Source organism: Plectropomus leopardus, chromosome 22 (assembly GCF_008729295.1).
Source record: "Plectropomus leopardus isolate mb chromosome 22, YSFRI_Pleo_2.0, whole genome shotgun sequence".
Taxonomy (NCBI): Eukaryota; Metazoa; Chordata; class Actinopteri; order Perciformes; family Serranidae; genus Plectropomus; species Plectropomus leopardus.
Window position 1 is genome coordinate 15,993,095 of NC_056484.1, and position 139,626 is coordinate 16,132,720.

The 139,626-nt window shown below is 39.4% G+C and overlaps 1 long non-coding RNA gene across 1 annotated transcript; it reads right to left on the bottom strand.

The window, feature by feature from the left end:
• Positions 1-18,413: 18,413 nt before the first annotated feature.
• LOC121961138 lies at positions 18,414-85,902 on the bottom strand. The gene is made up of 3 exons (XR_006107026.1): positions 85,880-85,902; positions 82,681-82,810; positions 18,414-18,543 (listed from the first exon to the last, which is right to left on the bottom strand). It is a non-coding gene; the product is annotated as an uncharacterized LOC121961138 (long non-coding RNA).
• Between the last annotated feature and the right edge of the window lie 53,724 nt (positions 85,903-139,626).

Consider the following 139,626-nt stretch of genomic DNA (forward strand, 5'->3'; position numbering starts at 1 on the left):
CCTCCTGCCTACCCTCCAAGTAAAATAAGGGACTCCTTATATTACCTCGTCACTGACAGCGTTATTAGCTGATGGTCTTTCTGCATTTCTTGGGCATGTGACCATTTCAGTGCGTCCGCATTCTCAAGTGACACAACCTGCATTTGGACGCGCCTGATACCATCCATCCATCTGCCGGCGTATACTAAAGAAGCCAACGGCTCTGTCCAGTTACATTATCATCTGACGCTGTACAGCCGTGTTCCAGGTGGATGGTGGCTTTGGTGTCACACTTGTACGTCGGGAGCACTGACTAGTTCAGAATGAGAATGGGCTGACTATGTAGGAATTGTCGGTTACTGTCCCTCCTACCTGCAGTGCTTGTACGCACGGTGCAAGTACGGTGACCCGGTTCAGCTGCAGTCTGTTTAACATTAAATATTTAAGTTATCTTGACATAAAAATTTGTACACAAATGTAGGTGTCATTTTAAGTTACACAAGCAAGTATTGAATCTTAAATCTGAAATGAGTCTTATAATAAATAATGAGTTGGTAAAAATACAGAAACCTAGAGCAGTTTTATGTACATACAGCAGAACGTTGCAACTTTGTTATGTTAAGTGGACACAAATTTTTCATTTTATTTAACAAGAAAGTGCCTACTTATCATATGAACATAAAACATTGATACCATATTGTCACAACCTTTCTTCAAATTTCTTTTAACTTGAAAAATATATATTATACGCGCAAAATGAATTGGTTAATTGGCCTTAGACTAAATTAGCTTTATACATTTTAGTCAAATGAACTCACAATTAAAAAAAATGTTGTTGAAGATTATTACACAACCACACACGTCTAGTGGGTCATAAGTGACGATTTAGGGGGATTTCTTTTGTACGAGTCCATACATTGTTTTTAAGAGATTCCTGCACAGTATGACTTCAAAAGAGCTCTGAAAAAAAGTATCAATGAGGATTCTACTGGAGGAATCTGAATAAACACACACATTCTCTTTAGATCAACATACCAAAATATTAGAGAATGGTTGGAGGTTGGACTGATGGGAGAAACTGCACAATACGTATCAGGTTATAATGGCCACACTGCACGCATGTGTGTGATTGGATGTTTTTAATCCATTGGTAGGCAAGCAGCTGTGAATAAGCCAATGATTGTAAAGCATGAATGAAGCAGCTGATACCATTCAGTTAATGCAGGCGTGACTTCAGCTTTCTGCCTGAACACTTACACTACACACCATTTATAAAAGCATGTGTTCACTAACTCTTCGTTCATGGCGCTGGGAGAGGGAGGAGCCTGGGAGGGCTGCTGCCCCCTCAGCTACCCCCCTTTCCGCTCCAGTGCACCCTAGATATTTAAAAATAAATATTTTGAAAATAATTCATAATCTTTAATAAATAATCTAATAAGCATCCAAATTATCTAAAATATTAAACAAAACATCAATTATAAATCAAATGAGGTCATAAATATAATTATGCTCTAATATGATTGATGCTTCATTAGAGACGATGCATGATGGGATTCACACGAGGGACCTTAAGCTCAATTCTTGCAAATACTTTAGGTTTTATACACTTTCCTGTTTATTTGCAGTCTGGCAAAGTCAACTGACGCTTATTTGGCACCACCTGATAAATCCCAGGTAGCTAAAAATCCTTTTATTAAAAATTTACATACTAATTGAAGCCATATAAAAGGGTTGACAGACACCTCAGCCCTTAGTGGGGGATTGCAGATTAAGACCTCAGGAAGCGAGCCGTGGAAAGTCTGCTCTCCTTCTCCCTGATGTGCGCACCGCATCTTCCAAGACGAACGGCAAGGTTGGTTACCACTTGTTGTGTCACATGACTCACATACCAGCTCACACATGACAGAAAACCTTGACACATATGGGGCAACGCGGTCATTTTCTGAAAAAACGAGGCGGCAAGGACAGAAGATGAGGAGCTCGGAGGGAGACAAAAAAAAAAAAAAAGGCATGCCGCTCAACACGTGGCGAGCTGAAAAATGAACAAGTGAGTGGCACAACAGCGTGAACCCAGAGGAAGTTATGGGAGCGGCAGGCAGATCAGTGGCTTTCCCCTCGTGGCAGATTACACAGAATACACACAATGAGAGACAGGAATATGGCAGCGGCTCACTTTTTCTCCCCTAATTATCAGACGCCATATTGGCTCTCTTCAGGAAGAGAGGAGGTAATTTTGTTTCTGAGTCCTTTTGGGAAATTAATTCATTTTACTAAAGTGACTTGGTAATTACAGTGACATCAAGGTTAATTGCCAAATCTGTATTGCTTTGGTGCCGTCAACGTCAAAGAAATCTGTTCTCTAAACACTCACCAGTAGACAACAGACCACACAAGCACACATACACACATGCACATACGCACACACGGCCCATTTGGATTGTGTGTGCTTTTGTCTGAACAAAAGCCTCTAGTCGTGCACGAGCGAACGGGCCGGGACACACAAAAATACCACATAATGTAGGCTTTACAGATGCTAGTGCGTCATGACTGAAAGAAAAAGGTAAACAAAGCAAAAAGGTCAAAAGACTGAATAATACCACAGAGGAAAAGAGCTACAAAAAGCATACCCATTTTTAGACTTAAATATACAAGTGATGTGCCACCTGATTAAAAAAAAACATTCATTGCAATAATAAAGTCTTTTATCTACTGATGACAATCCGCTCTTTCTCTGATGATGAGCTTTGTCCGCAGCTTACTGTTTGCTGAGGCTGGCCATAAATTCAAACAGAAAAGTTTATTAACAAAAACAAGGCAAAGTCATCAGGGTGAAACCTTGGTAATCATTATTACGAAATAGAACTCATTTGTTCTCTCGGGACCAAATCAACAATAAAACACATCGTCCTCATTAACGGATCAGAATAAGGTGCCAACTGCAGCTTGTTATGAAATATGTTTATTGAAAGTTTTTCGTGTGGAAAGCCCAAGTACAGCATGCTCCACAAATATAACTGCTGATTTGCAATCTTCCTTCTTACCCTTTTATCCTTGAATAATTTGAATTAGATTATTTTTGCCTAATGTTGGTGCCCCTGTGCTGCTGCACCCTCATCAACGTACACTTTGATGTCTACTGTAATGTGTGTGGGGTTTGTTACCGTTTCTTGCCGAGCTGGTTGGACAGTTTCCTCTAGACAATATTGTTGGTTCTGACAACACGCATAAATAAGGGTTGCAACAAAAGTAACTAGAATCACAGCCTTGCAGTTGTATGTAAGCAGGTTTAGTTGCAGTTGCCGTCACCTGTATGGGCCAGACCAGTTCAGAGTGACCTTGACCTTTGACAATCTCAGTTCAGCACTGAGCCCAACTTGACATTTGTGCTGAATTTGAGGAAACACCCTCAGGGCATTCCTGACATACTGGGTTCAAGAGAATGGGATGGACCAGATTACAGTGACCTTTGAACTCTGACTACCAAAATCTAATCAATTCATTGTTAACTCTAAGTGGATGTTTGTGCCAAATTTGAAGAAACTCCCTTTGAGGTGTTCTTAAGATACCATGTTAAAGATAACGGGATGGATACAAGGTCACAGTGACCTTGACCTTTGACCAAATCGTAATCAGTTTGTCCTTAAGTCCAAATGGACGTTTGTGCCAAATTTGAGGGTAATCCCTTGAGGTGTTTTTGAGATATCATAGTAACAAGAATGAGACCAACCAGGCCACAGTGACCTTGACCTTTGACAACCAAAATCTGATAATGTCATCGTTTTAGTCCTAGCTGATGAATGTGCCAGATTTGAAGAAAATTCCTTGAGGTGTTCTTAAGATATTGTGTTGACAAGAATGGGATGGACATAAAGACAAGCATAGGGAGGGACGGACAAGACGAAAACAAAATGCTTCCAGCCAAAGCTATTGAGGGCATGGAGGCATAAAAATATTATCTTTTCCACAAGTCCATTCTCCTTGTCTTGTGCACCAGGAATGCTGCAACATGAATGGCATGCTCGTTACTTTAATGTCTGGCAAGACATCTGTTCATTAAGAAATGCCAAAAACATCAAATACAATTAAAGATAACTTAACAGACCCTGACAACTTCACAAACAATGTGTTCTGCCCATGACATTCTTTTTAGAGATTTTTATGGACTCTTCAAAGAACATAGCACAAGCAGAGTACATGCCGGGTGCCAGGAAGTAACTCAAAAATGTGCTGAATTTCATGCAGGCCCAATGCATCCAAATATTAGATCCCACGGCCAACATCGGTCCCATGTTACCGCGGCCCGTGTTTGTGCATATGCCTTTTCCATCCTGACAACAGGTGCTGCATCAGCCAGACAGGATGTTCCTGGATGTTGAGGGAATCCCTTAGGTCTCAGTCTCCCGCTGCTTGGTGCAGCTGCCAACAAGCAGACGTACAAAAGAATATATTGACCAGACAATGACACACAAGATTCTGCTGTGTCTGTTTGTAGAAAAAAAAGGCAGCAGTGCCATGAAATATGTAGAAACCGGAAAATAGGTAGCTCTAACATTCATTTTGACAATGTCTGTTTGCGTACATGAATAAAGCTTGAAGGCTTTACATGCAACCCTGAGGATTTTATCACCAAATGCAATTTAAAATAAAGAAACAGCATATGTGTAAGAGCTCCTATATTCAAACTCACAATTTTGCACATTCAACAGGCGAAAGTAACTCTACAAAAACTCAGTCCCAAGGCTTACTGAAGCCTCACAACTTCTCTACTATTTTCCTGAAAACCAACTTTAGTACATGTTCCAGTGGATCCATTCAGCCGGGTCGCCCCAATGACAAACAAGTCTTATAACCTATAACTTTTACATTTCAACTATTCACAGGTCTTATTTACTATTCACTTATGGATGAACAGAAAACGTCTTTAACATTGAAGAAATCTTTAAAATGTGATGTCTCTCAGGTTAGTTATCATTTTATTACTTAACAGACTTACAGAGCTTTAGTCATAATCAGAAATAATGGTATCTTCAGAAAGCGTAAATTACACTGAAACAAAAGGTATGTGAACCATGTTTCTTTTAAGATTTTAATAAGTTTGGACTTTTAAGAAGTTTTTTTTTACTAAAATTGCAGAAATTGGGCTCTTAGGATTTGTAAGTGCCTTAATAGAAATAACAAACTTTCCCTTTTGGCTCAACAACAACAACAATAAAAAACATTTCTCTTTCTCTCTTGGATTTAAAAAACTGTGTTACACCCAAACAAATCCTAGAGAGTAATAGCCTGGCTTCATTCCCATTCTTGGGTCAGCAGTTAAGCACTGGGAACTGGAAACACTTTCTTGAATATCTCAAATAGCAACTCAAAATCTAATTACTATTTATTTTATGCTGTATTTTTTATACATTGCATATTTGCACATGGGCATTTTCTATCTTTAATTGTATCAATAAGGTTCATGAGTTATGGTCAAAAACATGTTGTATGAGGTCACTGTGACCTTGACCTTTGACCAACAGATTCTAATCACGTCATTCTTGAGTCCAAGTGAATGTCTGTGTCAAATCTGAAGAAATTATCCAAAGGTGTTTTTGAGTTATCACTTCCACAAGAATGAGACAAATGCAAGTCACTGTGACCTTGATCTTTGACCACCAAAATCTAATCAGTTCATCCTTAAGTCTACTCAAATGTTTGTGCCAAATTTCAAGAAATTTCCTAAATGTCTTCTTGAGATACTGTGCTCACAAGAATGAGACAGACAAGGTTACAGGGACCTTGACCTTTGACCTATGACCACCAAAATCTAATCAGCTCAGTCAATGAGTTCAAGTGAATGTTTGTGTCAAATCTGAATTAATTCCCTTGAGATGTCCTTGAGATATCTAGGGCTGCCCCAGCGATAATTTTTTTATTGATTAATCTATCGATTATTTTTTCGTTCAATCGATTTTTTTTTTTTTTATTGGTCTAACTATTCGTTTTTTATTACTAGATTAATATCAACAAATAAACAACAAATTTACTGAAAATAACATTTTAAAACTTGTCATACACTGCAGGGCATTATTCTCCAACAAAAAATAGCCCAGTCTTGGCTCAACTGGTAATCTGTGTTTGACAGTCTGATATAAAGTCTCTCCAAAATAAAATTAATGCAAGAGCTTGTTCCACTCAAGTAAAAGGAATGTAGTGCAATCTACATTTAGCAATCCAACAGCAAAATGAATAAAACAATGTAATGTCTAATGTACTGTCACTTTTAGGAGGAGTAACAAAAAATTACTCTTTGTTACAGCAAAAAACCTCAAGAGAGAAGTCAAACATAACATCTTACAGTAAAATTAATGCAATTTGAATAACACTATAACTTTTCTCTAACAGAAATAATTATAATTAGTACATTCTTTCTGCATCAAAACAGTCCAGCCTTAACTGGGTCTTAAGGTATATTGCTGCCTGCTGATATGAGTGCTGTATTTTTATATTTATAAGCACATATTCCACTCATTTATGAACTTATACAAGTACATAGCTTTAGTTTTGAAAAGGAAGCAAGGAAGTTGAGGTAAAACAAACACTGAATAGTTGAGGTATTTCCTCATCTCTGTGACAGAGAGAGACTTTAAACTGCAGTATAAAATGGTTTAGAGTCAATATAATAATTCAGTTTGTCAGCAGTCTATTCCTGCTGACAACCACGAGCGTCACGCAAAAAAAAACAGCGAGCCACCGTTTCTGTAGATGTGCTGCAGCTGACACGCATCTGAGACGCACCTGACAGGTGCTGCTCAGGCGAGCAGTGTGCACGCTCTAACTTAATAACATAGCGCCGAAACAAAAAACAACACGCTCGACTCTGCTCACACTCTCATGACGTAAACTTCACAAGAGTATGCCAGACGGACAGACAAGCTGAAAACATAATGCCTCCAGCCCTGGCTATCACAGGCGCAGAGTCCTTATTTTTCTTTTTTTTTTTTAAACTTGCACATTCACATACACTCCGATTCTGTGAGAAACAGTGCATTAGATAATGTGTTGTATGATTAAAGTTGACTTAACATATAGGGCATCAAGTAAATCAGATTTGCAGTTAATTTGTCAAACTTTCATGTCTTTTTAGTGTATATTTTGTAGTCCTTTTATTTAAACAAAGCGGCCCTCTCTGTGCATAAAATGGAGACATGGACACTATTAAGTACACTCTAGAGATGATGCAATATTATTGAGTCCTTTTGTTTGTTCACAGATCCATAATGCATCCAGATATCTTGCAAATTCATCTTCAGTCTAAATAAATAATTAAATGTGTAGAGTGCTTAACCCGGGAGTTCACAGCGCTTGTGCAGCTCTTAACCAATCAGAGAACAGCTCAAGGCCAGTTGATCCTTGATCAATGATGGGTCTTGATTTGCTCATTAGGCCCAGATGTGAAGTCTAATTAGGCTCACCAGTCTCAATTGGTGCTGTATCAAAACACACACACACATATATGCACCCCCACCCACCCAGACAACCTGAGCTTCCTGAATGATCAATGTCTCTGTCATCCAGGGCTGTGTCCGGGGCGCCAGGCAGGGCCGGTGAGCCTCTGCGGCCAGGCTCGGGGCTGACATTAGCGGACACAGGGTGAGTGATGTCAGCCTGCTACTCCCACGGGGCGACGGAGGCCGGGGATCTGGCTCGGCCCAAAGCAGTGGGCTCGGAGAAAGGTCACTGCTCAGCCTGGTGTGATTAATAAGACAAGAAGCTGAGTGTCCCCAATGCCATTATCAATATCCGTGGCCACCAGCCGCCCTAACTGCATATGCAGCAGGAGCCACACACGCGGAAAGGAAGCTAAAAACAAACACGGGTGATTTTTCGGATACGCGCACAAATATAGTTAAGTCTGATTGGCCTGTGTCGGTTTTGTACACATTTGCTCGTTAATGTGAGAGGTCAGCTATCAATTAGATCATATTTATTCACAACAAGCGCTCTGACTCAACCTGATTCTGGTAATGACTCACAGCGAACAAATCCGAGAGGTGAAAGTCTGGGACTAAAATGTCAGCACAGCCTCGGCGACAAACATGACATTTAAACAGACATCTGTTTCGCTGTTCTGTTTCCCCACCAACCAAAAATATTTATCCGAACCACAGTTATCCCATGTAAATCAGGAGGAAGGAAGGGGTGAGGGGGGAGAAGAAAAATTCCCACTTGTATCAGAAAAGACTGCAAGCCATTAAAATAGTTCTGAATCCTTATTCCTGTGCGCTATGCTGCGTCTCCCCGAGCTCGGGCGAACGAAACTGATTTGGACATCAAAACGTGTGAGAGAAATATGGAGTTCACTGCAGAAACCCTCCTCTGCCAGCTTTTTATTTTCACTCCCATCCATCCTCCTATATTAGCTTTTCGTTAAACCCATCAGCACCAACAAGCAAATCTTGCTTCCTTAAATCAATTAGCCTCTGCATGTTGAGTGTAACTAATAGCCCTGCTGAATCCTAGATTAAATATGCTAGATACAAGCCGAGTATGAAGCGGGATAGTTAAGATAATTAAGAGTGATAAATCCTTGAGAGGGGGAGAGAAAAGGAGGGGGGGAGGGTCTGAAAGAGTGAAATGTGAGCAAGAAGACAGTTTGAAAAAGACACAGGATGTCAAGATGGGACAGTTAAATGGGCTGAGAGGCCCAAAAAAAAAAGAATAAAATAAAACCGATGTGTGACTGTGAGCTGGAGAGCCAGTGATGGAGCTGGAGTTGTTTTCAGCCTCGCCTCGAGCGGCCCAGATGGCGAGGGCTCGTCTTCGTCTAGCCCTCGGTGCATTTGGCAGAAGCTACTCTTCACTGCTGGCTACTGTAACATCTCTCTCTGTCTCTTCGCTTTCTCTTGTTGCATTAGCCCGGCCCGTGAAAGATTGCCCCGTATTTTTACACTCCGCAAAGTCTTCTGCATTTAACACTCTGACCTCCGTCTCGCATCTCTTTCCGCATCCAGATGTGCGGCGTGGCACACATCGTTGAGTGCTTTGCGTTCCACTGTAATGCAAATCAACGGTTGTATTTATAGACACTGTGTGTGCATTGACTTGGAGTTGCGGAGAGTGTTTTCTAAACCATAAAGCTGAAGCCTTGTGACAACAATATGCTGAATGCTTAACACACTCATGGCAGTGTTGTCAGCCTCAATTTTTAAAGACAGTGAAATAAAATATAAATTTCCAAGCTGTGTGTCCCTGTGTTCTGCTGATCTGAAAAAAAAGCTGAAAAAAACCATCTGAAGTATTCACATATCAAAATCTCTTAACCTGTTAAATGATCAAATATCTTCCATGACTCATCCTGCACTCAGAGGTGTACGCAGCACTTCATTGGTTCCTTAATTCACATTAATTTGCTAATATATTCATATGAAGGTTTTTAGAAAGAACCGTGTAATTTGGCACTAATTATAGGTAAAATAAGTGTGTTTGACTGGTACCCCTCCAATCAATTAATTCCAATTAAATGCTAAGCAAAGCAAGAGTGTCTGAGTCAGTGGGTCAGCTGAACGTGCAGAAAAAAACGCAATCTGTCTGGAAGCAACACACCATTCAACATATATAAAGAATAAATATCCAATAATACATAATGAATATTTGGGTTTAGATTGAGCATCTCTTCCAAAGAAGCTCCTCTGAATATCAGCAACTGCCAGTTGACTCAAGCATTACATATTTGTCCACATTTTCCCTGTAATAAGTAAACTGCAAAGTTCTTACCATTGAAATTTCAAGTGGGGATGCATGATTTTGGATTTTTGGCCGATATCTGATATGCTGATAACAACTCATTTGGCCAATAACAGATACCGTTATCAATATATAATAATATCATTTATTTCGATTTCTAATTCTAATAATCATCAAGTCTCCGGTAGTTGAATTAACATCATATTATGCACTTATTGTGATGGTTCACCAGCAGACGGAGATATGAAATACAATGCTTTTCAATAAAAATGTATTAATTCTGCAAACTAAGAAAAATACTTCAACTTAGGGTTGATGTTTTGTACATGTTCACTTTTTCAATTTGAAAAAAATAGATCAATAAATCAGTTTGTCATATCGGCAGAAATCAGCGATTGAAAATTCTAATACCAATGACATACTGACTTGTGAGGAAATTTATTTGGAAATTATTGGGAAAACTGAAATAATACAAAATAATGTGTTGCTGTTTAACCAGTCAAATGGATATATGTTGGCTATGAGGCAATAATTATGATCATGGACTTCAACAAGCAACAAAAAATAAGCCTTCAGCCTTGCTATCTCAGCCTGGCTGTATCGCGGCCTGAAGTTGCTGAATTAGCAAAACCAGTATTGTTAATTTTGGACCTTGTACTCTCTGACTATCAAATATAGAAGAGGAGGTTGGGGAGATATTGTAGTAATAATAATAATAAATACATAATAATATTAATATTCCTGGACGTGACTCTTTTGTCCTTCGCATGTAAGACTGAGGACAGACTGGATTCTGCAGTGACTCATTATCACCTCTTGAGGTACAAGCTGGTTAGCATGCTGTTTCAGTAGATATGTCTGAAACACAAAACACTAACACCTTTGACATAAGGTCAAAACTGGCACTTCTTCACATTTAAATTTTTCATTCTTATTAATTTTTTTATTCTGTTTATCTATTTATATACTATGCTATTTGCACCTTAACATAGGCTTTTTGCACTTTAATTTATTAATGTATGTAGGTGTTTTCACTGTGTGAGTGCGGTTGTTTGGATGTTATGTACCTACAGGTATAGCAGTTTTAATTCAATGATAATTAAGGCTTTCTTTTTCTATTTTGTTGATCAGAGTTTTTTTCTAATGTTTTAAACAAAAATTCTGGCCACATGTTTCACATCACACCTATAAAATAACCATCATAACCTGCCTGCACATTAATTTTCATTTAGAAATACGTCACATTACAGAAGCTAAAGATGGCTAACTGCCATTACACTGGGACTTCAGTGGTTTCATTTAAAGATATATCACTATTAAGCAATGAATGTGCATTTTCAAACTTCCATATCAGTATATGAAATCATTCATGTGAAATGATAATCTGTGTTAATTATCATTCACCTTAAGAATTTAATTGTCTTGATAGTAACGAGAGCCAGAAACAGATTGTATTACAGCTTCACGCACAGTTGGATTCATACACCAGAACCTTATGAGGGCTGTCTTTTCCACCAAGCTAATAAAAGCCTCGGGAGCTCTCCATCACTGTGAGAGATGCCTTATATTTTCCTCTGTCATCCTCAACAGAAGCAGGCCTCTGATTTAGAGCGAGCAGCACAACAATGACTTTTATTAGGGAGGTAAATATTAGTGTTGGGAGAGCGACATTCACAGCTGGGGCCGAGATGTGCTGCGTTCACTGTGCGGAGACAGTACCGAGATTGTCTGAGGGATGTTGAATTTCAGTCTTTTGTCACTTCCCAGAGCCCAATCAATTGTTCTCATCAATAGCTTTGTTCCATTGGACTGTGTCCTCATTTTAATGAGATAACAGGAAATAAAGGCGCTGTCTGACTTTTAGAACTTTCAAAACTTTGTAAGCGAAGTCTTTAAAGAAACACCCACGCAGAACCCGTGAGATTAATCCATGGAAATGTTAAGCAACGCATATCGTTACTGTGGAGACGTGGACACATGCACATGTTGATTGCTCATTATTCCCATCATGGCATTACAATGGAGCGATGGTGTAAATGTACGCGGGCTCACTTAACATTTCACATGGGGTTTGTACAATATGCTGGATCCACTCGACACAGCTCAGCGGTGCTTTTGAAGCGGCGCAGCAGGATGTGAGAGTGACTCTGTGGCTAAGCGCTGCATCATATTTTATAAGACATCTCCTCTCCTCCCATGGGTTTCCCTGGCTCTAGCCATAGCCATCAGTTGTCAGCCAGGGAGCCTGACAGCCAGACCACAGCAAGACAAGTAAAGCTGGGAAGTGCTACTGTAAACTGGAAATGATGAAATAAGCTTGAGGCCTTTTCAATTGGGATCCAACATGACATGTAAGCAAGATGCTTTATGGCTTTTGCAGCAAACCCAACAGTGGAAAATTCTGAACAATAATATCGACTATCTCACCCATATTCATCACACCTTGTCACCAGCTGCCATCTCATAATTCTTTTACCTCCTTCCTGTGTGTACTTGTATATGTGCTATGCTTTTTAGTATCATGGATGGATTACTGAATAGGTCTTACTTCTGTATGAGGTAAATTTTTGGAAAGTTAACCAAATTACAACAAAAACATGCAGAGCACGCGAAGGTGCAAAATGATCACCAAGAGACTCAAAAATGACTTCAAAAAGATACAAAACAATCACAAAGAGATGCAAAATTATTATGAAGAGGCGCAAAATAATGAAAATATGCAAAACAAATATAAGGAGGCGCAAAATGACTACAAAGAGGCACAAAACAATTATGTGGAGGCACAAAACCACAATGAGGAGGTGCAAAACAGCTCAATACAAAGCAACTGCAAAGAGATGCAAGTTACCACAAGGAAAAAACCACTGGGAAAAAAAATGCTATAAAAGGGGTGCAATAACCATAAGATGCAAAATGACAAGCAAAAAGATGCAAAATGACTATAAAAAGATGCAAAACAAACACGAGGAGATGTAAAACAACCAACAAGAGATGCAAAATGCCTATGAAGAGGTGCAAAACAGCGAAGATGAGACACAAAATGACAAGGAAAGCTACAAATAGGAGCAAAACAAAAACTAAAGGATGCAAAACTGCAACCAAAAGTTGCAAAACAACCACAAGGAGATGCAAAACAACTATGAAGAGGCGTAAAACAACAACAAAGACAAGTAAGGCTAGGAAGTGCTACTGTAATTGGAAATGATGAAATGAGCTTGAGGCCTTTTCAAGTGGGATTCAACATGACATGTAAGCAAGATGCTCAACTTTGCAGCAAACTGATCAGTGGAAAGTGATTAACATTAATATCTACTATCTCACCCATATTCATCACACCTTGTCACCAGCTGCCACCCACCATCTACGCCTCAGCGACTCCACGTCGTGAAGGTGAAGGGTTTTCCAAATGACATCCTCAGGAGTCCCCTCCCACTCGTTCTGTCCCTCCTTCACAGCCGCACCAAATAAAGCACCATTTCCCTTTGTAATGGCTGCCGTGACGGCTCTGAGATTAGCCTAGATAAATATAAAGACCGTCGCTTTTACTACATGGCTCATTGGCGTGGCAGATGACAGTTATTACATGCTGCGGGTTAAGAGGAGGAATCCATAGAAGAGAGCACAGAGAAATGGCAAAGGCAGATGGATGATAATGGCAGAGCAGATGTTTTTCTTTTCTTTTTTTCTCTCGAAAGGATGAATAATAAACATTTGCTTAATGATTTTCTGAGCAGACTTTTGTGTAAGAGAACAGCAGTGGTTCCCACAGAAAACTATGATCAGGAGGAAGGTGAGAGAATTGACAATTTCTGTCATCTCGCTTGTTAGGGAATTAAAATATTTCTGGAATTCTCCTCACAAGCATGCTTCAGATATGAGATTGAGCAATGCTTCTGTGTATTAAAAAAAAATAACTGTGACATCTACATATGAGGATGTCTGTTTGAAATGCATGCTTTGCTTTTACCTACTGTGGGGAGGAGGAGACGCAAACACATAGCCTGAGGGGTTTTGTAAAATAACTGATTGGGTGAATCACTGGATACATTTCAGTCAAGCAGGGTTAAGAGAGCGTTAAGCCAGACTGCGGGCTGAGAGGGGGGGTTCACACTGGCTCCAGGGGCTGCTGTTGGGCACTGCAGCTGTCTGGGTTGTGTCATGACCCATCCAGCAGTCAGTCACTCAAAATATGCTCGCCACAATGTGAGTGTCTTTATGTCTAACAGCTGGAGTTTGATATGCAGCCGTGGTCCAGCCGAGTCAAACACAATGCATAACGCGTGATATCTGCACACAGCTTCAATTGTACAAACGCGTTCCCTCTCATTTGTTCTGTTAGACAGAATGGCAAAAAAGCAACTGTAACCTTGGCATTGGTGGATTCGATAATTATCTCCCAATTGGCTGCAGCTGTGGAGCTCCAATCAGACTGTGAGGGTGTCAGGTGTGTTGCTGCTCTGACTACAGTATTTGCTGAATTTAACAAAAGTGTGAAAGAAAATCAAAAAGTAAGCATAAAAAAAAATGGATGACACAGTCAAAAAAAACATTTTGCCTTTCTTATTCATTCTTTTATCACAGACAAGAAATTTCAACCCCTCTATCCAATCTTTAAATTCTTCTAGATACGTTTTTTAAAATTTGATTTCTTTTCATTTCTTTAATTTCTTTATATTTCTTTTTACTTATTTTTTCTTTTCAATGTATGTTTTACCTTTTTTTCTTCTTCTTTTTTTTTTCGTTGTTGTTGAGGGCCAGAAACCTATTAGTAATTGATATAATTTTAATTTCTGAGTTGTAGCAGGCTAGTTTCTATTTTATTTATTTATTTTTTTAACTTTGGACGCAGCCAATATAGCCGTTTTCCAGAATCCTCCATTCCTAATGCTGGTCAATCATAACCATCTCTGACTGTAACTCATATTAAGCATACAGCCAGCAGCAAATTGGCTTTTTTTAGCATATAGACTAAAAGCGGGGAGAAACAGAGCTCAAAGATTTAAAAAAAAGAAAGACCTTAAATTTTAATCTATGGGCAATGGGCTTTTTCAGAAGTGGTGATGGGCTAGTTTTTTAGCCTTTGGACAGAGTCCTGCTTCCAGTCTTTAGGCTCAACTAAGTTAACTACAATGTTGCCTACCCTTTTTCAATCAAAGTAGCTTGTACTGGCTCCAAAATTACAAATACCTGCATATTGTTGACCCCATCACGCATTATTGAAAGCATTAAAACTTTGCTGTATTAGATTCAACACAACAATCCTTAACAAAACATTTGAATGGTATGAGAGCTATGGCGGTTATGCTATTGTGCACCAGAGAGAAGAGCTTCACATTAACCATTAGAGTCACTATAGTTCAACTCCCACCGCAAGTGGCGTCTTCTCTCCTGCTTGTCACTCCACGGCACAAGAGCAGAGAGGAGAGAACCCTCACGCAGATGGCGAAAAAGCCTTGGACTGCGATTACTCTAAACAGCATGCATGGGAATGAATTACAATATAGGCTATTTCTTTCTCTTTTTTTGCAGATGATCTGAATAAATTGCTAATTATGTCGCTGGTTACTTTTTAGAAATAAAGCCACCAACAGAGTCGGAATATAGCGACAAAGTGGCCAAGTTGGCAACACCGGCTAACTGACTCCTGGCTGTAGCCTCGGAGTTTGCAAATAGACATCAGAGTGACACCGATCTCATCTAATTAACAAGCACAATTCCTTAAATATCAAACTATTTTATACAAGAAGAAGATCTCAAGTACTGTGAAAACTGCCTAACTTTGCAGATATTAATACTGCAATGTACTGTTAACTGTTAGAGCAACAGCCTGGGAAACATGTTTTTGCAGATAAATAGTTGTTGCATATGTTCAATGCATACCAGGAGGCAGTTTATTAACTTCCAGCGAGGACATGGACAAGACATGGTGTGTTACTGTGCTGGTTCAGGTCTGATGTGAGTTTCGTGATCTGTCCACAGGCCGTCTGTTCAAGTACAGATGAAAACAGAAGGCTTTGGCAGGCACCATGATCTTTCTAGCAGTACGGACAAGACATAAAACTTGCTACTGCTGGGTTCCTTAATCACTCAGTCATTGCATATGATGTTTTCGACAGGCACGCAGAGCACAAGCAATATTTTTAGGTTCTGCCAAAGCCATCTGAGATAATGCAAGATGTTACAGCTCAGGTGCATTTGAGAGTACTGCCTTTCTACCTGTGTACTCTCGACTTGTTTGTGTCTAGCCTAACAAGATCTGTACAAGGCTCCCAGCTCTCTGGCTTGTTTTGCGGATAAGATCTGACTGCAAATTCTTTGTTGGCGTTCAACTGAAATTCACCTCATTTGCAATAAACTTTATCAAAACAAACAAAAATGTACTGTAAAACAACTGAAAAACAGAAAGAAACAGAAAGAACAGAAAATGTGTCCCAACTACAAAACCATATTGCAGACTGTTTTACTAGGCCAAGGAAGAAGAGTTATATTAATAACTGTTAGCACAAATGTCTTTTTTTACAAAGCAACCAAGATTATTTATCTTGACCTCGAAAATATGATCATATTCCTCACACAAAAAAAAACCTCTCAAGTGTATTAATTAAGAAAAAAGAATGAGCCTTTTTATAGTGCTATTCACCTCTGAAGGTTTCCTGAAAGCAGTTTTAGCGAACCCCCATGTCAGGTTTTCTCTCTATTTCCCGGCTTATTCTGAAAAGTAATTGGGGATAATGAGCTGTAATCCATTTAAAGCCTGAGCACACTTGTTCAAAAACATGTACGACACTTCTTGCACAGTCCCCTGACAGGTGTTGCACGGGCTTGTACCTTTCGCTCTCTGTGACAGAGAGACTTTAGATGCCAAAAAATACAGTGTGACGTGCCAAAAAAAGAGGATTATCATGTTTGGAGGCAGCTGGGATTGAAAGTGACTATAGAGGATTTTAAGTTACTTTGTTACAAAACATATAAGGACATGCACAGGTTCTTAAAGTATGCAGCTTTTCAGCATTTTCTCACTTTGCAGCCTTGTCGTGCCACAGCTCAAAATCGCTCATACAATATGTATTGATACATTCTCCTGGCGTTTTTCCCATCACCCCCTGCGAAGCGTTGCAAAGCTGCAAGTCTGTTCACTCAATGCAACAATCAGAAATGACCTTAATGTTGACAACAAGGACACCAGCAATGGATTACTTGTCAATTTGACTGCATAACAGAATCATGGAGTTGGAAGATGAATTACCCTGTAAACCAGCCAAGACAAGTGGTGTGTGTGTTCATTTAAACTCGATTTATGTATTTAACGGCTTACGACGGGGTGTACGTGACAGAGTGCCACCAGGCGCTTAATTCAGATGTATTACAGCTAACGCGGAGCACTTGTGACTGACAGGCAAAACATAACGCTTGGAAACAATTATTCATGAGCCCTGCACAATTCTGTGTTAGATGACCGCTCAGTTTGATGATGAATGCTGCTTTTTTAGCCCCAAATTAATTTTCCCCATCTGCATCCATGAACATCTATTTGTGAATGCGTGCAGCGGTGGTAAGTTATGCTGATCCTTTCCTTTGATAAGTGCCCTCAGTGCTACCATCATTGTCGTCTACAATGCTGCCGCCGTTGCTGATTTAATCATAGCCTGTCAATGTGTCCACACATGCTGGCGCTTTGTGTTCCACATTGATCATTAAGTGTTGCAGACCGTCTGCACCTAAGGAAGGCTACTTTTCATCAATATGTCAACAGCGATGACAGGCTCGTCCCTGGGAAATGTCCGCACTGTTTGGCCACATTCATGCATGGAAAACATTCTACTTTATAAATTCTCATACCTCCTTCATGTGTGTACATGCCATGCTTTTTAGTATCATGGATGGATTAGTAAGCAGGTCTACCAGGTGCAGGCCAGGGGTCTGGACCACTACCTTTGTATGGAAAAACTTGTTGGAATGTCAATCAAATGACAACAAAGAGATCGAAAGCTACAAAAAGACACAGAATGACCACAAGGAGGTGGAAAAAAAACTCAAAGAGATGCAAAACGATTAAAGAGAGGAGAAAAACAACAACAAAGACACGCAGAACAACTATGAGGAGCCATAAAATAAACACGAGGCAGCACAAGAAGACCGAAGAGGCGCAAAATAAGTACAAGATTATTGAAAACAACTATGAAAGGGTGCAAAATGACCACTAGGAGGCACAAAAGAACCACATGAAATGCAACACAACCATAAAGACACGTAAAACAACTACGGAGAGATATTAAATCATTAAATGATGCAAAACAATTGTAAAAAGATGCAAAACAACCACAATCAGTTGCAAAATGACCACACGAGGTTGAAAAAGGACCACCAAGAGATGTTGATGACCACAAACAGACACAAAACTACAATTGGGTCCATGGATGTAGGCTAGTAGAAACTACAGATTTTTTAACTTTTTTAAATTGATTTTATTTTCTATTAGCATAATTCAGTTTCTAAATGAGCTCTGCTTCTTTAAGACTGTCTCATAGTCGGCACAACCCCCTTTCAAAAGTTTCTACACCCGTCTGTGGTCACATGTATGCAAATGTGCTTTAACATACGCAAAGACATCCGGACTGAGTCGTGTTTGTGTGTCTGTGTGGCGCACACTATTTTCCGCATGGCCACTTATCAGTTTAATATGCTCCACTCACCTCTTGATTCTGTCCCTGTGCTCCACCACGGCCTGTCACTTCATTCCCGGTGGTTGCGGCGGCGGAGCATGCCACACCACGTGCTGCGCCTCCACGCCGCCTTGTTATCTGATATCTCTCTTCCTTACGCCTGATCTTCTGGAACCTTCATCAAGTAGAGGGAAAGGGATGCACAAACAAAAACAACATCATTAAACTCCGAAATTCTCTCTTATTCATTTGAGCATTCAGGCTTCACGCATCACATCTACTTAGAGGAGGCAAATTGATTCAATTTGCCGTGTTTGCATCACGCTTAATTCAGCGGCCTCTCGGTGAGCTGTAAAACATGCGTCGTCAAGGAGATGGTTTTATTTGGACTTTTTTTTTCTCCACTTTAACCACAAATGTGTCTTCCTATGAAATCTCATTTATTAATGTAACTGAGCAGATGAAGGCAGCGGGGGGAAAAGGCAGCAACAAATAAAGGCTTGTGATGAAAAGCTGTAGATTAGGTTGTCAAAAAGCTAAAGCGCTGATTTATCTGATGTAATGATTGTTTAAGCTAAACAGCAGATGCATCGCTCAGAAAATTACAGTCCTTAGAAACTGCTGTTAAATAAGTGTGATAAGGATACAACACTTTAAACCCTTTGGCAATTAAAACAAAGCTGTTAACCATACAGCCAGACTGCCAATTACACAGACCGAGCGCAGTACAAAAACTGCCAAATTATAGACTTCCGTTTTAGAAATTTAAGATAAGTCATTTCAAAACATGTTATTTATTTTAATCACAGCTCAAAATACGGTGACATCTAAGATTCAGTAAAATTGTATAAACATATGTCTGATCAGTTGCAATTTGTGATTTTAGCACATTTTGACCCGAAGCTAGAAAAAGTTGAAACAATTTACTGGTTTATTGATTATTCAATCCAAAGAATATTAATCTATTTTGATAGTGAACTTAACATTCATGTATCAAGCAAAAGTGCAGAATATTCCCAAGAATATTTGTTGCTTTTCTTTGTCTTATATCCAAGACATTTTGAACAAATTGCCAATGGCTCCTTATAAACAGGCTGACTATTATATAATGATATATTATATACTATTACTGCCAATAGATGCCCCTAAATACCACAGTTTTACACATACAGGTTACAGGGCAGCCATAATGACTACACCGCCTGTTTGAAATGGGGACAGTGGTTATCTAGCTAGCTACAGCACATAGCATACTCACTGGAGATTTCAAGGGCTGCATCAGTTTCTGTCCATGTTTTTTTTCTTTTTGAAGGTAACAATCTTGCAAATAGTGACCCTTGAAGTTCCCCAATCTATGCAAAATCTGATTCTGTTGCAGAAAAACTCTCTGAGACATTGTCTTTAGATGTCAATGAGTGTCAGTTTGTATATTTTCAAAGTATACTTGTGTATGGTAAGCATCAGTCACTTATAAGGCATTGATTCTTAGAAATGTGTGAAAATGTACCTTACTTTTTATACATAAAATGAAAACTTTTGATACTGAATGGACTGCTATAGCACAATATGAGACCTTGATTGTCGATGTGTATATTGGTGAGTATAGGTATATGTAGAATGCATTATAAGCCCCGTCAGCCAACCTCTAGTTTATAACTAATCAAGAGCATCCATAAGCAACTGACCACTTATATATCATTATGTCACGTTTATGATATTATATGATTGCTGATATAGTGCATCACTAAGCATTATGTAGTTTAATAAGTGTAGTCATAAAGCATTATAAATGCATTATAATTCACTACGAATGCCTTCATAATGCATTATAGAAAAATATAGAAAAAGTTTGCTAGCTGCTTGATACCTTAGAGTTTGCAAGCTTGTTAGCTTGGTTTCTAATGAAATTATGAATTCAAGCAGTCTAGTCAAGAGACTATTTCTCTTCTGTTGGAAATACAATTTGTGCAACACAGCTGAGAAGCTATTTTGGACTTCCTTTGGTTTTGCAAAGGTCAGCGTTGTCAAGACAGCTTGCTATTGGTCAAGAGTGATGTAAGAGAATTGTTAACCAACTTGAAATAATTATTTCAAGCGGTAACACGTAAACAAAAGTTTACTCAACTCGATTTCCAAGCATTTGTGTCAACTGAACTTGATAACTTGGTGTAAAAAAAACATAATCCCTTTATGTGTTACTGACTGTAGTAATTATTTTAAGTTAGTTTAACAATTCTTTTTTTTCAGTGAACAAATTTCACCGTTTCAATGGTGCTGTGACCAGGCCTTTCCTGAAATAAACTGTAGATCCAACAGTGAATATAAGACTCAGGGCAACACCAGTCTCCATCTTCAACTTCTTGAGGCCACTCTTAAACACTCTCAACTTTGATTTCCTAGAATATCAGAACCTCCGCTCACCCCGACGTTCATTTTCCCTGAAGAATCCACCAGAGCACCTAAAGCAAGGCTAAATCAATAGCATGTACAGGTTAATAGCAGTCGTGTTTTTGTAAGCCGGCACATCAACTATTAATTAGCTGGTGATTAGAGTCAGCTGGCAAGAATGATTCACAGCCCGAGGAGGCTATCGTCCTTGTGCTCCGCCAGGATAAATCAGCCAGTATTAAAGACGTGGGGGATAAAAGATCTCCCTCAGTATGTATCTGCGTGTCCTTTATAGAAGTACAATTGCGAAACAATAGAACAAAAGAACAAAGAATTACCATTTACATCAAAACAAAGGCGTCTGTGTCTGACCTGAGAAACATCAATCACACATTTCAAACAGCTAAGACTTGATCTCTGTGCTCCCACTCTGGATAAGTTTGCTCTCTCCAAGACAACTCAGGGAAGAAATGTTTTGCACAAGGACACAAGCATGGACTTGGCATTGATTTTAACATCATCCAAAGAGACTGAGGCAGTAATAAATATAGAGGAACAGGAGAAAACAGAGGGTAGAAATAATGTTGGTGGCTGCTTTGATAAATGGATTGAAAAGGCTTGGAAGCTAACAAATGAGAAAAAAAGATGTTTGCTAAATTTCAGAGTCCAATTCTTGTGTGGATGCCAATGACTTGGCCACTGCACACCCACCACAAGACAGCGGGAACGTTTGATCGGTCCCTTTCCGTCCACTGCTCTCCAATTCTTCGTCTAAATGAATCCCCTGCAGCTAAGAGACAAATTCTCCTTCTTCTTCTTTTGTAGGATGTTGTTTTCACTCTTTGGCATTCGTTTTTCAACGACAGATAATTGGAATGCACACCTCCATATTCAAGATCCAAAGTGGAGAAAAACAGAGAGGATATTGGATTGCAAATCAAGTGTTTATAGTGTCTGCTTCCTGTGTGTTTGTGTGGTTCAGTGTTTGGTATAATTACAAAGCGTTTGTGTACAATGCAAGAAAAAAGGGTGCCATAACTCCCCAGGAAGAATTGTTTTTATAGATAATTCTTTTAGAGTAAAATGTTTTGTTTTTTTGGAAGTTCATTTTATCGACTCATCTGTGTTTTCTAAATCTTTTCAATGATGCGCGCATTGTATTTGTAAAAATGTATTTCTTAAAGTGCGTGGATCAAGCATAAAAGTAACAAATCACAAATAAAAACTAGCGCTGTCTCACAGATCAAAACCCCCCGTCCCCGAGGGTCTCATACTCAAAAGCAACGCCTACCCCAAATAAACATCATCACAAAGACGGCAGCGACATAACAGAAGATGAAAAGAGGACATGTGTCAAATACAAATCATGTTTCCGGCTTTGGAAGGCAGAGTGCGGTGTAAATGGATCAGGGACCCCTCAAAAGCAATTACTGCTATGATTCCCAGAGTGAAAAACAGGTGTCAAAAGATCCAAACCTCAGAGGTCAGATTTCATATTCTATCTGTTGTTTGAGTCGGCAATAAATCAAGTTTGAAACATGGATGATGAGGGAGATGGGTTTTGTTTGCGAGAACACTGGAGTGACATTCTTACTTTTATATGCAGTGGGTAGAATATGACTGCATTTACAGCTTCAAATCACTTTCAGCACACTTGTTAACACATTTTTCTTTTGCAAAACTTTTGAGGCCAACTTCAGTGAAAATCAAGTTTTCAACCTTTTAAACACATTTTTTATATGCTACAAGAGATATGAGCAAAATAAGCAGCCAATGCCGTGGCTTAGGATTTCTTTTTCTGGGAACTGCAGTGTACAAATGAGTTTCAAAAACACAGATTCAGACAGCCAGGGTTTGTTACATCACAAACCCAAGGAAACAATCCTGTCAACTAAAGACCGCACACAATGACAAATAATGACAGCTTTAACAGTTTTTTTTCTTATAGTGTGAGGTGTGCAACGAGATGACCAACACAGCACATCACACACTGACAGATTCTGTCTACCAACAACCAGAGACTTGACTCTCAAAATTCAAAATATCGTGTGGTCATACGTGAGTTTAGAGTAAGCAAACATGGCGGACAACGAACTAAATGTAGCTAGCTGTTAACTACCTGGTACATCCGTTGAAGTAGCAATTTTTGTCCAACTATCCTTGTCAGTTTGATTGTGGTATGTTTAACAGGAAGCTTTGTACAAAAACTTGTGTTTTTGCCACAAATCAACAAGTTGGTCCTCCATTTCTTCAGCTCATTTTATGCTTTGCGTTTATCACCGTCACCATGTCTCTTTGTTTGTTGTGCTTCTGTCTTCAGTCGTCTTGCTTCCTGATTGGCTATTGTTGCGTTCCAAGTGTCAATCCACAGAGTGTGTGCTCGGCTGTTCTCGGTGTTCCCCCCACACAGCAGAAATTTCTATCCTGTTGACTAATCGATTAAATATCACAAATTCAATTAAATTCTTAATGACTGATTCATTGGTTGTCGATTAATTGTTATTTTTCCTAGTTAATAGTATACCTAAAGAGTGCATATTTTAGAGTGTTTAATTGAATGAGCAGGATAGTATTCCATCATCGCAGGAGTTGGAGTCTGGGGCTAAAGGGGAAATATGATAAAGTTACCATGAGCTTTTATGTAAACCTAAAAGTGAAAAGGGGATCAGAAGAAGCCCATGGCTAATGTTTTGCCCCTGGCCACCCTCACAGGTTAATCCTGGTCTTTAGGAGGTCTCACTTTCCAGATAGAAACCGATGAGTGTTCTGAGTATGCACCCTTAAGCAAATCCATTTGAAGGTATATCACCTACCACTGATGCATCAATATAAATCTGACGCACAACATGACAGTTTTTTCATTAGACAGATGAGATGGTTTTACACCTCTGATGGATGGCAGATTTGTGGCTTGGTTATAGGGCAGCCATAATGACCAACAGTGAGTGCACGCTGTTCCAGGCCACCGCTTTTGATTCCCTGTACAATCCCACGGCGACATTACATCCCCCGTGCGCAGAAGTTGTATCAAGGTCGTTTCAAATCACCCCCGTCCCCATTAAAGCGACAAGTTCAAACCCGATGCATCCCCGTGCTGAAGACGGCGACATAAATAAGCTTGGTTGACGAGTGAATATAAAGCTTCTGAGTGGGTGGGAGGAGGGGGTGGAGGGAAAAGAAAATATTTTTTCACCCTTTAATGGAGCCGTCAACAATCACTTTTCAGCAGAGAGATGGAGTCACAAGGCGGATGGCGGTTTTGTGGTCAAAGGCAGAGGGGAAGCATCATTACCATAGAAAACATTACAGCGAACGACGGACATCCAGGCCATCAAAGATGATCATCTCATAAATTCCATGCACTGTATAATAGGCCTGTCACTCTTGAAGGCTGAAGGGAGAATAATGCCCACGGCTGATTTTTATCTTCCATGGTGCTTCTGCTGATTACTGCTAAATAGGTTTCAGCTTGTTTAGCTAATATAAACCGTGCGCACGCAAAAACCGCAACGTGTGGTTGGCAGCTTTTTGATGGCCACTGTCCGAATCCATATGTCCCTTTCAATCTCCCTTGTCTTATCATTAAGCTAATAATTTGATGAGCAATTAAAAGCAAGGCCGCTGTAAACAACCACTCAAGCCAGCTTGATGTGCGGCCCGTCCGTGTTGGAGAGATCGCGGCCCCGCTTCCGCTGCTCAAATGCCAGCGGTGGGTAATCAGCCATCAGCGGAGACCCTGGATGGGCAGTCGTGACAGCGAAGTAGGTGTTTCACAAACCCACACATAACACATTAACGTGCACATGTGCAGAATAACAATAAGGCGTTCATTTAGAACTGCGCCCAGCTAAATAAAAGACTAATGCCTTAGGTAGCAAACCCTCTCCTTGTCTTAAAGGTCACTAATGATGTCTTTGTCTCTGAAAACATGGAGCCTAGACGATGTTTTGGAGGGAATATCTCTAGCAGAGGGTAGCGTTAGACAGTCAGTCCCCCCTCCCTTCCCGTTAATTACATGATTAAGCTCTGCTAAGGTTAAAGACCCATTCAAAACCTGGCATTGCTAATTGGGACACAAGTGATACTGCTGTCCGGACTTCATCTCCTCCTAGTATTCCCCTCATGCTGCACATACAAATACACACACACACACGCGCGCGCAATTTTAATAGGTTACATCATGTTGAAGCACGAGTCGTTCTACATTTTAATTTCGTGAGCCAGGAAATACCCTGTTGTGGCACCGCACATAACACAAATAAGCATTTAGCTGATGTACTTACCCAGCAGTCAGTGCAGCAGAATCACTGCTACAGTAAACTCCCAGTTTACAGCAACCGATAGTATGAGACTCATAATATCAAGTGGCTAAAAAAAGTATCTCTTTTCATTCAAACACTTGTGCAAGAACGTGGGTTTGGTTTTGGTACTGAAATTGTGCCACCGATATATATTAGGGCAATGTATATTAGAGCAGTGGTTCCAAACTGGTGGGTTATGGTCCAAAAGTGGGTTGCATGTCCATTCTAAATGGGCCGCAAGTGACTTGTGAACATGCCAAGTTTTTATAATAATACGCACTGCTAATACACTTTAATTTTAAGTACAGTGGCTTTCCAGCACGTAGCTTTTATTTTGAAGTACTGTTTCCATTTATTCTTGCAATATGTTTTATTTCTTTGTGTTCTAAGCCAAAATGTTGTTTACAATTTGTGAAATAAAATTGAAAATGTGGTATTTTATCCAATGTGTGGACCTTGAACTACTGTATGATGGGAAATCTGGACCCACTGGCTGGACCAGTTGGGAACCACTGTATAAGAGACAATCAAGTGTCATGTCATTTTTTGACCAAATACCTTATAATCAATATTGGGCCAATTTTGCAATTTTGTAGGGTTGACTATTGGTGCATTTACAAAATATTTACACAAAGATTTAAGGATAAGTAGTCATACACACACACACACACACACACACACACACACACACATATACATATATATTTCCCTGATAAGGTTATTATAACAAAAAGAAATGAGAAATTTTATGTAAACCTGACTGATTCTTAATGATAGATAATGAAGGCCCTATTAGCATATTTACTATATTTTCAGCACTGTCCTTTAGTGACTTATCTTTGATTGCTGGTAATTATCTTCCAAGAGATTGTTGATGATAAATAAAAACACAGAGAACCAAAAACATGCAGAGGAGGTTAAATACTTTTTTCAGCTCCTAATTGTGACTGCAGTCTGTCTCTTGGGCTGCCCCAACAACCCCCACTGATGAGGAAAATACTCGTTAAGATTATTGCTGTGAGCCCCTGGTAATAATTAAAGGTTACTCAAATGAGCATATTAACATATTTATCCAGCCCCTTTTCTGGTCTTGATTTTGGAAGCTGGACAGAAAGAAGACAATATCTGGACAGATTTTTAACTATGATAGTAAGGGGGCAAAATAGACTAAGGGCCATATTTTAACGATCTATAGCACATGGGCAAAAGTGCATTAAGAGTGTTTCCAGCACCACTTTCGCTAGTTAAACAATGCATAATATGGGCACAAAGGGCAAAGGGGTTGTATTTACTCCCTTAATAATTCATAGGTGTGTTCTGGGCACATGAATTCCACCAAACTGATGAGAGTAATGCAGTGAGAGCAGTAATGTCACTGCAACAAATATTGTGGGATATTTAAGTACTAAACTAAAAACTGTAGTTATAAATTTGACAGAGGAGAAAGAACTTAACTTTTAGCTTCTGAAATAATTAATGAAGTTACGCTGCATCTGTGCTCTGCTCTTTCCTATGTTCATATTGTAGAATTGTCCTCATTAATGATGTACTATTTCATCCAACAACCCATCCATTCATCCTATTTTGAAACCACCTATTTAGGTGTATCTTAATCTTCTAAATTATAGGAAAATACTGTGCCAGAACAGGTTTCTGTTGGTCAGTGGCCCAACTGCTTTCTCCTGCCTCAATATAGCAATACACCAACATTGCAACTGACCACACCTCATTTTAGGACCTACACATCAATGGGTGTGCCCATGGGCACAAGTACATTTGCTGCCTACTACACAAAGTAGGCCCTGGCCTTAAAAATGAAAAAGAAAAAGAAAAAAAAAGTCCATCTGTCTGAAACTAGTATAGGGCTGCCCCTGAGTTACCTCAGTCAACTGAGATTTCAGTCAAGCAGTCGTTTTTTTGTTTTGTTTGTTTGTCAGTGTGCTTCTTGGTACGTTTTGGTCCCCAGATTTTGCTGCGGAGTGAGTGCTCTTGACTTTCATGCTACTCTTTGCAGCTAGTGACATGCAGACAGCATCACAGAGGAAAAGGGAGATTATGACAAGAAGTGGTGGCTATACAGCTCACAGCAAGTTTATACAGTACAATCTCTGGCTTATATTCGACATCTTGCTGAGCCTGTTAAAACTTTAAAACTTGATCATTGAATATTCGCTTTAAACAGCCAAATATGATTGGACTGACATAATTGTAAGTCAGGCACAGCCCTGGAAACTAGCAATAACAGTAATGCTGCACTGTGCAACACTTTGCACCAGCTGTTAGACATGACCCTAAGAGTCTACAGCCATGCTGAAGTTAGGCCTATTCATTTAAGGAGCAATTTTGTAAAAACATATACAAGATGACTTTATCTGACTGGATGATGAGAGTATGTCAGAGCACTGGGTATGTACTGTATGTATTAAAGATAAAGAAGTGAGGTGAGCTGCTTCTGGTTTATATATATATATATATATATATATAATATATATATATATATATATATATATACACAGTGAATATTCAAAATTTATGTGCACACTTTTCACAAAAACAAAGAAAAACTGATTAAAAAAGCCTGCCCTTGCTTCCACCTTAATCTTTTTTTTACACTTTTGTCGAGTCTTTTAACATCTGTCAACTCTTCACGACACTTTTGTAACAGGATGTCTCCCCTCGCACCATGGAGACGAAATTTCAAACATAGATGAATAGCTGGTGGTGGGGGTGGGCGTACAACTGAGAGCTGGCCAGCTACACGGACTCTCCCAGGACTGAACCGTAATGAGCACCATGAAAGGCCCATGTGGCCGGCAGAGCTAGCAGCTCACAGTGCAGAGAGACCTTCTGCATTGAGCGCCAACTTAAGTTCATTAAAACAGAGTAATGAAAGAAAATCACAAAAGTTGTCTGTTAATGAGTGATGAACGCAGACTTTAAGCCACCTCCCTTTTGGCTTCTTCTGCCTCACTTGAGTCCTCGACAGAGAAAAATAAACTTCACTTGTATAAATGGAGCAGAATGCATTCAGAGGGGGAAGACGAATTGGGCACACACACACACACACACACACACAGTTTGGGAATACACTTTTATGCCTCACTATATAGAAATAGCCCCCTCGCTTTCTGCTCTCTCCCTCTTGCTTTCTCTCTCTCTCAGGCGAACTGAGAGATGGTGATCTTTTCAAAGGTCATTTGAACCATTTGTCTTATCTCAGAGTTTCTTCACTGAGATGGCAAGCACAACAGAGAAAAACTTTGCCTCGGGCTTTGGCTTTGTACATTTCATAACCAGCCAGCGAGAGCCCGAGCAACACAATTTCTCCCTTTCGCAATAACGTCTTACTTCCTCTGTTATTAAATCATCATGCACTAAATATAGAGTCATTGATTTTTTTTTTTTTTTTTTTTTTACCAACAAGCAATCAGCAAAAGGAAGGTTGTAAACAATACTATAAACAGCCTCATGAATAATTCATGCGGACCCCTGATGGTTGACTGCACTCATGCAACCACCCGTGTACTTCGACGACCCGAGTTTGAATCTGGCTTTTGCTATGCTGCCATGACTCGCCCTTTTCATTCCCGCTGCCGTGCCTGTAAACACTAACAAGCCACAGAGAGCGACCGGGCCTGCCTGTTCACTTAATAAAAATAAGTGAAAAATTATTGTGGGCCGCCGCTGCTGCCAGCGTCCTACTGCGAGCACTACTTGAGTATTTACCTGCTATTATGACAAACGAGTGCTGATTATTACCCAGGCTGCACTAGGGACGGCAGTCATTACAGCGACTTCCTGTTTCTGCTGCAGTTAGCCGGTCGTCCTCTGTGTTATTCACTAAACACCTGTGCTGGACGCCTCCGGCTTTGGCAAAGAAAGATGAGAAAATTAATATTTATAAAGAGGAACAGCTTCAGACTTCTCACCAGAGCAGAGCGAGCTGCACCAAAAAACACGCTGCAGTGGAAACACATTAGCACTGCTAATAATTTGTTTAGAATTGAAATGACTGTTACATTTGTCCCACACTAACCATAACCCCTAACCCTTACTGTCTGCTTTTGTATCAGATCATTGACAGATATCTACCTGTAAAATGGGCATTCTGCTATAAGAAAGACCCCTGATCAATGAGTATTTAAGAATGAAAGTAACTGTTCTGGATTAGGGTTGCATCTTTCTACTAACTTCGGTATTCATTCATCTAATTTTATTTTTTTACAAATGATCTAATAATGGCATATTCTAGATCTATAAAATGTCAGAAAATAAGTGTCTAGGACTGTCAAAGTAATTACTGTTTTTGGTGGATATACTGTCCCAGAAATAATATATATATATATATATATATATATATATATATATCCATTATGAAGTTATCAGTGGCATAAAATGGTCTCAAAATGACAATAATATTGTTTATTTAAGAGAGAGAAAGAGAAAAAAAAACATAGACAGATAGATAGATAGAAAGAAAGAAAGAAAGAAAGAGAGAAAGAAAAGAAAGACAGAAAAGACAGAAAAGAAAGACAGAAGGAACAAAAAATATCAAATTATAATACCTTTTCGAGTTGCCCAAAATTCAATTAATTTAATTTTTTGTTTTGTTTTTTTAAATCCAAACTAAAAATCTTATTTTTCCAAGTACTTGTAACTTAATATTTTTTTAAACTCATTGTCTTTTTATCATTATATTATTTTAAATCTTTTAAATTATTTTTTTTATTATTTTTTAACTGTTTTATCTTCTATCTCTTATTTTTTCTCAGAACTCGTGTGAGTGGGTGGGGTGTAGAGAAAATAAGGGTGGGGGGGTGAGGGTTGCTGTGACTAATATGCTTATTCTGGCATCATATTGGCTAAAATGTTGGTGACATTCTTACGATAACAATAACAAGGTCAGCATAAGATCGATATCACGTCCATATATTGTAAAAATAAGTCAATAACATAATTGTCGTGACAGGCCAGAAAGCAATATTTCCCAGATCAAAAGGTGACCTCTTGAAATAGTTTCTTCTCTTCGATTAACAGTCCAAAACCCAAAGATATTCAATTCACTGATATTAAATAGAGAAAAAAACAGCATGACCTCATATTTGAAAGCCTGGAATCACACACTGTCTGACATTTTTTGCTTAATAAATCACTTAAACTGATATTTAAGTGAGCACAGAGAAACTTTCCCCACTCGGCAGATGAATTTGAAAACAGCCTTCGGTGTCAAACTCCGCCCATACATCATTCTGCACGAGAAGGTCAAACATCCCAGTGATGGAACAATGAGCAAAATGCATTTTTTAAACAGAGGGGGTTTTAAATGATGAAATTACTGACTAATTGATAAATCAACTCATTATTTCAAGTCTAGCCTGGATGGGCAGAAAAATCTAATTCATGGGTTAAAAAAAAGCATGGGCTTCTTTTACATTGTCTGTGTTCTGATTGTTCCACCTTAATGGTAATAATGAATGCAAATGCCCTGATTATTATTGAACAGCAGCACAGCAGGAAGGAGAGAGTAGATGCAAAATGTGTGCATGTGAGTGTTAAGAGCGCCCAATCAGATTTTAGAGCAGGTCATCCTCCTTCTCAGCAAAGCAGGCCATGATGACAAGATGCCTTCAATTAACCTGCTGCACTCTGGCCAATGACATTTAGGCTCAAGCACGACCTGAATCACAAACTAGCTTCCCCTCTGTCCTCAGAAAGTGTTGCACTTCTAATTGCTAGTAACAGGAGCCTGAAAGTAAAAGGAGTGCTGGCACACAGAGGGCTTTTTTCTGTCATTTTTTTAAAAAAGAATATTCCAAATTAATATATCAATAAATGTGCCAATGCACATCTTTTTTTAAAAAAAATATTTATATATATATTTAAGTTAAGTATTTAAGTTGTACATATTCAGGAAATATTCAAACATGAGAAAGAGAAAAAAAAAGGGGAAAACAACATTAAACTAAAAAGGTCAGAAATGAAGCAAAATAAACTAACCAAACAAAAGACAAGAATCCAAGCACACCAGCATCCACACCCCAAACTATGGATCATTTACAGTGAAAAGAGCACATAGACTTAACAAAAATGTAATAAAACCAGCAGTTAGTCGGGCAGGGCCTGTAAATCGGACAAATAAGACAGAAAAGGTTGCCATTTGTGGAAGACCTTGTCCATGTGTCCTGCTATTGTGTATTTGATTTTCTCAAGCTTGAGAGAAAAAAGTGTGTCTTTCAGCCAGTGTGAAGCAGGGAGGAAAGTGAAAGGGAAAGGAGCACTGGCACACAGAGGGGCTCTCTATCAGATGCAAAGAATGCATTCGCTGCATGTGCATGGTGTTTGTGCACAGGCTCCCACCACCTCACATGAAGTCACCCACAGTGCTCCTGGCAGACCGTTCTGCTCCCACAGCAGCCCCCAAAACTGAAATATTCATCTTTAATAAGATGTTCACAGCACATGATTTATTTTGATAGTCCTTTGCCTGCTGTTCATTCTTGATGCTTTGTTATGGAAACAGAATATTCATACAGCTCTATCTGTTTTTTCCAGACACGCTGCCTTCTGTTTTCTCTCATTGATTTTGGCTGCTAGTGCCACCAAGTGGCTGGACTGTCTTGCTCTACAGAGGACAACACTGCAGTCCTTTTCATCCTCACCGGCTTGGTCTATGTGCTGGACTGATGCGTCATAAAGGGAGTCGATATGCCTTTTTAAGTGTTCAAGGCAGCGCAGTGGCTGTCATCTACAATTCATCTATATCACAGGCCGGGGAGACGCGCGCATGTGTGTCAGTCGGTTCAAAATTACTTTTAGGGCTGGTGATAGATGTGTTGCTGATTGTTGAGTAGCTGCTAGATTGAAGAGCAGTCCACCCACATCACCCGCACTCTTCCTCTCGCTCTCTCAGGCCTCCGTCTCCCGGGATGGAGAGGTGGGCAAGAGCTGTGAGTGATATACGAGCCAGCCTGAGAGAGATGAGAAGGACCTGCCATTCCCTGTCAAGAGGGGACGTTGCAAGGCGAGAGGTTACGCACATTGAAATGCCATTTTCTGCAGTTCACTACCTCACTCTTGCTGCCACGTGGAGGCCCGGGATGAGAAATGCGCCTAATGAAAAATGGCTCCCATTACAGGATTGACCTTAACTGATCTTTGCCGTTGACCTCCACATCTTATAAGTGTGACCCCGTCGCAATGTCTCAACCTTTCCGCACTGCACACACACACACGCACGTACACACACACACACACGCATGGAAACACTCACATCCGTTCACTCCTTTTTGCCCTCCCGCAGGTGCCTTTAGATTAGTAATGACCATCTTGCTGGCTGCCAATAGGACCGTGGTGAGTATCTACTGATAGTTCTTTCCTAAATCAGTGTAAATGGCTTCACACCAGAGGACAAGGTATTAATCTAGCTCTAATCACCAGCATGGACTTCTTACCAGGTACGATTCATCAGCTGTCCCTGGATCTATGCTGATAAATTAGCAACATATTACCGCCAGTATTGCGGGTTAACCAAAAATTTACTGTAAAAAGTAAAAGTAATTAAATTTGCTTCCCTGGCTTTTTTTTTTTAAAGTTGAAAGTAGGAGTAAAATACTTGCTGTAGCAGAATGGCTTGTATTCCCAAGTGTGCTGTTATTGTTGTAAAACTCCCATTCAAGGCTACTGCTGTTTGAACACTTGAAGCCAATTTTAATCGTATCAAAGACATTTGAATAGTCTTTTTTTTTTTTAGAATGGGGAAACATTATGTTTGTTCCAAGGTGCTATTTTTACAATTTTTGTTTTGATTTAAGTTTACACCCAAAAGTGAAGCAACTGAATGTTTTTGTTTGTCTCGACACAAACAAGACAGCACAATACATGATGGCATTGTACCACAGATATGCTACATTTGCATGCTATTATGTAGTGGATATGTTGAAACTTTACATTTGAACAAAGCTGTGGTTAACACGTGGTTAGGTTTAGGCACAAAATTCATAGAAGGAAAAGCAGCATGTCATGTCTCTGTAAGAAAAGAAATAAAAACACTTTTCGTGGCACTAGCCCCGTTAATGTGTTGCAAACACCCAGGTTTGGAACATAAAAAGCACCTGGAAACGTATGGACAGGTCAGTACAAAACATACTTTTGAAACTAAAAATTGCTGGAAACACACTGACGGGATGCTGCAGCATTAACTCAATTTGTTTTGATGTTTGCTGATGTCAAAGACAACACTTCGCTGAGATAACACACAATCCACTACCTCCTACACCTCCCGATGACAAACTCAGTTCATATGTCACTTTAAGTGTTGATATGACACTATTGAATGTTGCAAACATACAAAGCCAACATTTTCTACTTGCTGCTCATCACCCACCTCATACAAAGTGCATATTCGAAACTTACTTTAAATCATTTCTGTAAAAGCTCTGATATTGACGAACACATAAAATCAACCCCACACTAGCTTTTATTAACAATAATGGCTTAACATCATTTTTTGTTTGGGCATTTAAAGAAAACATCTCACTGCTAATTGAGTGGATGAGTATGTCTCCATCATCATTATCAGTTAAACGTTCCTCAGTTTGTCCTGACCTCAGAGTCGCTCTCCTCTTTGAAGAGCTTGTATCAAAACGCCTGTCTGCCTGTCTGTCCACATGTAGCAGTATACATTGTGCGTGGGATTTTTAACTTTCAACATAACCAGTCCAGCTCAGAGAGAACTGGCATAAGCTCCTCTAACGCCCGCCTACTGAAAGAAAGCCATTTTCCATCTCTTCATATAACAGATACACAGAAACAACTGCCTGTACAGCTCACAAGTTATATAAACAAATAATGACCATGTTTGTGTGATAAGGGGTCAGCCAAGACAATGAACATCCCTATATTAGCTCTGGTATCCTGCTCCTGATAACAGCTACACTAAACCCTCAGCAGGAAAAGCTTTCTGTTCTCACATGGCTCACATGCAGTTATCAGTGATAACACGGCACAGTTACCTCTCGATTGTTTGTAACAGTGGGTTGTTGCATTTAGACATCGGAAGGAAAAAAGGCTTTTTTCTACTACTGTTGATTTTGGTGGCTAAAGTGCCAACAGTTACCTCCAAAGTTAGCTCCATGGGTTGGTTGAAAACGCTGTCTTCAGCTTACTTATTCATATTTTCTCCTGACTTGTTTTAAATGCATTTTTGGTAAAAAGCGCTCTTCACTAAAAATGTGATGGCTACATACTTATATCTTTAAGAAAATAGAGAGGCTAAGGTTGTGTGTCCCGGGAAAGCAGTTAGCATCTTCTCTAGTTGATCGTCCACATAGATGAAATAAGAAAGCATTGTTGGGTTTTTTTCTTGTTCTGCAGTGTAGCGCTAACCAGTCCAAATGCATGATGAGTGTTAAGCTAACAAAACACTATCTTGACTAATGTTGGCAAGGGTTAGGGGAGTGTAAACCTCCCCAAATCAAATAAAGAGCTGAACAGAACTGCAAAAACTCCTATAACCTAGCATTTGGCTCCCACACGGTTAGTAAAAAACTACGAAGTGCATATGCGAGTCATGAACAAGGCTTTTATAACTAAACGAAAGCTAGCTGGGCATGCTAACGATTCCAGCATGTGGGGCATAGATATATAAAGAGAACTGGATACACGTTTGGGGGTGGGGCCCCATTCATTCCTATGAAAGTTGCACACAAAAGCCCAAAAAAGGGTCCATTTAAATCAGATTATGCTGCACATGGTTAGGTTTAGGCAACAACAGCGCATGACAACCAACACCGGGACGTCGCTCTAAAACACTCTAAAACACTCTGCACTTTTATAACACTATTTTTCTTTTGGTGTAAATACAAACAGGGTGCTGCATGTGATACCAAAATAATTTCTGCTTGTCTTTTGATGGTTTATCTTTTAACAAGGTTTAAAGCTCTTCTCCGTCACTTAAAGGACAAAAAAAATACAATATTCTAAAAATAATTACAGAAATGCAGACTTTTTTTTGACATTATATATATATATATATATATATATATATTATATATATATATATATACACATTTTATCTCTTTCCAGAAAGAGGTACATGACTTTTAGACTTCAACTTTTAATCAACCCCTAATCAGACTTCAATGTATATGAATAAATATAGGCCAGCCGACTTCAAATAATCGTGTTGACAATGCTATTTAGCACATTATTATTACGTATGACGTGGGATGAAGACATGCTCTGCAGAGACAGTTGGTAAATAGAGAGGCACTGTTTTACATATTTAACATATTAGTGATTGTTTATAAGAGACGAGCCGTTATTAGTGCAGAGGGAGACGACGCTCATACTGAGAAATCAAGGATTCGGTGATGTTGTTACACATTTATGCAAAACAAATCTGATCAGAAGTAACCTCCAGGCAATGACACAAAAGAAAATGCGTTGTGGGAGGAAGGCGAGCAAATATTTGATCAAAGTTAAGAAGAATGTCTGTGTGTTGTGCTTTTCATCCGCATCCAACTTTGCAGCCTGGCAACAACATCCACCAATCAAATATATTCAAATTTTTATGTACAGTAGCACATTCTGTTCTGCCAGGAATAGATGATAGATGTCATCATCACTGTGGAAGAGGGTCACTGCTGAGAAGGCAAGGAAATCATTTGACAGTTTGATTGCAGTCGGACTGACGGACACTGTGGTGCTCATAAACAACATCATTTATTTGCTCAACATTTTATTAGCAAGTATTAAAACATAAAAACAGTGGGTGGCTGTTAAAACTTGTTTTTGCTGAGAGGAGCCAGAAAACTGATGAAACAAGGAGCCAGTGCAAAGCTTACTATGGATACAAATAGTGAATAGAATGACTACTATGATCCATAATCTTAAGCATCTTTTTTGCACCATGAAAACATTTACTTCACCAACATCTCGGCTACTTTAAGCGAGTATAGCTGACTCACCCGCCCCAACATGATCTCTCTGATAGTTAAAACTCATTAGATTTTCCAATGCAATAGTTATGAAAATTACCTTTTGCAATTCAAATCCACAATCTAGAACCCTAGAGAGATAATTTTATCATCTCCATATTCATCCGCAGCAGTGTCAACAACAGTATTCTCCCCCATGGATGTTATTTAATACATGAGTTTCCTACACCGATCCAAACACAAACCCTACAACTCAAAGACTCCAAGGTTATAATCAGCGGTTGCAGTCCTACATTTATTTTCCACCAGGTTGGTGTAGTCAGAACGGGTCAGGGTGACCTTGTTTAGCAAATCCATCAGACATTTTCAGAGTAGACAGATTCTCAAATTAACCATTTGACCTAAATTCTCAGAATTCTCATTGTGACAAAGACAGTAAATACTTTCAAATTGTTTTGTAGTCATGTCCTGTCTTTCTTCCATGAAATCTACTAAAAGGATTGAGTTTGTATGTAATTTAATCAGGCAAGGGATATTTTTACATTAACAGAACATGTGTTTAAAGCCAGAGCAAAGGTCATCAATTTAAAAAGCAACAACAATGATCCTAAGAACGTCAGATTTTAGCCTCATCCCTCCAAACTTAACGAGCGAGATCCTTCTGGTAGTGTGATATTGTAATGCAGTAATACTCAACTAACGCTCTGCACACCAGATGGTTACTGGATGGCTATGGCAGCAAATAACAGATATACGTTTTTAAATTTTAACAGCCATTGCATAGTTAATATAGAAATTTCAGCACCGCTGAATTCATTGCAATGAAAAAAAAAATTTTTGAAAATGAATTTTTGAATTTATTCGTTCACATATCACCTTTTTTTTAACATTAAAATCTAGAAAAATATTTATATGCACCTTCTAATTTGAATACATACTTCCCAATGTTTTTAGATCCAAAAATGTAAGTAAAAATGTTTAAAATTGCAACATTTAGTCTACCCGGACAGGAAAGGCAATAGAGCCTGCATTTTTATGTAGGCTACTCTCAATTGCACAAAAGCAGCACAAACAGGATGACTTATCCAAGCCCTGTTTTTCTCCTTGGTAGTCATCTTTGCGTTTGGACTCATGACTGACAATGATGCTCTGATAGGCCAGAAGTTGGTCTAATGGTCTAATGTCCCAAATGTAGGCTGGCTGCTCGTTAAACTTCAGTATCTTGTTTACTTTTTACATGTGTTAAATACAGAAAACTGTTGTCAAAACTGTGCTTCATAACGGAAAGTAAGAAAGACCACAAAAGGTAAAACAAACATTTCTCAATCAGTTTGAGGTAGAGCTCCTTGAATACACCGAACAAAACACAATGATGATATCTCACACAGCAGTATTATTTTTTTCTTTGGAGACAACTTGATTAAAATGCCCCTCCTTAATCCCCAGTCTCCAGGCTACTCGACCCGCCACTAACACCGCTCTTGTCTCTCGCTGTTCCCTCGTTATCACAGCCAGCTTGCTTGTCCCAAATGCCCTTCCTGCATTTCATGTGGTTTTTAATACACCACCTGCCTTCAGACGCTCACCTCGCATCTCATTACAACTTCAAAAAACACTTCACCTGCTCCAGCCTCCTCTACGGGTTTACTCTCAGTGCATTTTAGGGATTTATTGGATATCTCTTCCATCCATAGTGACCTGGTGACTGGAACAGTAGAGTAAGCTTCTTGGTTCACTGAATAACAAGCAATCAATAGGAACACTGGGGGTTGGGACACCAGATTGGTCATGTGAGAGGGGTGCACAGAGAAAAATTTGTAAATGAACACATGGGATGGATTGAAAACACAATTAGGAGCAAATTTAGAGTAAGTAGAGGAGAAGATACATCAGTCAGTGGGAAAAGTGTATACCTGATTAACTTTTCCAAGGAGGGTCTGTTCCAGAAAATCTAGTCTTGTCAGGAATAATGGAAATTATTTCAAATGGGGCTGCGTTTTCAGAATATATAATCTGTTGTATCAGTAGTGTTAATTTAGCATAATCCTTGTTTTGGCAGCTGCTGTGGTGATGAATACCCTCGGACTATGTTCATTTATAGACGTGCTATTGAACTATTTTAATCCTTTGAAAACTGGGCAAACTGGCTTGATTTCTTGAAAAAAAAAAACATGGAAAAAGGCAGTATAAAATATGACCCAGAAATTAGCAAGAAATTAGCAAAAAGTCCAAGAAACTAACCTGAACACTAGCAACCCCCCACCCAAAAAAGGTTAAATTAAAAAAAAAAAAAAAATATATATATATATATATATATTTGTTTTTTAAAAAGGAATTACCTTAAAAATTCAGCTAAAAATAAAATAATTATGTGGAAAAAAATTATATATATATGTATTGATAGATAGATAGATAGATAGATAGATGGGCATTTCTTGCCAAGTACCTCATTTGTTTTTTCCCCATGTTTCTGAACGTAATCAGACGTGTGGCAATCTGTTTAAAGGTTTAAATATTTGTGACAGGCGTGGATGCAGCACCACACAAGTGATGTCAATCCAGTTTTCAAAGCGTAGGAGCACTAAGTAGCAAGTTTATGTGATTGGTGCCCTGTTTTTTTTGTATTTTGCAATGGGAAAAAGGCGCAAAGTATGTACGCAGGCACAAAGGCAACACGATAAACTTTACGGAGCTGGTTTTGTACTATTCTGCTGACTGGTAGCTCAAGAAAAAAACTGCAAGCTAGCAAAGCAGGGACGTATACAGTGCATGGTTTTAAAAATGTTATATGAGGAAGGGAGTGCATTCAACATATTTGTCAGATGTCAACAAAAACCGAATGTAAATATGGATTCTGCTTGTTTACAAGACAGTGCACCAATATTACACATCAAAGTCTGTTTACAGGTCATGGTTAGAACTATTGCATAATAAACAAAAAAAAAGTTGTATAAAGCCTTTTATAGCTCCAGAGGGAGCTGTGTAAAATCTGTTGAAATGCCTCCACTGACATGAATCAGTTCTGGTTGCTCTTCATCTCTGATTGAGACTGGCGCCACAAGGTTACATTAGCCACTACATAACACACCAAAATCTCCCGGTATTTAGTAGTAGGCGGCTGGCTTTGTGCTGTAGGTAATGTAGGGGATGTAATAAATAATAAATTAGACAATATCTCTGTTTTCAGCCCAGTCGCCAGAGGAAAATATTGGCATCCTACAGTATGTTTCGTTTGCACATTTCATACCATTTCAAAATTTCTCACCTAGGTGAGACGGCTGCCAAGCTAGAGACCACAGTTAAAGATCAATATAAAAAAAAACATGCTGCCAAATGTGGAATATTTTAAGTAATCCATCGCCAATCTTCCAGTGACCTTTGTGGTAACAAACGTGGTATTTCAAGCCAAAAAAAACCTTATCATCTCCAAACCACAAGCACATGTTTTTGTGCATAAAACTAAGCACACAGTAATGACTGCATTGTCAGAAACATAAAGTTTCCATATATCCACTACATAACGATGTGCAAATGTAATGCATCCATCGTTTGCAGAAATGTACAATGCCAAAAATATTTCTGACAATTGAGTTGCAGGTTTTCCTGAACTGATTTTGATTGCACACAGCCTCCTCTGCTTATGTTGGCAGAAAGTTTAGTGTTATCACCTCCCACAAGAAGAACCACAGCTGTTTCCAATTTGTCAGCCTACTTCCAGATTTCAACTCATAATATAATGGTAAATTTAAGGTCTGTGTGTGTGTCACTTAAAACAAGTTGAAGGGACGGTGAGGGTGACAGTTTACCTATTTACGTTCAATTTTAATAAAACTTTTTAAGTGTGCCACTTTCTTTGAGTTCTCTTGCCCTTTCCTCTGAAAAATGTCAGTTCTACCTTAAATGTAAAGAAACTTTTTGCTGTTTCTCCATTGAGAGAGAGAACTTTTTTACCTCATTGAAAGCATAATTTTTATCTCATTCTAGGTCATTCTCAAAAGGTGGTCAAGAGAGAAATAAAATCCCTCTCCTCCTACATCATCCATTCCCGGCCTTGAAGTACATCACGCTGTTCATCTTTTTCCTACACTCCCTCACATTTTTCTTCATTTCAGTTACAGGATTCATCCACAGTGCAAATACGCAGTCTCTGAGGTCAGTATACAGACATGGAAATGATTTTCATTAAGTCTTGGGCAGGGTGAAATTAAATGAGAAATACTTTTCTTTATTTAATTTGTCTCCCTGCTAAGTCTCTACTCCAGGGATACTCAACTTGCTTTGCTCAGGGGCCACTTTTGCAAAATGACAGGAGGCCAGGGGCCAGTCGCAACAGCCCCATACATGGATTTTATGACATTTCTTGGATTTAAGGACATTTCTTGGATTTTAGGACATTTCTCATATTTTATGTAATTTCTTGTATTTTGGGGTCATTTCTTGGATTTTAGGACATTTCTAGGAATTTAGGACATTTCTAAGAATTTAGGACATTTCTCAGATCTAGGATTTTAGGATGTTTCTGGGATTCCAGGACATTTCTAGGATTTTAGGACATTTCCAGGATTTAGGATGTTTCTAGGATTTTAGGACATTAAGCCAGGACCTCTGTCAGGGGGTGCGGGTGATAAACAAGTTCTATTTTGATGCTGTTTTATGCACTTTGGCACATTATGTATACTAAAAGTACAAAAAAATACCCAGTTTGAATAACTTTATTTTTTTATTGGGAATTGGAAAATGATTGGGGGGGCTGCTGGCACCCTAAGGGGGGCCAGATTTGTCCCACGGGACATAAAAGGAGCATCACTGCTCCATTCTGCTGCTGATTTTAAACCCAAACAAACATGAACTGTAACTGCTTGCAAGTGGGCCTTTTTTGAATATCATCCACCAGACCTCCCATTGTCTGAGTGGGATGAGACTCAAAGCCAAGAGACAAGACTTTGACAACTCATCTGACAACTAAATCCAGTATGATGGGGGAGGCTTTTAAAAATCTTAATTTTGGAGATATTTCAGGTTTGTTCTTGAAGTCATTTTTGTACAAAAAGTCTTTCTGACTCCCTCCTAATAATATTTTTTTTTTCTTTTTGCATTCGTTACTGATTCACCCACAAACAAACGTCTCCTCTCTCTCGCAGATTTGTGACTCTGATCCAGGGGCGTAATCTGTGAACGGCTTTGTCAACATCACCGGCTGCCTATTCATGTTTATCGCTACATTCCAGGAAGACAGAGCGCGGAGAGGAAGAAGTGGGAACAGAGATGGGAGGTGAGAGGGAAGGACAGACAGCAATGAAAAGAGAGAAAGAAGTTCTGTGTGTGTGTGTGGGGGGGGGGGGGGGGGGGGGGGGGGGGGGGGCAGAGGAGGGAATCACTCAATCGTTTCTGCGGAGGGAAAGAGGTATGAATATTCCAATTTTACCCTGCTCATTAGAGACGGCAGCCTCTTCCTTTGGGGGAAAGCACTGCTTGTGTTTGTTTCCAGCCTGATTATTTGCATGATGTATTCCACAGCTTTATATTCAGTGATGGGGGAAAGATGGCGTTCTGGCAGGCTGACAATGAGGCCTGAGGGGCGCAGAGGCAGGCACAGTCAGCTTTATTCAATGCAAAGTTCAAAGGCCATGCTTCTTTACCCCAAATTAGTCACCATTTCACAGACACTAAAAGCCCCCTTCCAACAACTCCACTTCCTTGCACAGCTCCCAAAACAAGGCTATTTTCTGAAAGGTTGGGCACACCAGAGGGGGATCGCTATTTTGGGACAGCGGCCTATAACTAATCATGAGTCCATGCTGCCAACAACCTGAGAGGCTAGTCTCTAAAATGCATTCTGGGTGACCCAAGAAAGTCATATAATTTCCTGGTCTTTTGGCGTGAGGCAAGATGGCCACAGCTGAACCCTTTGGGCAACATCACCTATCAGTAGCCAATCACGCACTGGCACCGAGACACATCCTGTCGATCACATCGTCATTAGAGCTCGAGCTGGAAATGGGTTTCAGATGGGCAGGCGGGCAGTCTGCAACACTACCAGGCTTTTTGTTTTCTGATTCGACCAAACATTTTGGATTTTGCTGTTAGTTATTATTTCACGTCATTTATGTCATAAATTGCACAAATTAGCATACATGTTGCTCGTCTACTATGTTATGTTGGCAAGTTTTGGTGATGAAAGTTACATTTTGTGATGATGGTGGCTGCTGTTGCTTTGCAACTATACTGTAAGGAAAATAAGTCAATTTAAGTTAAAAGGGACAGTTCACCCTAAAATCAAAAATTTTATTTTCATCTGACCCGTGGTGCTATTGATTAGTCTAGATTCTTTTGGTGTGAGTTGCTGCAGAAATGTCTGTGTTCTACCCAGTAAAATAGAACTACATGGCACTTAGCTTGTGGCGTTCAAAGTGCCAAACAAAAATTTTGAAAAACTCAACAGCAATGTCTCCAATAATCGTGACACGGTTACTCAAAATACTCCAGAGACTTTTTGTGAGCTTTTTCTTGTATGAACTATTTTCCCTCTGACTTATTGCAACCTATTTAACCTATTTTAACCTATATTTACTATTAATGGTCTTGCTTATGCTTCTATGATTGACTAAGTGTATACAATTTTTAAGTTTTCTCAATTTATTGTATTTCATGTATTTCTATGCCCTTGTAAAGCACTTTAAATCCCCTGATATTTTTGAATGTTTTGCTTCACAAGTAACAGAGTAGAAGTTAAGGGGGAAAAAAAAGTCAGTTTGTAATGCTGTACAACCACCTGATATTGTCGTCAATGAGATATCGCCAATTGTAGACAACAGTTACAGAGCTTGATCATTTTTCATCAAGAATCAATTAGCTGATGGGCAGAAAAAAATACAATCAGCAACCAAAGATTCATTTTTCAGGCAACAGTTTGATGTCTCCTTGCAAATACATCAACAATTTTCTGTTTCCAACCTTTCAAATTTGAGGATTTGCTACTGTTCTTTAATTTCACTATAAATATTTGGGTTTTGTACACATCGCCTAGCACTCTGAAAATTGCATATCTAACCTTTTCTGACCTTTTATCGCCCAAACAAGAATAATGAAAGCAAAAAAATCACCAGAATAAAGAAGGGTGAAAATTACCATTGGCTGCAGAAATTAACTGTATTATGTTGGCCAGAAAATGAACTGAATTCCCCATGTAGTCTTCTCGGCTGTTGCATTTATACTTTCTTTAAAAAAAAAAAAAAAAAATACATTTTTCACCTGATAAAATGTTTTTTTCTCTGTAGCTCTCTCTGTTCTGTCACATGACTGGGTCTACATTTCTTTGCATTTTCGGGACCAGGTGCTTTGCCGACAACATGCTGACATATTGTCTGAAAACTGATAACTATACAGCTTCCAGCCAGGTCCACATGAGGCAGTGCTCACCCTCCCTCTGCGACAGTTGTTGCTGTTGTTTGTGCTTCTTTTGTGCTCACATTCAAAGAACACGTGACTCAAACATTTCCAGGAGCCACATCTGAACCTCCGAGCTCCATTTCATCAACTCCACTGGATACCTTTAATGTACTGCATAATGGAATGCAGCAACGAGCGTGCAACAGCTTTAATTCTAAATAAATACAAAACACACAGTCGCGCCGCACATTGCATCATAGTGAAGCAGATTGTGCCTGATTAGGCTTCACACATGAGTGTGATGCCTTCCCAGCATGACATCCACCTTCCCCTCGCCTACTCAGCTCGCCACTCGCTTTTCGCCTTTTCTCTCTCCAGTCGACTCCGCTCTCCACGCCTCACTTAGTTGGCAGGAGAGCCCGCAGCCACATTAGCTCCGAGCAGTAACTTTGCAACTGAGACACCCCCTGCGGTGCCTCAGCTATCTATAGATTTTAGCAGATACACAAACTCTATGTGTTGGTGTTTCTGAGACGGAGGCAGATATATATTTCCTGGCATATCCCCCTGCTAAATACGCATTTGACATGTGCACATGACAGAAACGCTAAAGATATAGCGGTGTGGTTTCATTTGGTGGCTTGATGGCAGTTTATAAGTGACAGGCTATAAATCAGGGGAGACTGAGGAAATCGAGAGAGCAAGACATAAAGAAGAAGACGAGGCTAAGAGGAGAGGGAGCCGTGAAGGTGAGAAGGGGAAGAGATGAGGCAAGATTGAGAGGTGAAAGAGAAACAGAAAAACAGAGTTCAGAGGAGAGAATGCAGACACTGTGGAGGGCAGAGTGTGAAAAAAAGTTTGCAGTCAGTGTTTATCATGCAACGATGATACTGGTGTGGTAAAAATCTGTCTCACAAATGGGGACAATTTCTGATGGATGCATATAAATATGCTAAATGTATGAAAGTAAAGAATAATGAGGTTGTTAGTGTTAGTTTGACTACAACTATATAGCTTCCAAGACTTGTCTGTCTTTTCCTGTTTACAAAGTGTCACGAGTATCAGATATTTAAATACTTTTTAAGACCTTTTCATGATCAGTTTTAACCAAATTTAAGATTTTTGGACAAATCATCTTTTTCTTATCCAACTATTGCTGGTTAAGTATAAAGTATGTAGTTTATATGTGGTCCTGCAGAGGTTTTATGTAGGATTATGGTTTTTAGAGTGAGTCCAAGTACAAAGTAAGAAGACAGTATTAGGTTGAGTAATATGTTTAAAGATTTGTCCCATCAGAGATGGAAAAAAAGAGAGCTTGACTAATTTTGACAAAAAGAACTTAAGAGATGGATAAATGAAATTACAAAAACTGTTTGTGGCAATTAAGACCACTACATAAACATATATATATATATATATATATATATATATATATATATATATATATATATATATATACACACACACAGCTTTAAGGTGGACACCCAGGTTTAGTGTCACCAGTTCAGTATGTGACCAAATAATGTCTCCCCTTCTGTTTAGAGGTAATGGTCAAAAAAATGCAAAACAACATATTATCGCAGTGAAGTTGACCTCTGACCTTTTGAATATAAAACCTCATCACTTCATGATTTTATCCTATCTCACATTAGTTTAAAATGTTGTCAGAATTACCATATTAATTTTTGCATTGCCGAAAAAATTTTAAAGTTTGGGGCATGAACATTCACTTTAGTCCAAGTGAACGTTTGTGCCAAATTTGAGGAAACTCCATCAAGGCCTTCTTAAGATTTTGGGTTCATGAGAATGAGACGGATGAAAGGTCACATTGACCTTGACCATTTGACCATATTCTAATCAGTTCATCACTGTGTCCAAGTGGATGTTTGTACCAAATTAAAAAAAAAAACACGAGAATGGGATGGACGGGCAGACAGCTATTGCTGATGCAGAGGCATTAAAATGCAAATGACACCATGATAAGATTATAAACAATAAATCATTGCTTGGCCCTACCTAAACTGGGCAATAGTTATGCAATAAGCTTGATGATAACCACAAGGTGCTGATTACAAAATAGTGAGACAAGTGTAGTTGTAGTAGAGACACTTGAGACCCGTCTTCATGCTGTGCGGGAACTTAATGTGAATGCAACTGTACTTGCACTGGTGCAAACAAGCTAATCTGCTAGCATGTTTACTGCCAGCTGTCCACCATTAGCTGTGGGAAATATTGTTACAGACAGAAAATTATTAAGCTTCTTACGTAGCCTATTCAGTCGAAGCAGATTTGGTTGTTTTCAATAATATTGTAATAGTAATATCATAAGTGTTGTCTTTTCCTGGTTTTAAAGGCTGTATTACAGTAAAGTGATGTAAATTTTGATTTTTACCAGACTGATCTATTATTTACCTTTACCCACTCAGTGATTACATGCACATTACCGATGGTTATTCATCAAAAATATCATCGTGTAAGTATTTTGTGAATATCAGTGTTTATGGATATTGACGTATTACCCAGGTGGCCTCAGGGTGCCTTCACCTGCCTTCGTCTGTAACATGACAATCGTTGATTGGTTAGCGACGCTGCATGCAACGTCCCCCAAAAAGTTAGCGAACACGACCTCATTCCTCAGATGTGTGTTCACGAGTGTGTGCGGTTAGGCTAAAGTCATTCTAGGCAATGATGTACATTAAGCGTATCTGACATGCAGCTGTCAGCCTGACTCTCCATTATCCAACACTGGACACACACACACACACACACACACAGAGAGAGAGAGAGAGAGGTCTGGTGATCTCACCTGATCAAAGTCACTCATTCATGTCTCCCCCTCAGTCTGTCTCTCCTACCCTCTGTCATTTACACTCTTGGGAATCAGAAGGGGACACACACCTGCGGCTGTATGTGGCCTCGCTAAACAGGCTATTAGGATGCATTCAGGGACGACGGGGACGGCTTGTAATGCCTCTATAATCACAAAGGCCGTGCTTAGATCGACAGATTGCTCAGGATGACTGCATCTGCGCTGCATCCCAATCCAAATTTAAAATGACTGGTGTGGTTTTTAATTGTTATTGAAGTGTTATTCAGTATGGAGTCAGTGATTGGTACAGGTGTCTTTCTGTTCAGCTTAAAGTTACACTGACAACACGGCTAAAGATCTGCTCAAACACTGTGGGTCAAACACTTGGGTCAAGTCTCCGTATACTAGAAGAATGTTGTCTCTGGCTGTTAATATTACATCCGACCCCTCTCGCACTATATTTGAAGAATATCATCTTTTTCCATCACACAGAAGATTCAGAGTCCCACAGGCAAGACTGAGCAAGCTGAGAAAATCTTTTGTGTTGAACTATTAAATCAGAGAATCGGCCCTGGTAAAACTTACAGGCAGCAAAATTCTATGACTTTTTAAAACGTTTTATGGATTTTACTAATCCAGTTATTTGTTTCTGACATGATTTTCCAGGCTTGGAAAATGGGACTGTGAAATTCCATGACTTTACCAAGTTTTCCATAACTGAGAGAACCCTGTTCATTGACTCAAAGTAACGTATTTGAACATAATCCAGTCAGCCATTATTATGCAAACACAAAACAGTTACGAATGCAATTTAGTTATGTATAAAGGTAACAAATCAACGTGAAATCAAGTTAATTATAAACGGGAGTGATATTTGTTGATTTGAATGATACTCTCCTGATTGAGGCCCTCTCACAGTCACTGTGATTATAAATCATGTTCGGTTAACTCAAATTGAGATGCACCTTAATTTTATTTCGCACACACATTTGGCATTTCACTGTTGGGTTGAGAAAAAAAAAAGTTAAATGAGACGCCGCACTAGCTGGGAATGACATGTACAAGACAGCCACGTCTCGATCTGCGGGGCTTCTGTGGAGTTTAACTGAGCAAGGCGGACGACATGCCTAAAGACTCTGAAGAGTTACAGCCATGAAAGCACATAACCCTCACAGTATCAAATCCAAAATTGAATTTTCTGCTCTGTCGCATGTTGCTTGTTGAGATGGAGACGGGGCGAGCGAGAGAAGGGAGGGAAGGGAAGGGGGGGGGGGGGGGGGGGGGGCGTTCTTTGAATCTCTTAACCTTTACGGCTTGTTGCAGTATCAAGCCCCGCGGACAAGATCGGACGCTGACACGTTTGTCGAGGGATGACAAATTAGCTGTCCTTCCACATGCCTGATTGCCTGACCTTTATTCACTAAGTGGTGGTGGTGGTGAGAAGGAGGAGGAGGGGTGACAGCAGTAAATGGTGCCCGTGTCAATGAGGGGCCTGCACAGGAAATGCACATTTCACCCTGTCAATTAGAATTCACAAAGAGCATGATGGAAATACAATCCAGAGCTGAGCATGTCTCTGCTTTGTGACCACATTGTTGGACAATATTTGTCTGTATTCAGCTGTTGTGATAATGATAACTGAGAGTCTGTACTATATTAAAAGCTTGACACGTAGCGTTTTAGAACATTCACGTAAAAATAAAAACCCACTTGAAAACGGAAGCCAGTTATTTTCTGTTTTCCTCTGAATATGAAACAACGTGCGTTCTCTACTGAAATACTTCATGTGGCACTCCAGAATGCAACGCTTCAAAAGCACTTGAATATGGAATAAGAGAACGTGTAAACAGAGCTTGTAAAAAGCGCACCAGCGCCGAGTTGTCTTGAGGTGATACAGTTTTGTTGTCAGTGTTCTGAAACAATCTCAACGGCTCATTATCTTGAGTTTTGCAGATGTGATGCGTAATATGTAGGATTTTGTCTGAAAATGTCACTTTATTAACCCTGTGACACTAAACTTTTCTTGTGTGCTGCTTTCAGATGCCTTTTACAAGTATTTAAACCTTTGAACCCAGTGCAAATTGGTACAATTTCTTTTAAAAACAAGAGGAAAAAGGCAGTGAGCATCTTGATAGAAAATGTTCCACATATTGCAAAAAAAAAGTAGATTTAGAAAAATATCCCAAAAAAGGTAGCAGAAAATGTATCAAAAATAAAATACAGAGGAAAAAAAAAATACATTTACAGCTATTTCCAGTCGACTACAGCTACAGCTATCCTAATTCCATATTACAGATTTTTTAAGCACTTTTTCCAGGTCATATCCTGTTTTGTTTTTTTTTTGTTGTTGTTGTTCTAATACAAATTTTCAGGTGATTTTCTTATACTTCTTACTCATTTCTTGCTAATTTTAGGGGGCATTTCTGTTTTTGTTGCTCACTGCCTTCTTCCCATTTTTTTTGACATAAATCAAGCCAATTTGATTGATATTGAGTCATCTTTTGCGCTTACATGAAGTCAGTAATCAAATTAAAATTATTTTGTATCAGCAGGGCTCAAGACAGTGACCTTTTAGCTGCATGTTGCAAACATGAAGCACAAGTTCAACTTGCAAATGTATAAATATATGAAATGAAGAGCTGTTAGTTTGTTTCCTGCTCACAATTAATAATCAATTCTAATGTATGACAGTGCTTCTCTTGACAGGAAGCCCGAGATGAACCACTTGCTTCAGAATAAAAGCACAAGTGGTTCTGCTTTTACTGATTTTGCTTTGTAACAGTACTTAACTTCATAATTATAGTCCCTGATTCAACTTTATAGTACTTTCTTTAACTTTATTATGAAAGTACATTGTTTAACTTTATGACAGCACTACTTTTTTTTAAACTTTATTACAATAGTACTTAATTTAAATTTATTACAACAGTGCTTCATTTAACTTTATTCTAACAGTGCTACATTTAACTTTAACTTTTATTTAATAGCAATTTCATAACATAATTACAACAGTACTTTATTTAACTTTATTATGACAATGCTTTAATTTTATTGTAATGTTAGTTTATTCAGTTGTTTATTATCACTTTAAAGTATTAAGATATTAATAGTGTATCACGATGTAGTGTGAAAATGTTACAGTATTATATTTTTATGTATCGAAAGGCACCAATATATATATATATATAAATTATATATTTGGGTGTAGTTTTGAAGTAATATCTGTTTCCCTTTTTTTCCTTTGCTTTTTACTGGGTGTGGGATCATCAAAAGATTAAAGTATGTGTTATTGTAAATTACACTGTCAGATAAAAAATGGAAAGTTGAAAATACTACACACACTTCTCTTCAATACCTGCACCATACAGATAAAAGACGCAGGTAAACCCACTGCAGTGAAAACATCAAACACGCAAACACACACACGCAAACACACACACACACACACACACACACACACATACACAAAGTAAATGTCAGCTTTATCGTCATCACACTGAGCATGCTCACTCATCCAACATGTTAATGTCATCTGATGGCCATGATTGACATGAATTCTCTCCAAGTGTATGTTAACGTAACATACTACACACAACATACAGCAACCATAATGCCTGTCCTCTGACACACACACCAACACGCACACACATACACACACACACACACATACACTAAGAGTCTCAAACAAGATACGGACCTTCTCTGCCTTTACAATTTTTTGCATATCAAAGTTATTTCCTGTAGGTTTTACATAATTTTTATTCAGCATAAAAACTGTGATATTTTTACTTCTCTACCAGCAGACTACAGATCATGAGAGCACCAGATCTCCCTGTAATTTATTCATTTATTTATTTCAATGACAGTGTGAACTGAAAAAATATCTCTGTGTTGGTGCTCGAGAGAAGATGGACAGCTGCGGCGGAGGTGTGAGATCACATAATTATTTGGCAGGTTGCGTCAACACAATAAAAACTCAAAGATTATGTAACTGATGCCGGTTTCAAAGCAAACATAAAGTGATGAGGGCACGGGGGACTGCTATGAAAATGTCATGTCACCGAGCTGGGAGTCACCAAAAACAACACCGCTGATTTATCTGATCCAAGAAAACATCTTATATAACCAGTTTATAATTTTATAATTTATTGTTCAGACAAACACGACCAAATAAAAGTCTTAATACTTCTGAAAAATCATTATCCTCTTGTTAAAACCATTGTCTCTATTAATATGATCTAAATATGAACTTTTAACTACCGAAGAACTAAAGTTAAAATAAGGCTTCAACTAATAATGACATCAGAGATTGGTAAACAATTATCTAATTCAATTCAGTGTTTTTGTTTGATAAGATCATATCTATATCTCACAACAGTTCATATGTAGAGCATGTCCTGATTTTATCACATATAGCTTGTCTTGTGTATTATTATCTGTAATTATCTGAGACTTTAATGTCATTACACAAAGAAACCTTAAAGATAATGCATCACAGACAAGAAAAATGGCACCACTGTCAAAACATTTTTTTTTTTCAAATGTTTTGACAATTCTATAAAGTTATTATTCATAAACACAATATTTACATGTGTAATGTGCCACTGAACTTGATATTATCTCAATTAGGGGGTGGAGGGAAAAATTGATACAGTATAGTATCGTGATATTTTGTATGACAATATTGTATCGATACACAAACATGTATCACAAAGTATCTTTTTTTTTCAATATGCAATAAAACCGCAAATACAAATTAAAATTTGGTAGAATATTGAAATTTCTCACAATAAATCAGCTGCTTTTTTCAGTCCATTAGATACATTTTGTTACAGTAAAAATAATATTTTTTCTAATGAAACAGATGCTGACAAAGTTTACCTTTGGGGACCTAATTTGAAGTTGAAGAAAAATATTATAAATCGCAATATATGATATCACAATATTTATCAGATCGTAAAACGTTTAAAGTCACAATAATATTGCATTGTTACTAAAGAATATGTATGAAGTATATTGTTACTAAAGTTTCAAAATGATATCGTATCATGGGGTCTGGGATGATTATTCCCTCCACCAGTCTCAAATGAACAAAAAATATAGTAGAATATGATCAGAGGACCAACAGATGTTTATGTTTAGTCATTATTTTAAATAAAGGGATTGCAATTAAAAACACCTTAACACCAAAATTTTAAACACAATAAAAGTCAATTAAAGTCACAAGTTGATTGTAAAATAAATACAAATGGCCCCTCTGGAGATGGTATAAAGTTGGATGCACTATTCTATTAGCTGCACACTTTTTAAATTATGTAGCCCAAACGGTGCGGAAGTGAGAATACAAAATATGAGGTGACGATTTACAACGGGTTATAGCAGACAGGTGATTAATACAACAATTAACAATACCGACTGATTTTTTTCATTATTATTTTAAAATCCTAAAACAAATGTATGTTAAATATTAATTTCAGTATTTGATTTACATTATGTAAATCAAATATCAAATGTATTTTTAAAATCAGACAAAAAAAACATGTGTTACAAGTCCTGTTTTGGGGGTAGCAAGTACATAAAACTAACATTTTGTAGAACTTTCACATTTAGAGAAGGAGCCACTATAGAGCAAGTACACACACAACTGTTCATATTGATTATCAGGTGAAAAAAAAGTGTCGCTTCTGAAGTTTAAATCAAACCGACGCTCCCATTGTTAAAGATATTCTATACTATAAACTGGACTATATGACTTCCATATGTTGAGTGTTAAAAATGGTTAAATGGTTTACTGTAGTTCAATATGTAAATTTTGGGTGAAAACACCTCTGACAGGGGCTGCTTCTATTCATTTCAGTGTGAGCAGAATTACACCGTGAAGGTTTCAAGTTCCATTTTTCATTTTGGAGCATAATCCAATCTGTCAAACTTATTTTAATTATTAAAACCCCATCAAACTTTTTTTCCAGACATTTTTTGTCACATTTCTTAAAAAATAAGAGAAGAAAACCATTTAAAAGTAAACCAGTTAAAAGTTGAAAAAAAAAAAAAAAAAAAGATAATTTGTCAAATTCTCCTGTACAAGCCAAAGGTGAAATGGGTGTGGGCGATCCTTAACCTTGACTTTTCCCTGTCCTCTCCCTGCGTACGTCTAAAGGTTTCGCTGCGTGCTCCTACGCTGCATGTTAAGCAGTTCCATCCAGACTAAACTTTACCCAAGTGCATCTTCTCCTACCTAATTGAGTTAGAGGATGCCATCTCCTTTGAGAACAGGACATTAAGCTTCCCTCTCAGGGAATGGCGGGGAAAGTAAATCGCTTTTAATTAGAATAAACCTTCAGATTAGATCTGGCCTTTCCTTCCCAGTCATTTGCATAGCTCCTCTCAGTGCGATCCAGGCGCCTGGTGGCTGATAAGTGGGATTTGGAGATGTGAGAAGAGTAGAGGTGCGCCAGTTAGAGCCAAAACTGCTCAACAGGTGGTTTGAAATGCCTGAGGGGAATCCCTTTTTTTTTTTTTTTTTTTTTTTTTAATTGTGGGAACAGACTTTTTAAATCCAATTTTTTTAAAAAAAATATATTTGAGATCTGTTTTAAAGAATTTGGATGGATTAAATAGTGGTTTTATTTTGTCATTATTCTTATAAAGGTTGCATCCAAGTGATGAGTCTGACAATTGTGTTCCCAATCTATTGATTAATCTTTTTTTTCTATAAAACGCCACAAGAAAGGGAAACATGCCTGTCATAATTTCCCAGAATCCAAAGTCTGACCAATAGTACAAATTATGAATATATTCAAAACACAATGATATAAAATAATAGCATATTCTCTCATTTGAGCAGCTGAAAGTCTCTAATGAAGCAATACTGCACAAAATGCTGTGCCTATACTGTCATTATTTGCACAACAATGATGGGACAGAACTGAAGCTTGTTGTGAGTAATATTGTCACAAAAGATAAATAAATAAATAAGTGACAAACAAAAGGCATTCATATTGTGGGAAATTTGCTCTTGACCTGACAACACCATAAATGAAATTCATTAAATAAAGTCTGTAAAGAATATAAATATAAAATGCTTCTTTATGTATCACTGGCTGTGATTATATTAACATGAATAGTTGTTTTTTGGAGTATCCTGTTTATGTGTTTAATCATGTAAACACCGTATGTCATTTATAAATAAACTGCTATATGAACGAGCAACATCAATGACCTGATTTCTCTGTGGTTATGTCAACACAATATCTCGTATATGATCATCAACAGCTTAATCATGTTGATGTAATTGCACTCAGTAATGTAGCCTGCTGGTTTTTGACTCCACTCTGGCAGTCACAATGTTGGAGATGGTGGAATAACTTCTTAATGATGAGGGAGGAGTTAACAGTCTAAATGTCTAGCTTTTTGGCTCTACTTGTTGTATAATATTTAGAATTTTGCTTGAAAAGTTATGATTTTAAAAAAAAGTTGCAGATTCATTCCCCTAATTGTTTCAGCTCTGATTGTTATTCTGTACTTTTTGAAGATAGAAAGGTACAAGTCACAAAGGCACAAAACAAAGCCAACAAACGACCATAAAAGTGAATCAAAAATTAAAAACTGATAATAAAAGCTCATAAAATAAAAAATCAAGATGAAGAATACAACAATAAAGGTTACCTTCATGAGCCGAATTGAAAAATTAGTTACAATTTAATAAAATAATAATATGAAAAGTAGACCATCAAAATAGGATAATACTGATTAAACTAAATAAAAGAAATAACAACAAAATAAAAAAGATAAATAGATCAATAAAAGACGATAACACGCAATTAAAACCAACAAAAAAGATAAACCAATAAAGCAACAAATATGAAAGCACACCTGACTAAAAACCAATAAGATAAAATAAAATAGTATAAATTATCAAACCAGACTACAGAAATGTCTTCAATTTAACTTTAAAATATGATACTGTTGGGGCACTTCTAATGTCATCAGGTAACATGTTCCAGCAGGTTGGAGCATAAAAGCTAAAAGCACTTTCACTCATATTCATGGAGACCCAAGGAATAACCAGGCAACCTCTTAAAGATGACCTTTGGGGTCGAGCTGGCTCAGAGTTCACCAACAGACAAATCAGGGTGCTGACTATACAACACCTTAAAAACAAGCAATGAAATTTAAATAGTATTTTTTGTCTGATATAATTTAAAGACAGAAAAATTCAATAAACTAAACTCTCTTCCTCACTGTGTTCTATTAAGTGTACTATTTTATTCTCACCCTGGTACACTGAAGTGTTTTGTGCACTCAACTACTCACACACACACACACACACACACACACACACACACACACTTTTAAGTCAGTGACACATATTCGCTCACACTTAACAGCTGGGAGAAACTGCATTATAAACGCCTTCATCATGAACAACCTCACACTCTGAGCCTCTCTCGCTCTGTCTGCCTCTCGAGTGATGGAGAGAGGAGTCGGTGTGTCACCAGCACAAACGAGCCCCGCCTCCGTCGTTGTCTTAATTAAATGGAGAAAGCCAGTCATGTTATTTTTAGTTGAAAACGCTCCCTCTTCAACTCTCTCTATTTGATCTCCAGGAACATCTCAAATAGTGTGAGAGATTCGGTGTCTGAAAATGACAGTTGGCAACTGCAGCGATTTAACCTGCAACCTCTCTGTGATGGAAGCGACTCTCTAACTCTGAGTGTGCAGTGAGGAGAGAAGAACAGGAGGGAAGTGTGTGGAGCAAGGTGGGGACACAAAGAGAGACAGGAAGGACGGATGAACAGGACAGAACGGAGGCAGTGACTGAACCCCACTGAGGGAGATGTGAGGGGACGTGTCCCAATCTCCTCTCATTCAGAGGTGACAGTCCATCTGTCACCACCATAGAAGTCCGCAGGGGGATCAATGTCTGCTGAGGTGGCCAAACCAAAAGCTATCTGCATCCACATTAGTATTCCTCTGCGGTGGGGCCCCGGCCGTCGACTGCATCGGGCTCCTAGCGCAACCGGCAGCGCAGGTGCCACGTCGATAGATTGATAAGACAAGCCAGACATGGCCCTGGAAAGCCCGCCACTGGACGAGTGATTTAACCCCCTCTGGGATAAACTTTTAAGATCTCACACACGCGGCAAGCAAGCACTTTCATACATGCATAACACATGCAAACACGGACACACACACACACACACATAAGTGCACACGCATGTGAGCGCACGTATGCGCCCACACTGAGAGCAGATATGGACATCTTACAAGGATGAATGGCCAGCAGGCGAAGGACGGCAGGACAGCGTAATAAAAGCCAGAAGAGGCATTAATCCTCCTTGTGGGGTTCGCTGATGTTTGCAGCATTATGGCAGGCCACTAACATTTGTCACGTCTCCGCTGCGTGAGGTAGGGGCGGGGGCGGGAAAGCAAAGGGGGCCACCGGTAAGTGTAATGCTAAATCACAACTATGTGCTAGGCATGTTGTGTCATTATAATACAAAAGCTCCAAGGTGGTGGGTGTTGGTCTGAATACAGCACAGGTGAGGCTTTTAAAAACACATGTAGCCCTTTTATTTATTATCACCAATTTTCTCATTTCTCTTAGCTATGAAGCTAAGGCCAAGAGTCCGTTAATGGTCTCCTGGATGAGCAAAAATTTTTGTGGCAACCAAAACATTTCAATTAACTTTCATGAAGTAAAAACACTCTGATTTAGCAACAGCAATGGCTACACCTATGCCCTTTGAATCAAGGGTTATGCCATTAACTAGTGCTGTTGCCATGGTAGCGACTTGTCACTTAAAGCAAAAGTGCCCTAATTATGCATAACTTTAAGCCTTAACAACATTTAAACAGGTCAGTTCTATAAAAATTCACTCCTGAACAGTGTTGACATTAGCTATAGAGACGAAAACCATGTTTTTGTACCAGGCTGTAAACACTTTTTACACTATTTATGCTGTAAAGTTGGGCATTTTAATATGGGGGTCCAAGGGGACGGACTCATTTTTGGAGCCAGTCTCTGGTGGTCTTTAAAGGGAACTGCAGTTCTTGGCACTTTGGTGTTGGCTTCACTTCTTAGCTGCGGAGGTTGATGCTTGGACTTAGGGCCAAGAGATGATTAGCATAGCTTAGCTCAGCATAAAGGCTGGAAACAGGGATAAGCAGCTAACCTTAATTGGTGAACTTTACAGTTAGTTACAGGTTAGCAAATGTGTTACCTTTGTGCAGAGCCAGACTAGCTGTTTCCCCCTGCTTCTTATGCTAACACCCAACTGTAGATTCATATTTAGTGTACAAACACGCAAGTCTTTTAATCTATTAATCTGCTCAGTAGACTCAGCAAGGAAGCATATTTCCCAAAATCTTGAAATATTCTGTTAAACATTTCTGACCAGGAAGTTAGTAGGAGCAATTTCAACATTTTTATAACAAATAAACATCTCATGCTGATGGTTATTCAAGCAACGACAAACAAGAAGAGTAACTAAAAACTAACCTTCTTGACTTTAACAGGGGCCTTAGGCAACAAAACCTCTGTATAATTTTTCATTTGATTTTCTGGGCCAAATCTGTCGGCCCTGTTAATAAAAAAAAAAAACGGGAAAAAAAAACAAGTGAGCACTCAATTTTATGAGTGGAGATGACCTTTACAGAGCTCAAGCTACACTGACGGGATTTCAAGCCACCAATTAACACTCTGGTTTCTGCTCTAGTGCGATCTCAGGTCTCGGAGAGAGACGCACACATCCCATCAACAACATCAGCATATAAAGCAGGACACGTGCGACTCGGTCAACAACAAATGGATACAAAAGGGGGTCTCAGAGTGGAGGTCATGTTGTATTACATTGTGTGGCAATGCAGTGGTTTTATAATGGGCTTGTTTAATTGTATATAAAGAATTAATGGATTTTAGTATGCACTTCAGCAAGTGAAATAACAATAATACAAATTTATGAAATCTGTGGTTAAAAATACTAATAAAAAAGCATACAAAACAGGCCAGAAGTAGGTCTTCAAGTGGCTACATCTATGAAAAATGACAACAACCAAGGCGCACATGCACTTCGAGGATTATGCCCCAGTAAGCACACTAACAATGTGGTCAAGGGCAAGCATAATAATGAATTGATTGTCCTCTGAGAGTGTCATAATGAATGTGAATCAGACTATGCAGTGTGCTTTTAACAATCAATAAGGCTATGAATTGCCACCGCCATCCGAGTGATTGATTATATTCATTTCTATTAAGCATAATGCAGGGTTAGGACAATTATGAATATTTTGTGTTGTCTCATAAATAAAACAAACAGCAAAGGTAAATTGAGGTTTAAAATAACCTCAGCTCTACTAATTTTTTGTTTTGGAAATGGAGTGTGTGTGTGTGTGTGAGAGAGAGAGAGAGAGAGAGAGAGAGAGAGAGAGACGGAAAAATATATATAAATTTGAAATTAATTTCCAAAGAGTTGTCAATATTCCTGAAGTGTGGCACATGCGGCGCCTAGCTATGGTGCTGCATTAAGCTTTCATGAAAGTGAAAGTTAATTAGATATGATGACTGAACTCCCGGGATCGTAATTAGCCGAACTGCGTGACTGCTCTCCTGTAATTAAATGTCATTTTCCCTCAGTTCACTGAGCCTGAAAAAAAGGAGAAGAAGAGGAGGAAGAAGAAGAAGTTACACTGCTGCAGAAAATGTCAGTTACAACAATTCACCTGTGCCCCGTGGCCTGATCCAGGACACTTCTGAAACACCAGCAAGCCAGGATGACAAAGAGAAGGTGTAAGGTAGTAGTTCACCCTAAACTAATAAAAAACAAGCCTCCGCGCGGTGGTCTCACAGTGATCTAGTTTCAAGGCTCTGTCTGACATTTGGATTGTGTTTTGGGGGGTTTGGACTGTAGACACTCGGAGGTCAGGAATGAGTGTAAACACTCAAGGTTAAAGTGTAAAGGTGAAAAAGGAGAGGAGGCCGTAGCTGCAGGAGAGAATGAAATGTCATATTCCTAGATTCTACAGAGCTGCCCTGGCAGGTGTCATATGTGGATAACCCCGGGATGAGAGACAAGACTGGGGAGAGAGGAGAGAGCAGAGAGGGGCAGGGAGCCAGTCCAGCAGAGTACACGACGGGTCTCTTGTCATGTGCTAGAGCAGAAGAGTCAAACCAGCAGGAACCAAACTATTGACTGACACCAGAGGACACACCGGAAGGACAATCGCTACAACAACAGCAAACACAACCCCGCCCGAAGAGTTTACCGCTATCGTATACAAGAACATCACCGCACCCCTTCTTGTGGGTCCATTTCTTTATTCATTTGCACAATTAGAAGTAAAATCATGTCTTTTTAAGACGCTGCATAGACTATATTATAGTATACAATAGTGAACAGTTTTTTATTTATTTATGTATTTTTATACATTATTACATACATATATATTTATATGAAAGGAATTAAAAGACACATCAGGTGTTTTACATTTAAAACTGACTCAACTGCAAGTTTTAAGAAGGTTTTCTTTTGTTTGTTTGTTTGTTTGTTTGTTTGTCCATGTTTTCATAGGTGCAGATTTCAGGGGTTCCACCCACCCCAATATTTAGGATGTGCATTTGTCCTCCTTAAAAAAATCATGGAAGTAGCAAAGGACTTTGTTTTTGGCAAAAATAAAAACACATTCACAATAAATTAATGCATAAAATGCAGAAATTGTTAAAAAAAATGTCCTTGTGAAGGACCCTCAAACAACTGTTTTCATATATGTCCCTCTCAAGTGTTCAAACGAGAACTACGCCCCCGCATGTTTGTCTTGTGACCTTATAACCTTGTTTTGGAATACGTGTACAGCTTTTTTTTTCTTGCACCATTATTCTTATAACTTTATCATAATTATCAATGTGTAATTTTTGCACTAAAATGATCATTTCCAATCTCATATCATAATCAATATTTGTTGTTTACTTATCATTATTTGCATATACTTATTATACTCATATCATAATTTGCACAGCCTTCTTTGCATTTTTACATTGTTTTATTCATATACTCACTACATGCCTCTGCAAATTGCTCCCCTGGGACAAATAACGTGATCTGAATTTGAATTAAACTTAATTGACTGCTAAAACTTTCACTTTGTTTATTAAGTACCACGAGAGAAGAAAGCTTGATTTCATATAACAAAATAATATATTGATTGCACCCTATTCACACAGTTGGAATTTGAATACATTTGCCACATGAATTTTAATGATCAAAAACATTTAAAAAACATTTTTTTTTTCTTCAGATACCAATATTTGGTTAGTAGCCCGACGGGGTGTCAATTTATACTCACTACATGCATTGTCTTCCCAAAGTACTCTCTTGCTGTCACAGGAAATGTGCAGTTTCTGCTTATTAAAACTTTTAGGTAACAAACTTAACTTCCACAGATATAGGCAACAAAAGTATGTGGCTGGATTCAGAAAAAAACACCATGTTTTGGTGTAAAATAAGTATGATTGTTACGAACATAATGTTTGTCATGTGACATGCATCGCTAGCATTGAATGCAACACGCACTAGCACACTATGTTGTTACTAAAATAACCCGATCACTTTCTGTTTTTACATGGGACACAAACAGCATGCTCCCCGGTGAAAGTCCAGAGTTTGCTTGACACATCTAACTTCTGTCAGATTTTCTTGCTCTTTGTTCTATGGTAGCTGTTGCTACCTGGTGCCTCTCATATCGCCACCATAGGGAGCCATCCTGCATCAGTGTCTGACATCAAGGGCTGCTGAGCAAGTGTCTGTATTTGACGCATTGGCGTTTTTCAGCCCTGCACAATCTAATTTTTACTGACTTTTAGACAAAGACTATGTAAAATCATGTTGTACTCTTAGCTATCTTGACCTTTTGTAGCACTGTAATTTCCATTATCTCTATTTCTGAGAGCGTCTCTGAGGACATATTCATGACCACATGCATGAATGCATGAATGGTGGATGTCACTGATATGAACACCCGCGGGCTACGTTCTTTATAATAATCACACATTTCACTGTCTCTATATAGGGCGCACTTTCCAATGAGATATCACTGACACTGGAAGAGAAAGGTGTGAGTAGGGAACATAATTAGCTTTGCCGATGGACAGAAAACAACTGTGAATGTAATAAGGCTTTCATGTTTGCCTGAGAAAACGACTCGGGGCTCCCCGCCGTGTTTTGAATTAGAAAACGCCAGGTTAAAAACCCACCTGTGTCTACAACTCAATCACTAATCTGGAGTCACTCCACCCCTCATCTCTGCTCTGTTTCTACCTGTAAAATTATCTGCCGTGGGCTGTGGGCCTAGTTTGAAACCATTTTCATGTCAAGGACCCCCAGATATGCTACAACGAGAACACTGACTCCCCTTTGACAAACTTTTGTCCTCAAATACAACTTTTTAATTGTTAATTGATCCTACTTAAGGGAAGATAACTGTGGGAGGATGGAGATCTCCATTCTACAAAGTCTACTACAAGAATATTTTTTTAAAAATCCAAATTTCCAAGTAGATTTAAACTGATAAAATGTATCCAACACTTCACAGTTATTTGCTGTGTTTGTTGTTAATCATGATTTTCTGTATGTTTTGTAATTGTTTTTTCCTGATATGCCTTTTTCTGGTGTCATCTGTCCCCACGTTTTCATTTTGCTACCCATCTTGACCAAGATTCCCTCTTAATGGGACCTTTCTGGTTATAAAAAAGATAAATAACAAATAATTAATAAAATTAAAAAGCAGTTTTTCTTAAGATTTTTTCACAGTATTTATGGTTGACTATTTCCAGCCATTTAGTGTACTTACATTTTCTAATGACGTCTCTGTATAGTAGTTTTCATCAAAAGTGGTGAGGTCCACCATTCTCACACAAGATTTAAATTATCCACTAATGCACAAGAATTTCACAGAAGATGATAAATGCTCGGGCTCCAGCGTTAAGGTTTGTACTTTCATGCCATTGATATCTTTTGTTCTTTTCATTTAAAAGGTAATATTACAAGAACGGGAGAAGATGAAATTGAAAATCTCAAAACCCCAGCGAAAAGGACGAGCCATTGAGCTATAGAGCAAGTATTAAGGATCCATCATCTGAATATTATTCCAGGGGGGAGTCTTTTATGGGTGCTTTAAATTGGGTGATTTTATGACTGCAGCAGTCTATGTAATATAATCACATTAAACTCCCTAAAAGAGCCTCCTAAATTCTCCTTATGTTCACCTGATCACTTATCACCATAGACCTGAAGTGGAAAACAAACTGCAGTCATTTTTTCTGACTACATCGTGTCCCTGTCACTGCAACAACTCAATACAGTCTACACGACTTCCAACTGAACAACAGTTGTCCGTTTTGACCTTTCCTCTTCGCCACGGCGGTCTATGGCAGCATCTGTCCTCTCGCTATACTGTAGCTTTACATCCTACCTGCCTATCGCACTGCCCGAGGGCACTTAAGGTGTCTAATGCTAATTCCACCTGAGCCTTTAATTACCTCATTAATTTAGACTGACAGGGTAGGTTAAAACCCCTCTGTGATCCCCAGGCTCCGTATGCGGACATTAGCCACTGAATGGGAGGCCATAACCTGGTCCCGCTATTCTGAGACCCTTAAGTGTTTAACAAGGTTTATACCTAATCCACAACCTTATCTTTATGGATCTCGATTTGGTTTTTCAAAAGCCGCTTAATTGTTGATGGGCTTACAGTTGAACCAACATCATCTTAGCGCTTGGCGAGTCTTGTGTGAAAGTGGGTTTTAGGGACATTACGCCCAACGTGGCAGCTAAGCTTGGATAGCCCCCCTTATGAAACCATCAGTCGAGGATTTCCACTGTGGCTTTAGCTAAGCCATCTCCCAACCGGAACCATTCTATAAAGACGGTCACTGAAGGACAGAGAGTGAGAAATACAATAGCTTGAACCCTCCTGGAGATCCTATCTAGACAGAGGAGTAATAAGTAGAGGGCTGAGAGGAGGGTTATATTGGTCTAGCTGGATGGCATGGAGGAGAAAGAAGGACCATCACACATGTCCAGTCTTGACTGAAGATGGGATTAGAGAGGGGAGGAGAGGGGAGACAGGCAGACAGAGATAGAGAACAGACATGGAGGAAGTGATAGTGCGGGAGAGCAGGAGAGGGCGAGCGGAGGAATGGCGGAGAGGAAGATTGATGGCTGACTCATCCTCGCTAGGTGAGTTTTTTCCCCATCTCTCCAGACGAAGCCGGCGTCCAAGAGCCTCCATTTCTGCCACGGTGGTGAGGAGCGGGCAGATGGTGACGGAGGGGAAGACAGCGATAAAAATCACAAAGCAGATAGAAAAAGCAATAGGGAGATGGTTTGCGATAATGAGAAAGATCATGCAAGAGGGAGGGAATGGCTGAATGGAGATTTGAAGGAAAAATGATTAAAAAGTGAAGCACACCCGACTCAGATATATGCCAGTCGAACCGGATTTGGCAGTTCAAAACGAATATTGGATGATTCACTTTGTTTTACATACAAAGTCTACACGGGCCTCGCTTCAGTGTGATATCACCATTATAGTAAACAAGCTAACGACGCTAACAGGTTGTATATGTGCAACGTGTTCTGGAGACACTAAATATCAAACAAAAGTGAGAGACTGGCTCATATTAACTAGCTATGAGCTATAAATTCACCACTTCTGAGCAGAAGGTCCCTTTCCTCTGTCCTCCGGCCCATTTTTGCAGCTTTGCATCAAAGAGTAGCTTGAAAGTCAAGAGCACTCACTCTGCAGCAAAATCTGGCAACAAAAACGTCCCCAGAAGTGCACTGCACAGCACAATAACTAGCTGGAAAAAAAAAGAAAAGAAAAAGCCAGCTCAACTTGATTAATCTCAGTCGTCAGAGAGGTCTCAGACTGTTGATTGGAATCTCCAGCTTTCAGTGGCAGCCCCATTAAAAAGATTTAATTTTTTTTTTAAAGTTTCCAGTTAGTTAAATGAAGAAGGGTCAAACAGCGCCCCTCTCTGTAAGCAGAGGCACTGAAATGCAGTGGAACATGTTACAAGCGAAATTCATTTGAGAACAGCTGGGGCTCTGGGCCACATGTGCAGAACAGAGCAGCAAACTGGGCTAAATGGCTTAATTCCATCTAATATGTACAGCAGTCATTTGTATGTTTTGCCACATTTGTGGTAAATCGATTATTCAATTAAACCACAAGCTCAGGACAATGAATCTGACAGTTTCATTGTTGAAAGTGACATTATATTCAGTCAGAGTATCAATGAGTGCACTCAACAACAGGCAGGAAGTTAATCTATTAATTGATCAGTTTTGACATAATTACAGAAGCTCTGCACTGACAGTAAATTGTCTGGATTTCTGCACTGAAACTGTCTCGAAAATGTCACATTAACACAGTTTGAAGTTATCATCTCTTAAAATTTTCATGACATTATACCACATTTTTGGGGTTCAAAGTTTTTTTCAACGGCAACCGTTTTACTTCAGTAACCATTAGATATATCAATAATCTATAAATACCGCCATATAGTTGCTTTAATTGGTAGTAGCAGAGTCTGCCATTCCTGTGCTAGATTTAGAGGAAATAATGCAGTGTATATTCCAGGATGATTTTATTTTTGGAAATCAGCCTCACTGTTTACTGTTCACTCTTAAAAAGGTTAATTTGTTATTGTTCAACATGGACAGAGCAATTAGCACTAAAAGCGCTTGTTTTTGTCACTGTCCGAATCAGATAATTATTTTAAGGGTCTGTCAACTTATAGAAAGGATCTCTACAGGGACAGACCTTTTGATTCAACAAGATGATCGTTTTTGTTTATCCACAGTCACAACAGCCAGAAACAATTCCACAAGACAATGAAATAAACACTAACTTAAGCACAGGTAGAATCAGCTGATTTTCACTTCTAACTGGGTAAATAAAAGGTTTATTTCATCGAAACCAGGGTTGGTGATTGTGGTAAAAGAGGAAAGATCAACCGATTTTTTTTTCTCTCTTATTTTTGTTTCTGTCAACTTCAAATAAAATGTGTTTTATGATGATAAAATTGCTGTTTATTTAAATGGAGTCTGAAGGGTTTGGTGTTAGCTATTTCGTGGCCAGTTCTTAGACACAAAAACATGGGAAAATAGAGTCCAGGCTTAAAAAAAAAAAAGAATTATTGCTACTGCTAACAGAACATTTTTCCAACACCACAACTTTATGTTAAAAACATTCAACAACAAACAACAAAGTGACTGCTCAGAAGTGCCTTCTGCAACCACACTTGCTGTTACAACAATAACCATGGATGTCACCATGTCAGCCTGGAATAACGTCTTCAGGATTACGCCTTTAAAGATCAGCTTTGATTGGACGTGCTACTTTAAACATCTAAGGGAAATACATGAATTATTGCATACAAATACTGCACATATGTATGGTCACAAATGTGCAAACACACTATCTACTGTAAAGTAACTGCTCTGTGACCCATAGATGCATAATGCCACATTAAGACTGGAACAACAATTCTAATATGAACACACTATATGGAGTAACTATACGTGCCACACAGCTGGATTTCTTTTGTTAGCAACGGATGCAGCGTTTGTTATCACACGTTACCATGACCCCCGGCTACAAAGGCTGCAGCATGGATCAGCAGAGTCAATGCACCATAAACCATGTATGATGTGGGATGTGAGTCCTTTAGTTTGCTCAGCTGCAGTGTACTTTGGTATAAAATGAGCACTTTATTTCTGGCACAAAGAGCCGGATATGGATTTCATTCTCTCAAATCATGTCAGATCGTTTGACTTTGGTGGAGAGCTCATTGATTTGCAAGAACAGAAATTTGCCACCTGAGTGGCTCTGTCAATTTATTTTATTGTGCATATTTTAAAACAGATCAGTTAACCCTTTGCATCACTTTTCTTCTGCTGCCGTTCAAAAGCCTTTCATGTGCATATAAACCTTTGAAGCCTAAGCAACCTGGTTTGATTTCTTTTGAAAACTTGGCTAAAAAGGCGCTGAGCAATATGGCAAGAGATGTACACAAACTGCAAGCAATTAGGAAAAAGGTAACAAGAAAATTACCTTAAAATTCATTTTAAAAAGAGAGAGGGAAATTATTAATAGTTAAAAAAAAATAACAAAACAGAGGAAAATGTCTCAATTATTAATTTCTTTAAATTTGTATCTTATTTCTTTATAAACTATTTTGTCTATATTTTTGTTTTTGGTTGTTTTTTTTAATTCTTTCTTTAATTTTTTGAATTCTTGTTTGCCTTTCTTTTTTTTCTTAATTTCAGGTCTTAAAACACTTAACTAATTTCTCCCCTTTTGACAGAAGGGAGGCCAATTTGCTCAGATTTCAAAGAGTTAATGAAAAAAAATTAAATTCCATAATGTTTTTTTCATAGACATGTTGGGTGCAAATTGGGACCGTGTCTGAGTAGTATATCAGTGTTAATGAAATCACAGTATTGTGTTGTGAGATATTGCTGTAAATGGTCTTACAGACACTAAACTTTTCAAAACTTCAGATGTTTCAGACAAAGAATCAACAACTTGTTACAGACTACACAACATTTGCTATAATCCCACAATAACTTGTTCAAACATGACCCTAAAACTTTGTTTCAGAAACACTCTCACCACAAAACACCTAGAGGCGACAGCGAATGCAATAAATGGAAAAAGATGATAAGAGATATGAAAACTTTTCCCATACCAACTTTGCTAAACTGGGCCGAAACTAACACCAAGCAATAAATCATACCAATTTCCAACAAATAACTTGATAATAGTCGAGGCTACCGTATGAAAGCAGAGATGAGGCCGTGTATGTCCTTCCCATACCCGCAGGCTCACTTCCCATCCTTAAAAAAAAAAAAAAAGCACTGAATAAAGTATACTTGCAGTTTACAGGTCCATTAAATCAACTGGGATGGTGACGGGGAGTAGAAGGGAGAAGCATTACATTTGTGTTATTGGTCAAATATCGCCGGCCTGTGAAGGAAAGAAGGGGGGGGGGGGGGCGGAGGGGGGGGGGGAGAAGGGGGGGGGGGGGGGGGGGGGGGGGGGTTATGTCACAGCTATGTCCTTTCTGATAAGTGAGCTTTCACTTGCCTTCAAACCCCTCCCCACTGTAATAAGAGTTGACACCTATTTGTGACATATGACTGTATCTCTGATTGCCTGGGGCGTGATGGCATCCCGACACCCTGCTCAGCTGGAGATGGAGGGATAGCGAGAGTGAGCGATGGAGAAATGGAGAGGTTTGTGGCTCAAATGCACCGGTCACTCGGATACTATATCAGTAGGAGATATGGAGGCTGCGTGTGTTTGTGTGTGCGGCTCATGTGTCGCTCTGCTTTTGGATGTGTTGGATGGATGGTTGTGTGGATGGATGGCAAATTATTGGGTACCTCCGGGAATCCATTTATTCTCATCTCCATTTTCCAGCCTGGCTAGTACCGCAGTGTAGCCGCAGTGTCGCAGGGCAGAGCCGACATGCTTCTGAGGGGCAACTTTCACCAACTGTGGCGTCCCCAGGTGTTCCCGGACCAGCTGTGAGGCATATTCCCTCGGTCAACCCTGGGGTTCCTGCACAGGTGGCCAAGCCCATTACACCTCCAGTGGGAGGCACACTTACTACTGGATGCCTGATGGGCTCTCCCAAAATGGAAGCGTGGAGGCAAAGATCTACAGTCCTCCTGGAGCGCAGAACGCTTTACCCTGTTTTCACAAATAAGCTTAGATCCCACTTGGCCCATAAACTTTACAAGGGGATGGCAAAACTGACATACACTGTAAAATCTGACAAGCTCATCGTACTTAAAATAATCCAGGAAATAGATTGCCTTGGAAAAGTAAAGTAAATAACACTATTAATCATAATTTACCTTCACTTGATATCTAATTATTAAGTAAATTTAGTGAATCTAAATTTAGTATTTACTTCATGATGTGAAGTTGTTGCAACTTAAAAATGACAAGTGGAATTACCTTGTTCTTTCAAAGTGTTAGCAACTTCAGTAAATCAAGTTCGGCCAACATAACTTGATCATCACGAAGAGGATTTTGCAGTTGATGAAATAGGGCGATCTGCAAGTTCTTTTTTGTCAACATGTTTAGGAAAATACAAGTGAGACTGACGAGTTTGCAACCAACAGAATACAAATACACAGCTCAGTAAATTTAATGAAACATAAATTAAGACCAGTAGTTATATCTTTCATTTTTCAAGGCAATCAGTTTCCTAGTTTTTTTAAAGTAAAATCAACTTGTCAGATTTTACAGTGTAAAAATGACTTTTCTGGGCTCTGGGAAAGTCTTTTAAATATTTAAGGTCCAGCTTTTGGGTTAAGGGGAATACTTTGTGATCTACAAGGAAGATCTTGCACCCATTTGATTGAAAAATGCAGCAGCTTGCCAAATGATGTCGCATAACGTTGCAACAAAAGGTGGGACGGATTGTTTGCCAGACCTCACTGCATGATTTTTTTTTAAGAACCAAGCGGCAACCTCCAAGGCTGAAAAATGTGGAAGTGCCAAAAACTGCAGTTCCTTAAATGGCCACTGGAGACTGACTCCAAGAGCACAGCACAGAAGATCTATGAAGCCAGCACAGTTTCCAGGGGGACATCCAAGATTAGTATCACCAATTCAGTATGTGACCAAATGCCTCCCCTTCTGTTCCTGAGTTATGGTGTTGAACAATTGATCAGAAACGTGTTTTATCATAACACTCCCATATTACAGTGAAGTTGAACTATGGCCTTTTGGATATAAAATGTCATTACTTCATTAATTATGTCAGAATTAGAGGATGAATTTTTTAGTAATAGCCAAAAACATGTTTTGTGAGATCACTGTGACATTTGACTTTTGAAAGCCAAATTCTAATCTGTTCATCCAATAAATCCAACAGGGTGTTTGTACCAGATTTTAAGGCGTTTTTAAAATATTGCTTACACTAGAATGGGACGGGCGGATGGGAGAGCAGACAGACGGACAACCCAAAAACATAATGCCTCCAGCCACGGCTATCGCCAGTGCAGAGGCAATATGACAACGTTTTGACCCTGAGATGAGTTCTTATTACATTATCATCATGGGCCACTGACTGGCACAGGTTTTTCATAGGTATGGGATGAGAAGTGTGACTGGCTGATAACATTTAAGCACCACATCTTCAAGTTTACAGTCTATATCAGCCAAACTTTTTTTTTTGGGGGGGGGGGGGGGATTACAATATATGGAAAAGTAATGCAAAGTTACAGTGTTATAAGGCACTATTAAAACCTATGGGATCAAAAAGTTTCAATTTATGTGCAGCCTTGCAGTCAACACACTGTTCCCAGAGCAGAGGTCTGACACTGTGGTTTCACAGATCAATGGCCCGCTGCTCTGCGGTGTCTCTGGCATGATAAAACACTCCTCACTCTGTATGCTTACTGAGTCTGGGCTACATCTAATGTGCCTGGCTAAGAAGGTCACCGTGGTTAGATAAAAATTGATGTTAAGAAAGTGTGTTTTTTTTTAATCAATATATGCAGGGGTGCTGACAGTTATAAATGTAATGGTTATGCCTATATAGGTTAAAAAGATAAGTACACATTCTATGAGTTGTGTGATGAAAGCCTATGCCCATGCCCATTCAAAACAGCAATCATAAGGGGGGGAAAAAAAAGACATGCTGACATCCTGTGCATTATCTAATGACACTTCACACTACAGCCCATAAATCAAACAAGTACTGCCTCCTTCTTGTGATGAGTATTTCAGTAAACTCCCGTACAATTGTTACTAACTTTTATGGTTACATGTACCCTAAACTAGTCCCACTTCTCTTACCGAAACCTAACCAATCCGACCAATGAGGGCAACAAGTACTGGTCACTCAGAGGGAGAATAATGTAACCTCAAAAACTTAATTTACCCCCACAGCCCTTTCAAATGGACTAGGTACCGCTTCACCAACACCATCAATTATGTTCGTTTGTGCACCATTTATCCCTAACTATTTCGGCCATTATTTGTTTACGTTTTAGCTAACTATTTCAACCATTCATCATCTACTTTTACTTTTTACAATTTAAGTGGACTATCTAAACCATTTATACATTACTTTTAAAACTAATTCATTACTTTTTGCCACTCATTTTTTTAAACCCTTTAGTCTATTTCCATCATTATCCATTTGCAATCCAATTAATAATTTCCACCAAATTAAAACAATTTATCTACCACCTTTAGTTTTTTCACCTTATATTTGATATACTTAGCAAAACACTCAAACTGGTTTTCCATCACTTTAGCTGTTTCAACCATTTATCCACTACTATTTGAAGGATTAGTCTTCTGTGCTCTCTTGGCAAGCACATTTCACACACTCAAAATTGCAACATGTAGTTTTCAGCTTTTACAGCTGACTCAGTATGTGGATATTTTTAATCAACTCACAGTTCCCAATTTTTTTAAATTAGTTGATGTCCTTTACAAGCTTTTTACATAGCCCAGGGCAACCGTACAAGTGCCCGTGGTTTGGAATCACTGCTTTGTTATTGGCTGTTTACAAAAGCAGACCATATTTTCGTTGGGTCTATTCACCTTCAAGGGTTCCTAAGAATAAAAGACGTGGACATGATAACAGAACATGAAACTTTACTAATACTGGAACACACCGAGCCATTTGTCAGTCGGTAAAACCTTTTGTGTTTCTATAAAATCTTTAAGGATTCTTCCTAGAATATCTTGAGCCACAGAGCCGGCAAAGAACCCATTTGAAGTAATAACTTCATGTCATTCCTTTTCATTAACCTCAAACTCTGATAAAGCTCTTAAACTTTGAGCTAATAACCTTTGCAGCTAATGGCGTAAGACTGAATAATGTGAAGTCATCAGGCTTAGAAGTCGATGCTTCCTCATGACCTTACAACCTGTAATGAAATGCATCTTCAGCCTAATGTAAAAAGAATTGCTGCGATTAAATATGAGTCTTTTATTTTCTTTGAAGTAAAAAGGCAAGCCAGTTCAGTTGCTGCAGTATATTCTTTTTCATAGCAGGAAGGAAAAAGTCCTGATCGTGTGGTGGTGGAGGTGTCAGACGCCAACAATGCTTGGCCACATTTAGGACTCCTTTTACAATACTGACCTTTATCAACATGACACACTGAGCGTACTGTGTATTTTTGTTGTGTTGTTAGTCTCCCTAAGGAGCTGAAGTGTCTTGCGTGTGTTCGCTTTAAAGAAAAAAAACACTCCTCGTCACCCAGCTAAAGTTTTCAATCCAAAACAAAAATTTACGTTTGGGAAGTGTGCCTCAGTCCACCTTGAGCCAACATTATTTAGCGAGTTAATGACTGTTTGTGGAGCTGTGTGAAACCTCTGTGGCGAATGCACAAAATCACAGGTTACTGTAATGCATCTCGAGACTGTTGAAACTGTCACGGTCCTGATCGGGATTCATCAAAGGCTTCTCAATTAGGAGACATCTCCGTTGACACCGGAGAGCTTTTCCATCTAATGAAGTACCTTACATTATTGCCCTGCTAGTAAATTATTCAACTAAACTCCTGACAGGAGGGTGGATGGGAAGACAGACAGACAGAGAGAGAGAGAGAGAGAGAGAGAGAAAATGAACCAAGTCTCCTCATCATTTTCAATTCATCACCTTTCTTCCATATTGCCCTCCAGATCACAGAGAATATTCGCCTAATCAGATTTATGATTTATCCCATTTAAATTCAGTCGACTTTCTCAAACGCTGAGAGGTGGTGGGTGGAGAAAGAGAGACGGAGAGACAGAGGGAGAAGCAATTTATAATCTACAGAAGAAAGACACCTAGTGTGGGTGACCTCTATTTGAATGAATAAAGATTGGCTCTTTATATGTCCTACTATTGTGCCATTTCTAATGAGCATAAATTATTAACAGTTAGTGTCTAAAACTCAAAAATCACGGGGCAGCTTTCCCCGATACGTCTTATTATAGTTAAAATATGGATAGTTCAAAATTAATAATGGCAGTTTAAATGCAAAGCTGTCAAAATATTATTTTATCATGCCACATTTGACCATTTATGAGCATTTTACCACAGTGTACAATTACTCGGCCTATGTTATGTCAATTTATTTTTCAATGATAATCTCTTAATGTGTTCATTTAATTAATGTGCATGCGATTCAATAGGGTTCATTTATTTTTAAAAGATCTCATTTACCGATTATAATTAGCACAACATGACCGTATTGATTTATTTGGTTTATTAGGTTGATATTTTGTTGACTAAAGCTACATTTACTGCAGTTAATTACAGACTAATATGTAATAAACAAATAACTTAATCCTGTTTAACTCTAAGTGCCCTTTGCTTACGAAGGTTGAAAACTGTATGGTTGTCAAGAGATACGAAATGGGGCACCTGCTCGATGACACATGGCTCCACAGCAGGCTTGGGCAGTATGTCAAATTTTTCTAATTACGTATTTTCTCAGTATTATTCTTCAGTTTTACAATTAACTGCAACTTGCTTGACTTGCAAAATCATTCTTTACATTGCAAAACAAGGCGTCAACAGGAATCAGACACTTAAACTAAATGCTTTTTTAAGACCTAAGAAAATGAATGGAGACTGGCGTGCTCAGTGCATCAAGTTAAAAGCAGTAAAACAAGGTGCTCTGTGATGTGCTCTGTGGTTTTTCTCTCCGATACAAGAGTGTCAGCTATTTCCAGGGTGTAAAAAAAAAAAAAAGACATTATTGTGTTCAGTAGTAGGTTTTAAGATGTGTATATTTAGAAATGTGAAACTTTCACACAGAAAAGGGATGAAAGATGAATGAAAATAGGTAATATGTTTGTGGTAATTAATACTTCACAGATTAAAATGTAATACCATTTAATGACTTTTAAAGCTTAATAATTATAAAATTGTATTTAAGACATTTAAGACTTTTTAAGGACCTGCAGAAAACCCTGATCATATGAGTAAATTATGACAATTCAGACAGGATTAAAAAATCTTTGTCTCTCATCATTAAATACCCTACATGTTTCCTCTAAAACAAGGTCCCATGGTGGTTTAGTAGGAGGGAGGGTAACTGCCTCTATATTTGACCTACACTAGGGACTAAAAGTCAAGATATCTTAACATTTACTGCTTTGATTTTGACCGCATTTTAATCCTGTCTTTTCCAAGTCTTCCAGTTTTATGTAAATGTACACAGAATAGCTGACATACTCCTTTATTTATGTACAATTCAGGCAAAATCACAAAGTCTGGATCAGTCTGTCATTTACACAAACTTTACATACTCTGGCAAGAGTCCCAAGCAAAGAAAGGTTCAAGTGGTGAGTGAGGAGATTTCTGCTGCAAATATAAGAGGGTTTAAAGTGGAGTTTGAGTCGATGCCCTGGAAGATAACAGTAGCACTGCGGTACAGTGGGTCAAAGTCATGGGCCATTTTGTCATAAATGAAGTGGATCTAGCTAAGGAGTAACCCAGTAGCAAAGCGTATCATTTCACATTACATAACCTGCACACAGTCAGATGTAAGAGCCAAAAAAAGAGGAGCTTAGTATTTTACATAAGATGAAGCAGCAAGAGAAAAGAAAGTGACCTGGAAATGCAGTGTGGGCTTGATTTCAAACCCACAAAAATAAAATAAATTCAATAAAGTGATCCAGGTCTGTGTAACAGCCTGCCTGAAGACCTGAGGGCAGTAGAGGGGGTTGATATTTCTTAAAAGCAAACTCAAGACCTACCATTTTAGTCAGGCTTTTCATTGAACTTTAACTATTTATTCATTGACTTCATTTACTAGAGGGTATATCATTTTATTATTTCTAACATTTCTCTCTGTTATTATACTTTGTTCTGGCATCCTCATTTACCCTTCATGTACTGTTAAAGAGTATTTTATTTATGTATTTTAATCTTTTTGTCTATAGGTTTTACCCCTGGTGTTTCCTCACAAATGGCAGTGTTTCCTCGGTCCTCACTTCCTAGTTTTAATGAGTACTCTTATTTTAGCGCGTTAATTAAACAATTAACTGAACTAAATTTAATTAATTGCGTTGTTAATTGTTAACGGTATGAAGCCCTTTGTCCTATGTGCTACACAAATAAAGTCTGATTGTTCGATTGATAGATAAAATGTATGGTTCAAAGACAGCAGAAGGAAAGTCTCAGTAAGGTGTGCAGAGCACATAAAGCAGACAGACCACTTCTGCCTTGTGCCATGGAGATGTCACCCCGTTAACCATGATGCAATTGTGAATTAGGTCTGTAAGTGGCTGCACACGAGCTGACGACAGAAGTCTCTGCAGACGCTGCAGAACATTGAAATCCACTCCTGATTTTCTGTCCTGCTTTGGTTGCAAAGGTCTCTCGAAATACATTAGTTTACTTCACTGCTGTTGTACAGTTCATAAGCTTGTTTCAACTCCAAGATGTCCACTAGCCCAAAGAAAAACCTGAAAAGTACTGTTTTTTTTATACTCTCTTAGGGTGGCAGTCAAAAATAAGTGAAGAGCACTATTTATCCACCTTTGCATTTATTTAAAAACTTACTGGAAAAGCAAAGTTTCCATTTATTCCCAAACATACTGTATTACATGATTTTCAATGCCAATTAGACCACCATGTTTTCTGTGTAGGCCCTGGCATAAATACACTAGCAGAAATAAAACAGACTGGATATTTCTGCAGCATGTCAGTGACAACATGCCAGAAATATGTCTCCCATGTACAATAACTGTTATAGCGTGCTGATGCTATGAAGCCATCTTTTATGCTCACAGGAAGAAAACCAATATGATTAGATTAGATCATGTTTTCCATTTTGCCTACAGCCAATCTGTGACACACTACTTTATCTTACAGATAAGACCACACTATACCACATGAACACACACACACACCTATCTAAACTATCATTGATGGCTGCGTCGTGGACCAGCTGCTCTCTAATGAAATGGACAGGTGGTTAACAGGATGTATCTGTGTCACCATGACATTTACCCTTGACCTCTATGTTCACTTAATGCACAGAAGAGCCCTTCAAGATCTGGACAGAACAACAAGCTCTTACACGATAGTAGAGATGCTGATTTGACCCCTGCATGTTGTATGTAAAAGCCTCAATGTTTAAAAAACACCCTCTGACCCCTCTTTGCCTTTTATCAAATTGCTTGGTTGGTCTGTAAATATACATCGCTAATTTCAAGCCTCGACATCTGTTTTCTTGTACTGTGTTCAAATGCCTTTTGCAAGTAGTCAAACTTTTGAAATGGGATTTCTATAAAAAAAAATAAAAAAAAAAATAATAAAAAAAATGTGGGGAAAAAAAGCCAACAGCAACTTGGCATGAAATGGCTCGCAAATTGTTAAAAAAAAAAAAAAAAAAAAAAAAAGGTCACAATGAAATGACAAACTAAAAAAGAGAGTTTTTTTTTAATTGAAAAGGAAAAATATAAAAAAACTATACTGATAATTATACATTTAAAATTATATTACAGAAAAAAACATTATTTGTATGAATTATTTTTACTTAATTTTAGAACTTTTATTTTGGTCATTTTCTGTTTTTGTTCTGTTATTTTTTTTTTCCTTCTTTTGTAATTTCAGGTAAATTTTCTTGCAGGTTTTTATACATTTGTGCTAACTTTTGGGTCATTTCTTGTTTGCCTTCTTTTCATGTTTTTGAAAGAAATCAAGCCACTTTGCCCAGATTTAAAAGGGTTAAGCAGTGAAGACACATAAAAACACATTTACATACAGTTTAAGTATGTAAATATTAAATATAATAAATATAGTAAATATTTTTGACCAGTTACACATGTCAAACTATTGGCTAATTTTGCTGCTCCTTAGTTTAATGCATTGTGCACCACCTGGGTCTGAAGGAGCTAGCTAGCGGTGACGCTCTTTTGGTGACAATGATTATTAATGGCGTCCCGATTAAGAGGCTCAGTTTTGAGCCACAAACCCCCTTTAGCATTGTTAACCAGTTACTAGCGGTAATTGTCAAATAAACAGCACCGCTAGCAAGCTGCTACGAGTGTTGCGCAGTAGGCTAAAGAGCAGCTGAGGCTAATGTTAGCTAACCACGCCAGAGGGTGGGCATTGGGCACTATGTTTCTACATGTTAGCACAGTTAGCTGGCTATCTGTCAGTAAAGTAATCAGAAAATTAAACAAAAGGTAAGAAATGAACATCACAAAATATTAAAGTTTCACCACTTCTAAATGGATAGCGCTTTGAAATATAGCACTAATGCTCGCATGGTCAACAAAGCGCCAGACTAAAGGGAAAGGCCTCTTTTATTTTACTTTACTTTCTTTTTTTTTTTTTTGTAAAAAATTGGCTGGTTAGTTTCCAGTTCATGGGTGCCGAGCTATAAAAAGAAAAAAACTGGCATTTGTTGTTGGGAAGCCTCTGGGCATATAGCCGCAAACCAATAAGAACACACAAGTGAGGTCAGCGTTCAATAAAAAAAAAAAAAAAGGTGGTGAACCAGTGCCAAACTGTAAGGAGCATGCATCCAAGAGGAAGCTACAAAAATTGCAGACATAGTGCCAAAAACAGAAATATAGCAAGGTGAAATGCCAAACACACTGAATCTGGCTCTGAAAATTCCTGCATATTATGTCTTTAAGCAGCAAAAACACAAATATGTATTTAATTACATGATTTGTACCACTTTTGTTTTTAATAACACCCCAAATCCTTCATAAAAAGACAACAAACTTTTCAAACAAACTTAATTTTTTTTCCAACACACTGCCACATTCCAACAGATCAGTGTAAAAAGACAGTGAAGAGAGGAAATCTGTTTGCCCAGTTCTAAATTGGATTAGCGAAACAGTTCTCCCACTGAGTGTGGAAAGAGGAGCAGGCGTGTGGAAGAGAGGAAACTTCTGGGCGACACAAATCACGCTGAGAGGCGTAGCTGCCTTTATCATCGGCCACCGTGCCAGGACGACGAGTCTGAACACTGACACAAATAATTTACACACACAGGGGACATATGTGCCATCCACACAGAGGAAAGACAGACATACACTCAATCTCACACAAATAACTAAATATCAAACTCAAATGTACACATGGCTGGGCTCCCTCACTCTGAAAGGAGTGTGAAATGAGTCCAGGACGTTTTGCACTGTGGGAAGGCTTTTAACACATGCCTGGACACCAGCGAGCGGTCGCGGCCCCTCGCTGTGAGGTGGTCAACGCAGCTCGCGAGGCTGGTGGAAAACAATTAGCTGCGTGATCTCCCACTCAGAACAGAGCTTCACTACATAGTCTCACTGGAGCCGTGCAGACAGGGAGCTAAACTTAGATGATCTCTCGGATGCTTTGTCTTAAGCTATTCCTAGATTTGTCATCTATATTTAAGCTCACGCTGGGTGCTCCGTTTTGGCAGTTTTGGGGTTGTTGTAAACAGGATCGGCAGAGGGCCCAGGCTTCTATTTTAACTAGAGGGAATCACAAGCCAGGTTTAAAACCAAATAATTTCCAAGATATTGCAATCTAATGTGCATTTTCATCCAACACTGTTATGTGAATATTCAGAATTATTTCAGGTATTAACATGAGGAAAGTTGCAATCTCTTAAGTGCTCCTCATAGATTTGATTTTTTTTTGCCATTTTCAGTCTCTTCAGTGGAAGCTAGGGTGATTTTTAAGTCACATGCCTCATGTTTATCATTCACTAACTCAGTTTACATAACCGACACATTTTAATTTTTTTAAGTCGGGGCTTTAAAGTGCAAATTTATATTTATGACCACTTTGACAGGAAATATTTTTCCCCAACCTAGTCAATTCAAGTCAAGTCAAGTCAATTTTATTTATAAAACCCATTATCATAAAACACAGTTTGCCTCAGATGGCTTTACAGCATACAAATCATTAATGGCGTCCTCTTCAGCTGGGCTATAACTTGCTAGCTCAGTGGTGCTAGGTGAATTAGTGGCAGATGCACGCTTCTTTCTGTGATGTGGGCGGAAAATAGTTTTACATGAAACTGCTCACATTCACGTGTATGTATCTTTTTTTTAATCTTTTGTATTTATATATATATATATATATATATATATACATCATAAAATCCTTTGAGATATATTTACTGTTTGTTATAATTTGTGATGAATGTATTTGGAGTATTCCTGTTTTCCTCATCATTCTGTTTGATACATGTGTATATTTATTCATTTATCTGCACATTTTTGTTTCACTTATAATAAACACTGATTTGTTCATTGATCAGATCATTCGATATGCTCTACATATCATATGTATCGTTTGTTTTCCTCCTTTATATATGATGTATATGTATAAGTCAATACATCTTCAAAACCTTGTTCTAATTAGGGACTGTTTGTGACTCACTGAAAGGGGGCTGCCAAATGGGGAGGCACGTCAAATATTTTTTTAGCACTGGGGAGAGACTTTTTGTTTTTTTATTGTGGCTTAAGGGAGAGACATACAACTTAAAATCTATGTATTTCGCTTTCATTTTAAATATCCTCTGAACCCCAAATCCCTCTGACGGATTTGAAAGGCTTGTTTTCTTTAAAAAAAACAAAAAAAACGCCACAATTACACCATTAATCACTGTCAGAAACTGTAAAGACAGAAATGATCAACGGTGTTTCAAATTTCTGATGGTTCAACACATCGTTTTTAAGGAGGATTTGCAATTTCATTAAGAAATTACCTTTTTTTATTTTTTTCATGTTTTTTTTTTTTTTGATGATGATGATGACTCCAACTCCAGTGCTGTTTGTTTGTTGCATTGGTTCCAATACCTACATACCTACATATATATATATATATATATATACATATTGATTATGTATGCACCTTTAACTTTTGTGACGGTGTTGAACACCATCCGAGATAATGTGAGTGACGTCCATGTGAGCATCATGTAATTGTTGTGCTGCTCCACTTTGGCTAATCAGTGTAATTTGTGAAATGCCACAATGAAGCAATGACAGTCATCACCCTTTTCGCCCATGCAACGTTTTATTAAAATCCAATCACTGGCATCCCAGATATTGCATGTGACATTTGGATGGACGGACCAGGGTCGATCCATAGTCTCTGTCCTGATTTCATTGTGGGGGACAATTATAAAGTTGCTCTAATCTCATTTCACGTCATGGCTTATTGCATGTTGGCTCAGTTTAACTACTGCTACCTCACGGTGTCCTTGAGGAATATTTTTTTTAGCATTTACCTTTGGAATTCTCCAGAGGTAAAATAACAGTATCAACAAATAAAATGCAAATCCACACGGGTTACTTAGAGCCTGAAAATACCTGCCTCGCGTGTGAAACCCAACACTCAGCGAGCGGCTTTGAAGTTCAGAATCACCTTTTGTTGTATGAAGGTTATCTACTCATCTCTGAGTGCGACGGCTTCCCGCACAAAAAAGGGGTGTCTATCCTATCATTCATTTGGCAGAAGTGTTGGCTTGTAACTACTGAACTGCAACAAAGGAGCAGATTCAAGGTTCAGATGAAACCGGCAAAGGTGAACCTTGAAAAATAAAGGGGATAAAGAGAATATTTCATACAAAGCCTTCAAACAGTATTCCTCTCACAGTTTACCAGTCAGGTTTGAAAGAGTTACACTTAAGAGTAACTAAGTCTATAAGCATTTAGATTTAGCGCACTAAATTTTCATTTAATTTTAATACAATGACTTAGATTAACATTGATAGTACAATAACAAACAGCTTATATATTATGTTATGTATTTAATGGTTTGAACTACATTGCTTGTGTGGCGCCATTTAAAGCGAGCTAATAGAACTTTTGAATAGAGAAACTGCACACCGTCATTCAAGCTAGTTCAAATCATTTGTTTTTTGAGGCTAATGTTAGCTTAAGTTGACTAAGCTTAGCTACATAGTACTCTGTCATTGGGCTGACTGAAAGGAGTCTTTTTATGTTGTGTTACTGGAGTATTTTTCCACATGCCATTAAGAAACGGTTCGATGCTTTTAAGAGACTTGCATAAGAAGTGAACAAACTGTGCGTTGCCATGAGATCCAATTGTTTTTTCTGCTTTTGACCCATTTCCCGCCTCTCAGTGAGGTCGCCTATAAGCTCTGATAGATTCTAAAAGCATTTCTAGACGCAGATAAGAGTAGCTGATAAATTTGCACCCTTGTGGCAACACAGAAAGCAAAACTGTACAATCTGTTACAGGTGGGAACATAGCGATGTTTTTCCGCGTTATCATTCATGATAAAAGGTACAAATACAACAGGAGCTAGTATCAGCACAGAATCAACGTCACGTTTTGAATGCGACCCACCACCGGGAGATTTAAAGAGTAAAGTGTGTGGCAAAATAATTAAAGGTGCACATTCTAGCTTTTATTAATATACTTCTTCCATTACTTGGTTCAGTATAAAAAAGCAAAGCCAGTGTAAGTAAGGGAATTCATTGCAACAGCATTGTTGTAAAACGGCTAGTAGCTGCTGTTTAGCTAGGCTTTAGGCTTTCCTATGGCAATAGTTTACCATTTTGGGAGAAATTAGATGAGATCAATAACAAGTGATTTATATCTGTTTGTTAAAAGCTGCAGCCAATATACCATAACCTTAATAAAGCCCGAACTGGTCGTTTTTACATGTTTCTACATAGATTAAACAACCAAGATTGTTGTGTTAAACTATTTCTTTAACTTGCCAAATGTTGGGTACCTTATGCTGATATGAAGTTGGTTGCCAGTTTACTAGGTGCGCCTAATATTATACAGAGAGGCATTTCTTATTTATCCTAAGCATATCTTTATCCTACGAACACTGGTTTAAGGCTGGGCAAAATATCAATATTATACCAATGTGATGATATGAAACTAGAATTCTTCTAAAATTTGGACATCGCTATGTTGTAAGTGCTTATCATTTTCTGGTTTTTAAGGCTACACTATAGAAAGTAATGTTTTATGAATGTACAAAACTCTCCTAGTTGTCTTATTATTTGCCTTTACCAACTTAGTCATAATATTCACATTAGAGATGATTATTTATCAAAAATGTCATTGCAAATATTTTGTGATCCACTATATCATCAACCCTACAATATTGTTGAAGTATCAATAATGAAGTAGTTTGTTGAGATTTTTTATTTTCTCCACATTGTCCAGTCTTAAATGGGCTGGATAAAATAATGCCATAAACAATACATGGCTCTGCAAACTAAATCCTACAAAATGATCATTCAGTTCAATCAACTTAAAGCCCCTAAAAGCAAATTTGCGACACTGTTTTAGCAAAAACTGAACATTATTCTCAATGCATCCAGACTTTATTGCCGAATTAGTGTACTAGACTGCATTGGTTCAAGCTAGATGTACTTGATATCTGAATTTATATTATAAATGTATTGGAAGAGCTCTCTACTGCAACTCTCCAAGGTCTTGAGTTGATAATCGAATTCTTAGTCACCACATTGCTCAAAATTGCCTCAAAATTGGACTAAAACTACTATAACTTTTTCCCTGTTTTTTTCCCGCTCCTAGAAACTGATGTCTGTCCTAAAAATATAAAATCTGAAGATAAATGATTACTCAGAAGCCCAAGTCTGGTGCCAAAACTCTGCTTCTTAAGCCTGGGTAGACACTGTGCTTCTTATTTGTCAGCACAGTTAAACAAGCGCATAAGCTTACTTGAATAATGATTTAAACAAGGATACCATAAACTACAGCTGCATTAGGATTAAATGAGACTTAAAAACATAGTAGGAAATAATAAATAATCTGAAAGGAAATAATGAATACATTCATCTGAATGCAAAGTGATATTTTGTTTTTCCCCTCAGGGAACACAGTTAATGATCTATGCTAACACACAAACCACAGATTGCATTTCTGCCAACACCGATTTTTCACTGATCATCATTCTCACAGGAGATGTGGGTTGTGATCATAATCTTAAAAAATCTCTACTTTTACTCAATTAGATCAGGTATATGCATATTTAAAGTTGAGTCAAATGTATTTGTATGTGTATTATCACACCGTCACACTGAGACACTCCAGTATTTTTTGCCAAAAGTAGACTTTGCCAAAACTGTTAATCTGGATTTAGAAAATATATGTCAATTCTTGGACCCAAGTTGAGGCTCCAGTGTAAGCAATGTCCTGGTGAAGGGTCCCGATGCAAGACACTGAACCTGAATGAGTATGCAACAAGACGTGATACAGTAACTACATTACATGGTTAAAAAGACTCAAGTTGACTTTTGGTTTTACATGGGATACAAACATCTACCTCTGCTACCTTATTCCTGCAGTCACGATCAAATTGGAGTGAGCTGAAAGCTCAGTGCGACTCATAGTGACTTGCTATCCAGCTGGCCACTAATGCCAAGGTTTCCCATACATTCATTTTTTTGTGGTAGCCCACCACAATTAAAATGTCTGCTGCCACATTTTGGTTTTCTATTTTTGGAGCATTGCACCATTCATCGAACCACATTCTTGTGGTACAGAGCATACTCTGGGTACAGACACAGCAGCGGAACATCAGACTTAACGAAGGTGAAACTTAACCTTTCATTGCGATGTTTCTAAAAAAAAAATGCTTTCACTCACAAACAGCAGCTTCTCTCATCCACTGATCTAAACAGGTGTGATTGGATCGACTGGTCAATTATCCATCCTGCAACTCAAAACTCCACAAAGTGCTGCTGAGGTAAAAAATGAAGAGCTTTGCCTACCCTGGGTATACAGACCGACAAAAACCTCCAAATTTAAAGAGGTGAGACAGACTGATACACAAGGACACACAGGCAAGAAAAAAGTCTCAAAAGTCTCATGCCAACAACATTTTGACATAAAATAACATTTTAGTTGCACGATTTGGAGAACAGAAGCCAACGTCAGCAAAATATCATAATGTTATCATCCACACGTGAAATTATAAAGTTAGCATTTAAAATATCGTCTGCCTAATAACCAAAATTAAACATCCATCCAATGCATCAGTCCAAAGTCTTTCTGACATCATACTGATGCCCGATGCCGACTGGGAAGGTGCCCTGTGTGTTGTATTTGACACATTGTGGTTGAAAACGGGTTGAAAATTCAATAAATACGTGTATTTTCATGAAGCATCTTATTTTGTTCTATTTTAGTGAATGGCTGTAAGGATAACTTTCAAATACCATTTCGACTGGAGAGAATTAAAAGAGTTTACACTTGAATGTCCTGAAATATTCTCCCTACTGCTCCAAGAGCTCAGCCTGTCTGAGTCTGTTAAACTTCAGACTTAGCATGGCCCTTCTGACAGTGGAGGGCAGGTGGATTTTAAACCTCTCTATAACCCTGTCAATGAGCAATTCCACTTCACTGTGTGTGTGAGAAAGACAGAATGTGTAGGTAGGTGTGTGTGTGCGCACTTGTTCCCATGTGCCAAGCGTGTGAGTGCATGACTCACCTCCAGTGATGGCCTGGGATTGCAGAAAAAGAAAGACGGGGTCGGAGGTTAATCTGAGGTCGGTACAGTTCATCAGTTTCCTGAAGTGATGTGTGGCAGCAGAAGGAGCAGGCAGGTAGAGTCTGGAGAGCTGAATACAGAACTGCAGCATCAACAGCACGCACTAATAGAAGCAGTATCTATCCACACTTTGCAAAACAGTAAACTAAAACATGAGACATCTCTGACAGTTGGAGACATCATTAATGTTGTAGCAGCTACTTTGTTTCCATTTAGAAAGCAGAAACAGACGACTGTTAGCTGTGTCTTCTCTGCTACCTCAGCCTTTTGCAAATAAGTACATGGCAGGAAAGCAATATTAATGATTTGACAGTCATGCATGCCATCAGTGTAATGACAGTCTCCAATATGCGGGCTGTAATATGCAAGAGCAGCATTGTTTATTCACTGTCTGTGTTTATCTTAGCAATTTCAGCCAGCAGTGATCCAGGAAAAGTTTAGGAACAACAGTCATAACTTGTCCGAAGAAGAATAACATCAAAATACATAGTTTAATTCATTTGGAGTCATGCTGGCAGCATCAGCCGGTCCACCACTTTGATCCAGACACATACATCCCACAATTTTCAATGAATACTTCTCCTGATCTCCTGAAGTGTGTGGTATGGGGAAATTAACTCAATGTCTAGTTTTGTCCAATACTTATGACAAAATGCATGTAAAACTAATGACATTCCCATTAGCCTCGACTGTACCTTATGCGCATTGTCAATTAGTCAATGTTTGCATGCTAACATGTGTCAGCAAACACCAAAAGAAAAATGTTTTTAATTGTTATTGTTTTTGTTGTTTGTTTGTTTGTGTTTTTATCTTGTGTGCATGTGTCCCTTTTATTTATCATTCTGTGGCATTTTTGGGAGTCTCTGAACGCAGCGCAGTCAGAACTCATCATGAGTTGTTTTATCCGTCAGCAGCAGTTTGAGTCACGGCATGGACAATTGCTCACTGATCATATTGATGGATGAGAGGAGAAGAAGAGTGCAGGGTGAGTGAATGTAAACTTTTAGACCCGCCACAATGAATGCTAAAGTTTCACTTTTTCACTTTCACTGCTCCTGGTGTCAGGGGCCCGTCTGTGTGGAGTTTGCATGTTCTCCCCGTGTCGGCGTGGGTTCTCTCCGGGGTCTCCGGCTTCCTCCCACAGTCCAAAGACATGCAGGTCGGGTTGATTGGTGACTCTAAATTGCCCGTAGGTTTGACTGTGAGCGTGTACGGTTGTCTGTCTATATGTGTCGGCCCTGCGATAGTCTGGCGACCTGTCCAGGGTGTACCCTGCCCTCTGCCCAATGACAGCTGGGATTGGCTACAGCCCCCCCGCGACCCTTACGAGCACAAGCGGAAAATGAATGAATGAATGAATGAATGCTCCTGGTGTTCTGCTGCTCCATCTGTGACAACAGTATGCTCAATACTCTAAGAGTGTGGTGCAATGAATGAGCAGCACGGCAGATATGTATTAATAAATAAACTAAAAAATGTATTTGTCTTGGAAAATGTTTTAATTGCAGTGGCCCGCTAGAAATAAATAACTGTGTGCAGGTGGAAAACCCTGCAGAATATATATATAGTCTTTATTTCTCATGCAGATTACTATCTAATTGACATTTGTTTATTTATTAAATGAATATAAAGTAATGAAAGAAAGAGCTCCACTATTTACTGAATTTTTATTGAGTGTTTCTAACTACAGTAAAGCTGTTTCATTAGGTGCTTAAACGGCATGTGCCTGTTCGAGGAAACTACATTTTTCAATGAGAGAAAATTACTGTCTTTTTCCCGCCATGATGCACATAGTTCCAGCCTCAGGTAGCCAGCTGGAAGTAGATGGGTTACCCCAAGGCAGAGGATCATTATGGGATTAAAGCTAAAAAATAGAATTACCTATGTTATTTATTTATTTATTTATTTATTTACATATGCTGTCATGTTGGGAGAGACCCCAAATCAACACTGAAAGTGGACTTCTTAATTACTATAAGACAGTGATACTCAGATTTGGCCCACAGTAGGGTGCGAGGTGACCTGCTGACCATTTTCTGATTCACACTGGGATTTTTTATTGCACTCTGAATGTAAATAAGGTACCACAGTGCATGAAAAACATCCAAATAAAGCTTGTATATCAAGTAGAGTGCCAGAAACGGACCTCAAGACCCCCCCCCCCCCCCCCCCCATCATTAGGAGCACTGTTGGAATAAACATCATTCTGTTATGCATTGCACTACACTGTCGGAGCGCAAAGCGTGCTCTGGGTTCATACGGAGCAGTAAACACCAGGTGCACTGTAAGTGAAACTAAAAGTCTAAAAGTTGACTTCCACCGCCAAGAGTTCCACCTGCGCTGCGCTCACAGACCCACAAACATTTTAATTCAGACACGTACACTACTGCCACAAGTAGATTCTACTTCTGCGGGAAACACTGGAGTGGTTTCCACTGTACCTGCTAATCAACATATTAGTGTTGTAATTGTAAGTGTGTTAGTATGCTGATGTTACCATTTAGTTGAAAGCACAATTGTGCCTAAGTGCAGCCTCGCAGAGCTGCGGGCGAGGCTGCACTCTCTGGGTCTTGTTAGCTAAATGATTACTTAACGACAAGAGGAAAAGTCAATTATTAAGGCTGTATTACAATATCAACAGAACACTTTGAGTGAGAAAGAACCTCAGAGTGTTGATAACCTAGAAGAGCTTTGGATCGCACCTCAAACACTCTGCTTTGTGTGGCATTTTGTAGAGAAGGCATGGAGTGTTGACAGTGACGGCAGGAAATGCAAAAAGCCATTGAGATTAAGAATGCTAAGCCTCCAGAGGCACAGCCTCTTCTGCTCCCATATGAAAAGACCCAGAGTGAGACCTGGCATATGCTCTGTTGGATTACAGGGGAAATGCCTTCCATCAAAAAACTGATTACAGCACCTCTTAGCCAATGTGCATGCAATGAGAGAGCTGAATGAATGAATAATTACAGCATGGAGAAGCCGGAAGGAAGGTGAGGCAGAGGAAGAATAAAAGGAGGAAGGGGTGGTAGGTTTCCAAAACAGGTATTTAAAGTGTGGCATTCATGAACTGTATGGTTAGATGTGATTTTGTCTCACAATAATGCAAGCTGTGATCAGTGCAATTCTTTTTCACACTCACCAGAAAGGGCCTTTGAGGAATCTGTAAAGAGGAGGGAGACTCAGTAAGTTTTACAAGAGCAACACTTCTAAAAAAAAACACCAACTTTTCATCACAAAGAAGGCTCTATGAATACACTGAAGCCTGTTTACAATGAGATCAATGGAGTGTTCAAATAATTCAGAAAACATTTGTGAAATGAATAGACGAAACAAGGCTTGTATTGAATTAAGATTTTTCTTCATTTTAATGTTTTGTTTACTTTTGGGCGGAATTGGTGCTATAAGGCGCTCCAGATACAATGCAATTCAGCTTCCAACGGGAGCTCGATTTTATTGATTTCATTCTGAGTAAAATTAATAGCTCCTCACACACGCAGCGCTGTTCACATTATGTTGAATGTAGGACTGAATTGGGAATGTTGCGTGAGAAGACTTTGGGCTTTGGATGTCCTGAAGGCCAACTCCTACAGCACCTTGGACAGCAATATCAGGTTTAATATCACCTGTAAATACTCTATACAGCTACCAATGCATATTAATCAGAGAAGAGAATAATGTAAAACAATAACCTTGACGCCTTGTTTTGCAACCCGTGTTTTTTCTTTTTTAACTATGCACAAGTGCACATGCCTGCAGAGGTGGAAACTTTTAAAATAAAGACTTGAACAGTTGACGATTGACATTTTTGGTGATTTTGTTGGACAGACTGCAGCATGCATGGCCAGATGTCTCACTAAATCTGTTTAGTAACGTTGGAAGGATATTCAAAGATTGAACTTCCCTGTAACTGCTGTAAGTTAAACAAATTACAACTTAGTTTTCATCAATACACACATAAAAACACCAAAAAGAGCTACTACAAAAATATTAAATAACTTTACTCTTACAAAGTGGTCTCTTCAATAGTCAAAGGTCTCTTGTTGCTTACAATAAAATAGTGTAGTGTCTCCAAAATCACTTCACACATCAGTGGTCTACTGTTGGTTATATTATTGCACTTAGTTTGACAAAAATGTGCTTTTGGGGGATTTTTCAGTGGAAAAATTATTCAGTAAATTCACTGCTTTAGTTTAGTTGTCATTTTCTTCAGAAAAAAAATCAATAAATAAAATGTTAGGATTTTTGGTTTTAAAACTTTTGTCAACATTCACAAATTCTTTTGTGGCACTTTCGCCATTTAAATAAGTCATTTGCTATACATTATGTAAAATATTTCTTATTTCTTTCTACACCATACAGGGGTTAAAAATTCAGCGTTGTTCAGAGATACATTATGCAAGGGGCGGGAGGTGAGTATTATGAAGCGGTGAAGGTTGTGGTTGTCGTACAAGCAAGAACTTTGATCTACTTTCCTGCTTTTTTAAGATGTATTTACATGATTTTTTTAGCTGTACCGCAACAGCCTGGCCAGCACTATAAGAGCAAAAGTCTGTGACCGCAATTTCATTTTTCAAATAAAAAGCCCTTTGGTATGTCATACGCAGTCCAGCCATATTATTGACCTACTGTGCGTTCCAATACGCATAGTAACGTACTATATAGTACTATTTAGAATGTCCCAAAAAAAACACAGGATGTTCTACTGCATCCACTTGGATTTTGCAGAATGCAAGCCGGCATGCATTTCTGCCTATTCTCACCCACAATCCTCTGCACAGCGGAGGATATGTCACATCTTGACAGCTGATTGACAGCTGATTGAAAGCTGACAGACGCCGCAATGATGGATGACAGCGCATTAGAGTGACTTATGACCAGTTGGATGGAGTATGAATACTTTAAGTGTACAAAATAATCATAAAGGTTACCAACAACAAAAAAATTGAAAATAAAAATGATAGGAGAAATGCATATGTACGCTTTTTAAATGTGTCTAAAATGTTAGAATCCACAATGCATGCAGTTATAACTTTAACTTAAAAGTTAAACATTGCAAAGTAACAACAGCAGGGGTCTCTGGGTTGACCTCCATCTCTGCCAAGTTTGGCAAATAGCTATGTTTTATCTCCATGGTAACATATGAGAAACAGGGTCAATGTTAAGGGTCTAGCTTCATGACGTAGTAATATGTCCCAATTGTGTGCATACTGCAAATGCCCACTGAGGCAAAAACACAACAAGGCAGCTACAACACTGATTATTGTGCTTATGTTGCAATACCAAAGACATATATAATTAATAATCTTCCAACCACTAAATCACTAAACATGCAAAATGCACATCAGATGGCAGGAAGTGTACTTCCAAGTCAGTGCGCCTGTTTGATAAACAACACGCATGGCGCCAGATTTATAATATGTGACAAATTAGATCCAAAGTGCTCAGCAAATCTGGCTGTGTGAGTTTACATCAGCAAACATGGGACCTATGGAAATGAGTTACATAACGCAGCCACAGAGAGTAGCACCCCGTATTTTTCTAGATAAAAAAAAAGTCATATTAATACTTCAAAAAACATGAAACACAAAGTTTATACCAAAAGCACTGAAGGGAAATAAATACATTTCTGCGAATGAGTAATTCAGTTAGTTCGAGTGCTTTAGGTATGGTTCATACAATAAACAAAAAAAAAAAAAAAAAAAAAAGCCTTTTGAAGAGTTCACCCTTACCAGCTGGGGGTCACATATTCAATAAGTAGCAGCATTGCAGGGCAAGAAAATCCCAGAACATCTTATATTCTCAACATCAAAAATGCAACAAATGAAAGGCATGAAATTCTCTGTGAAAGGAGCTCCAGTGCCGACAGACCTCACCATCAGGTGAGGCTGCAGCCGAGCCACCGCTGGTAAATATTGCCAGACTCTTCTTTCTGATTCAACTCTGTACACCAAAAAAATCTTGTTTTCATTTATTTCAATACTCTTCCTCTCCAACACAAACAATCTGCCTCTTTTCTCACATTGGTCACCTCCTACACACGTCCCTCCTGTTTCGTATCAATCTCGCACTCTCCGTTCCTCGGCTTCTCTCTCACCTGCTTGCTACAGTGTTTTGCCGCGGCTCTTGTGTTTCCCCCTGTAGGGCCTGTGTGTCTGCTGTAATGAATTGTACTTAATTGCCAACTGGGACCCGCAGCCTTAAATATAATTCTCAGGACACTTAACCTGGGTCACTATGAATGATAAACACACCTTAATAAATGGGCTTGGGCTTAGAGCACAGAAGAAAACCATTTCTCTCTTCAGGCCCCACCACAGCACATGCAGGCAAACACACACACACAACATGCTGTAAATGATCAGGGCAGTATTTAGTATTTTTAAACTCAATCACATACTCTTACATTCTTTAAGGGCAGAAACAAAACTAGATCCCGTCCTTGTAAATATAAGAGATGAAATTAATTTTTTTAAAAATCAAATCCTTTCCCTTTTTGGGGCTTTCTGCAACCCTGCTTTCTTTTTGAATGCTGTCATGCAAACTTGAGATTAACAAACTGTTCACTAAATCTCTCTCCCAAACAAAGATTGTCCAATCATAACTCAGCAAATTAGGCACAGCAGCCCTGTCAAGCTTTAAAAGGCCTTTATCACAGCAGAAATTTTGACTTCATAGTAGAAAAAAGCACATAAGTGATGCTCAATTATATTCAAGTGTCCCAAACTCAAAAATATGCGAGTACTTGAAAAAAACACCGTGCATGGAAGGTACTTAACTATCTGTAGTGACCAAGCTTTACTTCCAAGGCCTATAGTTAATTATCATAAAAAATGGGGCTTTGTCTGGTTCTTTATTGCACTGCATTCAAATGAAACTCTTGAACTCGTGTTTATGTCGTGTACACAAAGTCGTAAACTCAGCTCTTAGAAAATTCCCACTTACAAGGTCGTGAAAACCACATCAGGCGTTCAATATTATCACTTCCCGTGAACACGGTTAAAAGGCCGCAATTGTAATATGATTTGGGAAATATGACCCAAGATACATTTGTTAAACACGTTGGTTCATCTGTATACTCTTAAGCTTTTCACATATAAAAGCAAAAAATATTGTTAGATGCTAACTAGGAAGCAGAAATGTTTTGTATAATGTTACAGAGGTAACCAAAAAACTAATGGAGATCGCCACTTTTGGACTCACATTCTGAAGCCTCGAGTTTGTAATTTTGGCTGTCGCCATCTTGGATTTTCAGAGCCAAAAAATGATCTGACCTATGAGTGTTGCAGACAGCCTGTCACTCAGGGTGAACATGCCCTTAATTTTATGCAACTTCAAGTCGAAATAAAATGTAAATATGTGAGATAGATTAAAACCAGGCTGAACATGTTTATTTCTGCTTTAAAATTGGGCATTTTCACAAGAGGTTCTTCAAGTTGCCATTTGAGGAACTGTTGTTTTTGGCACTTCAACGTTGCCTTCATTTTTCAGCCCTGGAGGCACTTGAGGCTAACTAGCTCTAAACTTTATTTCTGCTTTTAGCCTTTAGCCCTTTTTGGCATTAATGCATGTTATAATTAAAGCAGTCATCAAATTCATAATTATGGTTCTAATTTTTTTATGAGTCTGATGGAGACATCAAAAAGTTAGCCGGAAACAGAGATTTCAACCAACTCAGAGCTGACGTTAAGGCTAAGGCACACAATTAATTAGCTGGCTAGCTATTTGATAAACTTCCCAGGGTTGCCTTTTCAGTCAGCAAAATCGAAGGCAGCAACTAAAATGTGAAACGTGCTTTCATCTACCTCTGTCTGAAGCCACTGTTTCAAAAATTACCACAATGCACATATACTCTAAAACATATTGCAAGAGTAACTCAGGGGAGCAGCGCTGAGCATGGCTGCTATGAACATCCAGGGATTCAAATTACCCGTCTTAAAGTTAGAGCTTGTCACTGTTGTTAAAGATACCAAAAGTCCATGCGACAGTATGTATTTCCTTTTTGTATATCAAACAAAATCCTCCCTCGTACAGCTGTGGGGATGTCTGCTCTGTGTCTGTGGCCAGCGGATCGACTGTACTGGTTATGACACTCATGCATAATAGAAAGCGCACAGTGCCCGCAGGAACTGAGGAGCATAGAAAAGAGGCACAGGGAGCAGTTAGGGTGTCTGGCCAGTAGGACAACCTCCCACTCTGCTTCCACCTCACCGCTCTTTCCCCTCCCATCCCACTCTCCCCTCTATCTCGATCTGACACATGCTGCAAATGCAAAGCCAGATCAAAGTTAGTGTAGCCCTTATGAATAAAAGAGTACAACCCATCTGTGCAGCTGCAGAAAGAGAGAGTTCTACAGCATGTCTGAAAGAAAAAAGCAAACTACATATCGGCGGGTGGTTCGGCCACAGCCGTGCCGTGACTCTGAGCTCTCACGGGACCCAAACCAACAGGCTCTGCCATCTCTCTTGGCAACCAGCAGCAGAATCAATTGCTTGTGAAAATACATGAAAAAGACCATTCTGATTTAATGAAGTGATAATGATGATGGCATTTTGGAAAAAAAAAAAAAGAAGAAAAAAAGGACAGGAAGAGAGAGAAATTCAGTGCATGACCTGTATAGATTATGTAGTGAAGTTTTAAGGTTCAAATAAAGGTTGCATCAGTATTACACCAATGGAAATGCAGAATTGAATGATAAAAACGAAATCAACTGTCAAATAGGCTTGGGTGGTATGTAATATTTCTTACCTTCCTGAAATGTTACCAGGGTATACAGTATATGACGGTATAAAGTATGTGGCGCTAACAGCCTCTTTCTGATTTTCAGACTAAGAAATACAAAAAAAGATATCCACAAAATGTGAAGAAAAGTAATATTGTCATGCCAATTTTTGTTTTTAAACAGAGAAATACAACTGTACACCATGTACATGACATCTATTGCATGTGTTTGTGACGGTTCAAGGACAGAGGGATGTTGTATGTGCAAAACCCTCTGAGGAAAATTGTGAATAAAAATTTTAAAAAAGAATTAAACAAAAAATTCGCTATTGTTTTTACTGATTTTATTGCTAATCAAACTTCATTTTATTCTATTTATAGATTACTCTTTTCCATTGAACTCGTCTGCATATTTTCTTTTAATTTATTACTAATCTATTTATGTGTCTATATGTTACTGTGTGTGTGTACAAACAAATTGCCCTGGCAGGATTAATAAAACTGTCTGATTAAACACTCAATAATAAAATGTGCTGACATCGTAGAACACAGAATTAAGAAAAATTTTAATGGAAAACGCGGAATTTGGTGATAAAAATTAAACTAAATTTTGTATGGAGATAGGTATAAACGGATATCATTGGGCCCTATACAAGTCGCCTTACCCTGCATGCCTGGCTCTTCTGTCGAGACTCTACTGTGTGGGTTCTTGGAAATGGTCACATTCCTCAGAAGGTTGTGCAAAACTCTATTTGATTCCATGTAATGGCAGGTTACAGCTTAGTGTGCATTCATACAGCTGGATATCTATAAATTATATGCTAGACTCACTGCTGTTTCCAGTCAGCCCCGGCTTGCTCTTGCTGTATATATTTTTTTAACCATGGCCTTTGAAACATTCCTTCTTGTAGGAACACAAGCGGGCTTCACGGACAAACACCACAAATCCTACATCTTACACCACAGAGAAAGACGGGGCAACTAATGCCTTGTTCAATTCTTGTTTCCTAAGCACTGTATCGAAAGCACAGAGGAGAATGGTTTATGATGGTAAAAACCGCAAATCATGCCCCGGGCAAATTTCCTGAAAAGCAATTCAACATAGCTTGACTAGCCTCTGCCTGATTCAGCCTTGGCAGGAAATTCTCATGGCTGGCACAAACATGCCTCAGCATCAAAGATGTATTATTACTGTGAGCCAACTGCTGAGGACGCAGCAAGCAGTGGTCCCTGGGAAAGTTGTGTGAAGGAAGAACTAGTAAGAAGAATAAAAGTATTATCAACAGCAACACAGTTACATTCTATGGTTTAAGGATAATATTTCATATTTTTTCCGTTGCCTACAAATCCTGTAAAAATACCACAACCAAAAATAACAAATATTGTCTCTGTGCCACATTGAAAATCTGGATTTAAGCCCACCATGATAACTAGTTTTGGTGGATGATACTTTGTCCCAGAAATAATTGCAATAAACACTATTACTGATATAATGATAATATAAGACCTTAATAATGCAAGTGCTCCCTTTCAAAAAGCAATGGACTTTAACCCTTTGAAACCTAGATTGACATCCATTTTATTGTGCTGTATTCAGACGCCTTTTAAAAGCTGTTTAACCCTTTGTAGACCTGAGCAAATTGGCTTGATGTCTTTCGAAAACATGGGGGGAAAAGGCGGTGAGCAACTTGGCAAGAAATGTCCTATTAATTGCAAGAAATTAGTAAAAGTTTACAAGAAAAACATCTGAAATTATATGTTGTTGTTTTTTTAGAAGAAAGAGAAAACTAGGAAAACTGTCCACAAAACTATATTCATAATTATAATTAAATATTCAAAATTATGTTACAGAATAAAAAAAATCTAACAATTCTTATTTTATTTTCAGCACTTTTAACGCTTTTTTTTTGGTGCTAATTTTAGTGCCATACCTTGTTAAGTTGCTCAGTGCCTTCCCCTCATGTTTTTCAAGAAATCAAACCAATTTGCTCAAGCTTCAAAAAGGGGATTCTTATAAATATTCAGACACTGGAATCAGGCTTTTCTTTTTTGTTCTGTTCATTATGCTCAATGTTAGATATGTATATGGACATGGACGGAGCTTTCTATCCTGCACAACCCTAGGGACATGAGGAGGGCATTTTTAAAAAGGCAGAATGGAAAAAATCAGTAATATTGGCCTATTCAAAAGAATCCTCCGTCCACATTCATTTTATGACTTAATGTTTATTTATCTTATTGTTTTATTTATTTATTTGAGACCCTATAACTTAATTGGTGATATAAAAAACTTTAATAATAATATGTCGCAGCTGAGAACAAACTTTTATTCTTACTGGCTCTATTTATTGAAATGCTTTCTATTCAACTAAACCGCTATAACAACCCACAGAGACTATGTGTGACTCAGTGAACTCATCGTGAACTTAATGTGGTGACAATTTCATTTTGCTCACTGACATAAAGAGACAGTAGATTGCTTTAAATGTCTTGAGTTACACGATTTTCACACACTGAAGCTCAAAGGCAGCAGTTCAGACGTCACTCGTCACAGTTTTGCGATGTGCCTCAGAGCTCGAGTATCAGACTTAACATCACGATGTCGCATCTTTAGGTGCCAACTTTGGGTTGGGGAATTTCATAAAGTGGGATTCGCTGTGAGCCATGACAGTCCTCTTCCAATACATACTAATTATGCTTTGTTTTACAGATCAGTATCAGCAGGATGTAGCTTGTACTTTTCTCTCTAATCCTGCTTTGTACGAAACGTCCAAAACAAACACCTGTAAACACTTTCCAACAGCAAAGCACAAGCTTGCCCCTTAAATCTTTGAGGTGTCTTCAAGGTGTGTGAATCTTCTCTGATATTAAAAGATTTTTGGCACCCTAATCATTCTTAATTTAGTCCCTAAAAAGTAACATACTTACATCTGTACAAACAAAACCATTTGTTCTTGTTTCAACGTTCTACCAAAAGGTGCTTCCCCAGACAAACACCATTACCACAGCTTTATTCTCTTAGTCTTACCCCGAGGAAACAAGCCGAGGCGAGGAAACACTCTCTGATGTGATGTGCCCAGCGCAGATGCGTTTACAGTGTGTTATTAATCACAGAAAGATCATTTGCTCCTCCAAGCCGCCCAGGAGCTTAATTTCATTTGTTCCTATCGATTTAACGGCCATTTCAGAAACACAAGGGGTGGTGCGGGGAGTGTAGGCTCGATACAAGCTATTGATCAGGAACTAAATGACCTTGTGTACACAGTGACCGTGGAAACCGATCAAGAGATTGCAGAAGGAATTGCATCATTCAAAAGGTCTCGGCGGGTTTAACGTTGATATGAGGCGGGTTATCGAAAGGTCTGCTGCCTTTTTTTAAGCACAGATGGACCAAGTCTAGTTAATGCAACTACACCTGCCCACACGGGTATTACCGCGCTTCTCCTGAGCGTAATTAATATTTCTGTTTATATTCACGCTCCAAGCCACTACGCCCCCCTAGGAGCACCATCAAAACGACCAATTCCACAAGTTATTTTCCATGCTTCCACTCCTACTTGGCACGGGGAGTCAATTATGAACACCTTGTGACCTCTGGCCCTCACGCACATGAACTACTATTCCCAGCTACCCCGCCGCATCACAGCTAACTAGAGCCTGGGGGGGGGGGGGGCTCTCTTGGTGCGCAAACAAACATTGTTTACAAGAATTACATGCTATAGGAGATGATTAACTACCCAGCTGAACCCAGGCTCCGCTTTGGCAGCAGTCCCACAACACAATTTATGTGGTTTTGTGCATTTGTGCGTGTGTGTGTGTGTGGTTCGGTGGAGGCGGCGTGGGGGTTAATAGAATAATGAGACTGCAATACTGTGAAGCCACCAAGCAGGAATTAGTGGCACTAAATGAACTGCTCTTTTGTTTGAGGCCGTTTGATTACTTGGGTGGCAGCAGAGGGTGTGATTTCATTCACATTTCTAATCCTAATCTTGTTATAGTATAACCTCCCCACCACCACTACACAAACACACACCTCCACACACACTCACAGGTAAGCGTGTGTGTGTGTGTTAAGTAGGTGAATGATGGATATATCTCGTTGCCTGGCTTACCTTATCAGCAGAAGGGCCAGTATGGGTTTCATCAGGAGGTTGATGGAAGCTGGAGATACAGGTAAGCCAGGCAGCTTTTGAGGAAGGGAACACACACACAAAACAAGATTGGCTTGTCTTCACAGCAAAATAAATGGTGCTGTTGAAGCTGAGATAGTCAAAGAAGAAAAGGGGAGACTGCTTTTAAGGTGCAGCCCACTTGATAAGGGCTCGGCTGTGATTAAAAAAGGTAAAAGAGGGAGGGAAACGCGGAGCTTAATGCAGTTCTCACTGATGGAAAACTGTCAAGAAGTTTCTTTAGTTGTATGCTTGGTAATTGAAAACAGGTTAACACGGTCTACAAGAGGGTACTTCTGTGAAGAAAGTGTTTTAGACATATATATATAGTTCTGAAATGATTAATTTATCTTTCATGATTGAAAAAAAAGGTTTACATCGCATATCGTGAATGGTTCTGATCTTACATTTGTGACCATTCTGTGTTTTATATCAATACTATACTAGTATACAAGCTTACAGAACCAGGAGCACGGGGACATTTCTCAGCGGACTGACGCTCGGTTTGGCCTGCGTGAAGAGTTAACTTGACTATCAATAATAAAGTGTGTAAAAAGGAGATGATGGGCCTCAGAATTCAGTGGAGTTAACTCTAGGGAAGAAGTTCTGAGGTAAGCAGAAAGATGCGCATTTAGTTTGATCAATATTCATTGGCGATTCTGCGTCTGTCAGGATTTATAGGCTCTGATTATTGCTGATGTCAGTGGCCCAAAAAACGTGCCAAAATAAATTGTGTTTTGTGATTTTGATTAATTGGATCTTAAATCACCACCACTTCAAAATAAAAATTGTTGAATTTTTTTAAAAATCTTTTGTTTTTAAATGTCCTTTTATATTGAATTGTTGGCCTGTTTTATGTTCATTCGGTCGGTTTTCATGTGAAGCAATCTGCACTTAAAATGCCCTTTATTGTAAAATACTCTGTGCTGCATTTCTTGTATGAAAGGTACTACATAAATAAAGTTTATTATTATAGCATAGTGGCAGTCTACCTGCTTCTCTACTAAAGTACATGTTAGACAAGTCGCCCAATGAAATACAGTCAGAAAAATATATTTAGTTATCGAGTTAAAGTGCAATGTTGTTTTCTTTGTATACAAGCTAGCTTTACAACAGCTGCGCTCAAAATTACACTAGCGAATGAGAGAATCTGCAGATACTTTATGATGCAGATAATACATACCAATCAGCAACAAATACCACAATTTATACAGTATGTTTAAACACAGAAATGTGCGCACAAATGTTAATAAAAGCTCATGTCAGGAAACACACATGCAAAGATAGATTTAAATATTTTACATACAGAATCCCGTCTGAGCCAATAGCTGTTTAACATCAGTTTGTAGACTCCTAAAAAAGCACATTTAATGTGCCAAGTTGAAGGAGGAAAACTAAAGGTGCACCTTTGCTGCAGCGGCTCAATGAGTTTATAGTCTGGGATGCTGTTTACTGTCATAAAAATCCCCTCAGCTGCTTCTCTTGCGCCTTTTTCAGCAGTTTAGTCAGCATGCCTCCCCTGATGTGCAGGCTCAGTTAGTGTGAGCCCTTATCCCCGTTTGTATAATTTGCAGCATCAAGCATACTTAAGGAGGCTGTATACTCTAATAGAACTGCTTGTCAGTTGGTCGAAAGCTTCAGAAACCCCCTCCCTGAACATCTTTCTGACATCAAAACTGTGTCTGACAACTCTGCAGTGTGAAGGTGAGACAGGGTTTGAACTTTTCTCTCAAGACTGCATTTGTGCGCTGTTATCCCTATATTTGTAATGCTGCATCTTCCTCCTCTCATGACAGCAGGCTTTTCACTCCGCCCTCCAGTGTCTTCAGACTTGTGTCTTCAGACATGCTCAGATAACCAGTTTGTTTCTATCGTAACGCGAGCCTTATACATGCAAAACACCGTCTTGAAGGGAGATCAGGGAGGAGTGTGATGCGGTGAGGAGAAGGCTGCGATGGCAAACTTCTCGACTCGCCTTCGAGTGTGGGAACAGCTATAAACACTCCTGCCTTCAGATGCGGTCACACAACATGTCATACAAACTAGTTATTTTCAAGCACACTGCCTCCCAAGCACATCAGCGAAGTACAGCATGCTAAATAATGATTCACATAATATCTGATGTGTATTTGTTGCATGCCACCTGTCACGGGTGTTCCCCACAACTAGCCCAAAGACAGCTGGGACAGCCTCCAGCCCTCTATTACCCTGAACAGGATAGGCGGCATTGCTGCTGCATGGTGCCAGCATGGCACAGCACGGCATGGCTCGACTCAGCTCAACTCACTGGAAACAGTTCTTTGATTTTCCAAAAGTTGTGGAAAGAAGGTACCACCTCTGTCGAGTTTCTAAGCAAGCTGAGGAGGGCTGACCCTAAAAGTCAGAGATTCGATTCATCAGTTGGAGTGCCCTCAGTTGACTAAGATTGCTTCAAGTTGAGCAGTCGGGATTTTTGTTTTGTTTTGTCAGTTAATTGTGCAATATACTTTTGGGGACGTTTTGGTCCCCAGATTTTGCTGTAAAGAGAGTGCTCTTGACTGTCACGCTCCTTTTTGGTACAAGCAGCTGCGGACATGCAGGCAGCAGCATGGAGAGAGAGAGAGAGAGATTGCACCATAGGGTTAAGAAGAGGTGAATTTACATCTCACAGCAAGTTAATACAATACAATCTTTGGCTTTTCATTGATATCTTCATTTATCTCTATCTGATTGCTTGTTTACTACATTACATGAATGCCACTGTCACGGTGAACGTCCAGCTGAGTCCTGTTCAAACTTTAAACTTTACAATTGGAAAAAAGAAAAAAACAAAAACAAAACAACAGCAAATAGTCAAATATTCACATTGAACTGCTGAATCTGATCTGACTGGCATAATTCTGAGTCAGGTACAGCCCAAGAGCAGAGAAAAAAAACAGCAGGTGGAGCTCAAACACTGCAAACCATTGATTGGTCAGAAAGAACCCTCACTAGAGTCTCATTTCCATCGCACAAAAAAACTCCTAACATCTGGCTTTTTAATGCGATGTGAAAGTGTACAATAAGCATTCATGCCCTGGTCAAATGTGTCTGCAGCAGTCATGGGTATTCATCGCCTGTGGCTCTGATGGTGTTAACACAACATCCAGGTAAAAGCGCTAATTTTAGCCCCGTAATTGTCGAGATGCAAAGAGATGCTACAACAAATTAACACCTGTCTCCACTTTAGCAGCGCTCAAACATCAATCCAAATTAGTCGGCAACGAGTTTATAAGACAGACTAAATAGGAGCTTTATAAAGTGAAGTAACTACCGTAAAGTTTTCACAGGCATCCATCCATGTTGCTTTTTACTTTTTATCTGTTCTCCAGCCTTTCTGTGACACTGAAGGGACGCACCAAAAAAGAACAACAAAACACACATGCCAACAGAAAAGTATTATCCTATGCTGCAGAGCTGTGTGAGTTTACCTATGATTGAAAAGCACGCATGCACATGTTAATTTTGGTGGAAAAGTTGGATAGTTTGATACGGTAAATCCTTCACAAACCCACAATTTTTAATTTTCGCTAAACTACCATCAATAGTGACAGCAATTTTTTATTCAATTGACCAAGATTTCAAAATTATGACAGTCCACAAAACCACCTCATGGTCAATTGGTTAAGTGTAGATATTCCTCTATTTAGCCACTGATGAAAGGGTCAACTGAAAGCAGTTTCATACAGCTCAGCTACGATGGTCAGCATTGCGCCTACATTGATCGGATACTATTTGCAGTGGGAAAAAAAATTAAGAAAAGCACCTGGTACCAAAAGTGGGTCAGGTTGGCCACTGAACTCTGTACTTGTAACAGTACGCTCAAATTATGTCGGTTCAAGGCCGGCTATATTGTTCCTCGGAGTTGCCGGCTGCAACCTCAGAGAGGATGTGGAAAGCCGGAAAGCCGGAAAGCCATCAGCCGCAAAGTCATCAGCTCCATCAGCTTCCTAGCAAGTTAAAGCGATTGCTGCAGGAAAAAAAGTAACTGTTGTGTACCGGTACCAAATTTAAAGTACCGCAACTGGTATCAGTTCAAATGTGAATGGTTCCCAACCCTAGCTGAGATAAGTCAAGTTGAGCTGAACCATGCTGTGGAAATTGAGGCATTTGTGTTTTAAACCAGTCCAGATTCTTGATGATCACCATGTCAGGCTCTTGCAGGAGAATGTCCAGCACGTCCTTTGATGCAAACGAGATTCATTCACCTGATGAAGCTCTCCAACAGTCCTACAAAACCTCCTCTTTGCTTTAAACATACCACAGAAAGGTGCCATTCAGGAACACATAGAGCTGTCATGACCCAGAGTTAAAGCTAAAGGTGCAGACGGTAAAAAGGAGAGGTGACAGCACCGCTCTGCAGGGTGCCCATGCTTCTCTGAAGCATGTCCTAAAACAGTGCCTTTGATGCAGATAAATGGTGGCTTATCAAAGAGACGGTCCATAATCTAGGAAACCAGGCAGGTGTTGACCACCTGCTCTATTTTTGTGCCAACCACTCTGAAACTGCCTTTCCAAGGACTGAAGAAAGAGCTCTGGAAGACAGAAATTGATGTTATAATAGGATAAAAGGTGAGCAACAAGAGAGATGCCAAAGAGTAGAGGAGAAGAAAGAAAAGAAAGAGAGAAATACTGAGGATGAGTGAGTTGAGACAAAGAAATCGAGCATAAAAAAGGTTCACAAAACGGCAGCAAAGAGAGCGGAGTATGAGGAAATGAGTGAGTGAATGAATGAGTGAGTGAGAGTAAGACAAAGACTGTCTTACTTTAGTTGACACGACGTCTCCTCATCTTGTCACAGGGATAGAGAGGCCTGGCTGGGGGAATTGGGAGGAGTGGAAAATGCTGGATCCTGGGCCCAAAGTGCCCATCACTGTCACTCATGTCTGGCAGTACAACCGATTCTGGTGACATGTGGAGATCCCTTGAGTCTGAAATGGGACAAAGACCCTCTCTTACCCCCCCCCCCCCCCCCCCCCCCCAGCCCCCCCCCCCACCCCCACCCTTCCATTCCCCTCGTCTGTTCTCCGAAAGTCCCTCTGTTTCATCATCATCCCAACTCCTTTCCACCTCACTCAACACCCTTCTCCTGAGGACACGTTTACAAAAGCAACATTTTGGCCCAAAATGTACCAATTTTGCGCCCGCTGACCAATTGCAAACCAACCTGACCTGGAGGAAAGAATCCAAAATTGAGGAAGCTGCCACACAAGTTGAGATTTCTTAACCGTGTTAACTCACTGTCACATTCTCGTTACTTCATCAGCAACTTTCCAGCACCACCTATTTTCTGAAGACACCTTCTGGCATGACCGAGCACTAGAAGTTTCTTCCTCCCTCTGCAAATTTGGCATACCCATTTTCCCCGTTGCCTTTACTTCCCCTTGCCCTTGTGCTTTCCTGTCTGTCAGTGTGATTGCTTTCCTTCCTGTATGCTATTTGTGCATGTCTGTGTGCCATGACAGTGCTTGCAGCTTGATCCGTCAAATGGCAGGCACCGACATGTCGAGTGCAATCTCACCAGCTTCTCTTGCTGTGTTTCTCATCCCGTGCGTGTACATGTTAACGAATGTGCTTGGAAGCGTGCGGCGGCACTCCTAGGTCTATGCGCTCCTCGGTCAGAGCAGCTGTGATGTTCATTCGGGTAGACCAGTGGCTCCAGCCTTATTAGAGAACAACTAGATTGAAGGACCCAGACCCGACCCACGAGAGTGGGAAAAGAGCTTGGGGGAGGCGGGCAGGGAGTGCAGCCGGAGTAAGACCAGAGCGAACACCCACATTATCACATTTCCTGCCGCTATTTTCCAATTAGCTCGCTATCGATCAGCTTGCAAACCTCTTGACGCACTGTGCCTTTCACCGACTGGGCTTGAAGCCACTTTCTGTCCAACTTCTGTCGAGATTTCACCACACAGCGGAGGTGGACAAGCATGCTTGCTTGGGAAACCATCCAGGTATGCTGGGACAACAATAAGCCGAATCTGGCTCTGAAGTGCATTTCATCCATTACCACCTGTCTTTAAGGTGAAACGTCGGCAAACAACTGTCACTTTAGCATTGAGGAAAATTTATTCTTTAGGAAAAATCTGAGAAGTATGTTGCTGGGAAATGGATGACAGGGACTCAGCTCAAGGTTAAAAATGAGCTGAGTTCAGACTGGTTTTGAAGGTTCTTGCATGTCATTCTGGGCAGTCACTGAATTAACCTACTTTTTTGACAACAAAAGAAAATGTCAGATGCAACACATTTGCTTCCCGAGGATCCATTTCCATTCGTGTCTCTTAAGAAAAAAAATCACAGTACGAGACTAATGTTCTCACGGTCAAACACAATTCCTCCATTAGCTCCCTGCACGTTTATGTGTGAATGTGTGCATGCACCCATGAGTGACAGGGCGAGAAAGGGAGGGAAGGTTAAAGCCCAAGTGATATAAGAGTGGGATTGTGATGATGACCCTATAACACTGAGGACAGGGAGCAGAGTGAATGGACTGTAGCTCTTATCTCTTGTGCTTTTTCTTTTCTCTATAAATATTCTTCATTTGGCGTATTTTTCTCCATCTCCATGGTGCAACTATTGCACAGTAAACAGTGCCTTAATGGAGACACTAGTAAAACTACAGGCTTTATTGCAACACAGAATTACTTGAAAATCTCTTAAAGGAGCAATGCGTGGGATTAAGTGGCATCTAGAGGTGAAGACTGCAGATTGCAACCAAAAAACTTTTCCTGTGTGCCAAGCATGAACTCCCGGTTATGATTCCTTCAGTGTTCATTGCTGAAGTGTTTTTACCGGGAGCCGATTATCCGCAAGGGTCTCCTCCTCTCCAAAACAAACAGACCTGATGTGATAAACCCATATAAACGATAAATAAAAAGTTTCAAATTACAAATCAGTGTTTCTGTAAAGTATGTCAGAGATGCGTCACTAGCCCAGCACCTGCTAATGTGTGTTCACCTTCTTTTTTTTTTTTGATAACTTAAGATCCAGATGGTCAGGAGGTTTGTAGCGGGAGCCAAATTATCTGCAGATAATACATAGGATTTATAGGATTTAGCGGAATCTAGCAGTAAGGACTGTAGATTGCAACCAGCTGAAACATTTTCTTCCGTTTTTTTTACTAAGAGCCGAATTGTCCACAGAGATCTCTTCCTGTCCAAAACAAACGGACCCTGTCTAATAAAAACCAGTACAAACTAAGAATAAAGCAGTTCCCCTTTCCAAAGAATTCACTTTGCTAGCTACAATGACCACTGCCAAAATGTGTATGGCCCTAACTTGAGCCAGTGTTAAGTTTGTCCATTCTGGGACACTGCATCATGGCGGACGAGGACCTGCTCCCTATGTAGAAATAATTGGCTCATTTTACTGCTGTGTTCACATCGAATACAGTGAGAAGTTACTCGTCGTGTTACTTGTAAGCATTTTGCAGCTCACAAAAATTCACCCTGTACAGCTGTGTTGTGCTAACGGTTGTGCCAGCTAATTAACTGGTAGAGGTACAGAGTTTGCAATTGGCTGGACGTAAATAGAGTCTGTACAATGAAGCAGGGTGAACCAAGACAGTAAAACACTCTTCATTTCTTGTCAAACTGTCACAGCAGTGCATTATCGCCTCACATCCTCCATTGTTTACTTTCCAATATAAAAGACCAACATAAATTACACAGAGCAAGGCGGATTTCAGCAAAAGAGCTCGAAAACGGCGTGAATTTGTGTCTATTCGTGTCTTTGAATTGACTCTGTGTGTAATCTAGCCACACGAAACATTCGCATCTCATCTGCTGTGAACACACTATAATGGCTGATTCATGCTCAACGTTAGATCTGTATACAGACACTGATGGAGCCTTACATCTGTACTCTTCCTGCACATTTCCTGAGAGCATATGGATATGGATGAAACAAAGAAGCACTATCAATGATCTTGGGGGCAGTGTAGCATAGTTCAAGAGAGATACAACCATAGGAGACAATGAAGATGTTTAAAAAATGGCCTAATAGAATGAATCAATAACAGAGTGAAAAGAATTCTCGGTCCACATAGACCACCATTGTCTACAATACTGCCCTCATTAAAATGTACATCATTACAACCTCCTCCACCATCGCCGTGTTTGTTGCAGTGTCAAACATTTGACTCTGCCCTCTGGTGCCATCTATTGGTTGTATCTATGATAACATAAATGATACATGGAAGTATGATGGCTGTGACTTTACAATGTTCGAAACAGACATCTATTTTGGTATGTAAAGGGAGTATAAATGAGCCCTATGGTAACAAAAACAATTGTCATATTCAGGTGATTATACAGTACAGAAAACATACTCATGCTACTATATTTCATTTCTGCCACCGTATCCCCTAAATCCTACACACTGGACCTTTAACAGGTGAAACTGCATTTGAAAGTGGTAAAATAAGACAACAGCAAACACTCAGCTGCCTCCATTGTTTTCCTATATATCGAATCAATATTGTCTGCGCTATTACTGTGATGGACAGACAAACAAAGGCATGAATGGAGCCAATCGATGGCTCCCCCCGCGCACACTCATACACACAATTTCATTATGTAGAGGGCATTTATCACACCACATTAGCAGATTTTTTACACCTGTTCCAGGGAGTGCAGGATTTGAAGAGCTAGTGCTTAAATAAACAAATGACTCTGATGCTATCTTGCTGTTTCATGTATTGTACCTATTGTTTTTGTTTTTTGCAGTGGTGTCACCTAGAGCAGCATAAAGCTCATGAGCATGGGAAACAAAAGCGCCTGTCAGTGAGGATCTGGTTGTGTGTCCTGAACCCGGCTGCACGCTCTTATCTGAGCTCAGCAAAAGTTCCCATCGATTGGGCCGCTGATTGTGCGTCTGTCAGCCTACCTGTCCAGCCCTCCCTCCCTCCCCCTTCGCCTCCCTCGCCTCCCTCCATCCATCCTCCCTCCTCACCCTCCCTGCTGCCCAAGGCCTCATTGATCAGCCGTGCCCTGGCTCCTGCCCGCTGATCAGTCAGCTTGATGTCTTTTGTGTCTGGGTGAAGTGAATAAACTATTGGGCAGATCGAACGGGAAGCGTGGGGCCAGGAGAGCCGGTGCTTGGCCCTTGAATGCAAGACTGAGAAGGACAGCGGGATGGGAGGGGGAAAAAAGGAAGGTACAGAAATGAAAGAGGGGGGTTAGGGAGGCAAAGTGAAGAGGATGAGGACGGCCAACTGGCTCAGTTCTCAGCATGATCAGAGAAACTGCACACAAAAAGAAAAGAAAATGAAGAAATGGTGGTAAAAGAGATGAGGGGATGGACGGTGGCGCCTCCCACAGGGCCCCGAGTTCACAGAGCTCAGCAGGCCTCTCCCACCAAGGCGAGAGCAGAACATCCATCTCCAATCCAGCACTGATGACAAGCTCCTCAGATAAACACTAGAAGCCGCATCCAATCCGTCTTGAGACTGTCAGCATCCCTGCGCTTCTTCACGACTGTGGACATAAGGAATAATTGCATCCATGAGGCTGCATAAATTAGCCGACAGTTGTGGCAAATCCATAGGCGAGTGGATGAGGCCTGAGCACAAGGATCAGCGCCTCTTAAATATCTGAGCGGAGCTTCCGAGTCTCCGATGGGCCAGATTGATGGGAAGAGGCTGGGATAAACCATCATTTCCATTTCATCCCTGTCAATAAGCATTTGATAACGTGGTAAAATTGGAGGAGGGAATTTGTTATTATAATAAATTGGGCTTTTATGACCATATTTTGTAGGAGGGTGACAGAAAATTGCACTGATGGTGCACAGATGGATGATGTGATTCTGGAATAATATGGACAGTTGGTGGAGGAAAATATTGGAGGTTATCAAAGTAGATGCTAACCTGTGGTATCTCTGCAAGGATGCATTTATCTAAACAGCTGGCATATGATGGCAAAAAGAGGTAATGCAACAATTGTTTTTGTTTTGATACTCCCTGGAGAAAAAAAAAAATATTCTAGTTGAAAATATTCAGTGTTTGGAGTCTGAGTTTTAAGCTGACTCATTACTGTGGCCTGCTATGACGGCGTATGCATTCCTAATCATGCTTATAAAAACTGAAGACATAAACAAACATTTACCCTGTTTGGAAGCCCCTGGTTTGCTTGGGGATTGGTGCATTTTCTTTCTGTCCTCCATGTTTTCAGTCAATCGGTCCTTAGATAAAAAGAGCTTAGAAAGATTATCCCCCTGGCTTGCATGCCATTATCATTAATCAGTGTGTTATTGACTGCTCTGTCCTTTCCTGTTTCAAGTTCAGGCCTCCCTTAATCCACAGATTTTGCCCAGAAGACACACACTCGACTCCGGGAGGCTCAGTGCAGCTTGAACCATGCCCACCCTTGCAGGCACCAATCGATTTGCAGCGAGCCCTCTCCCGCCTACCAATCCAAATGTCCAAACATTGTGACTGGTGATGTAAATTCCCCATAACAGGACCTAGGGACTCAATTTGAAATTCGTTTCAAAGGCCAAAATGACTTTTAGGTCATGATCTGTCATTTTTTAAAAATGTAATATCACATATGATGTGAAGAAAACAAACGCAGATCAGGATTTTTCATCCAGTTAAGATACACTAAGCTCTTAATCTATATATTACACATGATTAGGAGCTTATTACTTGGGATTTTATTTGTATTTGTTTTAAACATTATCAGGTAAATCGGCTTTTATAAAAATCAATAATGCAAAAAAAAAAAAAATAAATAGTTTGGAGCACAGACACTTATGTACTCTGGGGGACTGTGGTGGATAATTAGTAGCTCATTTGCATTTCCTATGCATGTTACTCCTAACTTTGTATTATCGGTAAACTTACTGAGCTGTGTTAAACCAGTGGTTCCCAATAATGTAGGTGACAAGGTCTACGTGGAAAGATGGTAGAAAATTTCTGAATCTGAATAGTAGAAATCTGAATAGTTGAAATAGATTGCTAAAAGTAACAGATAAAAAGTTGGAATAGCTCAAAGTGATGACATGGCTAAAGGTAATAGACAAATGGCTAAAATAGCTACTAGTAATGTACAAGAGTTAAACTTTTAAAAGTAATTAAGGGTTGAAATGGCTAAATGTAATGGATAGAGGGTTGCAATAGCTGGACAAAGAAATGGATGAAGGGTTTAAATAGTTAGCATAAGGTAATGAATAAAGGGCTGGCCAAAAGAAATGGATAAAAAGCTGAAACAGCTAGCTTAAAGTAATAAAGGGTTGCAATAGTTAGCTAAAAGTGATGGATAAAGGTTTGAAATGTCCAGCTTCTGCCTACAAGTGCTAGCAGAAGTTAAAATTAAACATCAAACTGACCTAGACATCGACAGTTCATTTGTAAAAAGCGATTATATGATCAATATCCAATAATCAATAATATCTTGACTTCCATCAGTCCACTCCTCTCTCATCCACTGCTATAGATTGCACACCCAGCTGGCACTGGGTAACTACAGTTTTCTACTTAATTACAATCCCAGTGTACTTTCTGTATTATGCTCCTGCAACCGTCGCATACAACAATATTGTAATAAAGTTACATTTTTAACCAGTTTAGGTTTCATTTACTCAAGCATAACAGAAATTTGTGTTTAATAAATGGTCAAAAACAACCACAAAACGCATAGATTTCTCTCAAATAAGATAACACAGACTGACTGCCCTTATTGTACGCGGACCAATCACTCTGTTGTGCATACTCAACCACCAAAGGCCCATTCTGAGCCTTACCAATCACCAAAAATTGGTAAGGTTTAAAAACAATGATCCTTAAACATAATGATTATACACAGAGCCACTGGCAAATGTGTAAAAATGACAGTCATCAACACTAAACACTTGAGTGAGACGTTGAACTCGTAGCAGCTCGCCTGCTGCGTGCTGTGCACTGCTCTGCGGTTCAACCAAAAAGTGTAAAACACAGTCACAGGCATTCTCAGGCGTTTCTAGCCATGCCATGGGAATTGATGTTGCCAAGCATGTTGTGCTCGAGTACAAATCATGCTGTCAGTTTCAGTGCACCTGTCAAAGAAGCAAGACGTCAACGCAGCTGGATGGGGACGACAGGAAGCGAACTGACATAGCATGAGTCAATGGGGAGGGAAGTAGCCTTGAGCGGTGACTGGAGAAGCGTGTGTGTTTGTGTATCTAACAGCTTGTGTGCATGTATTCATGTGTGTCTGACTGACTATACACATCAGAGGGCCGCACATCTGTCAGTAAATATGAGCTGAGCCTGATCAATAAGCTCAAGCGAAAGGAAGCTTAAGGTTTTACCACATTAACTCTTCGCTGTCGGATCTATTGTCCCTGGACCTTTCCCCGTGTTCCAGCGTGTGTGCTCGCATGTTTTATGTGCACAAACATGTCTGTGTGAGCAGGCGTGTTTGTTTACAGGCAAGGCATGTTGGCTTAACCGTGTCTGTGTGTGTGCCGCTGTTTAACATACATTGGGTGAGGTCGCGTGCGGACCGGACTTGCTCGCTTCCTCGCTGTTGACTGCAGCTATTTACCGACTTCGCCTTACTGACACATACAGCCTGGTCAAATAGATAGAGATAATCTATGCAAATGTAGCGCACTGTTTTCTCAATCAAAAGCTATTTAGCTGCTTGTGTATCTTCCTGCATGTGTTCATTGAGACAGCTCCCAGAGGGCTTCCAGTGGTGCTGGTTTGCTGATATGAGACTGATTAAAAACATTACAAAGTAGTTTGTTTAGCAGTGAGAACGCCAGACAAATTTGTGTTCTTTTAATGTGCGCTGAATGAAATATCACGAGGGTGTCAGAAGCTTGTTTCTTCATTTGTTGTGTTGTTAGATACGGAACACATACCTGCAAGATAAAGCTTTTCAGGAAGAGATGTTAAAGCTGCTCTCATCGATTTTTTTTTTTATATATCAATGGTTCAGATGTGCAATGTTGAAAGTGTCGTTCGTAGTGATGAACCCACTGAGAATTATCACCCGACTCCGCAGGTCACCTCGACTTTTATGGAGCTGTATTTATTATCTTTTTTAACCTTTAAGGTGGCCGAGCATGCCCGCTCTTTTACAGCAACGCCCTGTTAACAGTTTAGCAGAAAAAATAGAAACAGAATAAAAAGAACAGACAGAGTCGATAAATAAAACTGACAGTGAACGAGGTGGAGGCTCAGAGAAAGAAATCTCAGAGAACGGGTATTGAGAACTGTCTTAAAGTTAGAGGTACAACTGTTTGGATTTGTTTAGGTGACACTGCAGATTATTCCAACCGCTGCACTAGCAGCAGTTTTATAGCATCTTTCTGCTGAGGTTTACTGCCACAGCTCTCATCAGCTTTTGTCTCCTGCAGCAGTAGGTGCTAAAAAGCTCTGATAAACACACTGTACGCTTCCTGAGCGCCACAAAACAGCAGACAAAGTTAGCAACTAGCTGGTAATTATATTCAAACATTTAATAGCTAAAGAGACACATTTTCCCTCAGAAGTTAATGGAGACCAAATCAGTGTGGACCTAAAAGAAGAGTCCATATCAAGATATCTTTGACATTAGAGTTGCATCATGAAAGGATTGCTTCATTAGGAATGATTACAAGTAGGAGTCGACCGATATTGTTTTTTCAGGGCCGATTTCAGAGACTGCTAATCGATATTTAGAACTGATATGCATTTACAATAAAATTGAAACTCTTTCTGTCAATATTCAGAATTTGGAATATCACAAACTCCAACCCAAACCTTAAATGACATTAGCAAATGTTTAATCAAAACAGAAACTTTCATCATCAGATACAGCAGGTTTCCAGCAGCTTTATTTTTTTAAAGTCAAGTAAAAAAAATGTAATAAAAAATGAATAAATAAAAATAGCTCTCTGAGGTTTTACAAAGTAAGAGTTCCACCCATGCTGACACTCTGCACTTTTTTATTTCTTCATTTAATCAGTGATCATTAAAATAAAATGCTGATGCAGATTATCGGCAAAATGCCAAATATCGGCCCCAATAATCCAATAGTCAACCCCTAATTACATTAACCTTTAACTTTCAATGCATATGGTATGAAAGTGTTGTTTTAAAGGTACAGTTCACCCCAAAATCAAAAAGTCATATTTTTCCTCTCCCCTGTAGTGCTATCTGGATTTTTTTGGTAAGAGTTGCAGAGTGTTGGAGATATCGGACTTAGAGATGTCTACCATCTCTCAAATAAAACTCTCCCTTTAAAGTGAACTTGAAAAAGCTACCCTTTAAAGCTCTCTCGTCATTGATAACTACACACTTTTTATTTTTTTTACTAGAGGATATTTAATCAGCTAAACTCAATGAGCAGAAAAGTTAAGCTGCTTTCATGCTGAGTAATAAATTGCTCAATGTCACTGTGGATTTTTGGCGCTTTTTACTCAACGACCATGATCGACACTCTTTACTAAGTGTTTTATGCCAAAGGAAAAAAAAAAGCTGGGGTAATTCGCTTTAGCTGGCGTTGCATTTCAACCTTGTCACATTTTTTAGCCATCATTTACACTTGCAGCATTTAGCTGTCACAGTCATCCTGAAGGATTTTCAGTGATTTAGGAAGAGGTTTTGGTGTCTTGCTCAGGGGCACTTACTGATGGATATATGCTGGCAAAGAGGGCATCAAAATGGTCTCAAATGTATCTTAAGCTGCCGACACCCTTTCCCGTGTCTGCGTCTCTTCCTGCCCGCGCTGTAGTCTCCCTTTTGCCTGAAACCCATCAACACCGCTCCTTTGTGCACGCCAAAAATCATTTGCGCCCGTCCTACTTTCTATGCACATCCCCTCTCCTTAGCACAAGGCTGAGCTCAGAGCCAAAAACCTGCCTCTCCCAACCACCCACACCTCCCCTCCTCCCTCTGTTCTCCCTCTCCTCTCCTCTCTTCTCCTCCACCTCTCCTCCTCTCCTGCTACAAACTCCAAAGTCTCCTAATTCCTGTCATGCTAATTGGAGCTGACAGACACAGCTAATTATGCGCAGATAATCTGCTGCATCTGACTAATTATAATTCCCATTAGCTGCCGATAATGCTCATTAGATTAACTTTCTCCAGGAGAAATTGGAAATAATAGACCGGGCTCAACGCTGCATCTTTTTGGTAATCACGGATAGGGGGGGTGTGTTTGGCAGGGAGGGCCCGTGTTTGTTTGGTGTCGAGGAGGCAGGACGGTTGCTTTTGATGGCCGCTGTGGAAATAGATACACTGTCTGATCCAAATGATATCTGATACTCTTGACTGCTATTGCAGAAATTGAGAAGGACAGGGAAGCCGCCGAGAGGGGGAAGCGCGACATGCGGGTCTATGTCAGGTCAGAAATGAAAGCATGTTGTTTTTTTGTTGTTGTTGTTGTTGTTTTTTTAAAGGTCTTCAAGGCATTTGCAAAGACAGCTTTAGAAGTGGTGCTCTGGGCCTGCCCCACTGGTAGAAGATCTTTCCTGGTGATGTATTAAGTCTCTTCAAGCAAAAAAAGACACTTGGAGTTGCTCCTGTAATGGCCTGTGGCGATTTCACACATACCAGTACATATCTATAATGATGAGCCATGACCAAGAAAACTAGCTGGCTGCAGTCCATTAGCCGACTGCAGCACGATCACTACAACCCACCAATCACACACACTTTCCCCCCGAACAGAGCAAACTGTTTATATGTTGCCCACTCAGTCTGCCGCTCTCGCTTTTGCTGCGTGATACGACAATTTTGCTGCTTTGCCTCACCCACGACCGCCAATTACCGCCGCCTTAGATGTGCTTTTATGTGCGGTGGAGAGGGATATTATTTACCCTCCGATAGGTGTGCACCGGTGTCTGCAGGGAGAACATAAAAGCAGGTCTATTCACCGCCGTCGTTTTAAAGTTGTGCCATCGTGTCATCTTATTTGGTAATTTCTTTAAACTGAATACATAATCTGACCTGACTGCAGCTGGCGCGCACTGACTACATAAAAACTGATGCTGGAGATGATAGTTTTGTCATGCATATGTTGTCAAACAATTTGACATTATACAAGCTCTTATTTTGAACCCAGAATCTTTTCAAGGCTTGGAAATCCTCTTTTCGTGGCTAGCATGGGTGCCTTTAAGTAAGTGCATGCATTAGTAAAGAGATCAAATGCAGCCCTAACTATTACAAGTGACAACAGAGAGTGTCGTTTACATTAAATTTTAATAAGATCGAGTTAGCATCAATGCTGCTTTGAGTACAAGAAATAGAGTAACCCTTGATATGGCTGCCAAAGCTTGGAGTCTTTTTAAGGCTTAAAGGGATAGTTCAGATTTTTTCAAGTGGGGCTGTTTAAGTAATTTATCCATAGACAGCATGTCATGAACACTAGATTTCGGTAAGCACGCCCCCAGTTTGGAGAAACAGGCTGGAGTCCTACACGGAAGCTCAGCAATGCACGGCTATGGATGAAGATCAGCAACAAAACAGATTTTAACCACCTTAAAGAAAATCCCACCTAAAAAAAATCAATACCACTTTAAGTGTATGCTATATTGACAGTATTTCCACTGCTTTACCTTAATTTCAGACAGTGATTTCCAATGGTAAAAAAGCCATTATAGCACATTCTTAAAAGCCACACTCCATTGGGATAAACAGTAATTTAACATTCTTGAACACAGGAGGCTTCTGATCTACTGCTGCGTCCATCAGTTATTTTGTTTTCTCTTATTGTGTCACTTTGGCATTTAAAGGGATCAGTTCAGATTCACCAAAGTCACACAATACAACTAACTAACTGATTGACGCAGCAGTAGACCAGCATCTCCTGGGTTCAGCAAGCTAAAATTTCTGTTTTTCTCAATTGAGTCTGGTGGCTTTGATGACAGTGTAGATGGGGAGCTGAAGACATTAACGGTTTCTACATCAAAACAGACGTGAAGGTAAAGTGGTGAATATACTCTCAACACAGCATACGCCTAAACTGATATTGACTTTTTTATTGTTGGGACTTTTTTCAGGTGGCTTAAATATGTTTTGTTGCTGACCACCATCCACAGCAGTACTTTATTGCTCCTGTGTCAGACTGCTGCTGCTTCACCAACTTCAGGCCATGCCAACCAACATCTACTGTAGTCTATGTAATACACAGACTATGGATAAGTAATCCATTCAACCCCACCTAAAAAATTCTGATTTAACTCTTTAAAATCCTCACTTCATGGCTAAAATGGGTGCATTAAAGTGAGTTAGTGCATTAGTAAACATAAAATGCAGCCATAGCTCTTACTACTGATGAAATAAAGTGTTTACATTAAAGGTCCCATATTGTAAAAAGTCAGATTTCCATGTCTTTATGTTATTATAAATCAGATATAGGTGCTGTATAAATACAGTGAAAGTATCAAAATGCTTAGTCTACAAAGGAATGCACACAGTCCGAATTCAGAAACTGACTTTAAACAAGCCGTCAGATTTCGTAAAGTTGTGATGTCACAACTATATTTTATAAAGGTAGAAACCCAGAAAGACCTAGAAACGCTGACCAATCAGAGCCAACTGGCTTTTTTTTTTTGAAGGGGGTCTGAAAGAGATAGCTGCTAATAAGAGGGTGAATACAGATATATTCAGGCAGAGAGCATGGGAAAAATAAAGTTTTGTTTTTTTTGGGTTTTTTTTTACATAAAGCATGTAAATGTGTTCTAGTAGAAACCCCAAATACGAGTATGAATCTGAAAACGAGCATTATATGGGACCTTTTTAACTTTAACGAGAGGAAGTCATAGAGTTAGCATCAGCGCTGATTGAGTACAGTTAAATCCTTGGTCATGGTTAAGTTTGGAGAGAAATCATACACAGAATCTTTTCAAGGCTTAAAACCCTTTCCACGTGGTGCATTAAAGAGAGCTGGCGCATTACTAAATAGATCAAACCACAACTATTACAACTGATGAATGAACAGTGTTGTTTACGTTCAATTTTAACAAGAGGAAGTCATCGAGTGAGCATCAAATGTCGTTTTGAGCACAAGAAATAAAGAAATCCTCTGTTACGGTTGCCAAAGCTTGGAGAGCAATTGGACACATAAACCAAATGTAATTTATTGATGCAGTGTGGGACCAAGGAGTACAAAGCCTGAGGAGCACACAGACCCTAAAACCCGCAAATGGGATATTGATCGCTATGAGTGGGGTGGGGGGAAAAAGTTATATTTAACCATGAAGTGCCTCACTTACTCTATCGAGAAACACTCTCTCTTCTCTCTGCCTCCCTTTCTCTCCCACAGCCACTTACTCACACACTACATTCAACAGCTCTGCGACATTCAACAGTGTATGTTCCTATGACAACCCATCAAATCACCCATTGGGAGCAGGGCTGACAGCACCTCAGGGTGTTTAAAAGGAAAGACTGTGATCTGTACTATACAAGATTCTATGGTGGATGTACTATACTGTAGCCTACTCTGTGATAGGACAAAAAGAAGAGCTCAGTATTCTTTGCTCCAGTTGAGTGTATTCATCTTTTTATTCAGCCCCTGGGGCCAGCCGTAATCCACTGTGTTATGTGTGTGTTGCACACGTGCCTGCCTGCCTGCCTCTGCACATGTGTACTCCCATTTGCGATGTCCTGAATTTGATCATCCTAACCAGCACGTCTCATTAACAATAAGTACCAGACAGTGAGAAAAAGAACATCCAGCTATGAGCAAGATATGCCGGCTAATAAAGAGCCTTTCTGCAATATTCGCTGGCATGTATTTTAAAACACAAGTCAGGGCTGAAACCATAGCAACAATTCTTTAGCAACAAGGGAAACAAAAAAAAGCACAGTTATTGTCTGCATGAAAATGTTCGAGCCCACCTAAAGTCGGCTGCCACCCTGAACACGTCCAGAAAAATGCCTCCAAGTGATGTTTTCCAAAAAAAAAAAGAAAAAAATTTAAGTATGATTACAGGACCACTCACTCACTGGTAACAAACACAAAGAGAGTTTGATTTGATTCTGCATTTTATATTTGAGTAGCTCCAGGCTTTCCAATTTTCTCTGGTGCAAAACAAAAACAGAATGTGTGTGTCTGCAGTGATGTGGAAAAGGTGAGAGTCACTCCCCATGAGTTTCACTCCGAGTTAAAGACAAAGAACAAAGTAAACTTCAAAAATGATTCACCTCAACATGTCATTTAGTCAAGACAAGGTTATTTTGCTGACATAAAAAGATATTTTGGCTAGAATCCTAACAGACTCACTTGAATTGCTTTTTTAAAAGCTCTGATAAACTAGAATTACCACCTTGCGGTCATACGCCTCCGCACTCCACTCAAGCTGCACTTATAGTTTACATTCATGTCCGTGAAACATGGATGCTTCACACACATCTTCCACCCGGCAGCGGAGAAGATTTATACAATCAGCAGAGTTTCATGGTGGGCTCCAAAGATTCAGTATCTGACCAAATGTCTGCCCTTCTGTTCTGAGTTTTGACGGTTAATAATGGCCAAAAAAGTGTTTGTGCAGAACGTCTCACAGTGAAAATGACCTTTTGGATACTTAATCATTTTATTGTATTACACTTGTGTGAAATTTTGTGATGATTAGTGTAGGAATGTCCAAAAACATGTTTAATGAAGTTCCAGTGAGGTCGGACCTTTGACCACCAAATTCTAATCAGTTTATTAATGAGTTGACATTTGTGCCAAATTTAAGGAAACTTTCTCAAGGCTTTCTTGAGCTATTGCGTACCCAAGAATGAGACGGATGAAAGGTCACAGTGGCCTTTGACCACCAAATTATAATCATTTTCATGTAAAGACTAAATGGATGTTTGTGCCAAATTTTTAAAAAAATCTTGAGATATCGCAATCACAAGAATAAGAAAGACAGAGTCACAGTGACTTTAACCTTTGACTACCAAAATCAAATCAGTTCATCGCTGATCCCAAGTGGTGGTTTGTGCCAAATTTAAAGAAATTCCCTCAAGGTGTTCTTGAGAATGGGACAGATGGACAACCTGGAAACATAATGCCTTCAGCCGTGGCTAGAAAATAATGGAATTACATTTGTTCTGTGGCAAAAATGACAACTCTAAATGAATGCTAATGTGAGAGTAGTGACATGCATATTGTAAATTCAACTCGTTTCATTGATTGTTTGTTTTATTTGTTTGTGCTGCTGCTGAAGACTCATCAAACTGACTGACTTTAAAAAAAAACCCAATGACAATAAAGATCTTCTGTGTTCTGTATATAGCTTAGGCAACTACATGTGCAGGCTACCCCCAGAGGATTACTGGTAGTGCTGAGCAGTATACCAGTGGTAATTTCCCATTTGATATGAATTTTTCACATAATACCATACCAGTACATAGCTGAAGTAGTAATACATTATAGGGTTCACAATGAAGAGCACGACCGCAAGCTGAGTACAGTGTACTGAGAGGGGAGCCCTATCCAATGCATACCTTTCTCACTGAGGGTTAACTCTATAAAATCTCCAACAGAGCAAAGCACCGTGTCAAACATGTATGACACATAAACAATTTCTAACACTAATATTTGTACAAAATGACACCACTGAACAGCATGCTGGGTACTGTGCACTTGCCAGTTAGCATTACAGTCTGTTAATAGCTGGAAGAGGCTCTGTCGTAATAGCACATTCAAGATCAGAAATAAGGTTGAAGAAAGAGGCCAGAAAGAGCTTGAGCCCATGAGGGAAGCTGCGTCTGCTTCTTAGAAGCTTTTTTAGTTTTAAAAGATCAGACTTCCTTTAAAGATCCAAAAAACACTTGAAAGACAACAAAGCAGAGCTACACCAGTAACATATGTTATAGCTGTTTTTTTTCCAGACACCATGGCCACTGCACTGTTTGATTTTGATATATATACACATGTATAGTATATGATAATTGAAATTTTAACATGATAAAACAGCAAGTTTAGTGTTGAATCTTGAAATAGAAATCCTAAGTGCGGTTTTAATGTATTAAGTATTAGAGCCAGTTCTTATGTGTGTTTTGAAATTTTTCAGAGGTAGAGAGGTAAAACTGTAGATTAATCGGGGTAGAAATAAGTCAAAATTCTCTTTTTTTTTTATTAAAAACATTACAGCAACATGTTTAATAACAGAGGAGGCAGCTCATTTTCTGATGTAAGTAACCACTAAATTAAATGCACCACCACTATCAAGTGTCTCGACACAAGCCCTTAGAAGTTTAATCTCTTCATTTGTCATATAATCCTCTGTATTTTCACCAGCAGTGAGAAAAGAAAAACTCGACTGGTTGAAAGACTGTTTGATATGAAGACATATCATTCACAAATAATCACAAATCAATTAATATCAAAGTTTTGATGAGGTAAAAACACTGGTTTTATGAGAGTTTGCTGTCTAAAACGAGTATTTAGACTTAGTCAGCTCATTTTTTGTGAGTCCCTCTTGATAAAGAGGGTGGCTAAGTGCCTAAAATGTAAATCAATAGAACAGACTTGTGAAAATCCTTTATAGAGAGTCGGATCACTAAAGCAGTGTGGCTCAGGCCAGATACAAAGATGCCTGCCTGTATTTGAGAGGCTGAAACACTATGCCACTCCTTAAAAAAATCTATCATTTTGTGTTTTGTTTTCAGCGACACCCTTATCCAGACTGATAAGAGCGCAGGAGGTGGTGAGGTTTCAGTGTCTTAGTCAAGGGCAATTTGATGGGACATGTGACACATTTGGCTGCTGCCTGTGAAACCTGCTAAACTCTCCCGTGTGTGTGTGTGTGTGTGTGTGTGACAGAGAGAGAGAAAGAAAGAGAGAGGGAGAAAGGATGAGATTAGGGAGAAATTCCATTATTTTTTTTGCTTTGTTGATCATACAAAAAAAAAAAAGCACTCAAACAGTGCAACTTGTGTTCAAATGGGTGGAGGTCTGGTGACGGAGATAACCACCGCACTGAGTTTGTTTTGTTTTCATCTTCATCAAACCAGCCGGTAATGCCCTGGGGATGAGGGTACTGAGCTCCTGCAACAAGGAAGAAATAAATACATATGCTTTCTTCTTCAGGGCTTATTTTTCTTATGTCCCTCCCAAGCAGCTCTGATCATTCACGGATCAAGGGCACTACGGCTCTGAAGCTTCTACTACACACTATCGGCTGCTTTTAATGAAGTTGATGGAGGAGGTTTATTTTGTTTTTGTTTGAAGCTCCTTAAAAGAAATATTCTGGAATATAAAAACATAAAAACAGTGAAAATGTCTTGTAATTCCTACAGCCCAAGGTGATGGCTTCAAAGTGTTTTGTTTGTCTGACCAACAGATAGTCAGTTTACGGTGTCATTTTGCTTTAAAAATGTAGTCAAACGAATCTATTATAAAATGTTTGCGGAATGATTTGAAAAAACTTTAACTGTTTTCAACCATGTTGTACAGATTCAGATTTTTGGATGCATTAATTCTAATAGTTCAGGATCTGAAATATTATTGTCACTGTTACATTCTCGTCATGTGAATATAAAGAATAAGCGCAGATTAATTTGAAAAGTCCGCATTCTGTTGGCTCATATAACTTCTACAAAAAAATATTGCCGACTTGAGAACATCAAGACACAGCCAAGCAGCAACCAGTGAGGCGAAAAATGAAGCCAATGTGAAGTGCCAAAAACTGCAGTTCCTCTACTGGCCACTTGAGGCTGGCTCCAGAAGCCAGTCAATCACCACAGAATGCTAAATGTTAAAATGTTAAAAAGCCCAACTTTACAGCAGAGATAAACATGATTACAGCCTCGTATAAAAAGTGGTCTTTATAGTTCATTTCCCTGTTCATGACAGCTTTTTTTCTGCATTACAGGGCAGCTCATCGTCAGATTTCATCCCACCGTCGGCTCTCAACAAAAATCTGATGGGTGTCATAACATACAACGCTATTTTCTAACAAGTGTAGCATCTGTAAGCTGTAACTGCAATTGTGGCATCACGCCATTGTAGTGGCGTGATCAGCAGTTCACCACAAAAGGCGCTGCCAAGATGAAGTAAAGAGCCGACATGAACTGCAGAAAAGCGGGATTTCGCTAGGACTGTCTTTGTGAGCACGAAAAAATAAAATTAAAAAAAAATTACGACAGCAAAGACAGCAACTGTGTTACTATGCATATATATATATATGTATATATATATATATATATATATATATATATATATATATATGTAGTTTCCCCTTTTTTGTGTTATACATATTACACAATTAACAGGGAAAATCAAAAGACAGTAATGTGTAACAAAATAGCCGATCACATAGGGAGTACGCAAGGGTGACACACATTAAATCTCATTCATCCTTGTACACAAGCCTGGTCGATTAGGGGTAAACTACTATTTGAGGAGTGTACAGCCGGTATCCCATATTCAGCAAGTCCAGGTATTCTTACAGCCATGAATCTCCGAAGAAGCAGGCCACTTTATGCTCCTTTCAGTTTAAGAGAATAGTCTTTTAGTAGATAAGCAACCTAGTGGTATTTCCATGATAGTTTTGTATTGCCAGTTGGAGTTTATAAATGCTGCTGCAGACAGTAGCCTGACTCGATGCTTGTGAATGCGCCTCTATATTTGGCGCAGTGTGTCTGAAGGCCGCCTTGTGCTGAGACTACAACATCAACAGGTGAAATGTACTGAATTTATCGAGCTTTTGTAGTAAACTTTTTGAAATTATCGAGCTTTTGTAGTAAACTTTTTTCCAAATTATTAAATATGAAAGGTCAAACAGACATCTACAAAACATGACAGCAGAGGAGAACATGACTGTCATAGATACTGATAAAAATGTTTTTATTTAAAACAGGACGTAAAATCATCAAAATAAATTACATGATGACGTGTAGGCTGTCTTATTAAAGTGTCTCATAAAAGTTGTCTCATAAAATACTTTTGTTTTATAAAATTATTTCTAAATGCTTTAAAATCAGGAGATCTACATTTGTGTAAGGAAAATTTTGTCTTCATAATAAAATTGTTTTAAAAGATATTGAGTATATCAGTATTTGTGGTCATGTTCTCAATCTTAGCTTAAAAAAGGGATCCACTACTTCAGTAAACTTTAAGAACATTAAATGTAGGTATTTTTTTCCAATGATTTAACTATTATAACTCCTAAAATATGTTGCTTGTAACAAGTGTTTTCTTGCGCCAATTAAAGACAAATTAAACATGCGTCCACATTATTAGGATAATACCACCTCCACCTCATTTATAGTCAGAAAAAAACAACCTTTTTTTTTTAACATACTGGATGGGAATTAATACAAAACAATGAATGCCTGGAATGCTCGACTAAATACATTCAAAAAAGAGAGACGTAAAAAGGGAACGGCATTTGGTCAGAGGACACTTACGCAGCATTTCCATTCCCTTAACTGCCAAATTAGAGGCCTTTAACAACTGTGTATCTCATTGTGTCTGCCGTTACAAGCTACACACTAACACTTTAAAGGGCAGCTGTCATTTTTATGTGCCCTTATAGAACCGAGCGTGAATACGACTTTTATGTGCAACACCACGAGCCCTCATCATTGGTCATTGTAGGGGTGGGGTTTGAGCTGGTGGCTGGTGGGGTGGGGTGGGGGGACACGAGCTAATGAGAGTGTTTGCGGGTCCTTTTCGCCGCGAGCTGTCCGTTTATCAGGCGGGAGGGCCCTGTGTAAAGATGTCAGTTCACGCTTGATTCGCATCTGATGATTATTGCCGTCCCCGCCTGGCTTTCGTGTCAGCCAGCGCTGCCCAATCGGCGTGCTGTGCTGATGAGAGGCACAATAACCACCTCGAGAGGTGCTTAGCGGCTGTAACGATGAGGCTGAGAGAGTGGCACAATAAGAGGATGGGGGACTAGCTGGAGGAGTGAGGGTCTCTAGCCATCAAAACTAAGTATACCCCTGACCCTTGTGCTGTGCAGCAGTCAAACACACACACACACACACACACACACACACACACACACACACACACACACACACACACACACACACACACGCACGCACACACACACACACACAAACACTCGAACTTCATCATGCAGTCCATTTTTTGTTCTCCGTTTCTGCTGCTGTCTCTTAAGTGCCTCCTTCCACATTTCTCCCTTCTTTTCCTTACTCTCAAGTGAAATGTGACAATAATTGACCGACGCTGTCCAGTCAATCCGTCTCTTTTCTCCTGTTTTTCTCCTATTTTCCTTTTCTCCTGCCCTGCATCCCCCGCCGAATGCTGCAGGATTTCTATAAGAGGAAGCAAGACGTGGAAATGTTCAAAAGGCAGCGCAACTGTCGAAAACGAGCTGCCAGCGAGAGAGGAGGAAGGACTATAGCGTCCTATTTGCATGAGCAGACAGAAGGTTAATAACACAAGCCCTGCTGTGACAAAGGAGAAAAAGAACATAGAGGAGGTAGGAGGGATGGAAAGTGCTGATCCTCCACTTCTGACTCCTGAGAATCCATCTAAGACACAAGGGAGGAGCGTGGAAGTAATTAGAGCCCTGGATATATGATGGGTTTCATGTACAGCACAACCTCCCCTTTTCTCTCTGCAGCACCTCATTTCCCAGAATGCATGGTGAGACAGGACAGCAGCAGCACCAGCTGCCACAATCGAAAATTGTGTGTGTTTTGAATTAGTGATTAACAGCGAGGGGTACTTGTACCCCAGGGGGTACTTCTATAGTTGCCTGGGGATACGTGGAGAGAATGGAGAGTGGTTTAAGAAACAATAATTGTGATTTGATCAGGGATGGGCAATACAGTGAAATCAAATATCAAGATATGTTTGACTAAATACCTCTATTTTGATACTGTGGGGATGACTATTTGTACTATAAATATAACAATGCAATCCTCCCGTTTTCATGTTTCATCTTGTTTGTGGATTTTTTGTTTCTTTCTTTCTTTTGTCTGAACACAGAATTTTTTTCCATGAACAAAACGCAGCGTCATAACTGATTAGTAGATCCAGTAAGAGCTGATCAGATTGATGAATAAGAGGAGCAGCTGCTGCAGAGGCAAAAGAAAGCAAACTTTAAGACCAAGCGCAATGAACAGTTTAGTTTCACTTTTACTTGAGTACAGTACGTTCTGTGCTCTGGCACATACGCTACAATGCGATGGTGCTCCTAATGAACAGTCCAGCACTAAAAATATAAAATCATTAAGTGGCAGGCCACCCAAATAAATGAATGCGTGGGAAACCCTGCAATAATACACTGTCCAGCCCTAGACGTGGTTAAAAAACAAGATATTTTTGTATTAGGGGGGAAAACAAAGATAGGATTAAAAACTGGTATCATTCGGATCTTTGGCACATTTACAGTTACCAGGTACAAAGGCTACCTGGACAATACATGCATTATATAACAACACGTGCTGTGATTAAGAGCGCGTGAAAACTAGAAAGCAAGTGAGCAGAGAAATTACAGTTATAGTTAGCTAAAAGTATTTGACAAATGGTTAAAATAGCTAAGAGTAATGGAAAACATGTTTGAAATAGTTAGCTAAAGGCCATGAATGCATGAATGAAAGCTAAAGCTGTAGTTTGTAACCCTTATGATTTTTTTAATATATGTTGAAACTGTCATTATATGCATTAGGGCTGGGACAATATGCTTATCTCCAATAGCCTACCATTAAGATACTTGTGTGTCGATATATATTGCAATTTATAAGTATTACAATTTGAAATTCTGATTTATTGCGACTTTTTTTTGCCTTTTTGCACAAGACCATGAGGAAAAAATTGAATTATTCACTTCTAGAGACTGTATATAGTCATATTTGCAAAAACACCGGACATCATTCAGTCTTCCTGAGTTTTATTTCAGCAGCATCATTTCTGTATGGCATATAAATTTGGTAAATAAAATATTTTTGAGGTAATATGCTAAATTTAGCTGGTACTGCCAATAGAAAAATACTAAGGCCAAAATGATTAGAGCCCCTAATAACTACAAACAGCAAAAATACGAGCCTTTAAATGAATATAGAAAAGGCAATATAGAAAATGGGCAATGCAGTTACGAAATCTGGATTCATATTTGATCAGTGCTGCCTAGTTTGACAGTCTGGCTGCAGTTCACAAGCTGTAATTGACATGACTGACGACTGCATTAGAGACGCATTCTTGAAAATGCCATTAGGAGCACTTTGAGGAGGAGGAACATCATTTTTTTTTTCATTTTTCACATGTACTGCTGTCTGGATATTGTGACAGTTTCAGCTAATGTGTCAGAAAGTTATTTTTTGTATCTTTAATAGCTAAATGGTAAAAAATAGCTAGGTAAAAGTAAAGTTCAAAAGGTTAAAATATTCATTTTCTACCCCTCCATCTATAAGGAGTACAAGTGCAGATTTGACCAGAGCATTCACCCAAACATTGACAGTTCAATTGTGTAAAATATATTTCCCTTTTACAAAACAGCATCCAATTTCAACCCCATTCACAGCACCATATTTGGAGCATAATAATGATGGAGCGGATCTTTAGCTCATCTGATAGCGCTGTGTGCTGCGTCAGACAAGAAAAGGTTGGGAGCCATTGTTTTACATGACGCAGGGGGAAACTGATGAAAGCTGTTTGTGGTGGCTGAAAAAGAGGTTGAGTGTGACAGGGAGACAGTTGTGTGTGGGAGGCGGCATCAAATCAAATGTCTCTCCTTTCTCTCCCGCTATTTGTTTTTAGTGGAGGAAGGATACCGAATTACTTCCTGACAATAAAGCGTCTCTGAGTCGAAACAGATGAGCAGGCGAGTCAAGTACAGTTAAAAGAGAGGAAAACAAACTAAAACGTGTTATCAATCCGACATCTGTTTGTGCAAAGCAAACAGTGAACGCCACTCGCCTGCAGAAGTTGAAGAGGGCTTATTTTAGCTATCCTCTCTTTTTTACTGCATCGTGGCTGAAGAGTGCAGTTCAGGAGTCACCAGAGGGAATTGATTATCAACAGGCGGGGGCTGGATCCCCTCCCTGCTCTGGCATAATGAAGCTCTCTATTTCGGGACCATCAGGTGTTTTTTAGGCTTCTTGTCGCTATTCCTAGGCTCTCCTGCTTCCTCTCTGTATCCTCGGATCATACCAGCCCAGATATGAGTGCACTGGGAATACAGCATGAATACATTTTTTTTAAGTATAATTCAAAGTTACAAAGCTTTTTTTTTTTTTTTTTTTTCGAGCAACAATGGGGTGCAACCAAATCCGCAATGCGATAGTTTGGCTATGACAGTATTTCAGCTGTTATGATGGCAACAAACAAGTAGGGGGGGGCTTATATGCAAACACAAGCTCTGACAATTAGACACACACACACAGACATGCAGGTGCACACGCACAAAGACACACAAACAACCTATAAATAGCGGAGATCCATGGCAACCTGAGATTTGTTGTTTGCCGTCACATGCTGCTGAGAGCGAGAGAAGAGCGGGGACTTAAATAACACTGGGAGATTGGTTTGTGTGAGAGGCAAAGTCAAAACAAATTACGCCTTTTCTATCACTTTGGGCCCACCGGTAAAGCATCTGAAATAGCTTTGTGCCTGGGGACATTTTACCGCTGAAAGAATACGGCGGCAATATCCTCCGAGGACCTTAAAAAACAAAGGGATGAGAGGGAAGAGGAGAGGACGGGGAATGAGAGGGTTTAGTTTTACTGCGGATCACAGGTGGCGCCTTGACCACCTAACTAACTCTTTTCACTTTATCCTTTCCCCCGTCCCTCCTCCCTTTCGCCTGTCTCTTCCTATCTCACCACGGTGCACTGCTGTCACACTGAAGGTCTGCTCTGCTGAAAAATGTGAAATAGCATTACACTGATGCTTTGCTTTCCTTTATATATCCTTAAAGAGGGGGTTGGGGGGGTGGGGGCGGAGTGGTCCGCCATGTTCAAACATAATGCATATAGAATTCATACTCTTGAGAGGCAGCCCTGAAGGTTTTATCCAATTTCCATCAACTCCAGCTTGTTGATTTAACTTGTTTTTCAAACAAGTCAGGAAGAAATTTCTGCCGTTCTCCATTTAAACTGACCTTCAGCAGACCTTTTACTTCCCTCTCTCTCTCTCTCTCTCTCTCTCTCTTTCTCATGCAAATAACTTGGAAAGCACACGCTTTGCACTTTCTCCTGTTTTCCTTTCGCAACATGAGCGCTGTAGCAACATGAGATATACATCAGCCTTTAATTGATTTTTGTCTTGCGAGATAAAGTAATTCGTTGCAATTGTTTCAGATTTGGTGGCGTATTTGCACTCGCTTCCATATGCTGTTCATTAATTTGCAGATAGCGGGTGATTTATCAACCTATTACACTTGTGGCCCTCGGCACACACAGACACACACACACACACACACGTAGCCGCCCGCAGTTTGTTCCCCCTGGTATCTTGAGGAGGCATACATGTGGCACTGCTTTGGTGGCTGCTGCTGTAATGGCTGTGCTAAAGGGCTGGGAGCGAGCCAGGCCCTGTCAGACTGCAGATGGATGGACCCATGGGCTGTACACACACACAGACACACACACACACAGACACACACACACACAGACACACACACACACAGTTTGCCCTATGCCCAGCCCAGGCTAGACTGGACTGGCCTACCTGGGAGCCACAGCAAGGCTAAGTGAGGCAACCAGGTCAGGACTAAATCAAAATGCTAATGGATTGAAATCGCCGGTAATTACTTGATTCGACAGCACAAAAAAATGTGCACCTATGTTTGTGTTGCATTCATTAATAAGCCATGAATAAGCATTAACGTATGCATGAATAAGCATTTCAGGATGCTATCTGAAGAACTCAAAGAGCCTAAAATCTCCGGCTTCTCGAGGAATGCAAAACAAAAATCAATACGGTATAAACAAACAAGTGGAAAATATTAAGGCCGCCTGATCTCGCCATGAAATAAACAGACTAATAAGATCCACGTGAAAGCTTTTGCTCTCACCTCTTTATGCATAAGTATGAAGCAGAGCAAAGAAAAACAACATTTGTTGAGCACAGAGACAACTGAGACATAATTTGCTGAAATTGGATGATGCTGCTCAATAACAGAAATGTGGTCTTAATATCACCATAGCCCTTGTAGTATTTCTAAATATATTTCATCAGCGAGCAGTGACATGTGCGGCGGTATATTGTGCTAACTACTGTGCTAAATCCCATGCTGTTGTTTGTGAGAAGCGCTGATAAGGGAGGGAGGAAAAAAACATTTCTGTTATGATTGCTTTAGAGAGCCTGCTAAATGGATTGTTTTTTGTCTTTTTTTTTTTTTTTTACAAGAGGCAGTTACAAAATTACAAACTGAACAATAAAACTGTCTCTGGCTGTGATGAGTTTCACAGCATTTTTTTTTCACCCTGTTTTACAACGTGACATACCGTGGATTTTCGAGAGCGCAAGACACAGCAGACATGTTTGTTGGATCGGATATCAATGACGACTGCCAACCGTTTGCAAGAATTTTGTAAGAAATCAGGACACTGAAAGGCGAATATCATATGATGGCGACGGCAGACACTCTGTGTCTGTATTATTGATTTTAGTCTGAAGGGCCTCAAGTCTCGCCTTCTAAGTTGGCTGATCTTTCCATCTTTTCACAGATGCTCCGCTCGTTTACTTGCAGAATATCACCACGTCAGCATCAGCAGCCACTTACTGTCAAAGAGAGCATCTGTAAAGGTCTTTAACAAAAACCTGCTAATTTCATCTTCCTCCCTTCTATTTTATCTTGACACTTTATCTGAGCTGAATTTATTTGCTTGTTAAAATACACTGAATCTGGGTCTGACCACTCTGTCTTTTCTTAATTCAAAATAAACACCTATAGTGTGCACACAAAGCACCATTACAAAAAGGCAGACAAACAAAACAGCAACAGCTGTAAATTCGAATATATATTCAGAAACCAGAAGATATCTGTGAAGTGCCCCTGACCCCGGGGGTGCTGACGCCCTTCACAGGCTATTTGACTCTTTAAAACCTGAGCAAATTATTTTGATTTCTTTTGAAAACATGAGGAAAAAAAGGGAATTAATAACTGCAAGAAATTTGTACAAGGTGATAAGAAAATTACCTTAAATCATTTTTAAAAAAGAGTATTGTTAGAAAAGTACCCCACCCCACCCAAAAAAAGAAAAATGTCCAGAACACTAGGTTTTTTAATTATAATTTTAAATTTTAAATATAATAATATAATTTCAAATATTTTTTAATTATCATTATTATAATTCTAAGTACTTGATGGGGAGTGTACGCGCACTTACAATCCTAACACGTGGCGGCATGTATTACAGCTTCTCAGGTTGGTAAATCAAATGGAAATTGTGGTCTGTGATCATGACTTCTAATTAACTCTGTAAGCTTTCCTTCATCGCTGAGCTTCTGGACATTACCATATAGATTCTAGTAAGACCCCCCCCCCATGCCACCCTAATACTGAGCCAATCCAATTCATACAACCACACAAAACACCATAAATCCATGAGCAAAGAGACCTCTAAGCCGAGTGTTTTTATTCCTTTTTGTGCAAAGTACTAGCTTTAGTTTAACCAATGTTAATTCATTTTATGCAAGTATTTCTACCTAATGAGCTATGGCATGCAAAACCACTACCTTTTTTCCCCCTCTTAAGGAATCAATACTTCCACTAAAGACTTTTCATTAGCCAACTTTCACGATGGCCTTGCTTTACTTTTTAGAAAGATGTAATGACAGATATTGCTGAAGCCTAATCTGATTCCCAAATACAGATTCCCTAGCTATTTCCTGTTTCCTGTGAGCTTTAGTGACAAGAGCCTCACATTCAGCTATTAATGCATTATACAAAGCAGGGTTAAGCCTTCAGGCAAGCCTGTGCTTTCACACTCACACACACACACACACACACACACGCACAGAGACTCGGGACCAGTATGCAGATGAAATCATAGCCGACATTAATAGGTAAACACACCAAAGTAAATAAACTCCATTAAAAAACTGACATGTTTAATTTAGCTGAGCTTTTTGTCTTATCGGCTCGGCTGTGTTTTTTGTTTAACAGAGAGAGGGAGCCAGTGAAGGGATGCGAGAAGAGAGCAGAGAGAGAGCGCTGCAGGTAATTATACTCCATACACTTGTAATCTGGGGGTCAGCCGAGTCCCTCCCCTTTGTTCTACAATCAATAGCCTCGGAGGAGGTGGTGCGAGCCAGGGAGAGAGACAGGGAGGAAGTGAAGGGAAGAGTCAGAGCGAAAAAGTTGGTGGGTTCTTATATTCAGCATTAATCATTTAATGGCATGAGTGTGAGCAGGTGGGGGAGCGAAAAACACAGTATAACACAAACACTTAAGTAGTCAGGTGCAACAGGGAAATATCTGGTGGCATTAACAGGCCCCTACAGGAAAAACAGGGACTTTACCCTGCAAAGGGATTGGCTGGAGGAGGAGGCGCAATAAAAGAGCTGAAGAGAGCTAGAAAGGGAGAAATTATCACTTTTACTTAATCCAACAATCTGTGGGGAAAGGAACAGCAGTGACTTTATTGTCGCCATCTAGCAAGATAACTTAGTGAGTTTATTTGACAGGAGAACGGCACCAGACCCAAGAGTAAAAAAAAAAAAAAAAGAAAGGAGAATCAGAACAGGAGTGAAAGTACATCACTTTTTCTCTTCTAACCTGTTAGACAGACCATTCTTTATTTTTTTACAATCTCCAAACTGAGCACTGTGTTCCCCTGCAGCTGCACCCCAAGCAGCAACCAGAGAACCAAGTTATATGGACTAATTCCATTCCCAAAATAAATGTCTGAGTGTGTAACCCCCCTCCCCCATTAATACAATACATATCAGTCACTCCAGTGAGGATTTTTGTGATTTCTCTTGGCTTAAAAATAACTGAATTTGAAGAGGCTTTTCTTTAAAAATTTGGCTTAACTTTTCAGATTTGTTGAATTCTTTTATGACAAATTATAGTAATTTTTGGGATCTATTTGGATCTCAAGAATGCCCTGTTTTTGGGCAAAGCTCTTGGTAACTATTAATCTGTGCTGTTGCCTAGCCTTGTGTAGTGCTTGTGTAACTTTTTCTCCCTGAAATTCAGTCTCTAAGGTAACCACGGGGCTTCTTATCACTCTGTATAGCTCTGCCAATACACTCTCGACGCCAAATGTAATGTTTAGGGGCTGAAACTAATTATAGACTCTGCCAATTATCATTGATTAATTAATCCCCTGGTCCATTAAATTGTAGAGAATACTGAAAAATGCCCATCGCAGTTTCCCTTAATCCAATATAATGTCCAAAAATTGCTGCACAACAATAACAGCAACAGTGCACTGTTGCCTCACTGCAAGACGGTTCCAGGTTCAAGTCCACTTGGAGCCATGGGCCCTTTTGTGTGGAGTTAGCATGGATTTTCTCTGGGTTCACCAGCTTCCCCCCCCGCAGTACAAAAACATGCAGGTTAGGCAAGTTGCACATAGGTATGCATGTGAGCATGAACGGTTGTTTGTCCTGGGTATACCACACTGAAAGTAAAATGCCGCATTGAAAGTGAAACCTAACCGTACATTCCATAAAAATAGGCAATTAACTGCTTTCCCATTGCCAGTAGACAGGAACTGTGTACATGGCTCTGTAATAAATAAGTATGCCTTTATGTTGGGTTTTTTTGTAAATGTTGTTGCTGTTTTGCTTTTGTTTATTTTTTTTACTGACATGTCATGTTTGACATCATGGACTGGCCGCAAAACAGGTGGGTTAAAACAGGTTAGTAAACACTGAGAAAGCAGCATGGAGCCCAGTGAAAATGATGCTGTGTCGGTTTTATTTTGTTTGTTTGTTTGTTTTCTTTATATCTGTCACTTATTTAGTCCCTTCAGTTCAATTTTGTCAGTTGATTAATTAACTGTCATAGCCCTAAGTTGTTTCAGATTCAAAGTGATTCACTTTTGCCAACTGAGAACGCAAACTGAGAAGCTCTGTTTGAGCTATACATAGCCTGGGGAAAAGCACTGCCTGAGAAGATGAGTCCTGAGGAAACCATAATTAAAGAAATATTTGCTTGTAGAGAATTAAGTTTCTTTTTCATTAGATTTTAGCTCATAAAAGCCAGTCCGAATCAGATTGTTTTGTAGAAAAAAGCTCTGCTGCCTGACCCGAATTCAACAGGTCACAACAGTTTTGAGTTCGTGTCAGGATCACGCTCTTGTTAGTGTAAAGCGTCAGGCTAGAGTCTGGCATGGTTATTTTCACATGTAATTTATTAAGCAATTTCAGTCTTTCTCTCTGACTGTGCCAATTGTCTGCATCCATGCATGTCATGTGTTGCAAGTAGATATGCAATACCCAGTGGGAAGAGGGAGAGAGACAGAGCGTGGCCAATTTAACCAGGCAAACCAAACAGAGGGCAGTAAAGCATTAAATAAAGGATGGGTTCGGGTCTCAGTTTTAGGCCTGTGCAGAACACAGATCTGCAAATCCTAGGATAGTGAAGGAATGACTTTCCCTACTTTCCCTGATGATTGGTTAGGAAATGTTGCCTTCGTTGGTTGGATTGGTTAAATTTAGGCTAGAAAAGTGGGATTTGTTAAGGTTATGGTAAGAACGTCAGGATAGGCCAATGAGAGGCAGAGTAAGGCAGAACCCTACTGTAGTGACCGGTAAGGGGCACTGTTTTTTGTGGATTTTTTTTTAAATTTATTTTATCTATTTATTAATTTATGCATTTATTTATTTATGCATTTATCTCCTTTATTTTAATCATCATCATTTTGCTAATTTACTTACAGTTCTATTCATCTATGTATTATCTTGCCAAACTGAAGACTTTTACAAAAAAAGTTGCTATAATTGCAAAAAAAGAAAGTTAATTAAAAAAAAAAAAAAAAAAGGACAACACTCCTGGAGAGACTAATATATTGTCAAGCAATGTCAATTATTTATGAAGCATTTGTAATATAAAAGTTGATAACAAACAGCCTACAGGACACAAACACGCAGATTAAAGCCAGCATTCACACTGGCTTTGTTTGTGCACCTCCACACATGTATGAATGGATAAAGGACGCCACTTCAGCAGTGCCTCCACATGGAGCCGAGATAGAAACTCATTGTTTCCTTCTGGGCTGAAATAGGAATCTGTCTTGGTCTGCATTCGCTTCCCCAGCCTCAGAACGAGTCAGAGATAAGAGGGGACGCTATTGCAGTAATGTCAGTCTTCAGCCAAATGGATAAACCTGGATGGCAGGCTTTTTTCGCCAGCGATAAGGATGTTACTGCCACAGATCTGTGGGAGACAAGATTCAGCTATCTGAAAGCCGGGGAGAATGGCTCCCACAGCTTCACAACATGGAGCACGGTGAACTGATGCTACAGTTTTCAAAAGATCTGAATGGTATCGCAGTAACGACAAGCTCGAGGTATCTTTATTCTGGCTGTCTTTGGGATTGATGGTAGCTCGGTATAAAATGCAGTCTCTTTATGTAGACACTGACAGCTAATGTCACTGTGGAGACTGTTCAAATAGCTCAGACTCAAGGCCAGTTTTATTTCAGGCACCATGCTGCCATTTACGGACGTGATTAGGCCTTGATGTATGCGGGGTGGGAAAAGTTTCTCCTGTGATGCAACCAGGAGTTGCCACGCCACCTCACCCCAAACAGAGCGGGGTGTGGCATTTCTGACAAGCCCGCCACAAATCATTGTTTTGTTTCATCTCATCAGTGCTTTGAAGCATGAGGTGCCAGCAGGGGAAGTGCGATTATTCAGCTAAATTCTGTGAGTGAAATTACCGCTCTGTGGCAGCAGGTGCATCTACAATCATCCTCAGGCATAAACAGGCAGGCGAACGCGGACGCATATGCCACAACACACACCTGTATATAAAATCCATACGCACGCATCAAAACAAGCTCTCACAGTCGCACCTGCTCTTTTTTTTCCCCCTCAGTCTGTCTTTCACGTGCACAAATCCTCTCTCTACATCCCTGGTAAAACACAAGCAGCACAATCACCCCGCGACACAGATCCGCACATGATCTCACCACAATGCAGCAGCTCCAGAAGAGGTAATTCTGTTTCTGTTTGTTCGACAGGGAAAAGGGAGGGGAAGGTAGGAGTAGAGGGGGGGGTGGAAAGTGTAAATCTAACATAGGGGCCCCGTGGCAGAGCCCCCAGGATCAAATCCAATTCTGGCAAGATACACATTAAGCCCCGTCAATCACAACAGTGTCCTTGGAATGCAGCAGAATGGTGATGAGAACGGCGGGGGAGTCTCTTTTCCACGAGAGCTGGGATGGAGCCACTTTAGGAACACACACGTGCGCAGGCACATTCAGAAACTCGCATCACCCCGAGGGGTCCCCATATTTAAACTGGCTCGCTCATATGCGACTGAAGGACATGATTCACAAGTCTACAGCTCAGCTCAGCCATTCTTACACTGACTACATTTGTTTTACTACATTTAGGCCGACAAGAAAAGAAGCAGGGTGAGGATTTAGATGTGAAGATGGCTTTTTGATATTTTAGATTTTCAAGTAGGGAAATAACATTTATAGAAAAAAGAACTGAGCAGTTAGAATAATAAAATATGAATATATCAAAGCTAATTTTACACACTTGATGTGTCGGGTCAAACGTTCCAAAGGGAGGTGGGTTGTGTTGGAGAGACTCATGACGTCAGTATTTCTAAAATCCTGGCTACAGTCGTATTACAGACGAGTATTATATAGCCTGACCGACACGAGATTTTTGATTGCAATACTAATATTTGTATTTGGGAGTTTGAAAAAACATGATAACAATATACCGACCAATGCTATTTTTTAAACAAACATATAATATAAACGAGAAAAGTGCACTCAGAGTGCTGATTTGGACAATTCTTGTAAATCCAGCAGACGCGCCACAGCGCATTTTAGAACCAACCCAGTGTCACTGTCTGTAGACGACAGCAAAATGTGGTGGGAACCAACAACAACCGCAATTAAAACACACAGAAAAAAACATGTCGCTACATTGCACGCTTAGTTATTTGTGACAGAAGCACAATTATCAAGGAAAAATGACCAAATCAATAAAATATGCAAGACTACAAAATCAGGCAGGTAAAACACTCCACTTCTAAAATGCTCTTGGTGTGGTACGAAACAACGCAGCCATGGCAGCCGCAGCCACATGGCTCCCTCACAGTCAAGATGCTATGAAGAGATGACAAAAAATGGACATCGATTCATCTTGTGTCGTGCCTAATTTCGGTGGATCATAACATATCAGAATCGAATCTTCTGAAGATGACGGGTTTTAAGTCCAAATCTCAGACCCCTACCGACCCTTTCAGAGAAGTAAGGAGTCAGCAGTCATACACATACAGTCATCGTTGTGCATAGAAAATATTAGGCTGATGGTCCAGTGGTAGTCCACATTAGCTGCGGACAGACAGATACACGCACAACTAAATACCAAATGCCTAACTTTTTAACGGTGTTTCTAAATTACCTCAAACCTTGTTTGGTATATTTATCCTGAATGTCTCGTTACATGTCAGCAGACAGACAACTTAATATACTGGAGAGCAAAACATGGTTCATTTTAAAAACTGGGCCCTGCAGACCCCCGTATCCCTCTGTGGCACTTTCACACATTCACACACACACACACTCACCTGTTAAGTGTTGAGCTCTGCAGGCTTCTGTAACTTCAGTGCACCACACCTGGACGTGATTGCGGCTCCAGGCTCTGATGAGACAGGCAAACACGCTTTTACCTCAAATTTGTACTATATTTTCATCCACAGTATCAGTTCTCATTTATTTGCTGTTATTGTTTTTTGACTTTTTTTTCACCTGTAAGTGAAAGGGGGGAGAGAGAGGGGATAACGTGCAGCAAAGGGCCAGGGGTGGAATCGAACCCGGTGGTTTTTCACTTTTTTTTCTTTTTTTTTACTTGTCTCTTCTTTTTTCTCACGTCTGTCTTAACACATATTTTTAATATTTTCAAGAGCACACTGTATTGCAGCTTTTTGCCTGAAATGTGGAATAATAATAATAACAACAATAATAAAGTCTGACTGTTATTGATCATATTTAAGGAATACTACACCATTTAAATTTTTTACATTCCACATTCTTCTGCCTTGTCAAAACCTGCCGCCTACAATACCCACAATGCAACTCAACTACCAATAGATCATGCATCCAAAAAGCAAACACGTTCATTATATATTCCAAGCCTGTGCCAAAATGCACATCCTAAATCTAATTTAACTCTCAGGAAAGAGGGAAATCACACACTGTTTGGCTCACAGTTTGAGTTCATTCAGGCTACAGTGGAAGCGACAGTTAGCCTATTTACTTTTATTCTGGACTTTTGCTAATTATCTTAACTACACAAGTAATTATCTTTCACATCAAAGGGCCATGCTCTGAGCCCCGCTGGTCCCCCCCCCAACCAACCACTCCCCGAACACACACACAAACACACTATCATCCCCACGTTTCCGGAGCCAGCTGAATCATGACATTAGCAGATAATTAGACGGTCGCCTGGCTGCATTTGATGGGGGCGCATGTGACGAGCAGCCGTCTATGAGTGGAGTGAATGCAGAGAGATAGGGTAATATATGCAGATTGAACATTGGCTATTTGATCGCAGGTGTGAAGCTGCAGACTGAGCGAGAGCCTATATAGTTTGCTACAGATTAGCAGTAAATAAATGACACCCCAAGGGATCATTGATGATTTTTTTTTCTTTCTGTTTTTGGCTACATCCGTGCTGAGCAGCTCTTTCATCTCGTCCATTAGCGCCTCTCTTTCTGATCAGAGCACACTCTGATCAATGGATGATGGAGCTGCCGGTTTGATTGCTGCCCAAAAGCGACGACTTAATGGCAGGACCTCATGACTATACAGCACACACTGTATTCGCGTGCATATGCTTTCGCTTCATCTATTTACCCGCCACTGCCTCCGGGCTCCTGTTTCTGCACAATAATCAGGTCATCTGGCATCAGGCGTGAATCCTTCATTAACAATCTAACGATAATCTCCGCAGAAACATGTGACTGTGGGAGAAAATTTACATGAACTGCATTTAAATTCCTTTGAAGTTGTTTGTTTTGCTCACCTTGGAAACACACTATTTCTACATCTCCTCTGTGGTAAGAAGTAAACGCACCCCATAAATATTTATCTACCTAGGGCCCGTGCTATTCTGGCCCAGTGTTTTGAACATAGCCACTGGAGATTGGGCCTATCAGGGACCCGCCAAGAAAGAGAGAGAGATGGGGGGGGGGGGGGGGGTAGAGATGGAGAAAAAGAGGAGGGAGGTGGAAGGGAGCGGTGGAGGACAATATTTTTGTGTGCGTTCCAGAATTAAATGGTTTGCGTGATGTTTAATGCAGGAGGGTCGGGGCAGGGTTCAGAGTGCGTTTCCCTTACGAGTCACCTCACACACCTCCCAACTTCCAGTCCCAAATAGTCTCAGCTGCATTTTTTAAAGAGTTTTTTTGTGCTCGTTGGTAACTATATTTTGTCTTAAATTCAAGATGAAAACATGCTAAACTCCGTCAATACAAACTCAATATTTGTTTAAACTTGCAAAACTTTATCTTAAAACTCTTGCACAGATCTGTTAAGATACAAAAAATGAAATTATACACAAGAGATGTAGAATATTACCATTGTTTTGTCCGACTCCAAAACCCACAGACTTTCAGTTTACAATGATATATGACAAATATTTAAATCATTGATAACTATAGATGTTTTTATTTTTTACTACAGGATTTCATTTAATCAGCTAAACTCAAAGGACAGAAAAGTTAAGCTGCTTTTATGCTGAGTAATAAACTGCTCAATGTCACTGTGGATTTTGGTGCTTTTTTACTCAATACAACTTCGACCGTGACGGCACTCTTTACTGAGTGATATCTCCAATCCTCAGCGGCTCACAACGGAACAATCTTGACTGATAAATAGCACAACAGGTAGAAGGAAAAGTATTCATTTTCTATTCTGGGTGAACTGTCCCCTTAACTATTGCTCCATCTCTGCTATGTTGTCAGAAAACCATCAACAGCTCAGGTACAAAATAAAAGCAGCCTCATGACTTCCATTTCGAATAATCTTGAGCAGTCAAAAAAATGCCAAGAAAATCTAAGAAAAGGACCTTTTTTACTCCATCTTATGACCAAAATCTGGAGGTGGAAGAAAAGTTATCAGGAATTAGTTGCCAGGTTTGACACCAGCGTGCAATTCTGGCTGTCACTTCCTGTCATGGGGAGCCAAAGAACTGCTGGTGGCGCAAGTTCATAATAATCAGATGCATGAATATGGAACATGCACGTGCACGTTTACAGTCATGTGCAGAGGGAGTGGGTGAAATCTCCTCTCTGAACCCTGGTAACACCTCAGTGCAGGGAAATGTTACATTATACTCATGCAGGGTGCCTACAGGTATCAGACAGTTGAAATTAATGCTTTTTAAGACATTTCCAAGATGATTTTTAACCTTTTTTTTTCAGGCATTGCAAGTAAGCGTCAGTGTCCTGTATCACACTATTGGGGTATATTTTTTTCATTAATGACCCACTTTCACTGTCCATTGTCACACCTATTGCATGGCTACTTACAAAAGAAAAATAATAATAATAATTTGGCACTGAATACTGATTAAAAAATGATTTTATCATTTACAAATGTCTGCTATTCATAGCGATGGTGTGCTATTCAAGCAAAACAGAACGCAGATTGCCGTAACTGAGCAATCAGAATCCAGTATTTGACAAAGCTGCTTACACACTTGCAGCTCCCATGCTCTGCAAAGTAAAATGACTGTTTTTGTCAGTGGTAGCTTTGAGTTCAACAGCTTTAGTTCCCCGTCCGAAATCACTGTCTGAGAGCAAAGTGAAGCGGTGACAATATTCTATATATAGCGGACACTTAAACTGCTGATTTTTTTAGCTGGGCCTTTCTTTAGGTGGCTAAAAACTAAACAACTGAGGCAGTGTTTGCTCAACACTGTTTCCTTTTATGTACATACAGTGGTGTAATGTAACCAAGTAATAATACTTTGTTACAGTGCTTTTTTACAGTATTTTTGGGAGTATCCGTACATTATGTAACTATATTTTTTATTTTTCTGTCAACTTTTACTCCTTTTTTCTACTTCTTTTGCCATTTTTGATTAGGATAGCACTACAGTGAAAGGTGAAGTGAAAAGCGATGACATGCAGCAAAAGGCCGAGGGTGGAATTGAACCCACAACTGCTGCGGCAAGAACACAGCCTGTGCACATGGGACGCCCACTCTACCCATAACGTGTACACTTTTACCACACTAAATTTTCCCCAAACATTTAGTTGTTCATTACAAAATAAGGAAGGAAGAGAGGGGTGCACAGCTGAATGAAGAAATGGGTGGAAATCCTTGACTTAAAAAAAAGACCTTGCACATGAAAAGAATAAATAACCTCCCCATAATTATCAAAATTAAGACCACTTACTTTATAAATGGCTTACTTTTTTTTTATTTCAGTACACAATTATAGGGGTCGGCCAATAATGTTTTTTTTAGGGCCGACACAGATTGTTAGTTAATGAGACCAATAACCGATATTTAGAACTGATACACTTTTACAACAACGAAAATCTTTCTGTCGAATTTTGGAAAGTAACAAACTGTTTAGATGTCTTTAGCAAATGTGTAATCAAAACTGAAACTTTCAACATCATATACAGTAAAGTTCCCCGCATTTTTTTTTTTTTTTAATAGAGTCAAGTGAAAATTTAAAGGAAAAATGAATAAATAAAAATAGCTCCCTGAGGTTTTACAAAGTAAAAGTTTCTCCTGTGCAGACACTTTCTTTACACTTTTAAATTCATTTTGTCAGCCCATTGATAATGCCAAATATCGGGCCCCAATAATCGTCAGGTGGATAATCTGTGGACCCCTACTGGAGAGCAAAACATGTTGCTGTTTTTTGTTTTTGTTTTTAAACTGGGCCCTGCAGACCCCCTGTATCCCTCTGTGGCCCCTTCACACATTCACACACATACTCACCTGTTAAGCGTTGAGCTCTGCGGGCTTCTGTAACTTCAGGGCGCCACACCTGGATGTGATTGCGGCTCCAGGCTCTAATGAGCCTCCTCAACTCAGTCAAAGTCATCTGATGACACTGATGTGGGGAGATTGATATTCACGCTTGACTCGCCGTCCTCTCCACTTGACTGCTATGTTTACCTCCCCACACAATTAGTATCTGCTGAAGACAGACAGACAATGAGAGGAGAGAGGGATGGAGTCTGCTCTGTGTGTGTGTGTGTGTGTGTGTGTGTGTGACTACATTAGCTCCAATTGTTTATAAAGATGGGAGATGTCTTTCAACGTGGCTTGAAGGTGGCTTTCTATATCACAGAGACCATTACGAGCTCATTTAATCCCCATAACGCTACTTTACCTCTCTGAATGTCAGCGGCTTGAAATAACAAAAGATGGATTGGCTTAAGTGAAATGCATATTTCAACAGTTTCCATCCAAATTTGCATCTAAGACGTGCCTCGCTTTTGGCCTTTTTAGTGGCACTTATCAATGGAGCAAAACTCTCTCGCGAGGGTGAAAGTGAGCTCACGCGCCCACACACAGCGCTGTTTACACTTCATCTGTGTTAGCTAACTTTCACCGCAGCATTAGCATATAAACAAATAAAACACTTAAGAGGAGAGTTGTGTGCCCACTCTCTGTGGAAAAAAAAAAAATGGAGACGATAGAGGGAGATGGCCAGTGATTGGCATTAGCAGAGTTTTAGCTGAGCTCGAGGAGGAGCAGAGAGAGGAGCCATGTCTTCAAACTGATTTAGCATTAATTGACATTCTCTCTAATCGGTGCATTCACCATTTGAACACAGTGATGGAAACGGTTTATACGCTGAATACTGATGCATACCTGAGCATGGTGGAAGCGAGCAGAGCTGAGCCGAGCAGGTGGACGCTCAGGTATCACACACCGGGTTTGTTTACGACGCCCCGGATACACGGAGAAAGGTTTTGTGTGGAGCCACAGCGCCTCCCGGTGGACACAGCCGACATGGCCGCCTCTTCCTGCTGAGCTGCTGGCTCTCTGAGCTTCAGGAAGGAGACTTTTTTTTCTTTTTTTTTTTTTTTTTTAAGTTTTTATCTTTTATTTCCACTATACTGCAGAGGGAAATATTGTACTTTTTGCTTCTCCACATTTATTTTGTGTTGCTTTTTAATTTATTTTGAAGTTGCTTTTTACACACATCACAACGTGTTTAAATGAATGGAGAAGTTTAAAAAAGGGGATGACACCAGGGAGTCAGCCTGCAGCTCAGTGAAAGCCTCACAGTGCTCTACATGTTAATTAAGGTTTAGATCTAAAAAAAAAAAACTCTTTTGGGAATCTTGCCCAATAAGCCATCTTCAATTAACAGAGCAATGTTGCATTGAGCTTTGCCCTTAACAGAAATGGAGCTCAGAACCTTGTGACCCAAGTTTTGATTGGGCTGATTAGTTTTGTAGTAACATTTCAAGGTATTATATTTGGTTGTAGAGTAAAAACTTGTCCAGCTGAGAGCAGTTCAGGACATGTTTTCCGATCTAGAAAAACACTGCTCTGCATTGTAGTTGATATTGTAGCTTATGAAGTGGCTTTTAACAGCTGTAAAAAAAACAATTTTTATTTAAATTGCTCCAAAACTGTAAAAGCAATCTATTTAAATTTTAAGTCTTGTGAGAATTTCAGAGTTTAAATGGATTCTGTTGCTTCAAGTGTGTCAGAGCAGCTTACTTTCCAAGATGAGTTAAATTATTCCACTCAGACTTTCATTATAACACTCTGATCTTCAAAAGTTAATGTGAAATCGCTGGAATATTCCACCAGACCATATTACATAGCTGGCAACCTATAGGACACAATTAGCGATATAAGTGGATAATCATCAGCTGAGGAGATGAGCAGGGTTCTGTGCCATATGGCAAACAGGTTGAATTAGTGCCTGTTCTCTGCCAACCATGAAGGAGGTTCAGT